Source organism: Lagenorhynchus albirostris, chromosome 17, assembly GCF_949774975.1.
Source record: "Lagenorhynchus albirostris chromosome 17, mLagAlb1.1, whole genome shotgun sequence".
NCBI lineage: Eukaryota > Metazoa > Chordata > Mammalia > Artiodactyla > Delphinidae > Lagenorhynchus > Lagenorhynchus albirostris.
The window spans coordinates 65,600,988-65,745,166 of NC_083111.1; positions in this window are offsets into that span (position 1 = coordinate 65,600,988).

Sequence of the window (144,179 nt, forward strand, 5' to 3'; positions counted from 1 at the left end):
TCAGGATTGAGACTGGATTAATTAGCAGGCACTTATCCCCTGCCTAGAGATGCAAGTTAAAAAGAAAAAAACACAGGCACAAAATCATATTGTGTCAGCAGGGTGCTTATAATATTGGCAGCCTTGGTTTTTCAACATATTTCTGAAAGGCTGTGTTTCCCTCAATAAGGAAGTTTGAAGAGTAGATGCCTTTGAAGCTAGAGATATAAAACGCCATTATATCCAACACAGTTGATGCATGCCAAAAAAAAAAGAACAATTGAAAGAAAATGAAATGAAAGACTTAAAATTCCTCATCATTTTAGTTCTTTACTGATGAACCTCTTGGAACGGATTGCTGTCCACATACAGACAGATATTTCTCCTCATTTTGATGAAGGTTGTTTGTCTGCTTATCCGTTTTCAGTGAAGAAGGACCCAAAACCTGGGAGAGGAGAAATCATTTCCCACTCTATCCCAGATTTAGGTATTTTCTTATCAAAGTTATTAGCTCATGGCCAAGTCGACCAGATTTTGTGGCTCTATCAATTTAAAAATATATAAGACAACGGGAAATGCAATAAACCAAGGTCGATAGAAAATTCTGTGCTGCACTGTAAACTGTTTAAGGACAGGGATAAGTGCCTATTGTCACTTATCCCTTGAGTTGCCCCAAGAACATTAACCGTAGTAAAGGCATAGTACAAAGAAATCATATTCTGTTTCACAACAATTCTATAAGACAGGAATTAGCATCCCCATTTTACAGATAAAACGTAAACCCTTACAGTTAGTATGGAACAGGTACTCCATAAGAATAAGCAGAGAGGAGAGGGAGGGAGGAAGGGAGGGGGGTAAAGAATTGATCGGCACGTAACTCTAATCCATTCTCCCCATACTTTTATCTAGCTGTAGCAAAACGTATTGATGTGTATTTATTTTGTCTCTCTTTCCTTGCTCTGTCCCTAATGTGGGTGCTATTTAATGGTGAAAGAATATAAAATGCAATGGAATGAAGAGGAGGAGCAATGATCTGGGATAATCCAGAAAAAAAACCTGTCTAGTGTTAAGATGACAGTAAATCCACCTTTGGCATTTTCTTTTTTAAAGCAGGACACTGTGGTATGGGATAAAACAAGGGCCAGAAGACAGGGCCTGCATTCTTTTCCCTGTTTGCAACTAGCAATGTGTCCAAGAGAGTAACTAACTGCATGGTTAGTTTCACCATCTGTAAAAGAATGGTAATTTTTTTTCCCCCTTTTTTTGGCTGCGTGGTGCGGCATACAGGATCTTAGTTTCCCGACCAGGGATTGAACCCGTGTCCCCTGCATTGGGAGTGTGGAGGCCTAACCACTGGACTGCCAGGGAAGTCCCCCCAAACGGTAATTTTCCTACTAGGGTTTCTGGGACAAATTTAAAAGATGGTGTTGGTGAAACAGCAGATTAAATGACTGTTAGAATATTTTTGTAAGGTTCAAATCTGACGAGCACTCAGAAAACTGTAGTCTTTATTGTCATCACCATTTATTCCTTTAGTTCTCAAGAGACCCTGGTGTGCATTTTATTATTTTAATGGGAAAAGTGTATATGAAACAAATAAGAGTTTGTTTGGAACTCCATAGTTTATCATAAGTAGCCTAGAATGTCTATTTCCAATCACATGGCCTTTAAGTCCCTGGTCTGGCTTCTGACATTAGCTTCCCACAACCCAGCCAAAATGATACTCACACACAATTGAAGGAACAAGAGGTATCTGGAGAGGTATATACTCCCTTCGGCTCACACAGGGAACAACCTAGGGATGGAGCCCTTTACAGAGTGAAAGAATGAAGACTCTGCTTCTGGCCGTGCTGGAGTAACTGCAGAGATACCCTATATCGTTGTCATCAGGGAAGTGCGAATTAAAACTACAACAATATACCACTCCATACCGACTAGAAAAGCTAAAATTCAGAAAGGTAAGAACATAGAGCAACTCACGTATTGCTAATGGGAACATAAAATGTTACAGCCACTACATGGTTACTATTTTTTTTTCCTGTGCAACTAATAAGCAGAGGAGAAACACATTAAGATCATGCAAGCATGCTGCTTCTTATAAAAATTTCTGCCTAGATTAAACATTCATTGACAATTCTTACCTGAAACAGTCTTTACTCTGATGATTGCAAAATGATAATCAACACCTGCGCTCTCTATATATTTACTGTTGGGACTCAGCATTCCACTGCGAGAAAGAACTCCTTTCTTCCCCATCCATCCTTCTTTCTTTCTATTTATTTATCTATTTATTATCAGGAGGAATACATAGGTTACTATTTTTTCAATAGTTGATGGTTTACTTCTGTCAATTATTTTGCACTCAGATGGTCCAAGATTTGGCCAGTAGGTATCCCTTCAAGTTGGCACCAGTGTCCTTGGGATATGCTTCATTATTTTTTTAATCACTTTCTTACCTTTTGACTATTTAAAACTTCTAGGAGTAAATCCAGCAGGAATGCATCTCTTCTGTTTATAAACTCCTTAATATCCAAATCCTCCTATATCTGTTTTTCATATCTGTCGTAGCCCTCCCTACTAGGTCAACAAAATCCCAAAGAGAGGAAAAATATTATTGCAACTCTATCCCCAGTACCTAGGGCATAATAGCCACTATATATGCCCAAACACACACACACACACACACACACACACACACACACACACACACACACACACTTCGCTCCCTATTTCATTACAAACCTGTAAAGTTAGTAATTATCTTTCACATTTATATATTTCTATTTCCCTGGTTCCCAGCACAGTACTTTTCATATAGCAAGTGCCCAGTAAGCAACTGTTGAAATAACTGGAAATATTACTCACAGAGAGGAAAAAAAAAAGCAGAGAGAGAGAGTAAAAAACAAATCTCCAAGCAGAAATTCATAAATATGTCTGACAATGGGCTGGGCAATGAGGTGTAGGGTGTGATGGGAAAAGATCAAAACTCAACATGTGGCGTTTCCAATCAGCTGTCCCTTTGTACTTCTGCATGTGGTAGTGACAGTGATTTCTGTGGCCAGTGCCTAACTTTCCTGCGTGACTCAGCCTTGTTGCCTGAATATGTTGCCAAGAGCTAACTGCCTTTCATGCTGCTCTAATAGTAATGACAACCACCAAATACTGAGTGCATGTTACGTACCAGGTGCTGAAGAGAGTGGGGACCCTCCTCCATCTGTTCCCTGGACAGTAAAAGGAGCCAAGGTGCACACTATTACATGGCCCAAATTATTAGCACTAAATCAAACTCTACAGATAGCCCTCGTCCTAGTCACCTTATATGGAGTCAAGTTGCCTTTTCTAGTTAAAAAGTTGCAGTCAGTGTGGGAACTTGCCAGACACTGTTGGCTAATAATCAGTACATCTCCAACCTTCTTTGCTCTCTATTGTACCACGGGGGGTGAGAACCTGGAAAACACACACCCCTGATGCCCTTGCCAGGACCAGTTAGTTAGATTCAGATGATGGGAGAACCCGGTGTGAGATTTGAAAGATGGAAAAGAAGAAAAAGCCATCCCCACCTGCTGACACCGTCAACATACACACGCATCACACACCATATGCCCTCCTCCACCACACACATATCCACACAAGGACAAACACACCACACACAATGCACACGCATACATACACACAACAACACACACACACACTCCACTCCTTAGGAACAAGGCTTTCATTGACTTGATACTTCCTTAAGACCAGGCAGCAAAGCGGAGTCCTAATGATTACTGGATCGATTGCTTTATTTTACTATCAGGGCAAGTTTTCTAAATCAAACCATTATTCTAGCTGAGATACTTTGACCTAGACAGAGTTATGTTTGATCCATGACTTATTTTGAGCATAAACATGGTCACTCTTTGAATTCTAAACATTTGTATAAACTTTGTACTTTCAAAGGAAAAACATCACTAAGGGAATTTTCAACACAAATGTTAATGCCCACTTTATTTTTTTTTAAGGTTAGAGAATCACCAAAGTCCCAAATATTTGAGCAATAGGTAGATGAAGACGGAGAATAAGGACATTTTAGGTTGAGAGGCTATCCTGAATAAAAGCATGGAGAACAAGGGAAAGTAAAATAGAGTTTTCCAGAGGCAGAGGGGATAAGTGTGCATTCAATGTGGAGATCTAGTCTCTTGACTTACAGCTCAATTGAATATCCCAGTACTGTAAGAAATAGAAAAGAGATTTTTTAATGGTTCCTTGAACTCGATAAACCTCACAGCGTATAAGGCCTGCAGTTAGGGTAACTAGCCATCCAGGTTTGACCAGCACGGAGGGGTTCCCAAGACACAGGATTTTCAGTACTGAAACCAGGTAAGTCCTAGCCAAACCAGGACAAGTTTGTCACCCTACCTGTAGGCATGAAATAAAGACCCTGTAATGTCTTACAGGTTTTGTTTTACTTTAATAAAAAGACTAGAAGGAAATTCTTATATTCATCTAACCCTTTTCAGTTTGTTTTCATACATAGTAGTTTAATTACCACCACAGCTCTTAGGTTAGCAATTCTCAACCTTGACTACATATTAGTGATTACTTGAGGAGCTTTTAAAAACCTAGGTGCCTGGGAATTGTCCTGAACAAATTACATCAGGCATCACATTTCGTGAAACTCCCTGCTGAGTCCAATGGGTAGCTGAGATTGAAAATCGCGGACTTTGATTTCACTCTAAAGCGTTCCATTTTATAGAAAAGGAGCGTGGAGTTTTAGAGCGACTAAGGTCAACACCTTTATTCTGTAACAGCATCGGAACATGAATCCTAATCTTCTATGGGGATGAAGGAGTTGCAGGAATTATTCAAATTCTCTCCCCTGCCAGACCTCTTAGTCTACCTCTAAGAGGTCAAAGGAAAGTACAAATAATTGGAATAATAGTAGACTTAAGCAGTGTTGTTTTAGCAGCAGAATGCCTCCTTTGGGAGAGACTTCACTGGACACATAAATTGTACACTTGAGGTGAAAGGATGAGATTTCTACCTCTGTTCTTGCTACCAAAGAGCATACTTCAGGGAAAACAAGGAGTTATGGTGTGCTTAATGACTAGGTTTCTGTTTTACTGTGCAAGGTTTGCAAGTTTAATTCAAGGCTGACTCTCCTACACAAGATTGGAGATTTTAGAAGGAGAGACAGCAAGCAGAAGTAGGATCAGAGCTTAGAGCACGAGCAAAGATCAGTAACGGTCATGGAAGAAGATCAAATAGAGAGATATTGATTGTGGAATCTGATTCTGCTTCCCTGATGTCCCACAAAATCCTCAGTAAAACTTTTCTTTTTTAAAGAGTTGTGGAGTTAAATCAGGTTTTGGGAGAGGCGGCTATTTGGATAGGAAAATTGTCCCATCTGGGTTATAGTATTAGGAATGCTGAACAGCTCTGTGTTTATTTAGTAAATATTCATCAAGTATCTACCTTGTATTAGACCCCCGCCTAGTCTGTGGGGATAGAAAGATGAAGAAGGCATGCTCTCTGCCTTAGGGAAGGTTATGAACAATTCAAAATTTGCTAGGTGTATCTTCACTTCTTAGTACAAATTTAGTGTCTGATCATTTCATGTGAAACGAAAGACTCTTAGGGACCTTGTCTCAGTTTCTGATACCCCAAATACACGTACCGCAAAATGAAACATCCTAGGCAGTAGTCTTTCCCAGCCTTACTTCTATGTGCTTACTGTGAAGTATTAGAAAGAACTGTGACCTCAGCCAATCCATCCACTGAAGTACACATTGGCCTATTGAACTTAGGACATACATACTTAGCTTGGGAAGCATGTAAGTTACATTCAGCAGGTGAGCAAAATTTAGATCCAAATGCCCTTACAGGACAGCCATGGAGAGCTGTGCAGTCTGTGTACTATTCAAATGCTGCATTGCGCCAGCCCTCTGCTTGTGAAGCCTGGTGCCCTGGAACAGGACTGTATCTGCCAAAAGCCTGTTGTTTTTGTTGTTGTTGTTTTTCAATCCATCTAATTCACACCAAGGCTACATTTTTTCTAAGAAGTTCTTGGACTTGATATGTTACAGAAAAGATCATCTGAACATCTTCCCTGTAAACATGGGACAACACAGATAGGACACTTAAAGAGCATATTTGCACATACGTTAGAAAAAAACCTGAACTCTAGAAACCATGTTACAGAATTTAAAGGTAATTTAAGAGTAACTCTGAGAAGAACCATTTTCTAAGACTCACAAACATCATGATCAAAAAGGAAAATCCTTAAAAAAAAGATTTCTAACAGTATCTTTTAGCACAATAACAACTGTCCAAACTATGAAAGCAAGAGAAAATTTAAGAGTTATGGTCCTTGGGAACTTTCCAAAAGATACAAACCTATTGTTTTTGAAGATTAACTTGCAAACTTTAGGCGACACCTAGAAATGGAATCCTGAACTGGATGCACAGACTTCAGATTTGCTCAGTAGTCAACAAAGCAACCATCCACTTAGACACACCTTCTGACTCAGGAATTCAGCCAAGATCCTGAACCACTATTATCACATATGTTTTAAAGTCTAACCATACAGCAAGAAATGGTAGGATTTACCAACCTTAATGAGAATATACCTATGATGGAAAATGTCATTACACAACACCAGAACTTTACCAGAAATGACTGCATACAACTGTACATTGGCAGAAGAGTCTTTGGTGGTCAAACTTCATGTTCAAAAAATCCTTTGAGAGAGAGACAGAGACCATAAAGGAAGACGAATCTAGAGGGGGAATGCTTGAAAACCCTCTAAGCAGAAACATATTAAGTCAGAAAATTATTCCAGAAATTGAAAAGTAGAACATTCTCAGCAGGGTACCAAAAAAAAAAAAAAAAAAGCATGAGGCAGGGCATCATAGCGGAAAGAGCTTGAGCTTCAAATAAGCTTCATTTTGCTGTGAGACAGAGTGAATTTCACTGGATCTGAATTCCCTCATCTATTAATGTGGGATGAGGTAGGTTATATGTCTCATTCTTTAACTTAGCTCTGGATGAATTTCTTTCTAATTGAAATTAGAAGCCATAATCCATCAAAATAATTAGAAGACAGTTGGCTCAGGTGCTAGAGATGACAAAACAAATTGCAAATAGATAATGAGGGTGAGCAAATATTTACACACAGGTAAATAAAATCTATAGTTGTTCTGTATCTTGTAACCAGAGAGTCGATGTCCTAGAACACAGAAATTTCATAGTTCCAAGGACTTATAAACTTGAGACTAAGAAAAAAATCTATAGGAAACTATTGTTAAAATATTCATTGTAGAAAACTATGCTTTGTCACTTAAAGACAGAAGCATTGTCAACAGGTTGACATATCAAATAAACCATAGTTAAGCCATTAACCATGAACTTACTAAGGTCTTATTTCAAACAGTATACAGATGATCTTAAAATTAGGATAAGAGTTAAAGGCATTCTCTTGTAAAAATTTTTTACAAGTAAAATTAAGTGTCCCTAGTAAACAAGCTTTAGAACACAACACGAAGTCTCAATTTGCCACTAGAGTTAGCACCATCTTTGTAGGCTGTTATAAGGATTAAATGAGATAAAGTATGTGATACTAGGCATTTAGTTTTATGTTACTATAATGTTGATGCCTCAGCTAAGGCTTATTTTCCAATATTCCCTAAATCCGCAAATTTTCCTTTCTTTATATCCATCGTTCTTTACTATGATGTGTTTAATGACCTAACTAAATTCATGGCTTTATAAAAGTAGCTTTGTTCATTACTACAGGCACATTTCTTAGAGTCCAGCATGTAGTTGATGCTTAATAAACACACTGATGGATGTTTTGAATACTTGGGTGGATGAATGAAATCCTGAAGTAATTGAACTATAGAACAGAGAATTCATTTCCTCACTACAATAGGAAAGTAGCAGGGTTTGTAATTGGACCAATACGTCAGGTCTGTACAATTCCACATCTCCTTGTCTGAAATGGGCTGGTCTTCAACTGCCTGTCTTTTTTCTCAAGAAACAGCTTCTCAGGTTCTGCTTTCATATTTGAAGATCAGCCTTCTCTCTCTCTCTCTCTTTCTATACACACACACACACACACACACACACACACACACACACACACAGTCCAGGTCTATGCACTGCCCCGCTTCAGGTTGTGGTAGGAAAAAAAATTCTTGCTCATTTGGTAGCCTTTATAGAGTCTCCTTGGGACTATCTAAACAGTTATAGTCATCCCTTCAAGAAGTGGATCTATCCCACTATACAGTACATCCATTCATTCATAATTTGCCACTCAAATGTCTCATGGTTGGGTGAGAAAGCTCTTGGGTAGAATGTCTACCTTTTTCTTACTCCGTAGAAGCCTACACGTACTGAACTCACTCATGTGCTGAAGCTGTTTGTTCATTCATTTAGTTATTCTCATTGCTTACTGAATACGTTCTATGTGTAAAACCCATGAAGGCAGGGAATGTTTTTTTTTTAATCTAGTCTTGAATGTGGACAAAAAAGTAAATAGGCAGATATATGATTTAGGATTACAATAAATACTACAAAGAATATAGGGAAGACTATGAGAGAATGATGCAAGCTACAACCTTAAAAATTGAAAAGATGACCTTCATGCAAAGATCTAGGCTGAGATGAAGACATGGGGCAATGTTCAGGCAGAAAAACAGCTTGGGCAAAGTTCCTGTATCAGGAAGAGGGCTATTTGAGGAACTGGTTGGAACTGAGTAGTCCGGGAAGGGATTAGTAAAAAATGATGTTAGAGAGATCATGTAAGGCTTTGTAGAAGAGGGTAAGGACTTAATTTTAATTTTAAGTGTAATTTGGAAACATTTAGTGACTCTAACCAGGAGAATTTTGTAACCAGATTTTTTAAAATCACTCTGGTTGCTGCATGGAAAGTGAGTTGTTAGAATAAGAAAATAATTCTGTTACCGTAGAGCAAATTTGACTGAAAATCAGTAGGAACAATGGGTTTAACATGTGTTCCTGTCATTTACTAGAGAATTTTTAAGTCAGGCCTGAGTTCCAGATGGGAAAGGAACTGACAGAAACATAAACCCATGGGTAGCTCATGTCTGTATCAATGTATGCATTCAAAAACTGTTGAATAAATAAAGGAATTAGAGTTCCTCCTTGTTCCATGAGGCAAAAAGACCATTTCCTCTCCATGTTGAGAGAATTGCGGGGGTGTGGACTGCTGCCATATTCTTTCTTTGTATCCCAGAATGAGAATAGACAGGGATTTACAATAGTCACATGTGCCATTATTAAGAGAGATTATGTGTACTTTCCAGGGGAACAATGAGTAGTAACATTGGGTGCAACCAAATAACTTGTTCATTATCATCACCAGAGATTCAGACATGCACATCTCTGGATGGCTATCTTTCATCTCCACATACTGCAGTTTTCCAGCACATCATAAAGACTGTTTTCAACTGAGTTAGTTTAACAGTTACAGGAACCGTTACGCATACAACCATGCAGGTTCAGAGCTCCAAATTCAAGGTCAAGCAAACTAAAATATACTCAAGTCTTGAGCACTTCTTTAAAGTGCTTTAAAGTGATTTCATCTTCTGGGCCATAATTTTAGTGAGATTCTTGAGAATCTTCACCTTAGAATTTGCACTTATTTTCGTCCTTAAGGAAGTAAGGATTCTTTTGTGTTGTATTGTGATAAATGTACAAATACTGATTACCTAAGTGACACAAGGCAGTGTTTCAACATTAAACTCAACACATGCATTCTTTCTTCTAGACTTAAATAACTCTTCAAATACCATCACAACTTTCAAAATCTCTCTTTAGTAGGCAAGTCATATATTTCAGATTTTATTAGAAGATTTGAGTTTGAGGTCAGCATAACCAAATTTACATGTATGGCCACGCCAAAGAAAATCCCTCTAAATTCTTGTAAATGCTTTGACAATTGATTCCAATGATGAACTATGGCAGAGTATCATAAAATAGTGTTTCTTCTACAAACTTCCCAGTATTATCAAGTGTTCAGGAATGACTGATAGACCACAAAAAAAAAAATAGTACTCAAAGAGATTTCAAACTCTTTCCAACAATTCCTGTGTGTAAAGCATGAACTCTAACAAAGAGACTAATATAAAAGTTAAAAATATCAAAACTTCATTAGACTGACCTCCTAACTTTCTTTCCTATTTTTTTAATTTTTATTTTTTGACTAATATACTAAGATTATATTTTTCTTCAGGGAAAATTTTACCTTTCCTCTGTTGACTGTATTTAATACAAGCATTCCATCAAAATGCTTGTATTGCAAAAAATTTTAGTTGATGGCTATTACGGCTATTAACAATATACCCTCTGGGTGTACAGAGTCATTTAAATGTATAGATTCATTCTGAGAATTGACTTGAGAATCCAAATTATTAAGAGAAATGTCTGAGAAGAAGCTCTGATTTATTAGTTTAGTTTTGTTTTTTTAATTCCTTGTATCAGAGATGACAGGTAGGGGGAAAAAGGGTAGAAAAGAAAGTGAAGGTGAGAAGAACAGGAAGGTGAAAGAAAAATTAGGAAGATACACTGAAACTCAGAGGTAAAAAATGACAAAAGAAGAAGAAAGGGCAACGTTTTAAGGGGATGTAGCTATCTGGGACTAGCCATAAATATTTTATTTAAAAAATAAATGGCTTTAATAACTATTATACTTAAGAACAAATAAAGCTTTAAAAAAACCTTGGAGGACAAAAGTTAAAGTCAATGAAATTATCACAAGTGTTAAAGAACATACGTGCCAAGTTATTAGGTTTCAAACTGACTGACATTCCGAACATTGAGACTTTTTAGAGACAAAATTGAAAAGCCAACTTACTAATAATGTATTAGTAATAATCAATTTAGAGTAAGAACATCTCATATTAACATTCTTACAGCTATAGACCATCATAGGAATGGGGAGTAAGATCTATGCAAATTATTTCCAATTTAGGTGCACCTTGAAAAGACTTGTCACCAGAGGCAATTTTACTGTCTATCATTGATAGTTATTGTTGGCAAATGGTCAGTACTTCCTTCCCAAACAGTCTTAAGCCTATATAACAGCTCTCTTGCTCAGAAAGATTAAATCAGTTGTTAGAATCAGGGTTCTATTTTGATTTCTGTAACTAAGTTACTCAAATTAACAAAAGTTATTTAGTTTTTGAGGCACTCATCTGATGGATAATTATGAAAATGGGAACCCAGAAAGAAATTCAATATTGGAATGAGGAAAACATACTTTTGTAAAAATTTTGGAATGATCACAGTGTAATTACATTTGGGCTAGAATTTCTTGCCAAGCTTTATATTCAAGATAAACATAGCTGAAATTAGAAGCACAGCCTGATATAGAAGGCCCTAACCTGCAGGCCAGAGGCTGAGGGCTCAGTCCATGGTTCCTATAACGATTTGATATGTGGCCAGGGCAAATTTCCCATGGGAGCTTTGACACCACCCATAAAAAAAAAAAGGTGCAGGAGGAATACCTCTTAGGCTTGCTCAATGTTAGTCATAATCATATCAATCAAGGGCTGGTTCATTTTCTATCAGGTGTGACATAAGTTTTTTTTAATGGATTTTGTTTCATAAAAATGAAATTTTCCCCATTTTATTAAGGTTTATTCCTCCTTTTGCAATATATTTGTTCTTACTCTATGACAATCATCATTCCTTTGAGAGCAGAATGGCTTGATTAAAATTAGCCACAGGGTTATTTTGATTTTGACTTTGTCAAACTTCTTCAGAGATTAACACATCATTTGTGCCGTTGGACAATTTCTCTATATTCAAAGACAAGACCTGGAAATTGAACTTGTCAACCTCCCTTTTAAGCTTGTGGTACAGCTATTATTTTATGGGTGTGTTGGGCAAAGGGAGAAATCTCTTCTAACTCAAGGAAATACTTAAACTCTTTGAAATAAGGACTCCTCTGACCCATGTTAGAGACTTTCCTAGTATGTGGAAGCAACAGAGGAAACACCCAGAACTTCAAAGTTTCTTCATTATCATTGTCTTTCACAAGAACTGTAGGAAAGCTGAACAAGGCATCCTAAAGCATTTGCCCATTCTCCTTTGTTGGGAAGACCCTAGCCAGAAATTAACTAAATCTTCATTGTGAAGATGGTTTTATAAGTATGGCAGCGTGGGATGCTTTGTACTTTTTCTCATTAGTTCATTTAGTCAACAACCACTTTTTGAGCTTCTATTATGTGTCAAGCACTGGAACAGGACTTGGAAATACAATGATGGCCAATATAGAAAAGTTCCTATTATAGATTACATACTCTCAGGGTAGGGAAATAAATAAGCAATTTTAATACTGGGCTATGATAGAGGAAGTTCAAGAGCACGAGCAGGAATATCAAACTCAGTCCAAGGGTGGCAGTTGAGACACGTACAGTTGGTCCTCATTATCAATGGATTCTGTATTTGCAAAATTATCACTAAAATTTATTTGTAACTCCCATATCAATACTTTCAATTCTTCCTGGCTTATTCATAGACATTCGCAGAGCAGCAAAAGTTTTCAGTGTCCAGACTCTCATGTTCCCAACAGAGATGGAAGAAGATGATGCTATGCCTCCTCATTTCAGCTCATAGATGGCCAGAAGGTGGAGACTGCAAAGGGTTGTGCAGGACAGTGCAAGATGCTCTGACACCAGCCAGTTAGACTGGGTCTGAATCCCAACTCTGGCACCTGTTAGTGGGGTGACTTCACACAAGTCACTTAACACTGCTGAACCTTATTTTCTCTTTTGTAAAATAATAATCCTGGTAGAAAATAGAATCTACCAGGACGAGCTGCTTTTAGGATTTAAGGTTATAATCTATGGGAGGTATGTATATGCATACGCGTGTGTATGTGTGTTTCCCCTAGGAAATAGTTCATTTTGGTAATGCAGTGTTGCTGGGACTTCATAGAACATAACTACCATGAGAACAAGAATCAGTTTTTATATCACTAGGAGTTTAAAAGTCCAATAAGGGATTAAAATACATGCAGAGGATTTCGAAGACCAGTGATAGCTGCTGCACTTGAAGAACTGAAAATTCAGAATGAAAACTGAGCTTTGTGCCCAAGGAAGAATATAGTGAAATATAAGGTCTAAAAATTAAACAAGACAAATCATGAAGCATTCTTAAGATCCTGAAATGAAAAAGTCTGGAATTTATACTAATGGACATTGGGGACCTCAGCTGAAGGATTTTAAATATGGCGGTGCTACAATCAGATGTAACCCAAGAAAATTGTGCCCAGGAACATATACAGTCCTATCGTTGATGTGTTTTGAGGTTTAATGCTACCAGTGGCATCCTTTTGTCTTAAAATTGGAAAGAGAACAATGAGTCTGCAGAGGACATAATGAAGATTATCAGAAAATGGAAAAATAGTCTCTCCTCTAGGAAATGATTGCAAGAGCCAAATGATAAGGTGCAGAAAGTCCCACAGAGATGAAGGAGTCAGCTTCTGGAGAGGCAAGAAAATATTTTAGAAGAGTGAAAGAAAGGACAAATCTGAATAATACCCTATACATGTGAGTCAGGGCAGGAATGCAGCAGTATCTGACCCTTAATGGCCTCAATATATACAAATGGTTTGCTGAAAAACTGACCTGTAGATGAAGCCTATGTGGAAAGGCTCTTCACATCTTCATATAAACCAAGCTCACAGAAAGGCATTCATAGCATCCAACATTTGCGTGCATGTTAAGAAAAGGAAAAGGGGAAAGGAAAATGTTTCCAGTTCCAGAGACCAAAAACACTAATGTTGCTAATAACTTCTCAATGTTAATTAACCATATATAATGGGGCTCCATAGTAACTATTTTACTCCTTTTTTTAAAAAAGTTTTTCCCAGGATTGGAAGAAAGGATGTCAACCTAGCTAAACTAGGTGAAGCAACTGGGGAAATCTGTTAAAAAAAAAACTGAAGCACGCTTTATCGTCTTCCTATACAAAACTACAAGTGTCTTGAAGGTAAACACTGAGTATTGTCAATATATTCTAATTTTTACTACCTAAAAGTTATGCTGAAGAATGTTGTTTGACTTCTGAGCCTGAGTTCCCTCAGCCTAAAATGGAAACACTACCTAAATCACAGGATGGTTGTGAAAATTAACTGAAATAATGGACTAAAATGATTAACATAGTGTTCAATAATCTGAGACATTATACAACAGTGATGTTGATGATGTACCTTCAATAGTTGACATAATGCTTAATTCACAATGGAAGCACAGCATGTGCTTGATGGAAGGTTGGATAACTGATATATAATATGTACTCAACTAGGAAGAGCCTTAAATAGTGCATTAATATACACTTTGTGAGCATTTTTGAATGAATTAACTGGTCAGTGTTATCAAAATAGCTATCTGACTGGGTATAAACGTCAGACAAACTAGATGTTAGAGAAAACTTCTTGATTTGCTCATTCAAATAACTGGATGTTTGGAGATACATTCAGTCTTACAAGGCAGTAGTTTTCCTTGGGCTCTGGTCTGTAGAGTAAGATGACTGTTACACATTTTATTGTGGGTTTTTTTTTTTAATTTTACTATTACTTCCCATCATTATAATCTTTTTATGTGGCAGCAGTTAATATTTTTCTAAACGGGAATTATTTTGATTTCCCCCGAAGTCGCTAGTAAAAAGCACAGGAAAATGAGCAAAGAATTGGGAAGGTTAAGGTGGTGATGGTGGTAACACTGAAGAGTGTGCTGGCAAAGACATAATAAAGAAAGGGAGGTGGCTATAGCGTCACAGAAACAGTCTTGGTTTTGGACCCAGACCCCTTAGGTGAAAAATCCTACTGTGCCACTTAATATGCCTGTGATCTTGACCAATGTGGGTTGAACTCTTCCAGGCTGCCATTTTCTTATCCGGAGTGTGGAGTCAATAACATCATGCCTGTCTAACTACTAAGGTGTTTCTGAAGATTTAAGGAAATAAAAATTATAAAAGTGCTTTGAGGTCTTCCCTGGTGGCGCAGTGGTTGAGAATCCGCCTGCCGATGCAGGGGACGCGGGTTCGTGCCCCGGTCTGGGAAGATCCCACATGCCGTGGAGCGGCTGGGCCCGTGAGCCATGGCCGCTGAGCCTGCGCGTCCGGAGCCTGTGCTCCGCAACGGGAGAGGCCACAACAGTGAGAGGCCCGCATACCGGAAAAAAAAAAAAAAAAAAGTGCTTTGAAATGGTAAAATGTCATAGGAAAAGAGGGATTAATTAGCGATACTGGCTGCCTTTTTTTTCTTATGAACCATAAAATAGAAGACAAAGCTTTGTTGATAGCAGTTTCCAAAAAGATGAGGCATGATTACTGAAAATATAACATTTGCAGAAACAACCTGTTGAGGAGACTTGCTGTATAGAGGTTTTTTTAGAGATATAAGAGTGCAACAAGATAAACCCATATCATGTTAAAACTGCACACACATAAAACGTATTTGATTGGTTACCCGAGCTGTGGAGGAAACATTTTAACAGGATTCAAGAAAATACCACTTTTGCTACCTTTGGCTGGCAAAATATAGGATTTATTGGAGGATATAGATGGCCTTATAGAATTAATAGGATGGACGCTTAGAAAGGGAAGCGCATGCTTTAAAATGGACAGGAATACCACAAAAGCTTAAGCACTAGCTCTGCTAGAAAATGCCAGGCTTTTCCGCTCCCTACCACCACCACAAGTAAGTCCTAACTATTCAATGAATCTTTGTCAATCTCTCCAGGTTCAAATCCCAGGTGAGTGAATCATCATGGACAAACCAAGACAGCATGCCCTTTCTTTGCCAGAGTAAGTCTTAGACTGTCTGCCCTCAGGCATTTTTAGTAGTAGGTGGCACTGCGTTCTAACAATACATTTCAAAATGGCAAATCTCCACAAAGTAGGAAGGGGAATTGGATTTGCATGCCCAAAATGTAACAACAAATGTCTAATGTATCCATAAAATATGAAGAGAGCAAACAAAATACTGAATTACTGATGAAAGCATTCCCTTAGGAGAACTGACAAACCAATAAACTATCTATTGTCTCCAGGGTCATAGGAAACCAAAGACTCTTTTGGTCCAAAGATACATAGGTGGAAGTAAGCATATGCTTTATTTATCACCTACTATGTACAGGAAGACATGCCCTAAGACATTTTTACAGCTGTCGTCAATTCATTGATAAAAAGATAAAAAAAACTACTTTTACTTCATTCTTTCTTCCCTAACTCCCATACTTCCCATAGTCCCTCAACCAACCCCTCCATCAGAAAATCTACATCTTAAACTATCGTATAATTTGAGCACTTTTTTATCAAGAACTAGATTCGTTAACATTTGTAAAAACGTCAAACGCATTATCTCTAAAATTTAGATCGACCTTCAAAGGAAACATCATGTCCCCCATTTTTTACGGATGGAATGAGATGAAAAGTAACTTGCCCAAGATCACATAACAACTACTAGATGTGAGTTTCAAATCCAGATCTGCACATCTCCAAAGATATTTACAGTCAACAAATTACAATGCCTTCTCAATTTTTTTCCTTTACCTTCCAAGTAGATCTGAAGAAGCTGATCATTTCTTAGGGCCTGTTTTCTATAAGCTGGATAGGACTTCCATTCCTCAGAGTTCCAAAAAATGTCTAACATACTTATAACTGATTAACAAAGTTGTGAAGTGTTCTACCCCTCCCAGTACTCTCCTCTGCTTTCTCTTGCTTACATTGTTCTAGAGGTGAAGATTTCTTCATTCTTTCAACTGCTTCGCAAAGCAAGTTCCCCTCCAGTCACTATCAGAGGCCAGATTAGTCTTTGCCGCTTTCTCCTCATCTCACTGCAGTGAGGAAGCGACCTGTTTCTCACGTGTCTGAGCAGGATAACATGTGTGAAATGGAGGTAATTATCAAAATATTCCATAGCAGGGATCTCCTGAATGAAAGAGTTATATAATTGTTGCCATTCATCTCCGAACTCTGCCAACGGAAACAAAGTCTAAGGCACCGTTTTTCCCTCTAACAAGTGGATGCTATTCTGGTTTCTCAAAGATCAGGATTAGAAATGGCAGTTTAATTAAAGAGAAAGTATATAGACTGTACTTGTTTTAAAAGAAAATCACCAGAAAGGAATTCCAGAAACTGTATTTCTGATACTTAACAGAATGGGCTTTATTCTTGACTATGAAACATAGGCCATTTAACTCTATCCTCTTCTCTATTCTTCTCTCCTCTCTTTTCCTTCCCTTTCCTTAAATTGTGTCTTGCATCTTCTCTCCTTATCACAGCCTGAAGTATTTTGACTGTTTACCAACTGGAGACAAAGAAGTACAGAGTGCATCTGAGCATTATCTCAGGGTTAAAAGGTCAATTTGGGAGACAGTACACAGTTGCACAAGAAAAAGCAAAGCCAAATATAGGAGAGACGCTATATGACATCAATTTAAAAGAAGAACTGGGTGTGGAATATCTAAATAGCATAGACCGTTAGTAAAATCCCATTTGTTCTCCTTAATTTCCTATAGAGTACTATTATTCCCTCTTAATACATGAAGGAATCGAGTCCTGGGGAAAGGAAATGATTGGCTTGACCTTGTACCAGGTGAGTGATAAACTGAGTGGAGCAGACTGGGTGTGAATTGGAAATGGGGTCAGGGATGGCAGGGATAGTGATGAACAGGTATGCAGTGCCTGGTCTTAGGGCCAGAGCCACCCCTCAGCACCAACTGTTTCCCAGCAGGAATGAGGCTTCTAACTTTCCAAGAGATTCTGGAAATTGCATTTTTAGTGTGAAATAGTCTGGTATGTATTCTCTGTCTGTGAGCCAATGCACCTGATCAGTGCAGGACATTTGCTTTCAACAAGTGAATTCGAGCAGATCCAAGCCATGACTCCAGTCTTCCAGTTCTTTATCTGGTGTGGTCTCCGCACGCCACTCTCCCCGCCAAAGACTACACCACATGTGTATGTGTGATAGATGAGGATAGGGTAGCCAGATGGTACGAGAGATGGTGGAGGGGCCTAACAAGACAGCTCTACCAAAAAGCAGAGAGAGAACAAAAGAGGCACTTATTGAAAAAGACAGTTTTGACAGGACTGTCGTCAGCAATAAGGATAACGCCTAACGTTTTCTCTCAGCAAGATTCCTTCAACTTGATTTATGTTGGAGAGAAAGTACATAAGAGAAAACTTTCTCCTTTCAGTTCATGTCAGTTGAAAGTCTATACCAAAAGGCATTTGGGGACAAAAACAGAACTAAAACACCAGGTACCTGGGGCCTTTTATTACAGATGTTTGGGGTCTTCGTTTGTTCATTCAATACCCAATTACTGGTATTTCCATGAGCCAGCCACTGAACCTGGTGTAGGCAGGCTAAAGCTTCTTATGTGTAAGAGGCTCACACTTTACAACACATTTGGTTATAATACAATGAAAACTGCTATGAAAAATGTTTATGCTACAACCAAGCCTGGAAGTTCACCTCAACTTGAATCAACTTTGGACTGTAGGCCCCTGACCTCTCTTTTACTTAGAGCATTTACTTTAGGAATCTTTTCATTGTAAATTCTTTCATGGCTCCTTTGAGATGCAAATCGTCTCCCAGCTTCTTGACAGTTGTGTAGCCCAGCAAAGTCTTTCTCAAGGACTTGGGAGCCATCCCTTTGAAATATAATCAATGAGAAAGATAGTATCCCTAATTTTCCAGTTTCTGTGAGAGGGTAGGAATGTAACTTTAGTTAGCAAAAGTTAGGAAACACAGATAGCCTAATGACATTGACCAACTTCCCTGCTAACCTCCTCCAGAACTTTTTCACTAGCTCATCCAGTGCTTAAAAATCCTCCCACCTTTTGTTTCAGTGGAGTTGAGTGCAGTCTCACTCCCCTATTGCAGTAGCCTTGAATAAAGTCTTCCTTGTAGATAAGGCAGTATAATTTTTTTTTTTTTTTGACATCTACCAGCTGGTCAGCTTAGAGGAGGGAGAATTAAGTCACTGGTGACTGGAGAGGAAGGACGCAAACTTCATATAAGAGGCTATTAAATGCAACTTTTGAAAGATGAACAGTGAACTAATCAGCCAGAGTAGTACAAGATATTCCAAGCAGTAGGTCTCCCTGCACCTTCACAGACGTGTGAGAGCAGCATGTTTGAAAAATGGCTTGAAATGACTGGTAGGCTGTGAAAAAACTGAAGCTATTGTTGTAAAAGTTTCTGTGGTTTTTACTTCTGCTCCACTTTACAATTCTGGCTTGAAGTTTTCATTTTAATTTAACGGTTATCCTAATATAAAAACAAAAACAAACACTGAATCTGTGATGGAAGACAGTACCAGCTAGAATCCATGTAATCTAATAATTAAACTAATGTTTACTGAGTGCCTACCATATGCCAAGCAAACAGATACACGTGCCCTTGTTGTAAAAATGTTTGTGTTAAGAGCATGGGCTCTGTGGTCACGCAGCTTGGCTTCATATCAGCACTCGGCACCAGCCATGTGACTGTGTGTGACCTTGGGCAAGTGACTTGGCCTCTCTTGACTCAGTTTCCTCATCTGTAAAACAGTATAATCTTGATTTTCTTAGTTATAACAACTAAATGAGTTAAAACAGGAAAAACATAACAATGTCTGTACATACTAGTCGTTTAATAAATGTTAGCTATTATATGACATTTATTTAAACCAAGCTTAAGTCTTATTTATGGCTAGCTAATGGTTATATTTCAAAAACCATTATTACCAATAATACAGCCTTAGGAGAAATCACGACTTTTTGAAATCGCCTATCATACACCTCCTTTCTAAATATTCTCACTATAGGAGAGGGCGAGTTCCCTGCCAATGGATATACCCAACTCTCTTGTCTCTTACCACAAACGTGCACGGTATAAGATCTTGTGCTTAGCATAACAATTTCACCCCAACTCTCCTCAGGGTTTTCTTCATCTTCCACCAAACTGTCATCAGCAATTGCTGCTTGGTCCATCAGAGTTAATTAAGGAAAGGCTTGTTTTAGCCTTCCTGTCTCCTTGTGACCTATGAAATGTGCTATAACTTCACCTTCTTTATTTCTTCCTCCATTGTACAGTGGAAAGAGAATAGGAGAGAAAGAAGCGGGGGGAACAGGGGGAGTGGGGAGCAGGTGAAAGCAAGGCCAATTCTTGGATTGACCTGGGAGCCAGGTTGCCTGAGTTAAAATCCAACTTCATAAGCCATGGGACCCTAGGCAAAGAATTTACTTCTCTCTTCCTTGGGCTTCCCTGGTGGCACAGTGGTTGAGAGTCCACCTGCCGATGCAGGGGACAGGGGTTCGTGCCCCGGTCTGGGAAGATCCCACATTCTGCGGAGCGGCTGGGCCCGTGAGCCATGGCCACTGAGCCTGCATGTCCGGAGCCTGTGCTCCGCAACGGGAGAGGCCACAACAGTGAGAGGCCCACGTACCGCAAAAAAATAAAATAAATAAAACATATCAGACTCATTAAAAATACAGAGTACCAAAGTGCATAACAAAGAAAAAATACTTTAAATCCTAAGAATTTTAACAGAAACTGTATACCTGATGACACTTGTATGTGAATTTAAAATGAAGCATACTACAAAAATATATAATAATAGTTATTAGTCTATAACATAGTACAGCAAGGGAGAGTTTATATACTGTTATCCCTCCTGTGTTTTGTCAGTTCCAGAATTTTTGGTTATGTTCAGATATTAAGAGAGGCTTTTATCCACCAAAGCTTTGTAAAGGAGAAGGATGAGCTTTGCTCCCCTGAGTCGAGTAGATGAGTAGATGACAGACACTGTTCTCAGAGCTGTTCTAATTCTTGTTGAGCCTGAGGCAAACTCGCAACACCAAAGCAAGACTGTCATGGAGATACACAGTCATCTTATATTAGAGTCACCGCCTTAGCTATGAATTGTCCTATCTAAAGAATGAAGAGCAGCATTTCTAGATAGATAAACTTTTGAAATTAGCAGAAGGGCCAGAAATGTATGTGATTAATTAGAATCAGTTAAATAGTCTCAGTTTGCAGAGCTGAGTGAAAAATTCACAAAATATAGTACCTCACAGAGTGCCTTTTTTTTTAATTTTATTTATTTATTTATTTATTTTTGGCTGTGTTGGGTCTTCATTGCTGTACTTGGGCTTCCTCTAGTCGCAGAGAGCGGGGGCTACTCTTCATTGAGGTGCACGGGCTTCTCATTGTGGTGGCTTCTCTTTGTTGTGGAGCATGGGCTCTAGGCATGCGGGCTTCAGTAGTTGTGGCACATGGGCTCAGTAGTTGTGGCCCACAGGCTCTAGAACTCAGGCTCAGTAGATGTGGTGCACAGGCTTAGCTGCTCGGTGGCATGTGGGATCTTCCCGGACCAGGGCTCGAACCTGTGTCCCCTGCATTGACAGGTGGATTTTTAACCACTGCGCAACCAGGGAAGTCCCCCAATTAGAGTTTGAGGGAAGCAGGAACTCATACAGGGCCATCCCCTTCTCCTCCCTGTCCCCCTAAGTCACCTATCTTCAAAATACATCCCCAATTCAGCCACTGTCCTCTGCTAGGTCCTCCATTGGCTTTCCACTGAGTTGGAACTTAGGGAAGAATGAGATAATGAAAACAGGAGAAGCTTCAAAATGCAACAATAAGTAGAAGACCAAGAAGATGTGCCTATGAAGAAGGTTGCAAAACAATGACATAGACATAGCACAATCAGCAACAGGGATGAGTCCAAAACATCTGGATGAAAAGTAAAACTAAGTAATCACCTGAAAATTACTAAAGATAAAATTATACTTAAGGAGACAGAAGTATTTTTCTGTGTGTGTGTGTGTGTGTGTGTGTGTGTGTAGTTTAAAGGCAGGAAAAATAGATATAATCAAAATCTACTGGACCACTGGACCATTGGATCATACAATTATCTTCTTTGAGATTCACGAGAACAGTAGGTACCACTTTTCACAAACTCATCCCTATACAAATAATTTTTCCTAGAATAAAATTTTGAGATTCAACCTTGTATACCTATTATCAGCTTTTTGTTCATTTCCTTCAATAAAAGGACAGATAAAAAGATAAAGTCATGTAGTAATGATATAAAATGACCCTATACATTATTCTATTTCTTAATTTTATAGGAAAAAATAATGAGAATCTAGTAAAGTTTAACCACCTCTAGGTCATAAAAGTCATTCATGGAAACAATCGAAGTCTTCTAAATTTTAATATCTTTTTAGACCACAACCAATGATTAATTTAAGTAAGTTTTTTCCACATACTTCTGAGTTTCTAAGACAAGCCCTGCACTATCCCAGATATTCTGTCATCTATGAACAGACAAAACTCTTTCTTCATAGTTTACAGTTTCAAAACAATGAAATAGACATAGCACAATCAGCAACAGGAATGAGTCCAAAACATCTGGATGAAAAGTAAAACTAAGTAATCACCTGAAAATTACTAAAGAAAACCAAGAAAAAGCTACATAATTCAAATTGCCTAAGTGCTATGTACTTAACACAGTTCTGAAACAGAATATATATCTATTCAGATGGAATAGTCTGGGAAAGTTGCTATAGTTTAAGCTCTAAGAAATGAGAGCATAGGTATATAACATTGTGGGGAAGAATGCTCTAGGTAGAAGACAGAGTTTTGGAAAAAGTTCAAAGACAAAAAGAAACTTTGCCTCACCTTGTTGGAAAACTAGTAAAAGGTACACATGGCTAGAATCTACTGAGTGAGAGCTAGTCCATGCAGAGCCTCATGGGCCAAGATAAGGATTTTGGATCTTATTCTATGATCTTGGTGTCAAGTGATTTGAAACTTGGAGGTTGCATGGTCAAATTTACTAATGTAAAGGAATAGTATGGCACTGTATGAAAAGTAGATTAAAGAGAGGCAAGAATGGAAGTAGGGATGTTTATTAAAAGGCTAGTAGAGATGAAATAGACTTTAAAATAAAGAATGTTACAAGAGACAAGGAAGGGCACTTCATAATGATCAAGGGATCAATCCAAGAAGAAGATATAACAATTATAAATATATATGTACCCAATATAGGAGCACCTCAATACATAAGGCAACTGCTAACAGCTACAAAAGAGGAAATGGACAGTAACACAGTAATAGTGGGGGACTTTAACTGCACCCCCACACACCAATGGACAGATGATCCAGACAGAAATAAGGAAACAGAAGCTTTAAACGACACAACAGACCAGATAGATTTAATTGATATTTATAGGACATTCCATCCAAAAACAGCAGATTACACTTTCTTCTCAAGTGTGCAAGGAACATTCTCCAGGATAGATCACATCTTGGGTCATAAATCAAGGCTCAGAAAACTTAAGAAAATTGAACTCATATCAAGCATCTTTTCTGACCACAATACTATGAGATTAGAAATGAATTACAGGGGGAAAAAAACGTAAAAAACACAAACACATGGCGGCTAAAGAACCAAGAGATCACTGAAGAAATCAAAGAGAAAATCAAAAAATACCTAGAGACAAATGACAATGAAAACACGACAATCCAAAACCTATGGGATGCAGCAAAAGCAGTTCTAAGTGGGAAGTTTATAGCAATACAAGCCTACCTCAAGAAACAAGAAAAATCTTAAATAAACAATCTAACATTACACCTAGAGGAACCAGAGAAAGAACAAACAGAACCCAAACTTATCAGAAGGAAAGAAATCATAAAGATCAGAGCAGAAATAAATGTCATAAAAACAAAGAAAACAATAACAAAGATCAATGAAACTAAAAACTGGTTCTTTGAGAAGATAAACAAAATTGATAAACTATTAGCCAGACTCATGAAGAAAAAGAAGGAGAGGACTCAAATCAATAAAATTAGAAATGAAAAAGGAGACGTTACAACAGACACCGCAGAAATACAAAGCATCCTAAGAGACTACTACAAGGAACTCCATGCCAATAAAATGGACAAGCTGGAAGAAATGGACAAATTCTTAGAAAGGTATAACCTTCCAAGACTGAACCAGGAAGAAATAGAAAACATGAACAGTCCAATCACAAATAATGAAATTGAAGCTGTGATTAAAAATCTTCTAACAAACAAAAGTCCAAGAACCAATGGCTTCACAGGTGAATTATATCAAACATTTGGAGAACAGCTAACACCCATCCTTCTCAAACTCTTCCAAAAAATTGCAGAGGAGGGAACACTCCCAAACTCATTCTATAAGGCCACCATCACCTTGATACCAAAACCAGACAAAGATACTACAAAAACAGAAAATTACAGACCAATATCACTGATGAATATAGATGCAAAATCCTCAACAAATTACTAGCAAACAGAATCCAACAACACATTAAAAGGATCATACAGCATGATCAAGTGGGATTTATCCCAGGGATGCAAGGATTCTTCAATATACGCAAATCAATCAATGTGATACAGCATATTAACAGACAGAAGGATAAAAACCATATGATAACCTCAATAGATGCAGAAAAAGCTTTTGACAAAATTCAACACCCATTTACGATAAAAACTCTCCAGAAAGTGGGTATAGAGGGAACCTACCTCAACATAATAAAGGCCATATATGACAAACCCACAGCAAACATCATTCTCAATGGTGAAAAACTGAACACATTTCCTCTAAGATCAGGAACAAGACAAGGATGTCCACTCTCACCACTATTATTCAACATAGTTTTGGACATCCTAGCCACGGCAATCAGAGAGGAAAAAGAAAAGGAATACAAATTGGAAAAGAAGATGTAAAACTGTCACTGTTTGCAGATGATATGATACTATACATAGAGAATCCTAAAGATGCCACCAGAAAACTACTAGAGCTAATCAATGAATTCGGTAAAGTTGCAGGATACAAAATTAATGCACAGAAATCTCTTGCATTCCTATACACTAACGATGAAAAATCTGAAAGAGAAATTAAGGAAACACTCCCATTTACCACTGCAACAAAAAGGATAAAATACCTAGGAATAAACCTACCTAGGGAGACAAAAGACCTGTATGCAGAAAACTATAAGACACTGATGAAAGAAATTAAAGATGATACCAACAGATGGAGAGATATACCATGATCTTGGATTGGAAGAATCAATATTGTGAAAATGATTATACTACCCAAAGCAATCTACAGATTCAGTGCACTCCCTATCAAATTACCAATAGCATTATTTACAGAACTAGAACAAAAAATCTTAAAATTTGCATGGAGACACAAAGACCCCAAATAGCCAAAGCAGTCTTGAGGCAAAAAAGTGAAGCTGGAAGAATCAGACTCCCTGACTTCAGACTATATTACAAAGTTACAGTAATCAAGACAATATGGAACTGGCACAAAAACAGAAACATAGATCAGTAGAACAAGATAGAAAGCCCAGAGATAAACCCAGGCACCTATGGTCAGCTAATCTACGACAAAGGAGGCAAGGATATACAATGGACAAAAGACAGTCTCTTCAGTAAGTGGTGCTGGGAAAACTGGACAGCTACATGTGAAAGAATGAAATTAGAACACTCCCTAACACCATACACAAAAATAAACTCAAAATGGATTAGAGACCTAAATGCAAGACCGGACACTATAAAACTCTTAGAGGAAAACATATGCAGAGCACACTTTGACATAAATCACAGCAAGATCTTTTTTGATCCACCTCCTAGAGTAATGGAAATAAAAATAAACAAATGAGACCTAACGAGACTTCAAAGCTTTTGCACAGCAGAGGAAACCATAAACAAGACAAAAAGACAACCCTCAGAATGGGAGAAAATATTTGCAAACGAATCAACAGACAAAGGATTAATCTCCAAAATATATAAACAGCTCATGCAATTCAATATTAAAGAAACAAACAACCCAATCCAAAAACGGGCAGAAGACCTAAATAAACATTTCTCCAAAGAAGACATACAGATGGCCAAGAAGCACATGAAAAGTTGCTCAACCACTAATTATTAGAGAAATGCAAATCAAAACTACAATGAGGTATCACCTCACACCAGTTAGAATGGGCATCATCAGAAAATCTACATACAACAAATGCTGGAGAGGGTGTGGAGAAAAGGGAACCCTCTTGCACTGTTGGTGGGAATGTAAATTGTTACAGCCACTATGGAGAACAGTATGGAGGAGGTTCCTTAAAAAACTAAAAAGTAGAATTCCCATATGATCCAGAAATCCCACTACTGGGCATATATCCAGAGAAAACCATAATTCAAAAAGACACATGCACCCCAATGTTCATTGCAGCACTATTTACAATAGCCAGATCATGGAAGCAACCTAAATGCCCATTGACAGACGAATGGATAAAGAAGATGTGGTACATATATACAATGGAATATTACTCAGCCATTAAAAGTAACGCAATTAGGTCATTTGTTGACAGGTGGATGGATCTAGAGACTGTCATACAGAGTGAAGTAAGCCAGAAAGAGAAAAACAAATATCATATATTAACGCATATATGTGGAACCTAGAAAAATGGTACAGATGAACCGGTTTGCAGGCCAGAAATTGAAACACATATGTAGAGAACAAACGTATAGACACCAAGGGGGGAAAGTGACGGGGGGCTGGGGGTGGTGGTGTGATGAATTGGGCGATTGGTATTGCCATGTATACACTGATGTGTATAAAATTGATGACTAATAGGAACCTGTTGTATATAAAAATAAATAAAATAAAATTCCAAGATTCAAAAATAAATAAATAAAAGGCTAGCAGGAGTCTGGGTGAAAGAAGAAGTCAGCCTGAACTAGGGTGAGTGTAGTAGAGATAAAGGAAATTGTATAGATTCAAGAAAGTTTATGTAGGTAGAATCAAAGGACTTGGTAAAATAAAGAATGGGAGTAAAAGAGGGAAGAGTCAAGAATGACTTCTAGTTTCTATCTTGAGCTGATGAGTGTATGAGTTGAAGATTGCGGAGTAAAAGATTTCAGAGGAAATCCAAAGTTCAGAGTAGTTAAGTTTGAGGTGCTTGCTGTTCACCCAAGAAGAAATGACAAACATACAACTGGATATATGAAGTGTACAAAACTCTGAAGAAAGGTCCAGACTGGAGACCGATTTTGAGATCTATGTTAATAGATGAAGTCTTGAAATGGGTGGGATCATCTCATAAGCATGTAAAGGTAACTGTTACAGAGAGGAGAGGAAACCTGCTTTTGAGCTTAGATGAATAGCAATAATTTTTTAGCTTTTCAGATATATTGACTTCTAAATAATACAAAGAAGAAATGTTTATCTAAGTATTCTAAGTCTCTTTTATAATTATTTCTGAACATAAAATAGCATTTGAGGAATTTTGTATCTTATACTATACCAAGTGTTTTCCATGACTTTCTTTCTCACAGTAATGTTATCAATAATGTAATACTATTACCCTGAACACACAAAGAAGTTGACATACAGAGAGATTAAGAAAAATTACTTATAATTGTTCAACTAATATGAAAGCAACTGGAATTAAACATACGAATTATATAATTCAAGAATTCCACTTCACCACTAAGCTAATCACTTCTTTTAACTAATTTTTCTAAGTAATTTTATATAACCCTTACAACTTCCTGGTAAAGTTGGAAATACTACAGATACAGATTTTAAAACTTTAAAGCTCACAAATGATATGTAATTTTCTAAGTGCATAGTATCAGCGCTGAAGAGAATATTTGCCACAGTGATACAGTTTATCCATACACAATTAGGCAAAGACTTTTGCAGTATTAGAAAATAAGTACTATAGATTGCAGGTACCTCCAAGACAATGTACCTTGGTTCATAATCCAAGGACAATGAATTATGATTAAATAAGTGAGGTTTCATCCTACCTCTTTATTAGCAGAACATTCAAAGGCCTACTACCTATGTGTCTTAGTGATATAAACAAAGGTTCTTTTATAAACCTAAGTATTTACGTATCTCCCTGGTTTACAAAGTATTACTATATTCATATGATTTGAACAAAACTTCACTCTTTACTCTCAGCAATGGAAGCAATGAAGGAACAAAGAAAGGGAGGGAGGAAAAATGGGAGGGATGCAAGGAAGGAAAAAGAAAGGCTTGTGTTTCCTTGATTAAAAGCTTCATCCATATCCCTTCCTGGTAATAATCCAGCTTCACTTTTAATACAATACAATGTTTCTCAAGGAAACATGAAAAATGGGCATTGTTCAGTAATAAAAAACTCATCAAAAGGGTTGTTTTGTCTGTTGAAAGCCAAATAACCAGCTGATGAATGAATTCTTCAGAGCCCCGTTATTTACTTAGGCATTGTATAGATGGGTGATCTTATTCCTTTTGAAGTTTCAGCTTCAAACAGCGTCAATTTTTTTTCAGTTTCTTAAGAAAATATATTTACCTTAATTTGTAAAAAACCAAGTGGGTGAAATTTTGTAACACGCCTGGAAACAAGGGAAACAACAACAGATTGGGAAATCCCTGGTGTAGCTGCAGCCTGAATCACTCAGTTGTTTTTGCTGTTGGGTAGCCATGGCCTTCAGGGCCAGTGATGGATGAGTGATGGAGTCAGCCCGATTCTGTACAAAATCCATGCTTGAAGTGGCAGCCAAGGTCAGACAAAGCTGGCTGGATCTCTGCACCTAGCGTACTGTTCCTGTTTTTTCAGGGGCTCTGGGGAGGGCCTTCAATGTGGGGGGCCAGGCTTATCAACCTATCCTTTTCCTACTCCCCCACTCAACACACATTGTTACCTCATTTCCATAACAAACTTATGCTTTCTGATTACCACGTCAAGTATGCTGCCCAGGTTCAGTGCCAGGGTAGAAAAAGTAATTTTGTTTGGCTGGGTTAATATGAACCTATTCAAAAAGTCCACAAAACAAATGCAGTCTGATTCTCCCCATTCTTTGTCTCCCCAGTCCTGTTTACCGAGAAGTAGACTTTGGCTCAAATATGTATTAACAAGGAAATCTATGTTTGTAGTGCCCTGCTCTGAATGGGTCCCATTCTTACTGAAATTCTTCTACCATAACAAAGGAAAAAATCCTGATAGGTACGAGAGAGTAATTCATAGAGGAAGATGTGCTGACAGCTCCGAATGAATAGCTTTCCTCCTCTAGGGCTCCAACTTCAGTAGGCCCCCAGGCTCAGGGAACTTATTCACTCACTAGAATCCCAGAACGGCACTCACATCCAACCAAATCCTGGAAGTGATTAGAGAAGAGACCTCTTTCCTGAAAAAGCAGCCTTTCAATTAGCTACACACAGGGTTTTCTGAGGGGTTTTTCTGTTTTGTTTTGTTTTTTTTAAACTAGGGAGTAGAGAAAGACGAAATTTCACACTCTAGGTTTCAATAAGTCTCTAATTTTTCTATCTACAATGGCTTCCTGTATTCTGTGCATGACGAGCCAAATGGAGCTGCCATGTTGGAATAGTTATGAGCTATTCAAGAGTAGACCAAAGGCGTGGAGCCTATAATGAACTGGGATCAGATATTACCAAGATGTTGTTTATCATGACAACAAAGCAGAGGGACAGAGGATACATATAAAATATTAGGGTCATTTTCCTGGATGGGGAGAAGTCAGCCCTGGATTCAAGTCCTATATAGTGTTGATAAATCTGGTTACACATGACAGTGTGTTAAGATTATCCAAGCCTTAGCACAAGGAAGAAAAACTGAAGGCTCCTTGCTGAGTCTAGGCTGCTGGATTTTCATTTATTTTATCATTTTATTTTTGTCCTACATGCTCTTTAAAACATAAATTTGAATGCTTTAATGTAGTAATATCTTTCTATCCTTCTCAGGCCCCACCACTTGCTTTTGGATTTCACCCATCCCACTACACATCCATTAAGTAAACTTTTACTAAACATCTACTATGTGTCTGGCACTATTCTAGGCACTGAGCTTTCAGCCAGCAATCAAAAAATAGGCAAAAATCTCTTCTCTCATGGAGCTCACATTCCAGCAGAGAGAGGTGGGAGGAGGAGAGAAAATAAGAAAGTAATGTATCAGACAGTGAAAGTATTATGGCAGAAAAAGAACAGAATGAACACAGTAGACAAGTGTTGCAAAGAAAGATAGGGTTGTTGTGAAAAACTGAGAGACACACACCCCCAAACATATATTCACCCTTTCCATAATAAGCCTCAAATCCCTCTATCTACAATGCAAAAGAATATACCAAAAGCAAATCATCTTCCTGCAAGTCACAGGAACAGAACTTTCATTTCTTACCAGTTTATTTATATAACAAATAATCCAACTAAAGTCCCCTACTTTCCAAGAACTTACCATGAAAGACATATTTCCACTGGCAGAGGATGGGAGGAATCAAGGCAAGAGCGAGTATCAGAATAATATACAGATTTTTGCTTTGTTTTTCATTCTTGGGCTTTAACTTAAAGACTTCTCTATTGAAATAACTTGTCTTGTGAAGTCAGCTATAAAAATATCATGTTCCCACTTATCCCAACATCTTATCTAAATGATGCCCATTTATAAAGGGAACCTACCTCAACATAATAAAGGCCATATATGACAAACTCACAGCAAACATCATACTCAATGGTGAAAAACTGAAAGCATTTTCTCAAAGATCAGGAACAAGACAAGGATGTCCACCCTCACCACTCTTATTCAACATAGTTATGGAAGTCCTAGCCACAGCAATCAGAGAAGAAATAAAAGGAATACAAATTGGAAAAGAAGTAAAACTGTCACTGTTTGCAGTGACAGAAAATCCTTCAGAAAATCCTGAAGATGCCTCCAGAAAACTACTAGAACTAATCAAATTTTGTAAGGTTGCAGGATACAAAATTAATGCACAGAAATATCTGGCATTCCTATATACTAACAATGAAAAAATCAGAAAGAAATTAAGGAAACAATCCCATTTACCATTGCAACAAAAAGAATAAAATATCTAGGAATAAACCTACCTAAGGAGGTGAAAGTCTTGTACTCAGAAAACTATAAAACACTGATGAAAGAAATCAAAGATGACATAAACAGATGGAGAAATATACCATGTTCTTGGATTAGAAGAATCGATATTGTGAAAATGACTCTACTACCCAAAGAAATCTACACATTCAATGCAAACCCTATCAAACTACCACTGACGTTCTTCACAGAATTAAAACAAAAAATTTTACAATTCATATGGAAACACAGAAGACCCTGAATAGCCAAAGCAAACTTAAGAAAAATGGAGCTGGAAGAATCAGGCTGACTTCAGACTACACTACAAAACTACAGTAATCAAGACAGTACGGTACTGGCGCAAAAACAGAAATATAGATCAATGGTACAGGATAGAAAGCCCAGAGATAAACCCACACACATATGGTCACCTTATCTTTGACAAAGGAGGCAAGAGCACACAATAGAGAAAAGACAGCATCTTCAGTAAGTGGTGCTGGGAAAACTGGACAGTTACATGTGAAAGAATGAAATTAGAACACTACCTAACACAATACACAAAAATAAACTCCAAATGGATTAATGACCTAAATGTAAGACTGGACACTATAAAACTCTTAGAGGAAAACATAGGCAGAGCACTCTTGGACATAAATCACAGCAAGATCTTTTTTGATCCATCTCCTAGAGTAATGAAAATAAAAACAAAAATAAACAAATGGGAACTAATTAAACTTAAAAGCTTTTGAACAGCAAAGGAAACCATAAACAAGATTAAGAGACAACCCTCAGAATGGGAGAAAATATTTGCAAACGAATCAACAGACAAAGGATTAATCTCCAAAATATGCAAACAGCTCATGGAGCTCAATATCAAAAGAAATAACAACTCAATTAAAAAATGGGTGGAAGACCTAATAGACATTTCACCAAAGAAGACATACAGATGGCCAAGAGGCACATAAAGAGATGCTCAAAATCACTTATCATTAGAGAAATGCAAATCAAAACTACGAGGTATCACCTCACACCAGTCAGAATGGCCATCATCAAAATATCTACGAACAGGGCTTCCCTGGTGGCGCAGTGGTTGAGAGTCTGCCTGCCGATGCAGGGGACACGGGTTCGTGCCCCGGTCCAGGAAGATGCCGCAGAGTGGCCGGGCCCATGAGCCATGGCCCCTGAGCCTGCGCGTCCGGAGCCTGTGCTCCGCAACGGGAGAGGCCACAATGGTGAGAGGCCCGCATACCGCAAAAAAAAAAAATTAACAATAAATGCTGGAGAGGGTGTGGAGAAAAGGGAACCCTCTTGCACCGTTGGTGGGAATGTAAATTGATACAGCCACTATGGAGAACAGTATGGAGGTTCCTTAAGAAACTAAAAATAGAACTACCGTATGACCCAGCAATCCCACTACTTGGCATATACCCTGAGAAAACCATAATTCAAAAAGAGTCATGTACCACAGTGTTCACTGCAGCTCTATTTACAATAGCCAGGACATAAAAGCAACCTAAGTGTCCACTGACAGATGAATGGATAAAGATGTGGCACATATATACAATGGAATATTACTCAGTCATAAAAAGAAACAAAGTTGAGTTATTTGTAGTGAGGTGGATGGACCTAGAGACTGTCATACAGAGTGAAGTAAGTCAGAAAGAGAAAAAAAATACCATATGTTAACACATATATATGGAATCTAAAAAAAAAAAAGGTTCTGAAGAACCTAGGGGCAGGACAGGAATAAAGACGCAGATGTAGAGAATGGACCTGAGGACATGGGAAGGGGGAAGGATATGCTGGGACAAAGTGAGAGAGTGGCATGGACATATATACACTACCAAATGTAAACTAGATAGCTAGTGGGAAGCAGCCACATAGCACAGGGAGATCAGCTCGATGCTTTGTGACCACCTAGAGGGGTGGGATAGGGACAGTGGAAGGCAGACACAAGAGGGAGGAGGTATGGAGATATATCTCTATGTATAGCTGATTCACTTTGTTATAAAGCAGAAACTAACACACAATTGTAAAGCAATTATACTGTAATAAAGATGTTTAAAAAAAAAGTAACTTTATATTCTTTAACCCTGTCCGTTGGCATCCTTCTGTCAACACTATCACTTTCCTCATTTCCTAGTGCCTGGACCATAGCAGGCACTCAAATATTTGTTGAATGAATAGAGTGTAAGAGTTTTTAACCTCCATACCGGGAAGTGATGCACATCCCTTCTACCCACACTCTGTTGGTTAGAACTCAGTCAGAGGGCCACATTAACTGCCAGTGATGTTGAAAAATGTAGTCTAGTTGTATTCCCAGGAGAAAAAATAGATTTGGTGAAGAGCTACCTAGTCTTTGACCACATTTATAACCCCCTAGTTTCACCTTCAAAAGTCTAACTGAATGTCATTTAACTCTATTTAACCATATCGTTCCACCTAAAGAGGAGTCATATACATAAAAAATGCCGTCTGAGAAACTGAGATTTCCTAAGCCATGTAAGGAAAATGATATGTGGGTCAACCAAACTGGGAAAACAAATCCTCTATTTCCTTGAAAGAAAACTGGTGAAAAATCAACTACGTCTTTGTAAGATGCTAGAAGAAACAAGTGGGTAAACGTAAATGGCTCGGGACTGAAAATCAGAGAATGTAGTTTCAGAAGTTGAAAATAAAGAAATGGCATAAAAGTCATTAACAACATGCTGTTGCCCTCAGAAGCAGATGCACAAGAACATATTTATAAGTACAATCCATATGTTTTGCAAAAACACTCAACAAATCTAGAAAGTAGCATGGACATTATGTAGCTCTCCTAGGCTCTCTCCTGTGTGTGGACCTGAGCAAGGATTAGTATATATTTAAGCATAGAAAATAAGGCCAAATAGGGAATCATCTCATAAAAATAGTCATTGTGAAAATGCCAAACGAGTCAAGTGGAAAAGTTAAACTCAGAGTCCAACGATGGGATCATAATTTGACTCCTGTATCCACAGACTTTCCCAGTAGAAAGAAATGGTACAAAAGGCAAAGCATCGTGCTTTCAGTGGGGTTTTAAGTTATGAAATTATCCTGTGGTAAGGATCAGGTTAGAAAGCTCAAGGATGACAGATCATTAAGTAAGAAGGAGCAGAACGGTGTCCAGAGCCCTGGTCCAGGAGTCAAGAGACGCAGATTTTGGTCCCTGCTTCTACTTGCTGTATAATGTGCGCATATTATACACTCTCTCCTTCCATGATTCCAAGAAAACTTTTCACCCTTTTCTGGGCCCTCTGAATCTTGAGATTACTACCTTAAATGAATAAATGAATCACTGTTGGTTTGTGTGAGGTCACCGATGTAATCCTCTGTTTAAAAAAAAAAATGCTCTTGTTCAAATGTACTAATTTTTTTGGCTTTTTTAACAGTTTATTTTTAAAGAATTTTATTCTAGTGGCTTATATTATTTTGTTTAGACTGAAAAATAATTGTGGAAGGGGCCCTTGGGAAGGCTAAAGTCAAATGGCGGAAGGCATAACTATTTCATTTGAATTTTTCAGGACGCCTTTGAGGAAACAGACTAAGAGATGTTAAGTAAACAGCCCAAGCACCCACAACCACTAGGTGCAGATCCAGGCTTGGAATTCCAGGTGCCTCGGCCTATGCTTTGACCTTGACAACAATACAGCGGCTCCCATTTTCCAGCTCCTGAAAATTGGCCTGGTTTCAAAAAAACAAACTCAGGTAAGGGGGCAGACACAGGTAATCCTGAGGACACCCCTGCTGGCGTGTAGAATGGCATCAGCTGCAGGTAAAGTTGATGAACGCCCTTTGGGGAAGCAAAACACGATGATTCAAACTGAATGTTCAAATCCCTTTTGAAACTTCGAGGCAGAAGCTTACCAAAAAATTCCAAAAACTTTTCAGAACACCAGGGAATAGTGTGACTCTATCAAAACACCCTCAAGTCACCTGGGCGTTTGGGGATTTCTTGATTGCTAACATAAATAAAAGTCACTGTTTGCTAAGAGGGTTTAGAGAAATGAAGTGTCTCTTCTCCTACTTCCAAAAAACAAGTTTGGGTTTAATGAAATGTAATTTTCTTAGTTAACTACTGAGAGAAAGCTATCTATTCTTGCTGAAGTGGTTAACTATGAGACTGCTGGAAAGTACAGACTCTTAAATACTACAGCACAAAATTGAAAATAACAGGTACAACTCAGCATAAAAAAAGTATTTGTCCTAATAGGCTTATCATGGCTGTTCTGAGACATATTTGACAAAAGGAAAATAATTTTTGGTATTATATTTATAATTTTGTTCATAATGACTTTAAGCAAAGAGCTCCAAGCTGGGAATATGCTGAAATGACTATAAAAAAAGAAAAAACTAGATAGAGGATAATTAATACCCCTGTGAAAATTCTTGTTTACTCCTCAAAGCCAGTTAAATGAAATAGACCAAACCTGAAATGTTGAGATTATTCTTTGTGATTTTGTTCGAGAGACAACACAGGTTACATACAATGCAAAAGCTGAGGTATTTTGGGCTTCCCTGGTGGCGCAGTGGTTGGGAGTCTGCCGCTGATGCAGAGGACGGGGGTTCGTGCCCCGGTCCAGGAGGATCCCACATGCCGCGGAGCGGCTGGGCCCATGAGCCATGGCCGCTGAGCCTGCGTGTCCGGAGCCTGTGCTCAACGAGAGAGGCCGCAACAGTGAGAGGCCCGCATACCGCAAGAAAAAAAAAAAAAAAGCAGAGGAATTAGATGAGCAAAAATGAAATTCTCATAGAACGTCTTAGGATATGAATGAGGACTATTTTCTGCATCAATAGAAAGTCTTAGAATATGCATAATAAAGGATCTGTGACATGGGAGAGTTTCACTCAAGCCTAGGTATGTCAACACCTGGCTTCTGGGCCTGCTTTCTTTTCAAAATAGATGTGTCATTTTGGGCCCATCATTTAAACACTCTGTCCCTCAGTTTCCTTAGTTTTAAAGTTAAGAACATACCTTCCCTATGTTTTAGTTTCGTTGTTAGGACAAAATGTGGACTTAAAAGTACTTTGTAAATTCTAATGCCCGGTTAAATCTGTGTTCTCCTTGATCTGCACAAGTGTTTAGAAAAAAGTAATTGCTATTAGTTTAAAAAAGTAATTAATTGCTATCAATTAAAAATCAGGATATTTCACATAAAATTTCGATGTTAGGCTTCTCTTGAAAAATCAAACATTCTGGCAACACTGGCCCATATTCCTCTATAACAGAGTTGTCTGGAAATGAGTACTATTCGCTCCCTTGGAACAAGATATTCCTCAGTTTCTTTAGGCCCTACAGTTCCCTGTTGTTTTACTCAGGGGCCATTTCATACATCCATATGATGTTCTGAAACTCTGCCCGCCCCAAAAAAGAGACCAAGAAAAATTAATATTAAAACCAATAGTCACTAGATATCGAGCGAGAATTGCTTAGCACCCAGTGGTGAGTTAATATTTTATATTGAACACTTTACTAAAAAGGTTCTTATTGGCCTTGAATAAAACAACCTGCAACCCAAATCTCTCTGAATCAGTACCATTCCTCCTCCTTTCAAACCCTGCTGCCACAGAATTATTCCAGCTGACTTTGTCCAAATGCCCATAGCCACTATTTATCTGGAATTCCATTGACTGGATTAGATTTTAATTCTGAGATCATTCACTAGACAGTGTCTGAGGCAATCTAATCCCCAAAGTACAGCTTATTATTTTTAACTGCAAGTAATGTTTTGGTCTTGGACAGAAATTAATTCTTTTTCAGTGCCCAAGTCAAACCTTTCGACTACTTCAATGGCCAGAGGATGTGTGATTACTTAGAAACAGACAAGAAGATGCCAGCCACAGATGGATTTCCATTTGGAAGCATTTTAGACACAAAAGCAGAAATTAACCATCCTCCTTCTTTTCCAGTGGGGAGGACCATGTCAGCTCTATATCAATAAGAAGAGCTCTTAAGTCACGGGATGAAGAAGGAGGTAGAAGACTCAGAGGAAGGATGCCCTGGATGAGAAAGTTGCCAGTTTAGGCAGGCAGAGAGGCAAGAATTTCTAGGGAGACATTCATCTAGGACGTGCACGTCCTGTCTGACTACAGGTAAGATAGAGTGCTTCTGGTTGCCCTAGCTTTACCTATAACTATATATGGAACTAACCCATCTTGTGGGCTTTCTTTCTTTGTTCTCTGTTGTTTTTAACGCTCATTTGCAAATACTTGGTTCTCAGGCTTCCAAAGGTCCATCTTTCCATTTGTAGAGTCAGGCTATGGGACAACACAGATGATCTACCTTCTGTGGGAGCCATTCTTCCTCTGACACCACTTACTACCCGGGAAGCTATGAATGAGATGCAGCAGTGAGCAGCCCAGTCCTTTCCCACAACTGTACAGCAGGTTTCTGCTAACTCTTACTCTTTTACAATCTCAAATGATGAACACAAGGCCTCAACCGCTTTTCTGTTCTCAATTTTAACGTCTGTTTGGAAAGATCACTCCTCTTCAGACTCCCTCTACTCAAACAAGTCAGAAGAGACATTACTACAGACTCCATAATTTCTGCCGGCTTATTTCAGTGAGGTTGATCGTCTGTTAACGACTTTTGTGGCTGTGGTTTGGTTGCTTCATTAATTGGCATTAATAGCTTTTTCTGGCTATTTATAACCTGAAGGTTGTTTTCTCAAGAGAAAAATCCAGACGAGATTATCAAACCTCTCTCAACACTAATGTGTACTCAGCAAAGTGCAGAAATAATAAGTACAGTTCAGCAGGTGGGGGGAAGAAGATTTAGTCTTAGAAAACAAGCAGCTTCGGGTTCATTTGGTAAAATAACACACTAGTAGTTAAAATGTGGGGATCACGGACACCCCTCAAGACACCAAGGAAAATCATAATAAGCCCTCTTTCTACAATAATGCAGAATACTGGGCATTTAAGAATTCTCTAAACCCATTCATGGTCTTAAAAGATTCACAGACCTCAAGTAAAAGCCCAGGGAGGAATGCAAATAAATACTCTTTTGTTTTCAATTCATGGTCTCGGTAGGAACATTAGTTATACACCTAGTTAACAAATAGTCCATAAGACAGATCTTTACCCAGTGAAAGACTGGAAATTCAATACAACTTGAATTCAAACACTGATACGCTGAAGTGATTACTGTTCCCAGTTTATGCATGAGAACACTGAGGTCTAGCAACTGTAGCATTCCCAAGTTTACTAGCTAGTAAGTAATAAAGCTAGAGTTCTAACATAACAAGAATCTACGCTAGTGGGTGGGCCCACTTATGTGACTTTCACCTGAAAATACACCAATACATACTCAACGCTGTCCATAAGCAATAAGCTTTTCTTGATGTGGACAATTTTTAAAGTCTTTATTGAACTTGTTACAGTATTGCTTCTGTTTTATATGTTGGATTTTTGGCCGCGAGGCATGTGGGATCTTACCTCCCCAACCAGGGATCGAACCTGCACTCCCTGCATTGGAAGGCGAAGTCTTAGCCACTGGACCACCAGGGAAGTCCCTAAGCTTTTCTTTCTGTTTAAGATCACTTAACCTACACATCACGTTTCTTATCTCGCTTGAAGGTCATGTGACATCAGAGGGAAGTAATAAGTTCTATAGAATGAGACTAGGGAGACTATTTTATCTTCAATCAAGACATGAGTACCACTAACTTATTTTTTAAACTGCAGCCTAAATATATGATATAACAAAAAAAGCTTGGGTATCTGGATCCCTGAGTTCTTACTAAAATTCTGTTAGCCTGTAGACAAATAATTTGTCTGAGCCTCAGTTTCCTGATCTATTCATTGAAGGTCTGTAAGTAAGTGTTTTCTAAAATTGTATGGGCCTGTCATTCTGTTAGAGGAGACTTTGGAAAGCAACCCAGTCTCCGGAGTTCTACTAAAATATCATTCCAGGGAGTTGTCTCTGATCAGACAAGTCTGGGTAAAGTGCCTCACATATGCGTCCCTGAAGCCCTTTAATTCTAACACAGCACTTACTATACTGTTTTGAAATCATGCACTTATCTACCTCATTAAATAGTAACTTCTCTGAAGACAAAGGCCTGAGTCTTCTTACCGTCCAATGAAGAAGCAGAACATGTAGGATAAGATCATAGACTCCAATGCTAGACTGGTTTGCACCTCAGGTTTGTGTCCTTGGGAGAGTTACCCAACCACTCTGTACCTTGGATTCCTCACATATAAAGTGGAGACAAGAATGGCACATAACACATGGAATTATTGTGAGATTTATGTATGTAAGACACGTAAAGCATTTAGCAGGCTCCCTGGCACGTAATGAACATTCGATAAAGCATTATCACCAATGTCTAACATTTCCTGGCATGTAGATGTCCAGATATTTGCTAAATAAGTGAAAGATGTATTGATAAATTATTTCCTCGGCATTCAAGATCTGAACCCTGAAGAGTCCAAATTAATGACAAACTGTGACTTAGGCAGTTTGTCTAACCCAAAATGAGGTACTTTTGAAAAAGAATAGATTCATGTATATGTATAACTAAATCACTTTGCTGTACACCGGAAACTATCAAAACACTGTTAATCAACTATATTCCAATATAAAACAAAAATTAAAAAAAAAAATGAGGTGCTTTTGTTATCTAGATTCGATGCTCTGTGCATTATATGAAGTTGTATTTAGGAGTGCTGTTGAATAGGAAGCTCATGTTCTTGTGGCTGGTTTCAAATTCTGGTGAAACTTCAAACTTCACGGATTAGAGGTTGTAACAAAGAGGGACTTCCCTGGCGGTCCAATGGTTAAGACTCCGTGCTTCCACTGCAGTGGGCATGGGTTCAATCCCTGGCCAGGGAACTAAGGTCCCCACATGCTGCAGTCCCCCCCCAAAAATAGAGAGAAGTTGTAACAAAGAGAAGCATTCCCATTGCCAACCATCTACCTTGAAATATATTACATGAGCAAAGACCATAAAGGGATATGTTTACATGAGAGACTTTGAAGCTCTATGAAAAAAAATTGCTATGCTTTGTGATTTTCACACTAGAGCATGGACTCCACTCTTCTAACTAGATACTGAGACTTCATTTATAAAAGTTCCTATCTTGGTACCTCCCCCCATCATTCTTCATGGAAAGCTCCTCCATTCTGTTTCCACGTCTGTTCCTGGGTATGTGATAATATGGTGTGGCTTTCCCAACATAATGGTGCCAGCTCATTTGTAGCAAACTAATTTAGAATGCATTTGACTTGCAGATTATGTTTTGGTATACTGCATCCTCAGATAAACAGACATATACTCAAAATAACGCTTAGAAATATGTGTTACAGCATCATTAAGATGAATAGCGCCACATTTTAGCTTGTCCATACTCGGAAAAATACAACCTTAACAGCAAGTTCTTACTAATTCTTTCAGGAACAAAGATAGTCCTTTAGGAAGGAGCATTTTTTAAAAGGTATTACAGATATCTGAATCACTGTCTTTATAAGAAATAATTGCTAACTTTATTGGCTATGATTCATAAAGAAAATTCTGTTCCATGTACATTCAAACTATCTTTTTCAATAGCTGTCTGAGTAGGAAGAATAGACAAAACGCCACCCCAGCATTCCACATAAGCATAGATTCTTGACTATTCATGCTCCCTACAATTTCAGTCTGGAATTAGAAGAGATAAAGGAAAAGGATGATACAAAGATAAAGGAAAGAGGAGATAAAAGGAAAAGGATGTGGGGCTAAACAATTTGAGTGTACTGCCCTCTCTGGGCTTCAATTTTCCTCTGGGCTTCAATTTTAACTAGGGGACCACCAAGTTACCATCTATTATAATAATCCATAATCCTATAATCTCACCACTCTCTAATGACCATATCCTGGTTGTAAAATGATTTACCTTCTGTTACTCAGTAATTAGCAAACTACACTGACAAAGTGCACTGCATACATTTTAGCTTTGAAATATTTTGCTTCCAACATGGCTTCTTAAAACAATAATGATGTTATAGCAGCTTAATTTGTCAGTAAGTTGACATTAAATTGTTTTCTCAGCTGTGTTAAGTGACAAGAATCAGTTCCACATGTTTATCACATAGACTATGATTTATGATTCCTGAAGTAAACTTGATGTTTGCTTCCACTGGAATACATTTATTTATTTTAATTCTGAGGCTATTTGGGGCAGGGGGAAGGAATGCATTACTCTCTTAAAAGTTTCCTTTAATGACTATATCAAAGTAGGAGTGAAATCTTCAACTATACTCTCATGCTACTTCAAAATGTGTTATTTCTAGTTGTAGAAAATAAGGAAAATAGCATTGAACATATAACCCTACATATATACTCAGCTGACAAAACTGATGAATCTGTTTAAAAAAAAAAAGTTGTTTTAGAAACAGACTCAGACAACAAACTTATGGTTACCAGGGGGGAAGGGGGGCGGGGGGTAGGGATAGTTAGGGAGTTTGGAATTGACTAATAAATAAATACATATATGTGTGTGTGTGTGTGTACTTGTAAATAAAAAATTTTAAAAATAAAAAATAAACTGTTTTAGCAATTGATTCTGTATGCTGTCACCAAGACAACACCAATACTGACAGCCAAAAGTACATTGTCTTTCTGTGTGAACATATTTTAGATAACCTTAACTGCAAAGGAAATTAGATCAGAGTCTGATTCTGTGAGAAAATGCAGAACTCTACCCAGATTTCCCCCATGCAGTGGGATGTGGTCTGTTTTCGTAGGCTGAATAATCCCTCAACTTCCCTTCAATAACTCACCATAATGTCCCCCAAGACTTATATTCATCCCAGAGTCATTGCCACCAGCAACTATGGCAATGTATGACTAGTCCGTTAAGAAGTGAAGCAAGAGGCCTGATGAAATCACAGGGCTAGCCTAAAGAAGTAGAATATTCTCAGGCTCTCTTGAGTAATATACCATTTTCACTGGATTTTCAGACGTTTCCCTGGGGCTAAGAGGGAGGACTGTATGATGTTTTCTGTAGAGAGATGCTTGACTCATTTGGTTACTATTACATGTAGCAGTGGTGACCTAAGTGGGAAGGAAATTCAAAAAAGAGGGGATATATGTATACCGTAGAGCTGATTCACTTTGCAGTACAGTAGAAACTAACACAACATTGTAAAGCAACTATACTCCAATAAAAATAAAACGATGGTAAAGTTTCAAAAAAAAAAGAATAGATAATAGGGAGCAGAGGAGTTTGTACTGTTAAAAAAGAAAACATTACAATAACCTGTGGAAAATGGCAGGATCAAACAGGTTTTTGTTTGGGGAGCAAACAGGGTAGAAAGTATTGTTCTTGAAAATAGTTTATACATGTAGCACTTTATAACGATGTTCTGTCTCCTAAAGCGTAGTGCTAGTATTAACATAAGGAAATCAAGAGATTGAAAAAAAGACGTTTTTAATCATTGGATTTGTTTCTAAATGTACAGCTGAAACCTATTTGAATCCGAGTTTCAGTTATTCTGATGTTAGAACAAAAGGCAGCAGCTCTCACCTCACATGTTGTGAATAGTAGATTGTCAATATTTGTCAAATGAAAGGTGAAAAAACCAAACATTTATCCAAGTTACTCCTAGATAATGCCTGTAAATCTCAGACTGCAGTCAAACCTTATACATGATGGAAAACAGGTGGGGCAGACAGCTGACTTTTGAAGTATCTCACAATCATTTACAGTCATCTATGGCATTTTACAAGTGATAAAGACACACATTCAGTGTCATCTAGGTTGAGAAGTAGTCACCACGTCCCATTTGAAGATGAAGAAAAATAACAGTTGCTAGGAATTAATGACAACTTATCAATAAAGAACTGTAGATTGGCCTGAGAACCTAATAATATTTTTTATTAATGATTTACATTTGAGTGCTTACATTGAAGCAGATGTAGTGCCAAGCACTGTTTATACATTATATAATTTGATTCTCATAAATGTTCTGTAAGGTAGGTATTATTGTTCCCAGTTTATATATAAGGAAATTGAGTCTAAAAGAAGTAATTTCCCTAAACTAAACTTACAAAACCTGTGGGTGGCTGAGCTGTGATATAAGCCAAGTCCAGTAGACAAAAAAAAAAGCCAATTCAAGTATTTTCTTGCAGTAGAGTAATTTGAGATACACTTCGAAAGATAAATATATTTTAGACATTCAGAGATGGGAAGGAAGGAAAGACATTCCAGGCAGAGAGCATGGTTGTTACTTCTGCTCATGACTGTATGAGTCTAACCCAAAAGAATGGGAGACAGACCAGCAATAATCAGTGTTGAAAATCATAACCACATGTATCCATGTACATGATTATGAGCATCTGTTCAAAAAATAAAACGACACACATGAACTTTAGATAGATTCGGATAGACATCACAGTTTTTAACTGCAATTTGCTTTGCATAACCAATTCTTGCCCTTGGTTCTCCAAGGCCAAGACTGAGAAACAGTAACTTTAAGATGGAGCAAACACTCTGACAAAGAATAAGAAACGATAGGCAACACATTTGATTAGGAAGCACAAAAGGGGCTCCACTTGCCCAAAGAGACTTGAAAGAAAAAAAGATGTTCCCATAAGGCATAGCATAAAATTGACAGGATTTTACTCAAGATTAAAACATCGCTCAGAACCACAATATCAACACAGGGACACTTTGTTGAATCATCTGTTCTACTCTTAGGAAAAATAAGTCAAACCAGGTTTGGTACACCAAGAAGGAAATTCACAAATAACAGAGGAATCCAAACAGGCCACTTATGGCTAAGCCAGAGCTCATTGATCATATCCAGGATAATCATCACACATACACAAATTTCAGTACCTCAAAAATGTAAAGATTTTCACATGGGAATGGAGTGTTCTGGAATTAACTACTCATATCTCTAGAATTTCTCTGTCGTATAATTCTTTGAGTTGCATGAGAGTCATTTTCTTAGGTAATCTGGTCAATCCTTTTGACCAAAAATCAGATTATTCTTTTCCAAAAAAAGAGACAATTACCATGTCTTTGCAGAAATTCTTGCCCAACATCTCAGAGACTAACACAGATTAAAGTACAGTTACATTCCAATCATCTACATAAATTACAGAATTCTGTCTGGGTCCCCTAAAATAGGAGCTTCCATCCCCTCAAAAAGTAATGGGATACTTCAAAAAGAGACATGTACCACAATGTTCAATGCAACACTATTTACAATAGCCAGGAGATGGAAGCAACCTAAGTGCCCATCAGCAGATGAATGGATAAAGACCTGGCACATGTATACAATGGAATATTACTCAGCCATAGAAAGAATGAAATAATGCCATTTGCAGTGACATGGATGGACCTAGAGATTGTCATACTAAGTGAAGTAAGTCAGAAAAATACCGTATGCTAATGCACATACATGGAATCTAAAAAAACAGTACTGATGAACCTAGGGGAAGGGCAGGAATAAAGACACAGACATAGAGAACGGACTTGAGGACACAGGGGGGAAAGGGGAAGCTGGGATGAAGTGAGAGAATAGCATTGACATATATACACTACCAAATGTAAAATGAATGGCTAGTGGGAAGCTGCCGCATAGCACAGGGAGATCAACTTCGTGCTTTGTGACCACCTAGAGGGATGGGATAGGGAGGGTGGGAGAGAGGCTCAAGAGGAGGGGATATGGGGATATACGTACACTTATACCTGATTCACTTTGTTGTACAACAGAAACTAACACAACATTGTAAAGCAGTTATACTCCAATAAAGATATATTTTTTTAAGTAATGGGAAATGCCCTTGTCTATCTATATACCTCACTCTCTCTTCTCCAAGGAAATAAGATTGATGAGTCTGGCAGATAAATCTGAACATTTAGCTCAGCAGCCTTTTCCCTCTAGTTTGGAATCTACCTGTTCACGGAACCAGTGCACTTTGGTTCTGGTCTTTTACCCCAGAAAGTAATAACCCATGGGTTAGGGCTCATCTTATAGAGCCTTTTTCTGTGACTACTCTACTGGAGCTTCTGGGACTAACATAAGGTAGTAAATCTGTTTGTCTTCTCCGCAGAACCAAACTCCATTTGCTGGATTTACCCAATGTCTAGAATTGAGGAGGTAGCGATATTAGAAGGCCCTGTTGTCTTGATGCGTTGAGGGAACACACTGCAATTCAGCTATACCAAAATTACGAAGCTAATCATTTTTACTTTGATCTGTATGACTCCTGTATCTTTTTATTAATGTGTTATAAACACAGAGAGGGTAGTCAGAATAAGAATTATCACTCCCCCCCACCAAAAAAAGAATTTACCCAACACAAAGATTCAAAGTTAAACCCTGGCAAATTCAAAAAGCAGGAAATAGGAAATAAATGTCCCTTAGATTTTTCCACTTATACTTCGATTCATATTTTGACTCCACCTCTTAATATCTGTGATCTCAAGCAACAGACTGACTTCTCTAAAACTCCCTTGTCTCATTAAAAAAGAGAATAATAGTTCCTGCCTCAAAGATTGATTTAATTGCACTAAACACATTTAAGTGTGCTTAATTAATTAAAGGACATAATTGAGCTAAGCACAGTGGCTGGCACATATCAAGTACTGGGCACCTACTCTTAACAAAATGTGTTTGTTATCTGAACAAATAAAAACTCATCATTAGTCCTCTGATTGTCCCAATCCCCAAGGGCGCAAGAGATCAAGAACAGTCATTAGAAGAACATTGAAGGCAAACAAGTAAATTTTTTAAACTGTCCTCAGTAACTTATCCACATACCATTAAAAGATGACTATATCCACAACAGAAAAAAAACCCATTTAGTTAGTGTGTTTATTTCATGAATGTCTCTGGGGCTCTGATACTATAAGGGCCTCTTTTTTCCCTTCCATGAACTATAATGCATGGATTTTCTTAGTTTTCTCTTTACCATAAATTTGTCTTTATACCTGTTAAGTTTTAAGGTTACCGTAGACCCATTGATCTAGGTCCAGCTGGATATTAAATTGAAAAGAGTTGATTAAATAAAACAGATGGAATTCATTCATTCATGCAACTGATTGAGTACAGTAGTGCCCGTTACTGTTTTTTTGGTGCTGAGGATAAAGCATTGAACAAGATAAACACGAAGGTAAACACACATGGTGTTTAATTCTAGACAAGGAAGACGAAAAATTAAGGAAAACATCAGGACAATGGGTTACGCTGGCAACAAGCATCTGGTCTGCAACTCAAAGAATTAGGCTGTACTCTCATTAACTAAAAGGTACTGTGAACTTCTGAGTGTTATAGAAATATTAAAGAGTAGGAAAAGAGTTAATGCTCACTTTCATTGGCAAAATCAGACCTGTCCTCCAGAATCTGATTTCTTTTTTTAAAGGCAGGAACTCCATGAAGAAATATTAACACTATTACTACTAATAATAGTTTATGGATAGTAATAATAACAGTAGTTGACACTTACTGAGGATTGGTATGCACCAGGCACTAAACAAAATCCTTACCTCTCCTATGAGATAAACATGATTGCCTCGTTTTAAGATTAGGAAACTGAGGTTCATCAAATTAAGTAGTTTGCCAAACATCATGGGATGCCAAGATTCAAACCAAGACGACCCGATTCCAGAGCCCCCACCTTCAACACTCACATAAGTCTCTTGTACTAAGGGGGAAAAGAACAAGGTTAATCCCAGACCTCCTCTACCCTCAGTATCCTGGGTGAAGCAGTACTAATACAGAGCCCAGATTCTGAGGGGATCCCAGGGACTATTTGCCATCTATGACACCTGCTTTTTCAAATCCATCCAAGGAGCATTTCCTGAGCACCTATTAAATGCCAGGTAACGTGCTATCCCCAGTTCAATACAATGCATACTGTCTAATACCATTCCAATCCCTCAGACTCTGAAATGATGTTTTGTGAACTTAACAATGAGTTTCCACCAATTTCCATGTGTAGGCTTTACTGTCTTGCTGATGATAAAATGTTCTCAGCAACTCCAGACCTCTCATCCTGACCATGTCCAAGTAAAGAAAGGCCATTTCTTCCTGTGGTTCCTCCTTCAAGAGCAAATAAATTTACATGTCCCAGCTAGCTTCCTCACAAGTCTCACTGCCTTGAGTGAGATCACATGTCCATTTTAAATGCATAACTTTGTCTTAAGGAATGTCACATGAGGATTGGTTTAAGCCTGGATTTATGAACCAATCATTAGAATAGGGAGATGAGATTATCCTGAAATTACTCAGACTCACCTCCAAAGTTGTGCAAGGGTTAGCTTCCCCTAAGGCATGAGGGCTGAAGACAAACCAGCTTTTTATTATGGAAGATAAAGGAGAATAGATTCAGGGGAAGTAACAAAGTCCACCAAAGCTTGACGCTGTTAGGAACTGATTTGTAGCTCATGAAAACACCAGTTCAGTCATTACTGAACATCCGTTAAATCATTTCTAACTGGGGAAAAAGTAGGCATACGTCTATTTTCTCATCCAAAATGGCTGGACCCCAGCCAAGGGGGTCTACCCTGAAAAGGTTTCAGACTTGATCAGGAAGACGGTTAGTTGGAGCTGCAAACAGAGGACGCCACGAGAGAGAGAGAGAGAGAGAGACAGAGAGAGAGAGAGAGAGAGAGAGAGAGAGAGACAGAGAGAGACAGAGAGAGACAGAGAGAGAGAGAGAGAGAGAGAGAGAGAGAGACAGAGACAGAGAGAGAGACAGAGAGAGAGAGACAGAGAGAGAGAGAGAGAGAGAGACAGAGAGAGAGAGAGAGAGAGAGACAGAGAGAGACAGAGAGAGAGAGACAGAGAGAGAGAGAGAGACAGAGAGAGAGAGAGACAGAGAGAGAGAGAGACAGAGAGAGAGAGACAGAGAGAGAGAGAGACAGAGAGAGAGAAGCCCCCAGAGGCAAAATTAAGACAATGGATCAGTCGTCAAGGTCCAAAGAAATGAGACAATATAAAATAATTTTTAAAAAAGAGGAGCTGGGCTTCCCTGGTGGCGCAGTGGTTGAGAGTCCGCCTGCCAATGCAGGGGACGCGGGTTTGTGCCCCAGTCCGGGAAGATCCCACATGCCGCGGAGCGGCTGGGCCCGTGAGCCATGGCCGCTGGGCCTGTGCGTCTGGAGCCTGTGCCCCGCAACGGGAGAGGCCACAACAGTGAGAGGCCCGCGTACCGCAAAAAAAAAAAAAAAAAAAAAAAAAAAAAGAGGAGCAAGCAGATACCTCCAGCAGTGGAATGGCAGAGACACAACAGGGAGTGACGGGAAAATATACAGAAATCTACAGCTGTTTTCACACAGCTTATTCCTTCTTGATCCTGGCTCCGGATATATGTGAGGTTCAAGGTAGGTCAGACAGTTAAGCTGTGAGAAGCTCCCCCTGGTCCTCAACCCATGCAAGACCCCACGTGGAGAATAGAGCACCAGGCTTCCTTGGGTCCACCATGTCTGTCACTGACCGAACCCTATAAATTCCGCTCAGAATAATAGTGGGACTACTCGGGATAGTGATATTATCCTTACACAAGCCCTAAAATTCACTAATGAGCAGCCCTTGAGCTAAGACATTGAAGGCTATTAAAATGCAGATATTGAAATGACCTCACGTGCTTACTAAGCATCAGTAACACGCTGCTCTGGGTATGAGATCATGTGGCAGGCATGGGAGTGAACGGCTCAGATCTCCTTTCAGCAGAGAGCCTGACATGAGGACTGTAATGAGTGGACAGTGTCTGATCCACTGTCGTGTTCACAGCGAGGACATAATCCCCCTGGGCTGCCCTGGCCAGTGACTGAGCACAGCAGGGGCACTACAGCCAGGCCATTCCTGCCCAGTGTGGGCAAGTGATCTTTGCTCCCTGACATATGGGCTGAGACTCTCTCAGAGCTGCTCCACAGTCTGAGACTCTTCCTACTCAGGCTCCCTTTCTTTCCCCTCCCTCTTCACAGCGGTCAGAACTGCCTCACGATCTGAGCCTCTCTCCAACTACTTCTGCTACTTCTCCCCATTATCCTTCACAGGTGTTTCTAGTTCTATCTTAGCATGTGCTTCCTAGAGCATCTAAACTGACACAGATCATAAGAAATGTTAAGATCTATTATGCTCTGTTAAAGCCCTTAACATCTATAGAAGAAAAGAAATCTTAAGAGTTTGAAGAACCTTCACATCATCTACCTCAACGTCCTCAGCATTTCAGCATCTTTTGTGCAGCACGGACAAAAATTTATGCAGATACCGCCTGAGCACTTCTGAAGATAGGAAGTTCCACATTCAGTGGAACAGTTCATGCTACAGGCAACTTAGCTTCTCCCTGCAGAAACTACCTCCCCATTGCTTCTCCCCATGCATCTAGTTTTGTACCCTAGAATGAGGTTATATTACCTTCACATTGAAGGACACATACTTGCTTAACCAGCAGACCAAATACCCCACATATTGGATATGGTTTCCAGAGCCCTTATCACTATGCTTGCTCCTCCTTTGCACTCCAATTTCTCAATGTCTTTGAAAATGTATCCGAGCTGCAAACAATCATTGTCTATTCTGCGAATCCACTGTTAAGCTGTAAGCACCACAAGGGCAGGTGTCAAATCTCTACTCTTTATCACAAAGTTAACTCATGACAGAAACCCAATGCACATTTACTGAGTGAAGCAAGGAAGAGATGAATGTCCTACCAGTGTCCCTAATTCTCATGCGACCAACATTCTATCCACCACTGAGGGATCTAGACCCCAGTCCTAACAGGAGGAGCTGAGAGATCTATTGAGCAGGTCCCCCTGATCAAGTCAAGGTGAGCCCTCCAGAGTCCTGCTGAAGACAGACCATCTTCAGATGGATGGACTGTCCATCTCCTGGATGGCTGCAGGGTACAGTATTCTGAAATAAGTCCTATCCTCTTAGTCAAGGAAGAATGAAAACAAGATATCAGGGAATATTGAGGGCAAGTGAGCCTAATCACTAGTAAATGTAGCTTAATATCCTGAAGTCCAGCCAGTTTTGAGAATCCTCATTCCTCTGAATATAGATTGAGTAGAATATGTAATTGGGGAGAACCAAATTTTGGTCTTTTTCTGGGTGTTACTTTTAGGGAGATTTCATTTTTATTTCTATCTAATATAATAATTAGAGCATCATTCATCTTGCTCACTGGGACATTTTTATACTGTTAAAACTGAATTATTTTCAGGTATTTTTATACTGCCTTTTTGCACTTGTACAAAAAGACAGTATTATATCTTCAGATTGTGTTAAAACATAATTTGAAGTGGGAAATAGGGGATTTACTTTTTCTGTAAGTGACAATATGCACTTGAAGCACACTTGAAACTTATTTAATATTCTTTACAATGCATTTTAAAACCTTCTGGGGGCACAAGCTAAAATTTCCAATGGCCATGGAAGACCAGGGGCATATGGGGCGGGGGGGGTGGGCAAAGAGCCTCAGTGAAGATGAGGCTACCACTGCAGTGATTCAGTGCAGGCCGAGAGAAAGGTTAACCATAAATTTTAGCTACTCAGCCCAAGTGGTTAGAAGTACAAATTGCTGGAGTGTGTTGAAAAGAGGCAGCCCTTATTCCTTGTCTACACCTGTATCTACACCTGTGACACACCATGGAGCTGACTTTCCCCAGTTCAGTAGGGAGAAAGTCTAGGAGGTACCACATTATCATCCAGTCTAAGCCATGTTCTTCAACACAGTTTACCGCAAGTCTTAACTTTGTAGAGTTCTGAGAACTGCCTGGCCATTCATGAAAAGAATACTTTGGCCACTGTTTGCTCAAGTCCCTTATGTACATATTAGTTAGAACCTGGAGGGTGAGAACTACAGAGAAGCCTGAATTGACTATCAGTGACAATATTCATTCTACATTTATTTTGGAAATAGAAAATTCAGAACAATGTTTCCCAGCTTGTGAGCCACAGGACACTAGTTCCATAAGATAACAATACGTGCTGCATTTTAAAATAAAATCTGTAGCCAAATATGTTTCGGAAATAGAGTTAAAGTAGGCTGTTGTGGGTCTTTTCTGTGGCTTTTGGTAATCTCATGTGCACTCTGATTACCTACAGTAGATATGAAATTTCTCGTGATTTCCATAATTATTTGACCATGGAACTTCTTTGTTTTAAGCAGACAACAGTGGAGAGAGACCCTTCCACAGAACTCCACCTTGGGAAATTCTGACTTAGACTAACTCTACGGAGTAAGCACCGTTTCTTCTTTTAAAAACATTCATTCAGAACCCACTACGCGAGTGGCACTGGTTAGGCAATGGCAAAATAGAAATAAGATAGAGTCTCTCTTCTTCTAAGAACTTACAGCATGGTGGTGAGATCAGACCCACAGAAGACTGGAAGCAGAAAACCAATTAGGGGTTGGATGCATCAGTCCTGTTGAGGCATAATAAGCAGAGGCAGCTACAGCAGAAGGAGGGGAGCAGCACAGAAGGAATTTAAGAACTGAAACACGTTTAGAGAATGTGTACTCTATGCAAGACAAACAATGTGTTAGACAAATGACATATTACAAGTTCAAAAAAGAATCTCACCAGAGCATGAAGTTCCTTCAGAGAGAATTCTCTCGGGTGACCCCAGGCTGAGTTGGTAGGATAAGGGGAAGGAATGAAATCAGAACTATGATATTATGGGATAGCCACAGTTCCAGGGAACCCCAGCTAAGAGCTCATCAAACCTCACAGATGAGCATACCTCCCACAGTTTAAGTATCAAATAGTAAATCTGCAAAACCACAGAGGGGAAACTCTGCTGCCAACTTGGAAGCTAGGCAGAGGGAACATTGATTGGGAGAGATTTTTTTTTAATTAAAGATGAAAGCATTTTGAACCAGGAATGAGCATATTTGAGGCTGTTCCCTGCTTACAGTGAATTAGATCTCCATCTTGAAAGGTGATTTTTTTTAAAAGTCTCTTATGGAAGTAGCAGAAACTGTAGAAGGCATTCACGGAGAGAGGGTATTTCACCGAGACCCCTGAAGCTCTGAGAATGTTACTCCCAGGGCACCTGCCCTGTATGAGTGTGTGTAACAGCAAGTATACATCAGTAGAAGAGGAGAAACGTGTGGCTGAACTTAGCTGAGGCAAAAAACTGGGAAGGACTGAACTTCAATCACAGATAAAGAGAAAAACTCTCTACCATTAGTGTAACATCAGCTTCAAAAAAAGTGTCTAGCCTGCATGGATCTCATCATGGACAAGTGGGGGACAACATCAGACACAGGGATTCACAGACACAGAACCACAGGGATGCACGGGAAGAAGACCCAGACCACATGTACAGCCTTTTGAAAGTAGATCCGAGATTTTAGAGCATATGCACTTCAGACTGATCCAAACCAGATTTACCCAATTGATTACAACTGCCAAGGGCAATCATTCTAGCAAAATGGCTGTGTCTGTTCTGGAAGCACTTCAAATTTGTCCATCTCTCTTCTTCCCTAGTAAACGTTTTATGTGAAAGGCTCAAGGGTGTTTTCCTTTACTTTTCAGCAACAAACTCCATGTTTGGCAAATTAACTCTTGCAAATTTTCCAAACTGTTTCCTTACTAGGGTTTTGCAGAATACATTTATCTTCCTTCCTCTTACACCCTTGTTCTCATGGTTCTGACCCACATTCCTGACTCCTTTCCTCAACTCCTTTTGCAATAAGTGTGTGTATACCACAAATTATCACTCCTTTATATGTGGTCAATCAGATTGTTCTTATCCACTGCTCAAAACCTTCCAGTGGGACTTCCCTGGTGGTCCAGTGGGTAAGACTCCACGCTTCCAATGCAGGGGGCCCAGGTTGGATCCCTGGTCGGGGAACTAGATCCCTCTTGCATGCCACAACTAAGAGTTCGCATGCCACAACTAAGAAGCCTGCATGCCACAACTAAATATCCCGCTTGCTGCAACTAAGGCCTGGCACAGCCTAAATAAATAAATATAAATAAATGTTTAAAAAAATAAAGCAGCTTTAAAAAAAAAACAAAAAAACACCTTCCAGTGGCTTCCCTTCCCATGCTTGGAGGGGATAAAAGGAAAAAAAAAACACAGAAGTACCTTATCAGAGAGGTCTTCCCTGGCTATTCTACATAAAATAATATCACATCCTAATCACTCCTTACCACTTGATATGATGTATATTTTGTGTGTTTATTGTCTCTCTCCATCCAGAGATTATAACTGTTTGGATCACAGAGTCTGTACATAGTAGCTGCTTAATAAAATTTTGAGTTAATAAAAGGAAAGATCTCTAATTCTTTTTTCTCTGTACACCAATAGTGCAGACTCACATCTGCTATCCTCATAAGTCACACGCAAGGCAACCTACCTCCCCCTTTCATCTACCCCCTACAGGAGGGCAAGCCAATGGAAATCCTGCCCTGGGCCTTGTCAAAATATAGGACAGGAAGTCTCCTGTCCTATATTTGTCTCCACAATTAGACTCTCTCTGCCCAGACATCAGAGAGCCACCTCGCTGGAAGGCCCCCTCTCCCAGGGACACCCCTTGCTTTGCCTATGCCTAAGTAATAAACTTTTGAATTACTTGCAGTCACTGGCCCTTGCGTGGTGTGTATTGATGTTCAACACCTGAACCCAAAACAGACAAAGGGCAGACCCCGCATCAGGCCAGTTTAAACCATAGCAACTCTGCCACGCTCACTGGGCCCTCCCAGTGAAGGAAACCAAAAGATTTCCCCCGCTCATCACCCTGATTCAGAACACCTCTCCTGAACCCTTCCTCAATCTGGACTTGATCTTGCTTTCAAGACTCTCAGCTGCTTACCCTATTTCTCCTATTATTCTCCTCTTTGCCTCAGAAGTGTGAGTTTCACTCACCGCTCACAAGGAAGGAGTCAGTTTCTCTCTGGTTCCGCTGCTGCTGATCACATGTGATAGACATCATCTGGGCCTTCAGTTTGTCTAGCACCCCAGGGAACACCTCTTTGCCCAAAGGGAACTCTCCTAGGAAAGGGACAGGTGGGAATCTCGGCTTCCATAAACAGGAAATATTTTCAGCCTTTAGTGTATGTCTAGTCATCCTCAGATAATGTTTTAATATAGTCTTAACTAAAGAACCCCTCTAGGTATTTCAGGGGTCACAAATTCAAATACCCATGGTTGCCAAGCAGATGTCATAGCCTGAGGAGTGGCTGGGGATAATACAATAGATTGTTGAGACTGGGGCCAGTAGAGAGCACAGGCCTTTCCTGGGGGCTTTCTAATTCAGGCATATTTAACATTGCTCTGTGCTGGCCAAACAGAACAGATCTTTGGGCTGGATTCAAGCTACTAGACTAGAACCCCTGGGGTATGGTTAATGAAAGATACCTGAATCAGGTGGGATAAACCAACAACTTTGAGTAAGATAGTATTTCTCAATCTTGGCCACACATAATCATCTGGAGATTCAAAAAAAGAAAGAATAGTGAAACCTAGCAGGACCCTGTGGGGCTCCTGGGCACGGAAGCCTTTCTATGTCTCCCATTTCTTATTTGTAGGGAATAGACGCCAGCTTCCATGACCTTCCCTGAGTTCCGAAGGGCAGATTCGAACAGTTGCTAATCAGGGAATGGAGGGGATGCAGAGACAAGGGAGGAACAGTCAGAACACAATAGTGCAGCCTTGGGGCAGCGTCCTGGTTCTGCCTCGAGGGATACACATAATATCTTTGAGCTATTCTACGGAACTAAAACCCCCAACAAATGAAAGATGTTAGCATCCTTCATTCCAGAGAAGGTCACAGCTTGAGAAACTCGAGAAACTCATCAGGAGACCACCTGAAACCAGATTAAAAGGCTACAGGCCCTTCACACTCCCTGATCCTTATCAGCAAGCCTGCGCTTGAACTGTTGCTACGAAACTCCTCCTCACCAAATCCCCCGGGTTGCGACACACAGTTTGAGGCATGAGCCCGCTGTGTCCCCCTTTGCCTGGCAAATCAATAAAGCTATTCTTCTCTACTTCACCCAAAACTCCGTCTCTAAGATTCGATTTGGCACTGGTGCACAGAGGCCGAGTTTTCAGCATCAATAAATACTGATGCTGGGATCCCAACCCTAGAGATTCTGATACAATTGCCCAGGTGAGCCTGGACATCAGGCACTTTGAAAGATCCCGAAGGATTCATGTTTACCCAAGTAAGCAACACTCCTTTCAAGGGTCCGTTTAATGAAACTTACTAGGCTGCTAGGAGCATAAGTAAAGTCCACAAGTAAAGCCTTGCTCCCAACGTAGTCAACATTTTAAAAATAAAGAGGAGCATAAACTTGGAAGAAAAGCCAGTTGATTGTAAGAGAAAGATAAATAGCAAATATTTAGAGAACAAAAGATTTCACAGGAATGCAGCACATTAAATTCTTAACATTAACAGCCAATTTCTAACCAAAAGTTTCCCCAATGGCACCTTAGTAGAACAAAATGCTTCAAGCACATAATGTACCCCCCTCACAGCATGTCCAAAAGGACTGTTATTATTTCAAGGAGAAACACTCATCTCCAAGGGTCTGTGCAATGTTTCTGGAATATCAACATTAAAAGAAACCATGTTTTCTTTAGAAAACTCATGGGCATACATACCAGAAGGTTCATTTCAATCCAAGCCCAAGGATTTACCCACAGATGTTGTAAGCATCAACCCCCCACTGCCTTGTGGTGGAAATGATGAAACTGAAATTCTTCAATAGCCAAAGGATAAGGAAATTGTGCTCCTCTAGTGGATTTGTGAGATGGGAGACAGGATAAAGTCAGTTTTTATGGGTTCACTTCTTTTTGTTTATCTATGAACCACATTCTTTGCAAAAAAAATCCATGATTTCTAACAATGTCTTCTATAAATACTCAAGACTTCACATTCTTGGAAGTTGCTACATTGGGATTCCTGGATCCCTTAACCATGGGTATTGCAGTGCCTTTTCAATCAAGCTAACCACCTCCAGAAGCAGAGGGCTCAGTCTACAAGCAGCTCCTCTTGAATGGTGCCCTGGAAAGAAACTGGTATCATTCCTTATAATGATGGGTATCATGACCTTGCCTGTATCCACTCAGTGCAAGGATCCCTCAAGGTCTTGTTTAGAATAACGTAAAACAAAGTGTCCCAAATACGCTCCATAAAATGTTCTCAAAATAAGGAATGTATGGGAAAGTAAGTTTAGGAAAGGTGTGTAACGTGTCTCCCTTTTGTAGATTGCCAATGCTCATCAGAACATCTGAAAAAATCCAAAACAAGAATCCCAGAATTCCTTTGTGACTGGATTAAGCGTTATATTCCATGTAATTAGTATTTGGGGGAGTATGCTTCTGAAACATTTGTATCTCATGCAGAACATTAGGCTCAAACATCAGGAAACCAAGAATCTCATCCCATATTTGATGTGAGTAGTTGTACGACCTTGACCAAACCGCTGAAGTTCTTTTTTTCATTTTGCAAAACCATAAGAGAAAGAACGTTGGCTCAAAATTCTAGCCTGGACCTTGGAAATGTCTAGATTTCAATAATTTATCTACCATTTAATGTTATTTCAGATCCACAATCCCTCATCCATAACTTAAAAATATAGAAAGGCTCTGAAAACCAAAAGGATTTTGTAACTGACTTAGTACCGAAACCTGTCCTAAGCTAATATAAGCCTGTTTATCCATGTTTTCCCACTTAGCATGACTGCCCACCAGTTTGGCTACATAACTATCCAGTGGATCACAGTGTGTACTTAAAATTTATTTAAGTAAAATAAATTTTGCCTCATAACGCCTTCATTAAAAATCTGAAAAATTCTGAATTCCAAAATGTATCTGTCCCTCAGGGTTTCAAATAAGAGTCTGTGGGTCTATATGAACACTTATCACACTTATCATGTACCAGGCATTATTCTAAATGCTTTAAACATATGAACTCATCATTCCTCATAATAACCCTATGAGGCAGAAACTAGTGTTATTTCTATTTTCAGATGTGAAAATATGAAAAGGATAAATAACTTGCTCAGAGCAACATAGATAATAAGTGAAGGAGCCAAGATTCAAATCCAAGCATTTTTCCCCACAGTCCAGCCTTCTGACCACAATGCTAGTCTATAAGAATTTATGAGTCTCATTTAAACAACCTTTGATTCCATCTGTACAATGTTATTAATAACAACTACCTTTCAGGGAAAACGTATGGCCAACTCTCAACGGCTTTTGCAAAGAAGAATCCATTTTGAATAATCAGTAACTTTCGTATGATACTTTATTAACCATATCCAGGTCTGCAAGGGGCGATGCAGCTAACAGAAAGAAGGGGCTGCTTACTCATTTTAATCTAAAGCATTCTCACTCTCTTGTGCAATTTAGACACCCACATAAAAAAAAAATAGGGCTTCCCTGGTGGCACGGTGGTTAAGAATCTGCCTGCCAATGCAGGGGACACAGGTTCGAGCCCTGGACCGGGAAGATCCCACATGCCGCGAATCAACTAAGCCCGTGCGCCACAACTGCTGAGCCTGCGTTCTAGAGCCCGCGTGCCTAGAGCCTGTGCTCTGCAACAAGAGAAGCCACCGCAATAAGCCCGCGCACCACAACGAAGAGTAGACCCCGCTCACCACAACTAGAGAAAGCCCACACACAGCCACGAAGACCCAACACAGCAAAAAATAAATAGAATAAATAAATTTATTTAAAAAATAGTGCTATGCCCAAAGGCGCATTACAGATTACCTAAAAGTACATTGCAATGTGTCACTTAAAATTTAAATGAAACGCTATAATCGCCAAGGCAGTTTAATATCAGGAACTGGGAAGTTTGGGAGCTGACGTATAATGAAGGCATTGAGGGTCCCTTTTCTCAGCAGCTGCTCTAGCAGGCACCCCATGATAAACACCTAAAAATCGGACCCACAAACCACCTGCCCAAACTGGGGTAACAGCTGGACAAGCCACCAGGGAAGTGGAAAGGCAAACTAAATAAGCTTGATTTATTTTTATATATCCCCAGGGTTCTGTATATTTTATGGTTCAAGTATATTTTGCCTTCCAGGTGCATTTGGTTTCCATCTTTGAGTCTAATCTTTGAATCTACTCTAGCCTTACCTTCTTATTTCCACGCTACCTTTACTTTCAGTCTGTTTAGCATTACCCTCCCGACCTTAGGCTGACTGTCTTCATTAAACCCAAGGATTTCCTCTTCCTGAAACAATGTCAGGTTACAGAGCAAGAATAATAAAAGACTGAATGGGACTGTAGTATCATAGCCAGGGCCCCAATATCAACCTTTTGAAAACAACCTGACTTCAGATACCTCGTCCCACTGGGAGATTCAATCATAGCAGCATTGCCATCTACCAATTGGGGAGAACGGTATCTGTGCCAAGAAGTGTTTTCTCCAGGAATCTTGTTTCTTATTAAAAGAACTGGGCAGAGGGAATTAAGAAAAAAATGGCAAGTTAAATCAAAATATGATATGTTATTTAAAAAGAAACAGAAAATCTACTGTGGTTAATCCTGCTACAGGCTCATTTAATGTGTTTGGAAGAAATTCAGAGCAAGTGAATATACTAGCACTTTCAACACATATTGACTTTAAAAAATAATTAATGTACAGCACATAATTTAGGAATGTTTCTGAAGAGGTCCAGTAATATTCATCTTAAAAGGTATAAGATGCATACTTACATAGCATGAGGAAATAACTGTAATTAGAATCACCTGCCATTAGAAATAAAATCTTATCTATATTTTAAATATAAAACCCAGCATGATTAAATATCTGTGCCTTCCTAAAGGCAATGAAAGTCTAGGCAGTATTTTAAATGATGTATATTTGGACTTTGGGGATAACATCCTCAACTATCCCATCAGTAAAAATCCTCAGAACACTCCTGGGAAATAGGTAAACAATATAGAATAGTTTCTACTCCAAAATTAAATCCTATCCCTATAATCATAACTCTTTCCTCTCCCACTTGCCCTAACCAAACAGCCATGGGAAGCCAGGCAATGGGCTTGGTGAGAGAAGGGAGGGGTGTCTGGAGGCAGTTCCAATCATTACACCAGTAAATTAAATATGTGTGGGTTTGCCCAGGAACAACTCTCTTCATTCTTTCACCCATTCCAACAAGTTAGGCCACCTACCACCTCTACACCCTCACCGTTTGCTGCCCATTTCTGTACCCCTCCAGTTCTAATACTACGTGTATAAATAACAGATTAAAAATATAATCAATTTTTCTTCATTGCCAAATAAGTATATGTTTAGCCTCAACTATGATGGATTCTGCCCACCCTGGACAGTCCCTGTAACAAGTCACACACTCCTGACCTATATGGCCCTGCACCATATGCCCTAGCCACTGATGGTTCTGACTCTTGTCTGTGGAATTCCTGCACGTTATGTCTGGTGGGCTGCTTTGTCGCTGCTCACTCAGTTTTCCTGATACAATAACCTCTGTCAATTCAGGCTGCCATAACAGTATACCATAACTTGTGTGGCTTTAGACAACAAATATTTATTTCTCAATTCTGGAGGCTGGGCAATCCAAGATCAAGGTACTAGCAGGTTTGGTTCTTGGTGAGAACTCTCTTCTTGGCTTGTAGAGGGCCTCCTTCCTGCTGTATCCTCACATGGTAGAGATAGAGCATGCCAGCTAGGTCTCTTACAATGGCACTAATCTCATCATGAGGGCTGCACTGTCATGACCTAATCACCTCCCAAAGGTCTCATCTCCAAATACTATCACAGCAGGGACTAGGATTTCAACATATGAACTTTGGGGGATGTAAATGATCAGTCTATAACAGCCTCTTCCACTTTAGCCCTGCTTTGTCACCCCCTTCCCTCAATTATTGGGTAGGTAACCTGGTTTTGAATTTCTTATGTTGACCTTAGCACCTCTTCACAAACCAGCTTCTAGTCTCCACACATGCAGGATGAGACACATCCTATCTCCACACCAGCCCAGCCTCTACATTACTCTCAGGCATGCTTTTCACCAGAGCTCTGTCCAAAGGAGAGAAATTGGGCATAATTATTGAATCTTTAAGCTGAGAGAGACTCACCTTGCGATGGACTGAACTTTCCAGTTCCCTGAAAGATGTTTGCTGTCAGAGTTCACTGATACCTAACCACTAATCTTTAGGCAGAAACATTTACCAATTCATTTGCCCTCAATTCTATGATAGGAATTTGTCTTACCATTTACCTCCTCCTCTGCTTTCTCCTGACTTCTAGCCTACACATCTAGATCGTTTAATTGCAACAGATAGTGAGTTAACTTAAATTTTACTCTAGAGTTTTAAAATGTGCACTTGTGGGACTTCATGTGAAAACTGAAACACAAACAATCTATAACCTTAAAGTTGATCAACAGCCTAACAGAGACAGCTTGTCTGAATGGACAGGTTATTTTTAAATTTCTCGAAGTTCAGCTTAAAGACACCTGTGCCGTGAAGTCTAACTTCCCCAGTCTGAATTCCTTCTTCCTCTCTTTGTTTAAATCAAAGCGTCCAGAGAGTCAAATTCGTTTGGATGGATAGACGATAAAATTAATAAGCTATTGGTAAAGGCAATATGTACCTCAGGTACCTATGTACAATTCCTTCTATCATAGGCTAACATGCAAACACAAGCAGGGCATACCATAATGCACAGCTTTGCTTTGTCAGGATAACTACACAGCCTTTACTCCACTATCTATATTGTAAAATATGAGCTTCTGTAGTCAAAAGGTAAGCACCTAACTCTGCTAGGGGTCAATCATAATTAGCTGACTCCCTACCACTACTCCCTTAATCATAGTTTATTGGTCAATGAATGGGCACCAATACCAGCCACAGTTCTTTCTTGGGATTTTCACTGGTGTTAAACAACCACCGTAGTGGTAGCTCCAAGATGAAAAACTTAATTCATGAAGCAGAGGAAATTAGTGAGAAAATACTGACACGGAAACCAGAGGTGAGAGAGAGTTCCAATAGTGAAGTCTTCCGTTTCTATTGCTCCCAAAGCCCAGCTCTTCCCAAAGCCCTGCTCTTCCCAAAGCCCTGTGCCTTCTACAGTCTGGTTATTGAATGCTACTTTGATTCTATGAGCTTCTACATTCTTCATTTTTAGCCTACGTAAGTCTGCATTTGGTTTTGGCCAGTGTAAACTATATACAAGGTCTTCTCTGCGTGTATTGGTTAGATACTGCTGTGTAACAAACCTCTCTGAAATTTGTTGTTCATAAACTGGTAGGTTCTTCTGCTCTCAGGTGGGCATTCCAGGACTTGTTGAGGCAACTGCTTTTCAGTCCCAGAACTGATAAATAGGTGAAGCAATAATGGAAAGTTAAAGCTCAGTCTCAAAGGAAAACTAAAAGTGTGTGACCATTACACTCAATTATCACATCTGAATGGATTAAGGCAATGGTGTGCTGAACTGGCTCATCCTAGCTCAATGGCTAAAGTTTTAGCGATTTCTAAGATGGTTGTTAAATACAGCCATTATTTTAAAATTACATAAACTATGTCAAAACAAATATAATACTCAAAACTCACCACTTTCTAAATTTTATAATATTTTACTATTACCTACGTTCTTGAAGTTATTGCTGTATCTCTGTTGTGAACATACTGTATAATCAGTGATTCTACCAGTCACATTGGTAGCTTGAAATGGGTCATGGTGGAAGTATTTGTACCCTGGAAATCAGCAAATGCTATGCTTTGGACTGAATGTTTATGTCTCCCCAAATCCATATGCTGAAACCCTAATCCCAATGTGATGGCATTTAGAGGTGGAGCCTTTAGGAGGTACTGAGGATGCAACCCTCACGAATGGGATTAGTGCCCTTATAAGAAGAGGCCAGACAGCTAACTCCTTCTCACATGTGAGAATACATAAAACAGCCATCTGTAAACCAGGAAAGAGCATTCACTAAAAACCCGACCATACTGCCACTCTGATCTTGGACTTTCTGCCTCCAGACCTATGAAAAATAATTGTTTATTTATACCCCCCAACTTATGGTAATTTGTTATAACATTCTGAACTAAGACATGCTACAAATCAGGGTATTTCCCCCAAAGAGCCAACCATTAAAATGTTTACCAACATACCAGCATTTAAACTGTTTCAGATTAAGAGAGTAGTACCTGGTAGATCGTTTAAAGTAAACAAAATGTCTTAGGGAAAACAGACATCTCCACAATTTTGGAGAGAAAAAATAAAGCAATCTAAGAAATATGTTTGTAAGATAACTATAGTCTCTATTGGCACATGAAGCTGACTGAGGTTAAATAAGAAGCTCTGTTTCTGAGAGAACTTTGCATTTCCCAATTGTCTAAATACAGATAATGGACTAAAAAAGCATTCAGTCCCTAAGAAGTCGTATCTGCCAATGCCTTCTTCAGCTATGGCCAAAAACAATGGAAAAGAAAAAACTCCCAGAGTGTGGGTCTCCGTTCTCCCAGAGAACAGCCGAGTTGGAAGATTACCACGTCCCCAGGGTTAATCAAGGAACATTTCCCACCACCAAACGAGGAGCCCTTTGTAATGTCTGCCCAATGGGATTTCAAAATTGCTTAGGAAGAGTGACTATTGCATCTCTCTCATTCTTCCCCTCTATGAACAGAAGGGTTCATAGGTATAGTATTCCTGTTCTACTCTTTACATTAATCATATGAGTCAGGTGGTAGGGGGAGCAGAGCAAGTTGTCTTTTTAGTTCATAAGTCTCTGGGTCTAGAGAAACTACATTCAAAACCTGACATAGAAGTCACTGCACACCTTCCCCCAATGACAAAACCACCTTACATCACCCAGATAGCTTGCCTTTCAAGTGGCTGCAGAGAATGAATTGAACCTGTGATTCTTTTTAGAATGGAATGAGTATGTCCTGCATGTAGCAAAGAGAGAAAACAGATCATTTTGTGCCCAGAAGGGTAAACAGTAGTGGCCATTTTTGTTGTCTACCAAATATCCCCACTTCTTTCAGGCATTTGGTATGATTGTCCTTCTCCAAATCCCTGTAGATGGATGTGACCAGATGACATGCTTTGGCCAGAGAAATGTGAACACCAGTGGTATGGGTAACCTTAAGAGCAATGAACAATTAATCACCTGTTTTTTCCCCTTCAGCCACAACGACCAGCAATGTTCCCAAAAATGGCTATTCCATCAGTATGAATCCTGGAGAAAGGATGATGTGAGGAAAAGCTCCTAGCCAACCCAGAACACCACGTACCATGAGCCAGAAATAAACCTCATAATTTCAAGCCACAGAGATTTGGGCATCATCTAGCCCACTCTGACTGGTACAACCACAGTTCCACATTTTCTGGCATCACATACCCACAAGTAGATGAAGCTGTGTTATGTTCGACTACTGAAATACATGCTAAAGGATTTCCTATCCACAGACCAAACAATGCAATTGAAGACAGGAAAAGTTGCCAAATTCCACAAAACAGTTTAAAGACATTTCAAACCAATGAAGTATTGCTGTGACCAAGTTATACTTCACTCAGAACTTCTATTATATTGCCAAGTATCAATTTGTCAAAACTTTACATCGACTTTGATCAGAAACTGCTAAACTTCTGGCTGGCAACATGCAATTCAACTGAGGAGAAAACAATCAAATAGAAAAACGTCAACATCGAAACTGAAGAAAAAGTGTGAGCAGTGTGGCTAGTATAGAGGATGCTAATGGCAAAACAAAATTATGACTTTCTAAATGATTCAAAGGATATGGATGTGCAATGTGAAGACATTTTAAGAACACCTTAATGATAGCTTTATGGTTTCCTTATGTGTACAAAAAATTGATATATGATACAAATTCACATTTAAATAAGTCATAAACGCTCTTTTAACAAGTACGAATCAAAATTCAAAGTGCTAGGGAGGCACTACATCACAGTTTAATCAGCGGCATTCTCTTCCTTCTTGGTGGTACACAAATAGTATGTCTTAAAAAAAATCTATAGTATCTTAAATGAACTTATTTACAAAACAGAAATAGACTCACCGACATAGAAAACAAACTATGGTTACCAAAGGGGAAAGGGGGGAGAGGGATAAACTAGGGATTTGGGATTAACAGATACACACTACTACATGTAAAATATATAAACAAGGGTCTACTTATAGCACAGGGAACTATATTCAATATCTTGTAATAACCTATAGTGGAAACGAGTCTAAAAAAGAACAGATATACATACATGTGTAACTGAATCACTTTGCTGTACACCTGAAACATAGTAAATCAACTATACTTCCAATTTTTTTAAAGGCATCATAAAAAATCAATTGTATCTTATGATCAATAAAGTAAAGTATTAGAAAAGTAATGATAGTCACTAATAATAATCATAGGATGTGCTGGATGATAAATTATACAATGTATATCCAAAGGAGCCTTTTATTATAAGAGGGGAAAACAAAATCTTAATACATATTTCTGTATGTAATATATATATACACACACACATATATAATAGAATTCATTTTAGGGATTTTGCAAGTGAAGAATGGAGAGAAAAGCTCTTCTATAAAGATGCCCCCTTGGAAGTTCCAAAGGAATGACATATTGGATGGATAAACTTGGTATCTCAATTTAACCAACCACTAACTAGGAACAGGAATAATGACTATTATTCTCCCCAGGAAAATTTTTAAGTATATGTGACGAAATACCTTTGAAAGAAAAGATGTTCTCTAACCCAAATCATCACTGTGTCATGGGAGGCAAAAAGCCCTTAGAGTCCTTCCAGAGGGTCCTGGGTGAGCTGATACGTAGTATCCTAATTCTGACTTGGGAAGCAGCCCAAACTTTGGCAGTCTGACACACTGCACGTTCAATCTGCTGTGTGAAGTATGAGCTGATATAGTCTTGTCTGGAAACGGAGGACAGCAATTAGTTTCCAAAGACAAATGCTTCAAGTCACACAGCCAGGGTAGAATTTCTCAATCACTACAAGATCCTCTGATGCCCTTCTTCTCTGAGCTTTTAAAACTCCCCAAGCCTGGATCTTGTCCTTTAGCACCTAACTGCATACTCTCTTATGTTGGTTTCAAACCTGGATTTCTTTGCTGCTACTCTCCAATAATACTATAAGTACCTGTACTTGAGGATTAAAATCATGGCTTTTAAAAACTGGGTAGTAATAGTAATAAGAGCTAACATTTATGGAATGTTTACTTTGTGAAATTCACTAGCCTGTGTTTTACAACTGTTCTCTTTTGTAATTTCCATAATAGCCCAGTGACTTAGTCACACAGCTATTTAGAGACTCAAACGCACGTCCCACTGCACTATACTGCCACTCATGCAGCTTCATTGGATGAATGTTAAATCTTGATATAAAGAAATAAACATTTCAATGCAGACAATTTAGTATAAATGCTGATAACTTTCCCTACCATACACTGCTTACCTAGACTGCCAGTCTGCACGCTGGCTACCTGATTCAAATACAATACAATAATGGGACTGTCTTCTAACTAAGAATTTCATAATGCCAGCAATTAAGACAATACATTTCAAATTGACTCAACCCTCATGACAGAACTAGAACTATAGCAAATATATAGTATTTAGGTATTTGACTGTACTATTCATAAATTAAAGAATTTATAAGAAAAAGACAAACAGAGATTGATACAGAGATTAAGAAAACCCTGGGGAGCTGGGAGATGAAATTAAAACCTGAACTTATAGGCACTAAGAGTTAAAAACTTAAAAGTGGTCATGTGTGAGTGTGAAAGTCTGTGCACATATGTGTACCATACATTATGGTTGTTCACGTGCAAACTTCCAATATCCTGCACAGCCTACTCTCACTCTTTGCAAGGAATTTGTGAAAATCTTAGCTAGGTGAGGTCCTTGAGCCATCAGATCATCCAGGTTACTTATTAAGATACAGATTTCCAGGCGCCATCCAAAATCTCTAGTGTCGTAGCTTGGATTCCCCCAAGGCAGAGACCCTGAGACCAGAATCGTAAGGAAAACTGAGGCAGAGATGGGAAGAAACCAACAGTAAACGTATCAGTGAGCAGGCCACTGCTTTGGACAAGTGACTAAATGTCTCTGTGGGTCTGGGAGAGGGTGTAGAGCCATGGTTCTCAAACACTTTACTCTCAGGACCACCCCCTTTATACTCTTAAAAATTATTGAGGACCTCAAAGAGTCTTTGTTTGAGTTATATCCACTGATACATACCATGTTAGATGTTAAAACTATTTTCCTAAACAAGAATTCACAAGCATACATTCCCTTAGCTGTGATGAGAATAACATTATCACCTATAGGACACTCCACCGTACCCCTGTGAGAAAATCCGAGTGAAAGAGGCAAATAATATCTTGGAATTAGTTCAAAAATAGTTTTGATCTCAGAGACCTCCTAAAAGAATTTGGGGGTTGCCCAGAGGTCCCCTGAACACACTTTGAGAACCACTAGTACAGAACATACCTCAAAGTTGTGGCTGTGGAATACAGAACTGGGGTGTTCGTGTTCCAAGTTCCATTCATGATTGTTTGAGGGTGCACTAACTCCCTGGAACTTCCAGCCTGACATGCAAGCAGGCTGAGTATAGTCCTACAGTCAGAGGGAAACTGCAGGCAGCGAGTTGTGGGTGTTTAGCGTATGGAGTCTCTAGGATAAACAGGAACTGGAGCTGCCCAGGGAACATGTACCAGTGCAGTGACACCATCTGCCACACGTGTGAACCGATATTTTAAATAAATTCCCTCGGGGCTTCCCTGGTGGCGCAGCCGTTGAAAATCTGCCTGCTAATGCAGGGGACACGGGTTCAAGCCCTGGTCTGGGAGGATCCCACAGGCCGCGGAGCAACTAGGCCTGTATGCCACAACTACTGAGCCTGCGCGTCTGGAGCCTGTGCTCCGCAACAAGAGAGGCCGCGATAGTGAGAGGCCCGCGCACCGCGATGAAGAGTGGCCCCCACTCGCCGCAACTAGAGAAAGCCCTCGCACAGAAACGAAGACCCAACACGGCAAAAATAAATTAATTAATTAAGAGTTAGAACATATTCATTAAAAAATAAATAAATTCCCTCTCTGATATCTAATGCACACTAAAGAACGAACGCGCTAGAAGCATAAACTCCTAGGCCTTGGAGAATCATCTGACTCCACCGTATTAGTATTCATTTGTTTTCATCTTTCTAGTCTACACTGCAATGGTTACACTTTGATATCCGAGCATCCAATATTACTTGTAGAGAACGATCTGTCTCTCAGACTGCAACTGCTCAAAGTTCATACTTTATTAACTACACAGTGGTTCTCAAATGTATTTTTATGAGGCTTTGATTTCTGCCAATATGCTCTACAAAAATTCTAGCACCTGTCATGAATAATTCCAGAATTGGCTGCTGGATTAATTCACTACTAAAATTCAACCCTGTCTCTCCTGCTTCAGTAACTAGTAAGCCATGTTTGTGTCTCTGGTATGATGGGAAACAAATTTATAGCCTCTGGTATTTGGATAGAAATAATATCTTCCAGATTGGGTCCAAGAAGAAAATGATTCCTCATTATAAAGAAATATTGTTGTCAGCCTCTAATACACTACTGTTTGTCCCAGGGAAGGGAATTGAAGGTTTCTAAATTCTTCCAATCCAGTTCACAAAAGTAGTAAAGGAGACAAAATTCATGTCAGGCACTCTTTGTCCAGAAATAGGAGTGAATATCCAGGTTCAAGGTACCTGGTGCTGGCAGACCCTGGGTACATACGCATGGAGCATGGTGCAGGAGGGTGAGGGGCAGGGCTGTGGCGGAGCCTACTGACACCAGCTCACAAGAGTTGAGTGCACACGTTTCTTTCCAACTCTGCCATCGGCGATGTCTCGTTGATAGCTTGAAACCAGCCACAGAATATTGGGAATACTTACACTATCAAACTTGGCAAACACAAAAAACTCCCATTTTAGAGAGAGACAGTTGTTAAACATTTACCAACACACCACAGATATGAAATTCCAGTAGGGCTAGGCTCTGTTGGTGTGAGCTAGGCTCTGTTGGTGTAAGGTTACCTCCTGCTTGTCCGGGTATCTTCTCCAAGCTTAGGCGCCCTCCCCTCTATCCAGGACAACCACAGCGCTTCTGAGGTCTTGAGATATTAGAATTGTCTAATCACGAATCCCTCAGCAATACCTTCACATTTCTAATACCTATTTCTATGGCCCAGTGGTTCCTAAGTACATGGAGATGCATTCAGTATCTCTTCTTGCAGTAGTACCAGTCCTTCACCCAGTAACTCTACTCACTGTTAGTGCACAAAAAGCCTAATAGAAAACTAGATCATCACTATTTCTCATATCCTCATTCCGTTGGATGAAGGGGCATCCCTTCCCTCGAAGAACTCCACTTGATTTGTCCTAGAATACAAAGAGCATCCAAAGAGTCCCCAGTTTACTCTCTATGCATACAAGGTTGGGGAGAGAAGAGTCAAACCACTGTGTTGGTTCTGATAAAAGAACTCATCACTCTCACACCAGGTAAAGCTTCCTTCTTTGAAAATCCTATGACCCAAACCCTTAGAGTTGCTGATTTTTTTAAATTAAAGACTAGAACTCAGAGACCTGGCTACAAATTATCAGAATGGTTTTACATTATATTCTCTTTCAGGTTCTCCCATCTCTGAGATGCTGAGTCCTTTAAAGGTACCATTCTCAGACATGAGGGTGAAATACAAAGTCATGGACAAGGGAGGTGAGCATACACAGAACATGGTAGAACTGGACTAACTCCATCCTCAAAATGAACTACAATTTTATATTCCACCGAGGATTGGTCCTTCTGGAGGAAAAACAGTTGTGGTCCAAAGATTGTTCTGCTACTCAGCTTCCTTTGGTTGTGTCTACTCTCAGAATGCAAGGCCAAAAGGTCCTGTGAAACGATTTTATTTTTTCCATCAAATCACGAATTACGATATGCTTGCATGGTTGTGTGACCAGGAGTGGCCGGCCTCTGTGGAATACTGACCATGGAAAGTAACTGTCTTGACCAAAAAATAGTGGCCAAAACAGTTCTGGGAGTCTTTCCACTGTCCTGAATCATTGACACAGCCTCTGTCTCCCTCTATAGGCCATATCTCACACATCTAGATACTGATCAATAAATGGAAATTTGTACTAAACAAAGATGGCTAAGAATGTGGCGAAACTAGTGCCTGCCTTGGGAAATGATATGTCCCTGTAAATACAGACCATTACTAAGGGAGGAATGCAGTATCTATTTCATACTCAGCTGTGATTTGGAAAATATAGCTTTTCCATTAACTGGCAGGATCAGAAAGATCAAAGAAAGCACTAAGTTTGACTCGGGGGGAAAAAAAGAAAGGAGCAAAGTAACACATTCAGAAGAGAAGACAGACTCAGGTTAGGATGGCTAAGTATACAATTGATCCAACGTCACCAAAAAGAAAAAAGAAAGAAATCCATACTCTCTGGGCAAAAATGATGTCTCAATAAGATCCAAGTTCTCTGATTACACTCCTTTTGGCTTGTTACATTAATAGATGAGCTGATTTTAGTCCACATCATAATAAAACAGTGCTGCCTGCCTCCTCTGCACCTAGGCTATCATAGTAGAAGCTGCAGCACATTACAGAGTCTTCTCCTGACAGCTGTAACCAGAAACTAAGTAAATACAGATCTGCAGATGGGTTTCACATGGTGTAATCTTACCTCACAGAGGGAAAAGTCTGCTAAGCTTTCCAACACCAGGTCTGAGTGTTACACCCCCCAAGTGCTGAGACCCGAGGGCTGCTCCCTCTAATCAACCCAGACAGAACAAAAGGAATCAACATCTCAGAGGTCTGCCCTAAATGTACAGGCTTGTGAGTGTCTATGTGCTTAATGCTGGATGTTAAAGGAATTACGTGGTGGAGGGGGTGAAGGTTCACAGTTAAATGAATAGATTGTACCCTTCAACCTTTTCTTGTCTACACTGCACCATTCCATCATTTCAAATATCCTCTTGACACCACAAAAGATATTTGAAAAGGCAGTCAGCGGTTCTTTCCTTTTGAATATTTAGGTAAACAAATTTCTCTCCAAAAGCAACAATGTGGGCGGTTCTTAGAGTTGACTGAAATTTTAGGGCAACAGCAACCCGTTGACAAGAATGTATTCAGACGCTCTTAAAAGCAAAGAGTAAGGGGTAATGTGGCATTTGAGAGTCCAGTCAGAACTTCGTTTCAATACCAGATCTGTGACTTATCAGCTGTGGACTTTGGTCAAGGTATATAACACTTCTGTGCTTTAGTGCCTCATGTAGAAAATGGAAAGTAACACCCTCCTTTTGGTCTGCTGTATGAGGAATAAATAAAGTACTAAACGCATCTCACTGGCCTGAGAACATTTAATAAATAGCTGTTGCTGTAGGCCATGCACTCAGATCCAGAAATGAACAGGAAACAGTCAGTGCTCTTGAGATTGAGAATCTCATAATAATCGATTTCATTTTAAGAGGTCAGATTAGAACCTGAAGAATCAAGAGACAGTGTGATAATCAACTGGGGCTTATCCCAGGAATGCAACAATTCTTCAATATACGCAAATCAATGTGATACACCGTATTAACAAACTGAAGGAGAAAAACCATATGATCATCTCAATAGATGCAGAAAAAACCTGACAAAATTCAACACCAATTTATGATAAAAACCCTCCAGAAAGGAGGCATAGAGGGAACCTACCCCAACATAATAAAGGCCATAGATGACAAACCCACAGCCAACATCACTCCCAATGCTGAAAAACTGAAACCATTTCCACTAAGATCAGGAACAAGACAAGGTTGCCCACTCTCACCACTATTATTCAACATAGTTTTGGAAGTTCTAGACACAGCAATCAAAGAAGAAATAAAAGGAATCCAAATCAGAAAAGAAGGAAGCTGTCACTGTTTGCAGATGACATGATAGTATACATAGAGAATCCTAAAGCCTCTACCAGAAAACTACTAAAGCTAATCAATGAATTTGGTAAAATAGCAGGATACAAAATTAATGAACAGAAATCTATTGCATTCCTATACACTAATGATGAAAAGTCTGAAAGAGAGATTAAGGAAACACTCCCATTTACCACTGCAACAAAAAGAATACCTAGAAATAAACCTATCTAAGGAGACAAAAGACCTATATGCAGAAAACTATAAGGCACTGATGAAAGAAATTAAAGATGCTACAAACAGATGGACAGACATAACATGTCCTTGGATTGGAAGAATCAATACTGTGAAAATGACTACACTACCCAAAGTAATCTACAGATTCAATGCAATCCCTATCAAACTACCAATGGCATTTTTCACAGAATTAGAACAGAAAATTTCACAATTTGTATGGAAACACAAAAGACCCCGAATAGCCAAAACAATCTTAAAAATGGAGCTGGAGGAATCAGGCTCCCGGACTTCAGACTCTACTACAAAGCTACAGGAATCAAGACAGTATGGTACTGGCACAAAAACAGAAATATAGATCAATGGAACAGGATAGAAAACCCAAAGAAAAACCCATGCATGTATATGGTCAACTTATTTTTGATAAAGGAGGCAGGAATGTACAGTGGAGAAAAGACAGCCTCTTCAATAAGTGGTGCTGGGAAAACTGGACAGCTACATATAAAGGAATGAAATTAGAACACACCCTAACACCATACACAAAAATAAACTCAAAATAGATTAAAGACCTAAATGTAAGGCCAGACACTATAAAACTCTTAGAGGAAAACATAGGCAGAACACTCTATGACATATATCACAGCAAGATCCTTTTTGACCCATCTCCTAGAGAAATAGAAATACAAACACAAATGGCACTTAATGAAACTTAAGCTTTTGCACAAAAAAGGAAACCATAAACAAGACCAAAAGACAACCCTCAGAATGGAGAAAACATCTGCAAATGAAGCAAGTGACAAAGGATTAATCTCCAAAATTTACAAGCAGCTCATGCAGCTCAATATCAAAACAACAAACAACCCAATCCAAAAATGGGCAGAAGACCTAAATAGACATTTCTCCAAAGAAGACATACAGATGGCCAACAAACACATGAAAGGATGCTCAACATCACTCATCATTAGAGAAATGCAAATCAAAACCACAATGAGGTATCACCTCACACTGGTCAGAATGGGCATCATCAAAATATCTACAAACAATAAATGCTGGAGAGGGTGTGGAGAAGAGGGAACCCTCCTGCACTGTTGGTGGGAATGTAAATTGGTACAGCCACTATGGAGAACAGTATGGAAGTTCCTTAAAAAACTAAAACTAGAACTACCATACGACCCAGCAATCCCACTACTCGGCACATACCCTGAGAAAACCATAATTCAAAAAGAGTCATGTATCAAAATGTTCATTGCAGCTCTATTTACAATAGCCAGGACATGGAAGCAACCTAAGTGTCCACTGACAGATGATTGGACAAAGAAGATGTGGCACATATATACAATGGAATATTACTCAGCCATAAAAAGAAATGAAACTGAGTTATTTGTAGTGAGGTGGATGGACCCAGAGTCTGTCATACAGAGTGAAGTAAGTCAGAAAGAGAAACAAATACCATATGCTAACACATATATATGGAAACTTAAAAAAAAAATGGTTCTGAAGAACCTAGGGGCAGGAGAGGAATAAAGACACAGACGTACAGAATGGACTTGAGGATACAGTGAGGGGGAAGGGTGAGCTGGGACAAAGTGAGAGAGTAGCACTGACATAGATACACTACCAAATGTAAACTAGATAGCTAGTGGGAAGCAGCCGCACAGCACAGGGAGATCAGCTCGAAGCTTTGCGACCACCTAGAGGGGTGGGATAGGGAGGGTGGGAGGGAGACGCAAGATGGAGAAGATATGGGGATATATGTATATGTATAGCTGATTCACTTTGTTATAAAGCAGAAACTAACACACCATTGTAAAGCAATTATACCCCAATAAAGATGTTAAAAAAAAAGAGTGTGGAACAATTTTGTGAACATCTTTGGGGTACCTGCCCCGCCTCCAGGACCCATCCCATTCACAGGAGTGGCCTGCTGCAGTCACATCTATTCCACAGAGTTCTTCCCTCCCGACTGTAGCTTAGTGAACTCACTCAGGTGAATATACTTGACCCAGGCCGGGATAAGGAGTTTATGTCTCCCAGCAATTTAGAATCTCAACCAAGAGTGTTGAGCGACTTTCCATGGGTGGCCTAGAGCAATAAGATGTTGACCTAGGAAATAGCACATGGAATGGAGAAGAGAAATATGGTCTTCAGAGGGAGAGAATAACCCAGCAGACACAGAGAAAGAAGTAGAGAATAGAGGTGGAAAAAGTGGACTTTCCATTCCAGAGGCCTGTGTTCTGCTTTTAGGTTCCTTCAGACAATCCTGTACATAAAACACAATAAAAATTTTCCCGTTTCTTGTTGATGCCAGATTCTCCCTTTTCTTTACTACTCTCTTAAGGATAGTATCAGGTGGCAGAATTAGCCTCTTGGCCAACAAAACGACTGATTAAAACAAAGGAGCCTGGAGACAATATAAAGGCCACAGGTTTCAATGCTTCTGGTCTTAATCAAACAGGTTGTTCATTAAAATTTCCTTCGGTAGAAATATTAGACTTTAATATGTATGCCCATGGCGCCCAAATCCAGGCCCAATTTCTCCCCTGAGCCCTATACCTGTAAACCCAACTGCATACTAGAATTTAATCCTTATCATAAGAATTCTTCATTGAATATCTACTGGGGAATGAAGCACTGAACAATTGTTTTATATAATCTTTGCAACAATCCTATGTTACTCTCATTTTGCATACTAGGAAATGAACACTTAAAGAGTTTAAGTGACTGACCCAGAGATTTACAGAAAGTAGAAGAACCAAAGACTGTTGGATTCTACCCCAAAGGCTGAGCTCTTTGCTATTATGTCTCTAATAGCTACTCAGGAATGACCCAGAGCTCTTCACAGTCAACAGACTGAAAATAAACTCACTGAACGCAAGGCGACATAGGATGACCCGAGTTTGAATCCTAGTTTCACTTCTCCATAGTTAGTCATTTAAAACTCTCTCAGGCTTAATTTCTTCATCAGCAAATTCAGGGCAAGAAGACCTTACCTACTTACCCACCTAAAATTGTGGGTAGGATAAAGTAAGACGATATATGTGAAAGCACAGAATACTGAAGAATGCTACCAATAATTTATACTACTCTTATCATTTAGCCTTTATGATTTCAGTATTTATAAAATTAAGATAAAAAACACCTGTTCCACATCCTGTTCAGAGTCTTAATGATGTTTAAATGAGATGTGAAAATATTTTATACATTCTGAAGGGCACTGGAAGTTTAAGGGATTAGCATATTGAGTTAACCTTGAATTCACTGCATGATTTTCTTAGACTGTTTCAATACAGACATGGTCCATGACCTCCTACAGTTTATAATTCTTAGAGAAGGCAGAGAAAGTTTATAACAAGTATGAAGCTCTAAACGTAAAGTGCAATTTCTTTCATGTAAACGTCCTAACCTGCTCTTATTGACCTCAGATTTTACCTGAAGCCTTCTCTGAACCCTTTGTGCAGCCACTTCCTATGGTCTCAAATTGCTTCATACTTAGCCTTGTATGTAATTGCCAGACAAGCATTTGCTTACGCACCAGCAATCCCCTCAACATCACGCATTGATGGGTAGAAAGGTGTCTTGTAAATCATCTAACAATTGGCTTATCTTATTGTAATGTAAGCTCCTGACATTAGGCTTTTCATTGCCAAAACATCCACCTCAAAGACATCCATCTCCAATAAACACAGTGCCAGCTACACAACTACATAAAACTCCAAGCTACCCCACCATGAAGTTCCCCTTTTTCGAAAGCCTTGGGTAACCTACGTAACTGACCTTTTTGAGTGACCCTGCTTCTCAAAATTTCCCGAGCTTTAATTCCCGCTCTGTTTTAATTTGCCAATAAAGAGCGAACCGAAGAACCCTGGATACCTAACCCGGGAACCCCCTTTACCACAAACTTCAAGACTTAAACAATACAAATACTGTACAAATACGTTAACTTACAGTTCTGAAGGAGAATCCATTTCTTTGCCTTTTCCAGCTTCTACGTGCCACACACATTCCTAACTCATAGCCTCCTTTCTCCGTCTTTAAACCAGGAACGCTCCTTCTCTCTGAGCACTACCCGGTGCTCACACCTCCTTCTGACTCAGCGTTTTCTGCCTCCCTCTTCCCCCTTTAAAGAGTTTGGGATTACATTGAACACACCTGCGTAATCCAGGCTAATCCTGCTCTACTTAAATCAGCTGATTACAACCTTAATTCTACCTGCAACTTTACCTACCCTTTGCCATGTAACTTAACATATTCCCAGCTTCCAGGGATAGGATTTGAGCGTTTTTGAGGGCCCTTATTCTAAGGACCACCGTGCATTTAAGCAAAATCCTAAAGGAGGTAAGGAAGTAAACCTTGTGGAAATTTGGTAAGAAGACTTTCCAGACAGAGGGAAAAGTGAAAGCCAAGGCACTTATGTTTGTGTGTGTTCTCAAATACTCAAGACTGGAAGTCTTCATACAGTGTTAATGTTAGTTTTGAGTAAACCCAAAACACAGTAGGAAATGGATCTCCTCCAAAAAAGAAGGTATAATAAATTAGAAACGTAAAGCTTTGTTTTGTCTGGAGAGTTTAAAGCATTTATTTCCACTACTGAGAAAGAACGATAAACCTGAAGAGAATTATTTGAAATTCACAGATACCAAAGCAACTGGCTGTTTCATCGTTTTGTTGTAAAATCTCACAGAATTGCAGAACATCATCGTTGGCAAAGATTTCAAGCAGACATCGTACATCGTAAGCACTCAGTCCATGACTACATAGTAGATGCTCAGTAATTATTTTCTGAATAAGCTCAGATTAAATATGACAATTGTAACACCATTAGCCCTTCACAACCACGTGTAGGCTTCAGTTCTCCCTCTTTTTTCCGGCTATTTCATGGAAGCTACCATGTTCCTACATGACCTCCTTCTTCTACCCACAGTTGATCTGTCCCACCATAAGCATCTAGCCCAAGCTTGACTTTATCAGAGCTTTTGCCTAGGATTTGAACTTGGGACCACAAAGCAGTCTTTGCCTGTCGGCATAAGTTTTAAGGTACACAATTCGGGATCTTCCCTGAGAGAATATAAAGCTGGTACCCAGAGAGAAACAGACAAAAGTCAGTGAATCCTAGCTTGCATCATTAAGCACTGGAACCTAATTGTTTCTGAGGCTCTGATGAGGTCTCCGAACTTTGCATGTTTTTCAACATTTTCTTGGAATCCATGAGCCAATTAATTCCCCTTTATTGTACTTCTCTCACTAACAGCCTAGTTGCTTGCAGTATTAGCCTCATAGTGTGGAAACCCAAAACCCAGAGACAGTTAAATCTTTTATTCACAGGTGACACCCATAATTAGTGGGAGAGCCAGGACTCAAGAGACGTTTTATTCCCCCACTCTGGGATCTCCCCGTGATTAACATAATCTGAATGAAGGACTCCAAACTAGTTCCTATATCTATTCATTTATCTCATTTCCACTACCACCTCCCTAGTCCAAGCACCCATCACTCTCACCCAGACTACTGTTTCCTGTTATACCAAGGATAAAACCAAAATGTTTTTACTTTCCATGCAATGCTCTATAATGTTTAATTTTCTGACCTCATCCAGTCCTCCTTCAACGTATTCCAGCCATGCAGGTCTTCTCTTAGTTCCTAAAAGTTGAGGTGTTCGCTCCGAGATCCCTTATGTAGCTATGTCCTCCTTCTGGAATGTTCTTCCCTGGACTCTAGGTAACTAGTTCCTTCTCATCTTTCATCTCCCTGTCTTCTCATGAGGCTTTCCTTCAGCAGCTGTTAAAAGGCTCCTTCCCTTTGGTCACTACCTCAACACTTTGTATTTTTCATAACACTTTATGTATTGTACACAATTTAGAATTTGTGATTAAAATAGCATTTGATTTCTAAAAAAATAATCTCCCAGTTGACTGTAAGCTCCATGAGGGCTGGGAATTTGTGTTCCTCACCACTGCATACCCAGGACTCAGACAAAAACCTAGCATTCAACCCAACTCCTCACTTTCTCTCATATACTATACATCCAATCTGTCAGCAAATCCTGTTGGCTCTACCTTAAAAATATATTTCAAATATGGCCACTTCTTTTAAGCTCAGCCATTACTCCTGTAATCCACGTCAACATAATCTCTCATTGGGACTAAAGTATTTGCCTCCTTAAAGGTCTCCCTGCTTCCACTATTGGTATCTTAATGTTTATTTCCCCAAAGCAAAGGTTCTGCTAGAGATGCTCTTAAAACATAAATCATATGTCACGCCCCTCTTTAGAACCCTTTGGTGTCTATTACTAAAAAAAAAAATTATCCAAAACTTGGAAATAGCACAAGAGGACGCTCTTTCAATATAAGGCGTTGTTTGACAGATTTACCTAAGAATTGTTTAATTACCAAGGAGAAGACACCTTAATTTGTCTTTGCTGTTTACTTTTTGATTAGAGTCCAGATCCTGTGATGTTCCATGTGAACTTGGAGATTTCTTGCTAATAGAAAAGAGAACCCTAAAGTTATAGTTGCATTGCCCTTTAGGATATTAACCATGTATACATATTAGCAAGTTTACTTTAGTGTGTCTTTGAATGCCGGTCTAAGTAAGTCTCCATTCCTCCAATTTTCTTTTGATCCAGCTTCACCACCTTATTGGTTCCCTCATTAATTCATGAGTTTCATAAAATACTTGATACATGTTCATTTTACATTTGCAAAAGAGTCATCTTTCTAAGTTTTTGAAAATGAAACTTGACAGCTTTGGATGTCTCACCAGGATATCCAAGTGGAGTCACCTGTTGGAGCCAGTAAAACTTGTTAAAATTTCCCAAGCTTTAATTCCTGCTGTTTTAATTTGCCAATAAAGAGCGAACCGAAGAACCCTGGATACCTAACCCGGGAACCCCCTTTACCACAAACTTCAAGACTTAAACAATACAAATACTGTACAAATACGTTAACTTACAGTTCTGAAGGAGAATCCATTTCTTTGCCTTTTCCAGCTTCTACGTGCCACACACATTCCTAACTCATAGCCTCCTTTCTCCGTCTTTAAACCAGGAACGCTCCTTCTCTCTGAGCACTACCCGGTGCTCACACCTCCTTCTGACTCAGCGTTTTCTGCCTCCCTCTTCCCCCTTTAAAGAGTTTGGGATTACATTGAACACACCTGCGTAATCCAGGCTAATCCTGCTCTACTTAAATCAGCTGATTACAACCTTAATTCTACCTGCAACTTTACCTACCCTTTGCCATGTAACTTAACATATTCCCAGCTTCCAGGGATAGGATTTGAGCGTTTTTGAGGGCCCTTATTCTAAGGACCACCGTGCATTTAAGCAAAATCCTAAGGAGGTAAGGAAGCAAACCTTGTGGAAATTTGGTAAGAAGACTTTCCAGACAGAGGGAAAAGTGAAAGCCAAGGCACTTATGTTTGTGTGTGTTCTCAAATACTCAAGACTGGAAGTCTTCATACAGTGTTAATGTTAGTTTTGAGTAAACCCAAAACACAGTAGGAAATGGATCTCCTCCAAAAAAGAAGGTACAATAAATTAGAAACGTAAAGCTTTGTTTTGTCTGGAAAGTTTAAAGCATTTATTTCCACTACTGAGAAAGAACGGTAAACCTGAAGAGAATTATTTGAAATTCACAGATACCAAAGCAACTGGCTGTTTCATCGTTTTGTTGTAAAATCTCACAGAATTGCAGAACATCATCGTTGGCAAAGATTTCAAGCAGACATCGTACATCGTAAGCACTTAGTCCATGACTACATAGTAGATGCTCAGTAATTATTTTCTGAATAAGCTCAGATTAAATATGACAATTGTAACACCATTAGCCCTTCACAACCACGTGTAGGCTTCAGTTCTCCCTCTTTTTTCCGGCTATTTCATGGAAGCTACCATGCTCCTACGTGACCTCCTTCTTCTACCCACTTCTTTTAAGCTCAGCCACTACTCCTGTAATCCACGTCAACATAATCTCTCATTGGGACTAAAGTATTTGCCTCCTTAAAGGTCTCCCTGCTTCCACTATTGGTATCCTAATGTTTATTTCCCCAAAGCAAAGGTTCTGCTAGAGATGCTCTTAAAACATAAATCATATGTCACTCCCCTATTTAAAACCCTTTGGTGTCTTTCTATTACTAAAAAAAAATTATCCAAAACTTGGAAATAGCACAAGAGGACGCTCTTTCAATATAAGGCATTGTTTGACAGATTTACCTAAGAATTGTTTAATTACCAAGAAGACACCTTAATTTGTCTTTGCTGTTTACTTTTTGATTAGAGTCCAGATCCTGTGAAGTTCCATGTGAACTTGGAGATTTCTTGCTAATAGAAAAGAGAACCCTAAAGTTATAGTTGCATTGCCCTTTAGGATATTAACCATGTATACATATTAGCAAGTTTACTTTAGTGTGTCTTTGAATGCCGGTCTAAATAAATCTCCATTCCTCCAATTTTCTTTTGAACCAGCTTCACCACCTTATTGGTTCCCTCATTAATTCATGAGTTTCATAAAATACTTGATACATGTTCATTTTACATTTGCAAAAGAGTCATCTTTCTAAGTTTTTGAAAATGAAACTTGACAGCTTTGGATGTCTCACCAGGATATCCAAGTGGAGTCACCTGTTGGAGCCAGTAAAACTTGTCAAAATTTCCCGAGCTTTAATTCCTGCTCTGTTTTAATTTGCCAATAAAGAGCGAACCGAAGAACCCTGGATACCTAACCCGGGAACCCCCTTTACCACAAACTTCAAGACTTAAACAATACAAATACAGTACAAATACGTTAACTTACAGTTCTGAAGGAGAATCCATTTCTTTGCCTTTTCCAGCTTCTACGTGCCACACACATTCCTAACTCATAGCCTCCTTTCTCCGTCTTTAAACCAGGAACGCTCCTTCTCTCTGAGCACTACCCGGTGCTCACACCTCCTTCTGACTCAGCGTTTTCTGCCTCCCTCTTCCCCCCTTTTAAGAGTTTGGGATTACATTGAACACACCTGGGTAACCCAGGCTAATCCTGCTCTACTTAAATCAGCTGATTACAACCTTAATTCTACCTGCAACTTTACCTACCCTTTGCCATGTAACTTAACATATTCCCAGCTTCCAGGGATAGGATTTGAGCGTTTTTGAGGGCCCTTATTCTAAGGACCACCGTGCATTTAAGCAAAATCCTAAAGGAGGTAAGGAAGCAAACCTTGTGGAAATTTGGTAAGAAGACTTTCCAGACAGAGGGAAAAGTGAAAGCCAAGGCACTTATGTTTGTGTGTGTTCTCAAATACTCAAGACTGGAAGTCTTCATACAGTGTTAATGTTAGTTTTGAGTAAACCCAAAACACAGTAGGAAATGGATCTCCTCCAAAAAAGAAGGTATAATAAATTAGAAACGTAAAGCTTTGTTTTGTCTGGAGAGTTTAAAGCATTTATTTCCACTACTGAGAAAGAACAGTAAACCTGAAGAGAATTATTTGAAATTCACAGATACCAAAGCAACTGGCTGTTTCATCGTTTTGTTGTAAAATCTCACAGAATTGCAGAACATCATCGTTGGCAAAGATTTCAAGCAGACATCGTACATCGTAAGCACTCAGTCCATGACTACATAGTAGATGCTCAGTAATTATTTTCTGAATAAGCTCAGATTAAATATGACAATTGTAACACCATTAGCCCTTCACAACCACGTGTAGGCTTCAGTTCTCCCTCTTTTTTCCGGCTATTTCATGGAAGCTACCATGTTCCTACGTGACCTCCTTCTTCTACCCACAGTTGATCTGTCCCACCATAAGCATCTAGCCCAAGCTTGACTTTATCAGAGCTTTTGCCTAGGATTTTGAACTTGGGACCACAAAGCAGTCTTTGCCTGTCGGCATAAGTTTTAAGGTACACAATTCGGGATCTTCCCTGAGAGAATACAAAGCTGGTACCCAGAGAGAAACAGACAAAAGTCAGTGAATCCTAGCTTGCATCATTAAGCACTGGAACCTAATTGTTTCTGAGGCTCTGATGAGGTCTCCGAACTTTGCATGTTTTTCAACATTTTCTTGGAATCCATGAGCCAATTAATCACTCCCCTCTTTAAAACCCTTTGGTGTCTTTCTATTACTAAAAAAAAAAAATTATCCGAAACTTCGAAATAGCACAAGAGGACGCTCTTTCAATATAAGGCATTGTTTGACAGATTTACCTAAGAATTGTTTAATTACCAAGGAGAAGACACCTTAATTTGTCTTTGCTGTTTACTTTTTGATTAGAGTCCAGATCCTGTGATGTTCCATGTGAACTTGGCGATTTCTTGCTAATAGAAAAGAGACCCCTAAAGTTATAGTTGCATTGCCCTTTAGGATATTAACCAGTGTATACATATTAGCAAGTTTACTTTAGTGTGTCTTTGAATGCCGGTCTATATAAATCTCCATTCCTCCAATTTTCTTTTGACCCAGCTTCACCACCTTATTGGTTCCCTCATTAATTCATGAGTTTCATAAAATACTTGATACATGTTCATTTTACATTTGCAAAAGAGTCATCTTTCTAAGTGTTTGAAAATGAAACTTGACAGCTTTGGCTGTCTCACCAGGATATCCAAGTGGAGTCACCTGTTGGAGCCAGTAAACTGCAGTTGCCCAAAAAAGGCACCTGATAGGGACTTTAAGCCCAGACACATTTTTTAGTCCTGAAATGATTCCCAAAAGGTATTATGTCTTTGTCTGGGCTGCTAAAACAAAATACCATAGACTAAATAAGTTCATTTGTCCCATTCTTTTAGATTCCACATATAACCAATCTCATATGATTTACAGAATAGAAATAGAATTACAGATGTAGAAAACAATCTTACGTTTACCAAGAGGGGAAAAGGGGGAAGGGATAAATTGGGAGATTGGGATTGACATACGCACACTACTATATATAAAATAGGTAATAGATAAGGACCTACTGTATAGCACAGGGAACTCTACTCAATGCTCTGTAATGACCTATATGGGAAAAGAATCAAAAAAGAGTGGATATATGTATATGTATAACTGCTTCACTTTGCTGTACACAGAAAGTATTAATAACACAACATTGTAAATCAACTATACTCCATTAAAATTTTTTTAAAATACCATAGACTAGGTGACTTCTAAACAAACAGATATTTATTTCTTATAATTTTGGAGGCTGAGAAGTCAGAGATCATAGTGCCAGCAAATTCAGTGTCTGGTAAGAACAAGCTCTTTGGTGCATAGACACCTTCTCATAGTACGTGATAGCACACACACATACTGTGTCCTCATGTTGTGGAAGGAGTGAGGCATCTCTCTTGGGCCCCTTTCACTAATCTCATTCTTGAGGGCTCTGCCCTCATGACCTAATCACCTCTCAAAAGCCCCATCTCCTTATACCATCACCTTGGGGGCTAGAATGTCAACATATGAATTTTGAGGACACATAAACAGTATATAGCACACTAGAAATTTATCTTTGTTGATTTTTTAAAGATTTCTGTGACTGTTTTTATTTCTGTTTCTAGTTCTTAGCCAGGTTTTGTTCTGGTTTCATGATGCCACACCTTTGTTCAAATGGATTATTTTGTCTCGCATAATATGCAAGACTGAACCGCTGGACTACAAGCTTAATACAACTTATTATCAGAATAATAATAGTATTATCTACACTTGTTGAGCATCTGTCATGTGCCAGTGCAATTCTAAGTATTTTACATATATGAGTTATTTAATCCTCATAATAAACCCCACGAAGTGTTATTACTATTTCCATTTGACAGACGAAAAGAATACATACATACATATACTTCAGTTTTGTTTTGTTGACAAGGCAATTATGACATACATTTTTTACTTCATCTTGAGAAAGGTTATATAAAATTGAAAGTGGAACAATTCTTATTCCCATTCTACAGATGGGGAAATGGAGATATAGATTTAGATGGCTTACCCAAGAACCCAAGTTTTCTTCCTCCAAATCTAATATTTTTGCCTCCAAACTATAATCTCTCAGTATAAAAGAGCAAAAAATAAAGACATCACAACAAAATTTTTTAATAAACACAAAATATCTAAGTATTATACCCAGTACAGACATTATTTTATAATAAACTATCAAGTGCCAATTCCAAAGAAAAAACAAAACTGTCTCCTAACTTTTATAACAAAAGCACAACATACATATTAAAACCAGAATATTAAGAAGAATCTATTGGGCTTCCCTGGTGGCGCAGTGGTTGAGAGTCCGCCTGCCGATGCAGGGGACGCGGGTTCGTGCCCCGGTCTGGGAAGATCCCACATGCCGCGGAGCGGCTGGGCCCGTGAGCCATGGCCGCTGAGCCTGCGCGTCCGGAGCCTGTGCTCCGCGACGGGAGAGGCCACAACAGTGAGAGGCCCGCGTACCGCAAAAAAAAAAGAGTCTATTTTACCTTAAACAACCAAAGATGTTTTCTAAACTATTATATGTTTGAAATAGCTGCAGCAGTTTTTGGTAACCTCTGAAGTAAACCAAGAAAAATCACTGTCTTTTTTTAAAATATTTTGACAGGCTACCACTATTGTTCCTAAGAACTTATGACTCCAACTTGAGAGAGCTCCAAAGGGGTTTCAATTAAACTAAATATCTCTTTGCAGGATTTAAAAATTAATGTTCACCAGACCTCTTGCCAACTCCCCAGGAAGAAGTAACATAAGGTCCAAAACTATGCTGAACATTAGATTCACATGATGTGTCAGTCTGAATGGAGTGAATATAATAACCTAAGGAAATAGAATCTGAATTACCCTGGAAAAATCTATAGATCCACCAAGGAATTCTACTGTACATTGCCATCGTAACTGAGATTTAGAGATTCCTGTAAGTGCAAAGCAAGATTTAAGGTTGCAGAGTCCTGACACTAAAAGTGCTTATATTTATCAAGAGTTGGCTTGAAATTTACTAAAACTGGAGCGACCTCAAATGGTTATGAACCTATGAACCTATCTCCTACTCTCTTACAGAAAATACCAGAGAATGGTGAATGGCCATATATTTGGATGGTGATTGTCCTTTGATTTCTTCCACACTCTCAGATTATATCCTAAAATGCTTCTGCTATTTCTGGAATAATTTTTGCCTATAGCGGTAAAAGTTCGTGTCCCAGTTTCTTCCTCAAATTACAAGACCATCACTCTGCTTCCAGCCATCAAAAAAAGTATTAGCAATTGTGTGCCAGGCTTTTTCTTTTTCTGGATCCAAGATATTTGGAAGGACAATCTATGCCTACTGCCAATGGGCCCATTTGTATATTGTGAAGTAAATAGATATGTTTACACACGTACAGTCACACACATAACAATTTGTGATAGAAGCTAATTCATATTCCTCATAGAGGTTTTCTCTGATCTTTTTACAAGGCAACCACTACCCTTCTCCTTAGAAAACACCTTTAGCTACACTTCTCTTTGATTGGTATTTATCATACCTGTAGCCATTTTTACAGCTAAAAGTTCTAATCACTGCCATGACTGACCCAATGCGGGGTAGTGGGAAGTGTATGAAAGAAACCAAGGCATCACCAAGACCAATATCAAAAATTCTGTTTTTGACAGGGGGCAGGGAGAAACATGGAGATCCATTTATAGATTAGTTGTAATATGGCTTTACCTCCCAAGCTATAAAGAATGAGACATATTCGAACAACCCCAAGTTCAAATTCTGTTCTGCCTCTTACTAAGATCTTTTAAAATTTCTTTCTTCTCCTAAACCTCCATTTCCTCATTTGTCAAACTGAGATACTAATACTTGCTGCACTGTGTTGAAATCCCACATAATGAGATAACGCATTTAGGGAGCTTGGTGAAGCGCCCGGCACATAATAAATATTTAATAAATGATAGCTGTAATTATGATTATTCATACTGATTACCATGGATTCATTCATCCATTCGACAAGGAATAATTAAGCTTATGCTACATATTTTCTCAATTCTGAGACCAACATTTTTTCACATTTTTTAAATTGAAGTGACCTTACATTAAATATACACAGTGTATACTTTTTTTTCCTTCTGCAAAGATGTCTATTAATTTGCTGATGTATCCTACAGTGACAAAGTCCTAGGGCTAGCCACTGCGCTAGAAAGTAGAGGGTAACAAAAATAAGTAAGAAAGCTCCTGTTGAGTAGGAACCTGCAGACCTGATGCCTGGCAGAGAGGCCATGTGGCTTCAGCCTATGGCTTCAATCCCTGAGCTGGTACTACCTGTCTCTGTGTCTTATCCTAATTGTTCCAAAGACTTGGGGCACTACAGGCCACTCTGAGAATCTGACGAAAAAGCACATAACTGTGCTCTCTCTCCAGGACAAAAGTACACATTTATATTAGTTTTACATAGAATATTAAGAGTTCTGTAGACTCTCCAAAGATAATCTATGGTCTCCCCCAAAGAATCTATGAAACTTAGATGAGAACCTGCTTACCCGCTTATGAACAATCTCCAGTTACTCTGCAGGTCATGTTTACGATTCTATAATCCTGTGACTTTAAGCGTAAGTATGTCCCGAAGATGAAGAATGAAGTGCAGAGCTAAGAATCACTGGCTCAGAGAGTCCCTAACAACAGTTTAAGCTGGGCTGGTATCCAAAAGAATCAAATTTAAGGGGAAAAGAAAAGGTTTATATCAACCTTAGGAAAAACAACCTACACCTTGTTACTTTTCTCATTCATTGAGTGCAAGTCAACCGGCCACCGCATCAGTGTTTGATTTACTCTCCCATTAGGATGACCCATCTTTGCAGCCCCATGCTCATTACTCCAAATCTAGACTTGTGGTTTGGCTGTGTCTCAAGACTGTAACCATAAATGTCAATGTAAACACACATTTTGTAGAAGGATGATAAATCAAAACAATCTATTTTCAGGAAACCAATGTGCAAATGTATCATCATAATATATTTTTTTCTACAATTTATAAAACTCTGGTCAAAGTGTTCGTCAAAAAAAAAATTCCTAGTGGGATGCTGTTGTGAGCCACAGGCTCTCTCTTCTTTAACAAAGGCAATTAATCAGGCTGCGCTCAAGAGCACCGAAAGTCTGTACTGGCTCAACTTAGATAAAGGCTTGGAGCATCCATGGGGCTCCTTTAGGGATCTATAGTCCAAAAAGAGGAGAGCCCAATTCAAAGGCCAAGGTCAGGGTGATGTCCAGAGCCTGAGTCTTAGAGTGGGAAGCACTCATTTGTGACATGATGGTTGCAAGAGCAGAGAAATGAGCTAAGCCAGAACTCAAACATGGACTGCAAAGTCCAAATATTAAATATAATCAGGAATAGTGAAAATTCTATTAAAGACCAGAAGTAGAAATTGAAAGTAAGTATGGAGTCAAAGTTTGGAACAAAAGAGGGGATTTAGTAGTTCTGAGCATAAGTGGTCAGAGGAGAGAGGGTAAGAAGGGTGTTGAGACCCTGACATGAAAGATGATCTCAGACACCATCTGGCTTTTGCACCTTGTTTTAATGACTAGCTGACATGTGTTCTTGGTAAGGATGGACTTGGCTTAAGGACCTCCAAATGGGGTCACAAAGATACTTTTTCCCAGTACGTATAACTATTTCATTAAATAGCATGGTACTTTTAAAAACTATAAAAAACTCATCATGCATTGAATTCCAAACCAACACATTGAATTTGGACTATCTTGGCAAAAGCCAACCGAACTGAATATTTCCATTCTATTCATGATACCATGACCTATCTAGTGATTATGCGGCCACCAGTCCAGTGACTCACAAGGCCAAGGTTTAGTTCCTCCACTCATGATTCCTTCCTCTATAAAAAAAAATTTTAAATTATATTTTCTGACTCCATTGTTATAAAGACAAATATAACCCCAGTCGGATTATGTCCATTTTTTCTTCTGATTTCAAAAAAAGTTGACATATTTGTGAGCCTTGTGCATAATGGTGGTGTTAAATTAATTAAACACGGAGGCCATTAGACTGAAATGGTTCTCTAACACCTTAGAAACCCTCGAAAGCAAACCAAAATCTAAGCCTGTAAATTCCTCAAGGTTAAGAAATCAAAATCTAAGGACAAACAATTGCAAACAGCCAACTAGGCTTTTCCAAAATAATACAATTGCTTAAGATATAACCAATCAAATAAGCTTCTTGCTTTGCTTCCACCTTTTTTCTACAAGTCTTTCCCATAGTTCCTGCCGGTGAAGGGCTCCTGACCACTTTGAGTTTGGCACTGAACGATTCTAATTGATTATTGCTCAAATAAACTCAGCAATTTTAATATACCTCAGTTTATCCTTGAACAGTAGTAAACTGACCCTAGTTGTAAAGATTTTTCAGTTCTCCATGGAACCTAGTCCCTGAGGCTGAGGCTGACAACAGAGGCTCTAGGATCTAGATTCAAGGAGAAAGGATTTTTCAGATGTGACACAATGATGAGTATAACCTACGCCTGCCAAAGAGGGAGCTGCAAGAAGGCCCACCCTAACAATTACAATTTACAGTACTTAAAAATAACTAATGTAGACGAAGTTATTGAGCACTGGAATATCGTCATGTTGCAACTCCTAATGAATTGAGCATAATGAGATTCAAAGGTAACTGAGGTCCTAAATAAAAGGAGAGAAAACCATGCATTGCACACGTTTAGAAAGAACAATACCCGCTATGAAATATTTCTATAAAAAACATAAAGAAATGAAACTTGATTCTGACCGAGCCTCTAGATCCAAATACCAGTTTATAGGAAGAACAGAGAACGCAGAAGCATGTTAAATTGCACCATGTGGATGTAATCAGCCAGAGTCAGCCTATAGGAAAGTCCACAGAAGAAATGACCCAGTTCCTTCAACAAATGAATTCTGAGAGATGGAGACACAGATGGATCAGGAACCTACAGTTTAAAAAAGACACAGAATATTTACTCTAATCAAGTACAGTATGTGAGCCTTATTTGGATACGAATTCAAATGAACTTTAAAATGTATGGTATTTACATAAAAATTATAAATGTGAAAACTGAGGATATCTCATTTGAATTTAGATAAAGGAACTTAAGGAATCAGTGCTATTTCTTCAGTATGCTAATGGCATTTTTGTTATAGTTTTTAAAAGAGGGACATCTTTTAGAGATATTTACTGAAATATTGATGGATGGAGTGATATGACATCAGAGATTTGCTTCAGAATAATACAGTCATGGGGAAAGTGATTGGGGTAGAGGAGAACCAAGATTGGCCATAAGTTAACAATTGTTAAACCTGGATGGTAGGCGCATAAGGATTCATTATGTCTACTTTTTATGTGGTTGAAATTTGCCATGATAAAAAGTTCACAATGAAAATAAAAGGCAAGAAAAATTTGTTTTAAAAAACACACAAACATAAAAACAAAAAACCCTGACAATTTACAATACTTAAAAATAACTAAAGGGCATGTCTAGAAAGTAAGTGCACAGAAAATGCCTCAGTGGTTCTCAACCAGGGGTGGAATCACCCCGCTGGGGGGCTTTTAGATCTGTAGGAGGGGGGATCAGTTGTCATTAATAACCAGGAGAAATGTACTATTGGCATCCAGGGTGGTGCTAGCCAAGAACTCTAAATGTCCTACAGGTGTGGTGTACGGGAGAAAAAAGTCTTTTTTTTCCTTCTACCGTCTTAGGTTCAATGGCTGGGGCCCACAAATCAAGCTGAAAAAAGACAGGCTAATGAGAAAAAAGTTTAATTACCTATGTATCGATATATACAAGAGTTCACAAAGAAAAATGGGGCTCAAGGAGGCTGCCAGATGATTGAGGCTTTTTACGATCTTAGGCTAAAGAAAGGAAAAGGGGTTTGGGGTTTCTGGGAGCACGAAGCAAGTTGTGGAAAGATGAGGGGAGGAAACGTATGGTAAACAAGGGTTGTCTGATGGCTGAATAATATTCCATCCTATATATGAACCACATCTTCTTTATCCATTAGTCTGTCGATGGGCATTTAGGTTGCTTCCATGTCCTGGCTATTGTAAATAGAGCTGCAATGAACATTGTGGTACCTGACTCTTTTTGAATTATGGTTTTCTCCGGGTATATGCCCAGTAGTGAGATTGCTGGGTCATAGGGTAGTTCTATTTTTAGTTTTTTAAGGAACCTCCATACTGTTCTCCACAGTGGCTGTACCAATTTACATTCCCACTAACAGTGCAGGAGGGTTCCCTTTTCTCCACACCCTCTCCAGCATTTATCGTTTGTAGATTTTTTGATGATGGCCATTCTGACTGGTATGAGGTCATACCTCATTGTAGTTTTGATTTGCATTTCTCTAATGATTAGTGATGTTGAGCAGCTTTCCTGTGTTTGTTGGCCACGCTATGCAGGTAAGAGTCTCTCAGGTGATGAGATGTCTCCAGGGCCTAGCTCTCTTCCTAACATGGAGATAACTTACAAATAGAAATTTTCTTTATGAATGTAAATTTTCTTTCCCAAGAGGAAATTTATACTCTATATTTAGGCAGTTAGGGGGAGATAAACAGCTTTTCCTATATCTGCTTATTCTCAATGGCCTTTAGCTCAAAACAATTCATATACCAAAGAGGTGGCATATTCTGGCCCCCTTCATTGGACCATCCTAAGAAGTGAAAAATAGTCCAGCTCCAAATGCCAATATCACCTCTAGGAAGAAATCAATCAGATTGATTTGAGAGTCAAGTCATAATAAAGAGAGGAAAAACAAGAGAAGCTATAACCTGCCCTGGTGACTTACGAACAAATTAGAAAATAAATGCAAATGTTATGTTGAAAGGTGACTAATCATTAAAAGTGACAGGAATTGTTACTTAATTTCTCTGTGTCTATTCTTCCATCCGTGAAATGGGAACAAGAGTAACTACTTCATAGTGCTGTTAAGATTTAATTAATATATTTAAAGCATTTTGAACGGTACCTGGCACATAGCAATCCCCAACAAAGATGTTTTATTATATTATTTATAAGGAAAAAATTAAACCATAAAAATTTTCTTTGGAAAAAAAGTAATTTTTATCTTTGCTTTTGAGCAAAAGGCAAAACCAACACTGGTTTTCATACACTTGACTGCATTATGAAAAGGTTTTCCTCATCACTATAGATGCTTTTATCTCCTCTCTAGCTCCCTAACCCACCCATCCAAGGAAATGTGTCGTGAAAGTCCTTCCCACCAGACCCCAATGATTCTCCACGCAGAGACTGCACAGCCCAAGGGGTTTGGGAAAGAACAAGCTGTCTCTGGCAAAACCTGTCTCGCAGAAGTCCTCAGACCTGCTCTGGCCCCAACAAACAAAGAAATTTGGAAGATTTTCAGAGCCCAGAGCTAGAGACAGTTTGGGGAGTCATATAAATAATTTATATGCTGACTATGTCCTGATCCACTGACCTGTTTGGGCAAAAACAAGACATATAAACAAAAGCCTAGTTTTAATTCCATGAGCCTAATTGCAGGTTAAAACAACAAGTTCTAACAATTAGGAGGTTAGAGGGAACTGAGCCCAAGGTGGAGAATGTTTTCTGAACTCTGCTGTAAGTTCTACTCCATAAGGAAAACAAAAAAATCCCCTGACCAGAGAAAAACATTTTCTTCTAATATGTATCAATGAGCTAAAATTATCAAAAGTCTAGGTATCCATTTGAATCATGGCTCTACCACTTATGCAAGTTTTTAGACATCAAGTATGACTCAATTTCAAGTATGACTTGTTTCATAGGATTGCGATGAGGGTTAAATGTGATAATGTATTTAATAAGTGCCTGGCACATAGAAAATCCTCAATAAATGGTAGCGGCTGTTGCTATAATTATTATTTACATTACTATTATGATCATTAATGACTAGATTGTATTGTCCCTCAATCAGATAATTGACAGCTGGCTATCCACTAATTTAGCAAATACTTATTTATCATCTTCTATGTGCTAGGTACCATCCTAGGGACTGTATACATAATGCGGACCGAGAAGGTCTCCCTGCTTATGACACTTATATTTTGGTGTGTGTGTGAGTGGGTTATAATAAAAAAATATATATTTGGTCTTTGTCCCTGGTGCCTGGCACAGAGTTTCTAAAACTCTTGGAATTTCCAAAGCGACAGAAGCATCTTTTCTTATTCATAATGAGCCCCTTTTTGACCATACGTGAGTTTATGCTAAGCAGGTAGCTCATGGAGGGGGGCCCGGATAGGTTCAGGATGGGGTCTGGTCACCAGAAAAAAACAACCACATGATTAGAGGGTTAGAACTGTCACCCCCAAGCCCCCAGTCTCCGGGGAGGGGCAAGGGACTGGAAATTGAGTTCAATCAAGAAGGCTAATAATACAATCAATTGTGCCTAGATAATTAAGCTTTGATTAAAACTCTGTTACAATGAGGCCAAGGGAGCTTCCGGTTTGGTGAGCACATCGAGATGCTGGCATGCCCTAGGCATCTCTTCCATTTGCCTGTTCTTGAGTCGTATCCTTTAGAATAAGCTAGTAGCGAGTAAAGCACATTCCTGAGTTCTATGAGTCATTCTCGTGAATTATCAAACCTGAGGAGGGGGTCATGGGGACTCCAAAATTTGTAGTTGGCTGGGCAGAAGTGTGGGTAGCCCGGGCAGCCCACTTGCAGCTGGCATCTGAAAAGGGAGCCGTTTCATGGGACTGAGCCCTTAGCTTGTGGGGTCTGCACCTACTCTAGGTAGTGTCAGAACTGAATTAAACTGTTGGACATCCAGGCATCAAAGAAATCAGAGAAGTGGTTGGTGTTTGGTGAAAACCATACAGTGTATTTTCATATTGGGGGATGGTGAGAAAAGACAATAAAATAGGAGATGGACGGATAGATGAGAGAGAGGAAAAAAAAGAGAGATAGGGCTCCATCATTTCAGATAATGATAAATGCTGTGAAGAAGATGATAGGATGGTGTAGGGGAGAAAGAACAATTTTCCTTCTAACCTTTTGAGTTCTTAATGGAAACCCCTGAAATAAAAGACAGATGTGTGTTCCTCGTGTATGCCTGGGAGATCCCCAGGGAAAACGACTACCTCCCAGAGGTGACTTAGAATTCAGACTTAAATACCATCTCAGTAGGGAAAGGGGAGGGAAAACACCGGCCCCTTAGGGGAGAGTAAATGACTTTTAGGAAAGATGAACAGGAACTTAGAAGAACAGATGAGAGTTGTGACAGTTTGTGACAAAGTTTGCCTGCTGAGGAGTCTACTTCTAGCTTCCTCTCCCATGATGAGTCCATCTTCCCTGGCTGACAAACCCCCTGGGAAGGAGATTTGTGACAACTGGCTTCCTTTGGGGAGGAACCATCTTTAGGCAGATTCGAAGAGCACAGAGAAACCTCTCCCTGCATTTGCTGTTTTCCAAGTGCCTACAATGCAAAATAATCAACACAGTGGCCTATGTTGGGGTGGCGTGTTCTGCTGTCCTCATGGTACAAACAAGAATCACAGAAGGGGTGGCCACATTTGGTAGGGTGGCTGGGGAGGCCTCTCAGAAGAGGGAAGCATCGTGCTAAGTGCAGATGGCTCACTGAAACCCTATGCACAAAGCTTAGTATCTTCTTCATTTCATAGAAGAATGTATTAAGAGAGAGGGAGATTATGTCATTTGTCATGGCCACCCAGCTAAACGGGAGCAGAGCTCGGATTCCCACTTAGTTCTGTCTCATCCCCCCAACATTCTTACCTATTTCAATCTGGTCCCAGCTGCCCAACAGAACTTTCCAAGTGACATAGCCATGCCGTCCAATAGGCCATATGTGACTATGGAGTGCTTGAAATATGGCCAGGGGGTCCAAGGAACTGAATTCTTTATTTTATGTTATTTTCATCATTTAAATGTCACTAGCTACATGTAGCTAGTGGTTTCTATCTTGGACAGTGAAAGCGTAGGATTTCTCCATCGGGTGATAGCTGCATCACATCTATTTTCCTGATGTTCCGGAGCTTTTCTGACTCTTTCTGAGAAAGATGTTGCCCTCTGGTAGCAAACACACCTGCTAAAGATTAGCCACCTGGAGCCCCCCCCCGCAAGTCTGTGTCACACTGATTAGTCACTGCGCCCCAAAACCAGGATATTAATTCTGTCTTTATTTCATTTTATATACATGGTTTTTAATGTACAAGAAAAAAAGAACTTCAATGTTTCAGGCACACGCAAATGCCAGAAGCCTATTAAATCTAAGGTGCAAGGGAGAAAAGCTGATTGAACCCACATGGGCACTTTCAAGAAGAAAGCTTAGAGAAAAGAAAGAACCAAAGGAGAAGTCTGTGCCTTATCGAAAGGCTCAACTTTAGAAACTAAGGAGTAAACACTGAGGTGGTCAGATAACCCCCGCAGACAGTGACCATGGATGATGGCTTGATTTATTTCACTCTTTTGGCATCAAGTCCTAAAGCAAAGATGGGCACTGCAATTAAGGAAACAATGCCATAGTCTACAACCAAGCTCTGGAACCTTCTCCATCCTGCTTGACTGACATGACACAGACATGACACAGCTCAGGAAGCGGTTACAAACACATGTTTTTTGGGGTCACACACCTGGGTTTCAGGTCCAGCATACTGTTCTCCCCTCCCCCACCATCCTCCCCAACCTCACTCATCTCCTATTTAAATTACAGTTTCAGTCCAGGCTCTGATTCTCGACTTCTGGACAATTGATGAATTCGGTCCTTTTGGTACTAATCTTTCAACTTGGATTTGCTAATCACTCACCCTGAGTGATTCAAAAGTGTAAGGCAGGTCCTTATCCTTGAAAAACTTTCAATCTGGTTGAGGGTATGTGGCTAATAACCAGGAAACAAGCTGAGATTATGTGCTTATTGACATTAGCATGGTTTTGCCAGTAAGAACTGGCATTTAAAGAAGGGAGAGGTCACTCGGAGAAGACAATAAATGTCATGAAAATAATCTTGTTTCTCTTTTTTAACCTTAGCTGCAGAAAGCTCAGAACTAGATTTGAAGTTCAATTGTTTCAATTATAATATCCCCTGAAGTAAACATATTTGTGGTATTGCCGTGCCCTTGACACTGTGGTGGTGGTCGGGTTACTTTTCAATTTCTATTTTATATTTTTGCCATTATTTGTTCTCCTAGTAAGTGACACCTTAATGAAATGATCTGGGATAAAAAATAAATAATAATATAAACAAACTGTCAGGGAATACCCATCTTTTAAATTATATATTTTAAAAGTATACTATACTTATGAAATTTTTGAAGAAACTTGTAAAAGTGAACACACTACAAAATCTGACAATTAGGCAAAAACACAGAATAGGAATTAAGCAAAGGAAACAATGGGAGTGGAGGTTTCCAAGAGCTTGACATTAGCTGATTGCTATACGTGACCATAATGTGTTCCTCTAAATTTGATAACAGCTTATATTTGGGAAAAAGAGACTGGAAAAAAATAAAAAGGGAAATGCATTATTTTTCGTTGCCCAACCAAAGACCACATGCTAATGTACCCAACCCATACTGGCCTCAGTGAGAAATCTCTAAGCATATATTGAGTGCCCACAATAATTTTTATTTTGGAAAATAAAAATAAATTAAAAGTAATTATATCAATGCATGAACGTATCACCATCCTGGTCATTATTCATTACTAAGACAGCTAAAGAGCCCAGACTGGCCATGTCTCGTGCTGATTTAGCAACCTCAGAGGTCATCTCAGCACTTCCAGCTCCCTTAAGAATCACAGATCCTAAGAGTTCTAAAGGATATTAAAAGTCATTCACACAATCACTTATTCAGTGCTTGAGGCCCCTCCTAAATATCTCTGCAAATTGATCTCCCAGCTTCTGCGTGATGCCTCTTCTTATGACAGGAATCAGTGTGTCCTATGACTTCTTATTCTATGTTCCAGTATCTCTGCCAGAAAGACCTCCCACGTATTAAGCCAAAATAAATCTCTATCCCTAATTCTATATACTCCTCTGAGCAGAGCTAATAGATTGTTTCTCCAGGGGGAGGAATGAGGTCCCCACTATACTCCCCAAATGAATTAGAATAAATTTCTCTCTACTTCATGTTTGTCACAGCACTTACCATGATGTGTTGTGACTGCTTATCTACAAACCTAGACTGTAAGACCTGGACATCAGGTATCTTGTGCCCCTGGTACCTAGATCAGGGCCAGGCTCATAGGAAGTTTTCAGGAAAGAATTGACAGATAAGACGATGGATGGATGGATGGATGGATGGATGGATACGTGGGTGGATGGATGGTTGTGTAGATGGTTGGATAGAAGGATGGCTGAGTGTGTAGACGGGTGAACTTTTTAAGTTATTGCTTATGAAGCACTTATTTTATGCTTGTAACTTACTCCATCTACTGAACAAACTGTAAAGTAGATATAATTATAATTAGCTCCATTTTACCGCTAAGGTTAACAAACACGGCGAGTTATGTTAAATCTAAAGGACCCATATTTAGCAAAGTTTGGGCATGAAATTTGGATGGATGATGATAAACAAAATTTATACTTTTAACCACTGCATCCTGGTGCCATGAATTAATGAATTAATGAGAGAATGAATGGTGAACCAATCTATCAACTAATTTCTTACAGAATTCCACTGTTTCAAAAACTCTCCATGTGCTTTAGAATTCTGTTGAAGCTTTCAAAAACGAAAGCAAGGCTTAGATTCAACTGAAACCAACGTATATTCAACCAGTTCAAAAATGGGGGAAAAGCCATCACAAACCAGCCACTACTCCCCATTTTTCTAGGGGGTGAGAATACGGACAGCATTCATCTCTAGCTCCCCCTTTAAATGTGGGACAAACCTCAGATCTCATCAGTGGGGATCTGACAGTTACATCAGTAGAGGGTTAAAACATATATGAACTTCATCTAAACCTCATTTGGGCTCCTCCCTTACTTTGGAAAGCTTTACGTTAAACTTTGTAACATAAGGAGAATATGCAATTTAAATTAAAGAACTGGAGGAGGTTTGGGTGTTTCCCAGTCTTGGTCAGCAAACCCCAAAGGCCTATAATTAGGTTTTCCCTCTGTTTCTTCTTAGTTTGATCATCAATACCATGGATGAGAATAAAGCTTAATCAGATAGATTGCCTACTCTTCCTTCAAGATGTAAATCTATTATAGACACAAAATGTCTTAAGGGATATTTTTCAAATACCTCCCAAATCTGTTCAGTTGGCCTGCTTTTATTCTGGGCTGTCCCATCCTTATAACCAAGCACAATGACTCCAAGCACAAAACTATAAGATAACTCTAATATCACACAGATCTCATCTTGAGAAAATTGGCTCTGTGTTTTCCGATAGTGGTTTTTCTAGTAGTACATTTCTTATGTTTCTTAAATATAAGAGGTACAGAAATAATTAACCAATTTCAGGTCTTTATTCTATCTGATAGTGACACCAAAAAGTACAATTGGGGCAAGCAATGAAAGCTGTAGTTTGAAAAGTCACCTCAAAGACCTATAATTTCTCTGTTAATAATTTGTTGTGTGTGTGTGTGTGTTTTTTAGGCTATACTCATATGGTACATACACATCTGCCTTTCTCTAGAATGTGCAGAAGTCTGATTGGTCTAGTGGGAAATACACAGATGGGCAGTTGGTGTTCCTGGTTCTAGGCAACATTATTAAACTCAGATTATGTGTTTGCCTCATTTTCCTTATCTAAGAAGTGGAGCTTTAAAGATGCTCAGATGAGAAGGAAATAATTCCCCTAAATCCTTCATGCACTGTGTGATTAACCACGGCTTACACTTTGATTATTCTCCCCATGGTTCCCCTGCCTCTCTACCACACTCTCTCAAACCATACCACTGAGCCAAACACAAAGTTATTCTGGAAATGGGAAAATCACCATGCTGGCATCAGCTCAGGAAGAAGAACTTAATCCATTGATTACAGATGCACCTGCCTCTATGTGACATATGCAACATATTAAAGAAATTTACCATGTAGTATATATCAGAACCTTTTATGGGTTTATGTTTTACATAAATTTATGAAATGTATTTTTATAAACTATACTATCATTTAAATGATCCTAGGACAGCTACCCCTTCCTTGGATCCTAATATCTTTAAAAATTTAAAAGGCAAATAAGGTTGTCAAAGAGTAATGTATTAAAGTCCCTCCCAGGCAAGACTCTGGCTTTCTGATTCAAAGGTTAGTGGCTTCAAATCCTTTATCTTTCCTTTTGGGAAAATACAGATGAGACCATTATGTTCTGCAAATATTAACATCAGAGACCAAAATCAGGGGTCGGCAATGGCTTCATGCTATTTTTATCGAGACTCAGCATATAGAAGTGTTTAAATAACTATTTGGTGAACAAAAAAAATACCTTCCTTCACATAGAAAGAACTCATCCAAATAGGCAGGATTAGGCTTGGCAGCAAATGGTAAGACAAAAGACAGTGGATTAAACAAAATATAAATGTATTTCCTTCTCACATGAACGAAGGCTTATGCGGACCCTCCGTGATCATCAGGCCCTTCCGAGCGCCTTCTGTCTCATTGTTCAACTATCAAGCCACCTGGAGCTCTAAGATTTCTGCTCCAGTTCCAGCTATCACATCTGAATATAAACCAGCAGGAAAAAGGAAAAGAATGGAGAAGGCACACCTCCTGCCTACAAGGGCATTTCATAAAGTTGCAAATCCACTCAAAGCTTCAAGTCAATGCTGGATCTTTTCTGTTAGTTCCTCCACCATATCGACTTTTCCACACTGTTTTGCGCTTTGAAGGGTTTTTACCTGAACAGATGCCATCAGTGGGCTCCCTTGCCCTCTGGCTTCTGCTGAGTGCAGCCAGTGGGAGGTACACTCAGGAGACGAGAAGGTGGAGGGGGGTAAGTTCGGGGTATCTATTCCCCCAGCTTGCTCCCAGCCAGGTTGCTAGGGGCTGGCTCTATCTCTCTATCTAGTGTGGGAGTGGGAGTGTCTAATAAGACCAACTAAAAGTCAACTTTTTATTACCACCATGCACAGACAGTTCTAAACAATGTCAGGGATAAACACTCCTCCTGCCAGGGATAGATCCCTCCCACCTTTTCCTCTCCCCACCAAGAGCTACTGCCTCTCCCAAGGGTCACAGCTCCTCTCACTCATCCATCTCCACCCAGTGAATCTCTCCAAGTTTGTTAACCTCTTCTTCCCCTTGCCCCTCAGACCCAGGGATGAAAACAGCTCTCTGCATATGCTCCTCTGGGTTTCTAAAACTCCTGCACACACCCTCTTTACATAGTCACTTTATTAAATTCTGGTCAATTATCCAGTCTGAGTGTGTCATGTATTTCTTGCCGATCCCACCCAGCGGCAAGGGAGTCTTTATTCTGAAGTAGTCAAGAGCCAAGATAAAATTTAGAAGTTCTTTGTTGGGAAAAAAAGGATAAACTAGGTATTAGGAGAACAATAGTCTCTGTCATCCTCAATAAATTATTTTTCCTATTCGAACTTGGAAATCACAGATCTACCAAATGAAAATACTCTTATGATTGTTCCCAGTAAAAACTCTCACTCCTCTAACCGCTTCTGCTACTTCCCTCCAAGGAAAGTTTCAAGGAAACTAGTAGATGGGTACAACTGAACAGTATATCCAGATTGCCGCCCTAAAGCCAAGTAGAAGGAAATTGATTCAGTCTTAATGTCTACTCAGAGGTTCCCTTAGTAAAGGTTGTATTCAGAACATGACCAACTGACCAATCAGAGTGACATCCTGCCCAGTTAGAACAGACACTGCCTGGTGTGCCATTCCAGTGCCGATCCACTGGATATCTTCCCACCCCCTAGGAGAGCTGAAAAGATAGCATTTGATCTCATCCCTGAACCCACAGACTCTGAGTACCTTCTAATCCCCGGGTCTGTTTCCTGAAGTCAGGCCTGTCTACACCAGCCCATCCTTGGCTCCTGGGTTGGATCAGCCTCCCCATGGGAAAGCCAACTTGACAGCTCCTATTTCCTAGCCATGAACTCCAGCCAGCACTCACTTTTAGCTTGTCAGCATCCACTCGGCCACTTCCTCATAGTACTGGTTTTATGCAGGGAAAGGCAATGTTTAGAGGCAAGAAAGTGGCCGAGGATGAACAATTAATTGAAGAACTTTCATTTCCCTCCCTACCCCCCAAATAAAGTACCTAGTAAATTTGGATTTCATTGTCTTATTATAAAACAGTCTGCCCCGAGAGAGCCTTGGAAAGGAGTCTCCACAAGGCAATGAGATGTGCTTTTCAAAGCCATGTGTCGTTGTTATGGCAATCAGCAGACAGGCCCCTATTGTGCTGGAAGGAGCCCTGCTTCAGGGCCCAGAGAGCAGGACTTCCTGTGAGTGGGCTGCTGGTTGTTTGGTTGTTGCTACAACAAGCCTCTGAAAGGACTTCCAGGAGGTGGGGGTGAATGTTTGAAATCCCCCCAGGTCTGAATGGAGGTCTCATTTCCGTCCTCCTTGTGGTTAACTGGAAATGCCAAGCTCTTCTAAAAGTGAGACAGAGCTTTACGTAGGGAAATGTTGAGGGTCAGTTTTGTTTTGGCTGATTGTTTTTAATCTCTGTGCCAGACACTTCACACACACACACACACACATCACTGCTAATCCTTACATGATCCCAGGGAATAAGTGTGACTGTGTGACTGGTTCTCATTTACAGAAGAGGAAACTGAGGCCCAGAGATGTAAATAATTCTGTGGCCCCTTGAAGCTGGGAAGCAGAAGCACAGTGATGGGATCTCAGTTTGGCCTAATTCAAAGCCCCATCACACAGTCTCCGCCTGCAAGCACCTTTCTCAGAACTGTGTAGAAGGCCAGACATGAGGCCCTATGGACACAAACTCACAAACTCCACAGGTTGAGGTGGGCAAGCAGCCGACCAAGTTGGTGTCATAGAGAGGAAGATGATGATATTATCATGATAGCATCATGGCAATGCAGGCCAGCTGCCTGTACCAGGTTGGGCAAGGAAATCATCAGCAGAGGATGGGGAAGTGGGATAAGATGAGTTTATCAGTTATTTTTTGCTATATGACAATCCACTTCAAAATTTAGTGGGGTATGGAGAACAGCATGGAGGTTCCTTAAAAAACTAAAAATAAAGTTATCATATGATCCAGCAATCCCACTCCTGAGCATATATCCAGAAAAGACAAAAGCTCTTATTTGAAAAGATACATGCACCCCACTGTTCATAGAAGCACTATTTACAATAGCAAAGACATGGAAACAACCTAAGTGTCCACTGATGAATGAATGGATAAAGAAGATGTTCCAGCGTATCTCTCTCTCTCTCTCTCTCTCTCTCTGAGAGAGAGAGAGAGAGAGAGAGAGATACGATGGAACATTACTCAGCCATAAAAAAAAATGAAATAATACCATTTGCAGCAAGAAGGATGGACCTAGAGATTATCATACTAAGTGAAGTAAGTCAGAATGACAAAGACAAATACCATATGATAAAACATATATGGAATCCAAAAAAAAATGAACTTATTTACAAAACAAAAACAGACTCACAGACATAGAAAACAAACTTATGGTTACCAAAGAGGAAAAGGAGGGAGGGAAAAATTAGGAGCTTGGGATTAATGGATACACACTACTATACATAAAGTAGATAAAAAATAAGGACCTACTGTTTAGCACAGGGAATATATTCAGTATCTTGTAATAACCTATAGTGGAAAAGAATCTGAAAAGGGAGATATATATAACTGAATCACTTTGCTTACACCAGAAACTAACACAACATTGTAAGTTAACTATACATCAATGAAAAATACTAGTGGGGTAGAACAACCACAATTTATTATATCTCATGATCTGTACTTTGCCTTGTGGCTCTTCTGCTCCACACAATGTCCTGCTGGCATCACTCATATGGGTGCCTCCAGCTGCTGGCTGGGATGGTTTGGAAGTTCCCAGAGGCCTCTCTCAAGGGTCTGGGACTGGGTACTGGCTGTTGGCTGGGTTGCTTCAGTTCCTTTCCATGTGGTCACCATTACTGCATGGTGTTTTATCCTCCAGGGGTTCTCCACATGTCTTCTCTCTCCAAGAAGATAGCTTAGACTTCCTTACAGCATGGTAGCTGATTCTGAGTAAATGAAGGCTGAAGCTCCCAGGTCTCTTAAGGGCTAGTCTCAAAGCTGGCAATGTCACTTCTGCCACATTGCACTGGTTAAAGCAAATCCACCAGCCAGCCCAGATTCAAGGAGAAGGGAAATAGATTCCATTTCTAAGTGGAAGGAGCAACATGTACACAGAGAGAAAGGAAGACCTATTGGCAGTCATCTTTAGAGAAAATCTACTACAGTGGATGTGGTCAAGATTCCCTTTCAGAAGACAAATGCCCTGAAGAAGCAAAAGAGAGCAGGATTTCTCTGCAGCAGCATGGTGGAGAGGCCTCATCTAGAATGCCAAATCTGATTGGTCATGGCTGCCTGAAGTGCACATTGAAGAGGACACTGAAGCAGCATCCGGGTCCAGCAGGAAGAAGTTCCTCAACTGGATCATCCATTCACTCATTCCTCCTTTGATGGGGACAAAGCAGTACAAACACACACAAGCACTACATCCTTTCTCAAGGAGTTCACACTCTAGTGGAGGAGGACAACAAACAAACAAATATATAATCTTTGAGGTAGAAATTAATACTAAGAAAGAAAATGAAGAGTGATAGGTGTATTACTCATGTGTTTTTATCTTCTGTATTTCTAATGCTGCTTTGATAACTTGGGGCCTTGCTGACTTTGGAGAGACTGCCACACCAGGGCTGACCGATTCCTGGAGATAATAAAGGACTGGCCTGGGATCATGCCTTTCAGCTGCAAACCAACCAATCCTGAGCCCACACACGCCCTCACCTCCCCAGTTGGGGCTCTAGTGCTCAGGGCCAATGTTCACCTGCCCTAATCACCCCAGGGCCAAGTACTAGACAAGTCACAACAGCTCCTATAGCCCACTGATGTTATTCTAACTAACCAATCCTAAAGCTGCTTACCATGCCTCTCCCATTCCTTCCAAACAAACCACATTGAAGGCTCTTGCTCACATGCTTCTGTTGCTCGCTCTGCCTTCTCATTAACCCTGGTGCTTTCCAGCGTGTTCCTGAATGGCCTGGTAGCCCCTCCCTCTTCAGAACTGTGAGTAACAAGCTATCTTTTCAGTGGCAAATGTCTCCTGATCTGTTGCTTCACTATACCAGAATAATAATAATAAAACTACATCATATACAAAAACCAGACAAAGATGTCACAAAGAAAGAAATCTACAGGCCAATATCACTGATGAACATGAATGCAAAAAACCTCAAAAAATACTAACAAACAGAATCCAACAGCACATTAAAAGGATCATACACCATGATCAGGTGGGGTTTATCCAGGAATGCAAGGATTCTTCAATATACAGAAATCAGTCAATGTGATACACCATATTAACAAACTGAAGGATAAAAACCATATGATCATCTCAATAGATGCAGAAAAAGCTTTCGACAAAATTCAACACCCATTTATGATAAAAACCTTCCAGAAACTAGGCATAGAGGAAACTTACCTAAACATAATAAAGGCCATATATTACAAACCCACAGCCAACATCGTTCCCAATGCTGAAAATCTGAAACCATTTCCACTAAGATCAGGAACAAGACAAGGTTGCCCACTATCACCACTATTACTCAACATAGTTTTGGAAGTTTTAGCCACAGCAATCAAAGAAGAAAAAGAAATAAAAGGAATCCAAATCAGAAAAGGAGAAGGAAGCTGTCACTGTTTTCAGATGGCATGATACTATACATAGAGAATCCTAAAGATGCCACCAGAAAACTACTAGAGCTAATCAATGAATTTGGTAAAATAGCAGGATACAAAATTAAAGCACAGAAATCTCTGGCATTCCTATATATTAATGATGAAAAATCTGAAAGAGAAATTAAGGAAACACTCCCGTTTACGATTGCAACAAAAAGAATAAAATACCTAGGAATAAACCTACTTAAGGAAACAAAAGACCTATATGCAGAAAACTATAAGGCACTGATGAAAGAAATTAAAGATGATACAAACAGATGGACAGATATAACATGTTCCTGGATTGGAAGAATCAACATTGTGAAAATGACTATACTACCCAAAGTAATCTACAGATTCAATGCAATCCCTATCAAACTACCAATGGCATTTTTCACAGAACTAGAAAAAAAAAATTCACAATTTGTATGGAAATGCAAAAGACCCCGAATAGCCAAAGCAACCTTGAGAAAGAAAAATGGAGCTGGAGGAATCAGGCTCCCAGACTTCAGACTATACTACAAAGCTACAGGAATCAAGACAGTATGGCACTGGCACAAAAACAGAAATATAGATCAATGGAACAGGATAGAAAGCCCAGAGATAAACTCACGCACATATGGTCACCTCATTTTTGATAAAGGAGGCAAGAATATACAATGGAGAAAAACAGCCTCTTCAATAAGTGGTGCTGGGAAAACTGGACAGCTACATGTAAAGGAATGAAATTAGAGCACACCCTAACATCATACACAAAAATAAACTTCAAGTCGATTAAAGACCTAAATGTAAGGCCAGACACTATAAAACTCTTAGAGGAAGACGTAGGCAGAACACTCTATGGCATAAATCACAGCAAGATCCTTTTTGACCCACCTCCTAGAGAAATGGAAATAGAAACAAAAATAAACAAATGGCACCTAATGAAACTTAAAAGCTTTTGCACACCAAAGGAAACAAGACAAAAAGACAACCCTCAGAATGGGAGAAAATATTTGCAAACGAAGCAACAGACAAAGGATTAATCTCCAAAATTTACAAGCAGCTCATGCAGCTCAATATCAAAAAAAAAGCCAACCCAATCCAAAAATGGGCAGGAGACCTAAATAGATATTCCTCCAAAGAAGATATACAGATCACCAACAAACACATGAAAGAATGCTCAACATCACTAATCACTAGAGAAATGCAAATCAAAACTACAATGAGGTATCACCTCACACCGGTCAGAATGGGCATCATCAAAATGTCTACAAATAATAAATGCTGGATAGGGTGTGGAGAAAAGGGAGCCCTCCTTCACTGTTGGTGGGAATGTAAACTGATACAGCCACTATGGAGAACAGTATGGAGGTTCCTTAGAAAACTAAAAATAGAACTACCATACGACCCAGCAATCCCACTACTGGGCATATACCCCAAGAAAACCATAGTTCAAAAAGAATCATGTACCTCAATGTTCATTGCAGTACTATTTACAATAGCCAGTACATGGAAGCAACCTAAGCGTCCATCAACAGATGAATGAATAAAGAAGATGTGGCACATATATACAATGGAATATTACTCAGCCATAAAAAGAAGCAAAATTGAGTTATTTGTAGTGAGGTGGATGGACCTAGAGTCTGTCATACAGAGCGAAGTAAGTCAGAAAGAGAAAAACAAATACTATAAGCTAACACATATATATGGAATCTAAAAAAAAAAAAAAAAAAAAGTGGTTCTGAAGAACCTAGGGACACGACAGGAATAAAGATGCAGATGTAGAGAATGGACTTGAGGACACGGGGAGGGAGAAGGGTAAGCTGGGACAAAGTGAGAGAGTGGCATGGACATATATACACTATTAAATGTAAAATAGATAGCTAGTGGGAAGCAGCCACATAGCACAGGGAGACCAGCTCAGTGCTTTGTGACCACCTAGAGGGATGGGATAGGGAGGGTGAGAGAGAGATGCAAGAGGGAGGAGATATGGGGATATATTTATATGTATGACTGATTCACTTTGTTATAAAGCAGAAGCTAACACACCATCGTAGAGCAATTATACTCCAATAAATACGTTAAAAAAATAAGTTTATTGCAAATGTCCCAAATGATTATGGAAAAACACTTTTATGATGACATTAAAAAAGAGAAAAAATAAAACTACATCATAAAACAATAAGGGGCCTTTCTAAGAAGTTAACACATGAGCAGATGCATGAATGAAGGGAGGAAGTCAGCGATGGAGGTAAGGCAGAGAAGAACATTACAGAAGGAATGATCAACACAAAGGCCCTTGGAAGCGCATTCTCAGTGTATCCAAGGAACACCTTAGCTGCAGCGGAGTAAGCAAGGGGAAGAGTGCTAGGAATGAGATCTGTGAGGCAGCAGGGAGCAGAGAATGTGACTCTGCCATGGGTAGGTAAAGGGTGTCCAAGGGACACTCTATGTGGGTGCCCTCCAATAGAAACGCAATGAGAAAACACAAACACAAGCCGCATATGTGATTGCAGTTTTCCAGCAGCCACATTCTTAAAAGTAGAAAGGGACAGGCACAAATAATGTTAATAATACATTTTATTTAATCCAACGTATCAAAAATGTTATTCCAACACGTAATCAATATAAAAATGATTTTTCATACCAAGTCTTCAAAATCCAGTATGCGTTTTATGCTTACTGCACATCTCAGTTCAGACTCACCATATTTCAGATCATCAACAGCCATGTGTGGCTGGTGGCTACCATATTGGACAGTGCAGTTCTATTATCATCTGGGCCAGTATTTCCCAAACTGGTCTATCTCAGAAAACTGTTTTTGATATATTAAAAAACACATTGGGAGAATAGAAAATTTGTTCTGTAATTGCTATGGACAATATATGTTGCCCCTACCCCACCCAAAATTCATATGTTGAAACCTAATTCCTTAAAGTGATGGTATTTGGAGGTGGGGTCTTGGAGTGATTAGGTCATGAGGGTGGAGCCCTCATGAATGGGATTAGTGCCTTTATAAAGGAAGCACGTCTTCTACCAGCTGAGGGCACAGCAAATAGACCATGAACCAGGAAGAGGGCTCTCACCAGACACTTCATCTGCTGCACCTTGATCTTGGACTTCCCAGCCTACAGAACTGTGAGAAATAAATTTGTCATTTATAAGCCACCCCGTCTACAGTATTCTGTGACAGCAGTCTGAACTAAAACAGTGCTCAAATAAGTAAAAGCAGAGACACACTAGTTCAACAAATTTTAAAATGTTTTCAGCTGAAAAAAGTAGCAAAATCGTGATTATGTTAATTTACACCATGAATCTCCTCACGAGGCATAAACTAAGAATGCAGGTAGTACATTTTAAGAGCTGTGCTTTGGAATTCCAGGAGTTTCTATTGAGAGACTCCTAAGGGACTCCCACCCTCCCTGGTTACAAGACAAGCAGCTCAGAATCCCCCCATTTCCAATTCATCAGTTCTGATATCGCTGATATTCATTTGTTTCCTTGATTACCACTTAATGTAATACCCCCACTGAAAAAAGGTTGCAAAGCTTTTTAAAAAATCCCTGGGTTCTCTAACTGCTTTCACATGTACCTCAGAGAATATAATCATTCCTCATCAATTTAAGGAAGGCTGTGTTGGGTGCTTCAAGTGTGCTGTAGGAAAGAGCTTTGCAAGGGCACCAGGGGCCACAAGACAGCACCCTCCTCAGTGCAGATGGCCTCGTCGTGGCTATGGGCACAAGAGGGGCTGTGAGCACCTTCCTGGTTGACCCTCCAGGGAAGGCTTTACTCTCACAGCAGATGGCTGCTCTGACCCAGGCTGTTCATTCATGAATGACAAGCTCTTCACGTTCCCATCACACAGGGATGCTCTGCTGTTGGAAACAAACCTCAGACTCCAGGGACAATGACAATAATTCCTGTTTGTATTTGCAAGTATAGCCCAGAAGTAGCTGTCCCCCCGATAGTGACATCTTCTTTCACCCATAGCAACCACTGAGCAAACTCAGCACTCTGCTTTGTCCCTAAAAGAAAACCCATTCCATGAGGCATGGGTGAGAAATGGTTGTTTTACTAAAGATCGTGTTGGGGAGAGAGAGTTTAAAGCACAGTAATTCACTTCGAAGAAAACCCTGTGAAGCATTTCTCTTTTCTCAGAATCTCCCCTATGACACCCTGCCACCATGTTATCTCTCTCCCTCTGTCTCTGAGTCTCTCTGTGTCTCGTTCTGTCTATCTCTGTGGCTCTGTCTCTCTAACTCTGTTTATCTTGATTTCTGTCCCTTTGTCTCTCTGTCTCTGTTCATCCCTCTGTCTTTCTCTGTGTAGCTCTATGTCTCTCTCCTTCCCCAGCTCCAGCTCTGTTCTCCCCCATAGACAGCCTTCAGCCTCCTTCCCATCTCATGGTTTCTAAAATGTGCACTTTTCATAGGAAAAGCCATTTAGCCTTACCCAGAATTCTCCACATTCAACACTCTGTCACCAAGTGTGGCCGTGTTCTCATGTAGAAGAGGATCATGAGGTTTGCTTTTTTTATCTATCTCAAGTACCCCCTCCCAATCAAGACACACAAATCCATGGAATAATTACATCCCCCTATTCACTGCATGTTAGACAGAGCCAGGATTGGAGTCCAGCTCAACTACTACTAGCTGTGACCTGAGTGATCCACTTAACCTATCTGAACTGTATCTTTCGTGTATCTAACATATGGATTATAACACCTATGCCAAGGAGTCCTTCCAGGGTTATACGCGAGGGTGCTTCCTTAATCTCAAAACAAAGGTACAAATGTAAAAGATGGTAGTTACTACAGCTGCTGCCTCCGGATGGGCAAAGCAGCCCAAAGCATTAACCTCCTTACACAAAGGCAAGCTGTGAAAATAAGTGAGGAGGAGAGGGAGACGCAGAAACCATGAAACTGGGGAAAGTGCTCAGGAAAGAAACATCTGGACACAGATGTCTCACCCACAACAGTGGTGTCTACACACTTTGATTGCTTACTGCATCAATCAGAGTTGCAACAGAAAACAGAGAGCACACTCTAAGTAACTGGAGGACAGTTTAATAGGACTGTTTTCAAAATGAAGCTTGTGGAGGAACTACTTGAGAAGGAACAGTACCCCAAAGCTAGTAACTGTGAGGGCTGGTAACACTCCTGGTCCTGAAGGGGCACAGGGGTAAAATCTGGTGGCAGAGGGGCCACGTAGAGAGAGTTACTAGGCAGTAGGTGTAACCTGCAATTGAGGCAATTGAGGGACATAGCCAACCCAGATGGAAACATCTCAGGGAGAGAGCAGGGGGAATAAATACCCTAAAGTCACTTTCTTCCCTTCAATATCCTGCCAGCCCAGAGATAAACCCATGCACCTATGGTCACCTAATCTATGACAAAGGAGGCACATGTAAAAGAATGAAATTAGAACACTCCCTAACACCATACACAAAAATAAACTCAAAATGAATTAAAGACCTAAATGTAAGCCCTGACACTACAAAACTCTTAGAGGAAAACATAGGCAGAACACCCTTTGACATAAACCACAGCAAGATCCTTTTTGACCCACCTCCTAGAGTAAGGAAAATAAAAACAAAAATAAACAAATGGGACCTAATAAAACTTAAAAGCTTTTGCACAGCAAAGGAAACCATAAATAAAATGAAAAGACAACCCTCATAATGGGAGAAAATATTTGCAAACAAAGCAACTGACAAGGGATTAATCTCTAAAATATACAAAGAGCTCATGCAGCTCAATATCAAAAAAACAAACAACCTAATTAAAAAATGAGCAGAAGACCTAAATAGACATTTCTCCAAAGAAGACATACAGATAGCCAACAAACACATGAAAAGATGATCAACATCACTAATTATTAGAGAAATACAAATCAAAACTACAATGAGGTATCACCTCACACTGGTCAGAATGACTATCAACAAAAAATCTACAAACAATAAATGCTGGAGAGGGTGTGGAGAAAAGGGAACCCTCTTGCACTGTTGGCAGGAATGTAAATTGATACAGCCACTATGGAGAACAATATGGAGGTTCCTTAAAAAACTAAAAATAGAACTACCATATGACCCAGCAATCCCACTCCCAGGAACATACCCAGAGAAAACCATAATTCAAGAAGATACATGTACACCAATGTTCATTGCAGCATTATTTACAATAGCCAGGACATGGAAGCAACCTAAATGTCCATCAACAGAGGAATGGATAAAGAAGATGTGGTACATATATACAATGGAATATTACTCAGCCATAAAAAGGAACGAAATAGTTCAATTTGCAGAGACATGGATAGACCTAGAGACTGTCATACAGAGTGAAGTAAGTCAGAAAGAGAAAAACAAATATTGCATAATATCGCTTATATGTGGAATCTAGAAATATGGTACAGATGAACTTATTTGCAAAGCAGAAACAGAGACACATATGTAGAAAACAAATGTATGGATACCAAGGGGGGAAGGGAAGGGTGGGATGAACTGGGAGATTGGGATTGTCATATATACACTACTGTGTATAAAACAGATAACTAATGAGAACCTACTGTATAGCACAGGGAACTCTGCTCAATGCTCTGTGGTGACCTAAACGGGAAGGAAATCTAAAAAAGAGGGGTTATATGTATATGTATAACTGATTCACTTTGCTGTACAGCAGAAACTAACACAACATTATAAAGCAACTATATTCCAATAAAAATAAATTTTAGAAATTAATTTTTAAAAAAAGACATCCTGCCAGGGCTCCACATGGGCCAAACCCGTTTAGAAATTGGAAGGCAAGGAAGATCTTGATATGGTTCATGCAGAACCACCTCTCAAGACAGACAGCAGGGCGGAGAAGGGTTCTTCCTTCTTAAAGGTGTGTCTAGAAGGAAACACAAAAGACATCTAGCACAATTACTCCCATATTTAGATAGGTCTTGGGCACACAGAGAAAAGTACTTGCTGTTTCACTGATTTTCATGAGCTCTGAAGGATGAAAATCCAGGGCCCATCCTGCCACCACAGAGGAAAAACCTATCTGAGAATGACGTCAAGCATAGGTAGGCAAAGCTGAACAATGGAGATAAAAAGGACTGTGATGATGAAATCGGAACCCCTGAATGCAGCCGCAGCCCAAGCCAGCCAAACCAGCAAGCAGCCAGAATGAAAGCTAGATTCATCAGTATTATGAGCTGATAGATTCCATTTTTCCTAAGCCAGTTCATATTGCCATCTATCCCTTGAAGCTAAAAGATTCCCAACTAACACTTCTTATTGTAAATGAAGAAACTGAGATGCCAAGAAATCAATTAACTTGAATTAAGTCCACATGTCACTAAATGGCAGCGCTGTAATTCTATTCCAATTTAGCTCCAAAGTCTGTGTGCTTTCTACTATACGCCACAATGCCCCAGAGTCTCTTGTTCTCCTGACCCCCGTTGTGGACAGTGATTTTCACACATGCTGTTTCCACTTGGGCCACAGATGCCTTTAGATTATTCAGATCCCACTGGAGACCGGTTCCCATGGAACTCTTCCACCTTCTTTCACTTCTCTTTGCCATGCGCCTACATTATCTTAATCTCTAAAAGCTGGTTTTCACAATCTAAACAACTCAAAGAAGTAAGAGCTGTGACTGTGTAGTAAAGAGAGGAAAATAAATCTTGCTGATTTGGGATCCGGCTACGAGACAAATTTCCACAATAGCCCTTGGAGTAAATGACAAGTTCTATTCTCACCGATGGCAGAGTGCCATATTTTGACAATAGTTTTAACAGGAGAGGCCGGCTGGGAGGGCAGTGCTGGTGACGCTTCTTGAAAAAGGGTTTTCAAAGACGCAATGTGCTTTTTCCCCACTTACCAATTTGTTTGGGAAAGGGAGAAAATGTCAGAGGAAAAATGAGATGACATTTGAAAACTTGAACAATGATAGCCATTGATGAAAGCATGAATGTAGTAAAAACAAAACAAAAGGAACACTCCTTTCTCCCTTGGTAGAAATTTCAGACCACATCCATATTCTTGGCCATGGAGTATACACTCTGTCTTGGTAACTAGATCCTTACCTTGTGGCCAGATCGGTCAGACAAGGAAAAGACACAAAGCAGAGCACGGAGAAATCCCCCTGCCAGAGTTCCTCGCAGTATACATTCACACACACACACACACACATACACACACACACACACACACAGAGGCACACGTACACACACCAAGGAACCTACCCAAATGCAGTGAGAAGCAGAGGGTGCATTGACTTTGGAGACAGAGAAAATTGCACACAAATCCTGGCTCTGCCGCTTTATATTATGTGCACATTGGGAAAATTACATAACCTCCCCAAGCCTTGTCTATAACATGGGGACAACACCTACTGCTTTGGCTTGCTACAAAGATTCCATACGATAACATCACTGGGGTCCCATAAATAACAGTGATGGTTATTGACTCTTTCCTAGGAACAGCTCAGGTCAGGTCTCCCTCACAGGGCTTCGAGCATGGCATAATGATGAAGCTTTGGTTTCAGACAAATCTGGGTTCAAATCCTGGCTTAGTCAAGTCCTAACTCTGCGCCTTAGGACAACGCATTCATTCGCTTTTGCTGCATGAGAAATGACCAGAAGATCTCAGTGGCCTGCAACAGTAGCACTGATTCCGCCTGAAGGTCTGTGGGTCAGCCGAGCGTTGGCTGCTCTAAACTGGGCTCGAGCCAGGTGGCTTCTCTGAGTCCCGTTGCAGTTGCTCACACACCTGCAGGTTGGCTGGGAAAGCTTTTCTGAGGTGGCTCTGCTGTGTGACTCTCCCGTTCTACTCTTGAATCAGAAGAGCTATTTCCCAGTGCCTGGGCATGTTTCCATGGTAACGGTAAAAGTACCAGAGGGCAAGCAAAAACACATGAGGCTCCCAAGGCCTACGCCTGGCACCGGCCCACCATTACCTCTGCCATATTCTACTGGCCAAGGCCAGTTGCACGGCCAAATCCAAAACCAAGAGGCTTCAAAACACTCCTATACCTTTAGTGGGAAGAAGTGCAAAGTCACATGACAAAGTGACAGGAGGGTGAAGGATTGCGGAGGGTAAGGTAACCTATCTCTGTTGAATAATCTGTCTTGGCTCCTTAATCTGTAAAGTAGGAGTAATTCTACCTACAAAACTGGTTCTTTTAGATATTAATGATGTAGTTGCGTGCCCAGCACACTCCCTGGCCCGTGAAGAGCACTTGATAAATGTTGGCTAATAGTGGGAGTCAATGCAGTGGTAGTGTGAGTTGAGAGGTACACTGTTCCAAATCTTTCTAGAGTGTTCTGGTCTGTTTTCTTCATTCATTCATTTATTAACTACGTATATAATATTCATTAACTACCCACATAATTACAGTGCAGGGAGTACAGGGAGTATGAGGGGAGAAGGGTTTGTTGGGGTCCATACCAGGAAAGACAGGGATTCCTGTCTTAGTTTGCTGACTGTACAAAACTTCCTTAGTTTGCTGACCCTACGAAAGAGTGATTTCAATTAACATTTGCATAGCATTTTCACATCCAGGATCTAATTTGATCCTGACAACTACCCTTTATTGTAGGTCTTGTTATCCCTGTTAAATGAAAGATGAAACTAAATCTGGCTGAATATCTCAGTGATGTTTACCAGACAAGCAGCAGACAAGAGGTCACCACCTCGTGAAGTCAAGACTGTATCTAGGTGCCACCAGGGTTACTTTAGGATGGGACCCTCACTCAGGGTCTCCTTCTCACTCAGAATTCATAGAGTCAAAACAGTTTATAGGAAACATCACAGTAATGCCATGTCACATCTGATGCTTGTTCCATTCATTCACTTATTTATCAAACAGTGAATGTCTGGCTTGAATGAGACAGACATTCACTGTTTGATAAATAAATAAGGTTGAATGGGCATTATCCTGGAGAAAGAAATAGGAGATCAGAGAAGGACAGGGCATTTCAGATGGAAGCACAGCATAAGCAAAGACAAATGGTGAGAAACCTCAAAGTACCTGTGAGAAAGTGAGGACGTTCAACATAAGGCATCAGTTTCAAGGCTGGAATGGAGTAGATGACGCAGGAGAAGTAGTCTGACATCTTATCAGGGATGACCATGCATGTCATGTAAAGAAGTATGGATGTTAGATTATAAACAGTGAAGGGTCTTTGGAAGGGTTTAAAAAGGGGTCTGAGGAAGATAAGTCTGAACTTTCTGAGGAGCCACATGCCAGCTGTGTGGGTCAGGGCTCTGAAGAGTGTCACATCTTTATAAGAGAAACAACCAGCAAACAGCCTTCGACTTGGCTACTTTATAAAACTGAAGTAGATGGAAGGGCTGGTAGTGCTGGGGTTGAGCCCATCCGTAGGAACTTAACAGATGGGGGGGATATTCATACAAGCACAAAAGAGGGACCTGGTAATCAGATCTGAACACAGCAACCTGAATTACTAAACTATGAGGAAACTAGGAGGGCATTTCCTCATCTCCCTCATCACAGATGAGAAGATCATTGCCCACAAAATGTACAGACCTGCTTAAGGTCACCCAGGAGCCTGCTCAATCCCTGTCCTGTCCTTGTCTCCCCCCCATCCAGACATCCCACCTCCTCCGAAGGAGACTACACAGGGCACCTGAGTATTTACTAAGTGCAGACACTTCAGAGGTCAGAGAACTGGAGATCTTTGGGAGATCTTGTCACTTAGCAACCTCTGTCTTTCTTGGCATGGCCCCCAACAAACCCTTCTCCCCTCATACTCCCTGCACTCTGGGCTCCCATGGAGGCCAAGGAGACATAGATACCAAGGGCATGCAGAGCCAGTATCAGCTATCCTAAGAGAAGAATAGATTCCACAGTCCAATGGAACGTTTGTGAGTTTAGGCTAATCCCATAGGAGGAGGTCACTGAGATAAGTGAAAGTAAAATGCATGGTTCTGAGGGAGCCAGATCCAACTCAGGATGTGTCAGAGACCAGAGGAAACCAGATGAGTGACCCAGCCTCAACCTCCAATCTGTCCAGTGGACACTCTTAATGGTCCAACCCTTATTGCAGTAACTTTGTTCCGCAAACATCTTAAAAGCCCCCCCCCCGCACCTACCTTTCGCCTCTTAATCTCAGTTCTTGCTGAGTTGAGGGGTCCTCAGGCTGACTCCTTGGCTCTCACTAAACAATCAATACATATGACCTTGAAGTTCAAGGTCTCTCAGACTGCTTCTCATCACTAAAGTAAAGGGCCAATAATATTGCCAGTCCACTCCTCACTTCCCACCTTCAATTTATTCACACAATTCTTCAACGTCCCCAGCAGAAACTGCACTTAAAATAGACCAAAGAGAGGCCCATTTACTATAACAAAACGCAATTGTTACCATGAATCAGAAGAAAGTAGAAAGGATAAATCTAAAGGAATACATCTGGGGTTAATAGTCTGTTGGCAAATAATCTTTTCTTGTTCCTCTCTAAGGTCTATTGGAGGGAAGGGGTGGCAGGGAGTGGTGTATTAGAGGAAAAGACTCTCTTGAGAAAGATTAACTGTGAAACAGGTAGTGCAAAATACAAAAGGCAGGAAGCGTGCCCTGTATTGCAGCTCTGAGCGGCCTCGTACAATCTGTGTCAACCCTGTGGGCTTTGACACCTTTGCTCTGGAAATAGAGGGAGTTGGACAAGGTGATTCTCCAGCTTCAAGAGTCTATGATATTAACCTAAAACCAGATTGAGGAAGATTAGAAATCAAAGCTCATGGACCACAGGGGAACTTGAACAGACTCTCGAGGTTTAATTTAGTCCCTTTATTGTCTCTTTGTTTAGTTTCTGGTTTTTCTTTCCTATGGGCTATCTATCTTCCCTATAGCTTTGAAAAAAAAATTTAATAAAAAAGTAAAAATACTCCCAGAGGGAGGTCTGTGGATTTGTGGAAAAATGGGACAAGAAAGTGCTGTCATAGGGTAGCATGGACAGAGAATCTAAGGAAACACATGCTCCTGGCCCACTTCCAAGGAAGGCATGCAGGGCAATTACAGACCTTCTCAGAGGAGCCCAGGCTTCAGAAACAGCCACAAAACAGTCCCAGGACTGCACTGGCCTGTCTCCTGTCGTGAGCTGGCTGGCCTTCCACGGCCAAGTTGAAGGCCCGTGTGGTCTGCCTGGCACTGACACGCAGAGCCAGGCTGTCTTTCAGATTCTAAGAGGTTTCTTTGCACGTGAAGCTCTGGGAGCTACTGCACAACAAACACAAAATAAATATTTCTGTTGGGAGCTTCCATAGATGTCAAATTTTCCGCAGCTAATTTTGAAATACACCTAAAAATCTTTTTTGTTTTCCAGGGAAGATACCTTAATAGTCTCCTCAAATTGGTTAGACATGTGGCTTTAGAGAATTTTGACACTCTGGGGTTGGCCACAAAAACCAAGTAACTGTATATTACCTAAAAGCTGCAAAGATTGTTCTTACAGGAAGGGAGATCTTATTTGCAGTGTAATTTATATATTCTGTGCTAAGCATTTGAAATTCACAGCTGTCCTCCAAGGAAGCACTTTTTTAAACTAATAGGCTTGACCTGCTTTTTAGCAGTTTTAAGCTTACAAAAATTTGAGCACAGGGTCCAGAGTTTCCATTTGTCTCCCCCCATCCCCTACCCTCATTCCCCCTGTCTTGGTACAAATGGACCGTTAGTGTGGTACATTTGTTACAATTGATGAACCAATATTAATACATTATTCTTAACTGACATTCATAGATTTCACTAGAGCTCACTCTTTGGGTTATACATGCTACGAGTTTTGACAATAATGTAAAATGACATGCATCCACCATTACAGTCTCATCCAGAATAGTTTCACTTCCCTAAAACTCCCCTGTGCTCCCCCTTTTCATCTCTCCCTCCCTCCCCCCTGAATCTCTGGCAACCAGTGATCTTTTCACGTCTTAAGGAAGCAATTTCATCCACTTTCAAAGATGAGGAACCCAGGCCTTAAAGAGTTTAAGAAATTAACTTACCAAGGTCAGTGGGAGGTCTAGTAGGTTCCACCTGATTCCAGGGTCAGGCTTGCCACTGTGCATTTATCCAACCAACTACCACTTCCTGAACACCCTCTAGGTGCAGGCACAGTGCAGGTGCTGGGAACATAAGGATGAATCGAACAGCACAGCTCCTCATCCTACGGAGCTCATAGGAATGGGAAGCAGGCATTGAACAAACTAGCACACAAGTGAGTATAAATAGTGACCAATGGTTGAAGGGCGATAAGGTCCTAAGGTATAATAAGAACAGTCGGGCTTCCCTGGTGGTGCAGTGGTTGAGAGTCCGCCTGCCGATGCAGGGGACACGGGTTCGTGCCCCGGTCCGGGAAGATCCCACATGCCGCGGAGCGGCTGGGCCCGTGAGCCATGGCTGCTGAGCCTGCGCATCCGGAGCCTGTGCTCCGCAACGGGAGACGCCACAACAGTGAGAGGCCCGCGTACGGCAAAAAAAAAAAAAAAAAAAAAATACTCTACAGGGAGACCTAGTTTACGTTGGGAGGAGGTGGCTGAAGTGGTGGGTCTCAGGGAAGACCTCGCTGAAGAATAAGAAGCAATTCTTCCAAGGCAAAGGGAGTGAGAAAACCGTTTTCACAAAGACCATGAGGTGGAGCAGAAATTGGCTCTTTCAGGAAAACGTCCCTCTCCCGTACAAAGTGGTCTAAAGTCAGTTCTCTCAATTTATAGCTAGTCAAGAGCACTTCTGAATAGGAGATTTCATTTGATCCAGAAAGTTCCATGCAAACATCCTCATTCCCCAACACTAGGACAGGGGCTAACCACTAATATTCAGGAAGTGTCTTACAACAAGTTTGATAGGTTTGAACTTTACCTTTACCCTCACGTTCTAGAAGAAGAACAAACAGAGGTCTGGAGAGAAGCAAATGTCCCAAGGTCATGAAGCAGTCACTGTCTCCGTACCATGCCACGTCTACAGTGAAAGGGCCACCTCCTAAATGTCCACTCCTGCCTCAAGGAATCAGTGAGAAGCACGGTGCCTGGCACAAAGTGGTCATCAAATCAATATCTGAAGAACAAACGAATGAATGAATGAAGGCCACTGATAAGCAAAGACTGTCAAGGAGGCAGCTTGAAAGGACAGCCGTCTTGGACTCAGACACCCTGACTGTCCATCTCTCCTCCAACAAATGACCTTGTTTGCCTCTCTGGCCTCGGTATCCTCAGCTGCTCATCAGTAAGTATATCCTTTAAAATTGAAAAGATAACCAATATTTTTAAATTAAACATAGTAATATAACTATCAAACTCTGAAAAGACAAGGGAAGAGGGGAGGGAAGGAGGCTTGTCTGGATTCTTACATCTGGATTCATGATTCATTCAATCTAACACTGCAGGCACCCGTGACAGCCACCGTCACTATCCCTTTCCTCACCTGTGGCAGACATCACTAATTAGTCATGACACACTTTCCCAAAGAGCCCACAGGAAGCCTCTCAGCCCCGGGCTCCAGGCAGCTACTAGGACATGCCATCGATGACCCTCAGGACGAAACCTGATTGCGATCCCTACACCAAAAAGATACCTGCTTGATTAAGAGCAGCTTCCAGGGAGAATTGGAGATTAAGACTTAAATCTCTTGGAGCTTTCGCGACTCTGAAATTCTCCAACTGGACACAGCCTCAGCCCTGGGTTTTCACTGACTTTGCAGCACTTTCTGTTTTCAGTGAGGTAAGAAATTAATCAGATAAGGCCCAAACATCCCTCTGGCCCAGAGTTGCTAGTGATATAGTAAAAGATCATTTATTCCTTTCCCTAGGACTATTCCCCTCCTCCCTTCCCCTGTCAGCCACTATCTCACAGTTACTGTGCAACATTTCCTTCCATGTTTTATATTTTATCGTGTCTATCCTCCTCCACAATTTGTACATTTAAATATATATATATATATATATTTATATATCATAATATGTTTCCCTGTGCACATGTGCAAGGATTTCTCTAAGGTATGTGCCCAGAAGTGAAGTAGCTGGATCATAGGCTATACATAGTTTCAACCAAAGTAGAATTTACCTAATTTTTCTGCTTGTAATTATTTCTTTCTAAATCCATCTCCTCTTCTAGACTGTAAGCTCCTGGAGTTCCTGGAATGTGGTAGGCACCCGATTGCTATTTGATGAATGAAATAATTTAATTTAAATTTCAGATAGCCAAGTATAAAGGAGTAACTGGGGCTGATTTTAACTCTACCCTTAATCCCTCCTTTGCCCAAGCGACGTTCAGTATAAATAGTGTTGTGGGCTGAATTGTGTTCCTCCAAAGTTCATAGGTCGAAGCATTAACCCCTAGCTCAGAATGTGACTATATTTGGAGGTAAGGACTTAAAGAGGTGATTAAATTAAAATGAGGCCGTTAGGGTGGGCCCTCACCCAGTCTGACTGGTGTTTTTATAAGAAAAGGAAATTTGGACACAAAAAGAGACACAAGGGATGTGCACACACAGAGGAAAGAGCCTGTGAGGACATGGCAAGGAGGCAGCCGTCTGTAAGCCAAGAAGAGAGGCCTCAGGAGAAACCAACCCTGTCAACACCTTGATCTTGGACTTCCAGGCTCCAGAACTGTGAGAAATAAATGTCTGTTGTTTAAGCCATCTGGTCTTTGGTATTTTATTATGGCAGCCCCAGAAAACAAGGTCGAGTGCTACCTCTACAACCAAAGCCTCCAGATTGCCACTCCCAAGCCCTCTTCTGTATTAATATTGAAGTCTCCATCGAACTCAGAGACTCAAATTCCTAGCTTAATAGTCTTTCCATCACACCACTGAGCTTCAAGCTATTCCATAGAATTTCAAGTTATACACAGTGGGGACACTCCCTGAGTAAAATGTTGGTAAGTTGCAGATTTTAGGCTCCCTCATCACTACCATCAGAATAGCTTCATAAATTGGGCTTCCTCCCTAAATTGTCTGAATCAAGGACTTCATGCATTCAAAAAATAAATTGGGAAGAGCACTAAAGATGTCATAAAAGTGATTTTCGTTTTCAAAAATTTTCCAAGAAAGAGATTCAAATTCAGAGGTAGGTAATGAAAATGCTCAATAAGACAATTTTATTCATAATAACCAGAAAAATTGTAAACAACCCAAATGTTCATCAAAGGGGGGATGAATAACAAAGTGTAGTTTAGTATTATGATTGAATATACTCAGCAATTAAAATTAACACTCTATTGATACACTCCAAAACGTGGACACATCTCAAAAACAGCATGCTGAGAGCAAAAAGCCAAGAGGAAGAATACATTCTGTCTGACTCCATTTATAGGAAGGTCTATAAAAGCCAAAACAAATCTATAGTGACAGTGGATCAGAGGTTTCTGTAGACAGGAGGGGAACAACTTAAAATGGGGCACTGGGGAATTTGAAGGAGATGGAAATGTTCTCTATCTTTTCTGTAGGAATGGTTACACAGGTGTACATATTTGTCAAAACTCATCAGATGTTAGACTTCCAACGGGGTCGTTCTAATTATATAACTATACCTCAAAATTTGACTTTATAAAAAAACAAAAATGGTCAAAAACTAGTATGTGATTTGATCCTGGTTTCTCCACTACTCCACTCTTAAAAATATGTGTATTCTTAATGTGACTTTGCATGCCTCAGCAACTGCAGAAGCAGAAACTACTCTTTTTGTATATATTTGGGCATAGATTATGGGCATATTTGCTTAGATTTGTATAGATTATGGGCATATTTTTCCATCTTGCTGCCCAAACAGATTTTTTCCTTCCATGCCTTGCTTGATATCTCTGTCCAGCTTCTTTTTACGAGTTTCCAGAGCTATACCTTTCACTTCTGCCTCAGCCTTCCTTTTTTGTTGTTTATTTCGGTTTTTGTTTTGTTTTGTTTTGTAGCCCCAGAAGCACAGAATTATGTTAACTGTAATCCTTGCTTTAAGGCACACTATCATCATTGGTTCATGTACAATACTCTTTCATTCTATTTTATTTGTAAACAATATCATGAATACCCTGATCTCACTGCCCAACCTAAGAACTAGAGCATTACCTCTAATTTACATCTTCCCATGGGTTCTCCCTACATCCATCCCTTTGCCTCCTCCTGAGATTGTATTCATTGCATTTATCGTTCTTTTGCTTTTTTTGTTTTTAGTTTTTCACATGCAAATTGTATAGTTTTTCTTATGTTTGAGATTTCTTAAAAAAGGTATCAGACTGTACTCCATTTCTTAGGATAAAATGTTAGTGTAACATAGTGTTCGTCCACTTTCACAGATGTATAATAATCCATTGTGTACACATCCACAATATTTGGACAATCTTTTGTCTTGGGCATTTAGGATGTGGCCAGAATTTTGCTATTATAAACAGTTCAGCTTTGAACATTCTTGTGTGTGACCTCTGGTGCACATGGACATGGACTTCTCTTGGGCGTATATACCCAGGAATAAGATATTGGGTCATAGGGAATGGGAATGTCCAACTTCACAAGTTAATGCCAAACTGCTTCTCAATATTCTAAGGCTATTGGAGGAGAAAAAATCAATTAAGTGGAGAGAGAATGATAAATTTTTAGAGAATTGATTATACTCTTTCTTTAGTATTTTATACACACACACACACACACACACACACACACACACACACATATATATGGTCATTTGTTAGTATTAGAAGATAAATAATATGCCATGTCCTACTTGGCTTCTTCATAAAATCATAGTTGGAATATTTGTGAACAATAAGAAAAATATTTTCCCCTATATTTCCAGAAAATCAGAAGCCGTCATCATTGACCTCTTCTAACAAGTTTTAGAAATAAGAACATTGATCTCTTTTAAGAAGTTTTAGAAATAAGAACAATAGTAACGACAAGTTGAACACTTTTATGACCTATGCATGCATTTATTGTTTGTCACTTAGTTCTCATAACAATCTTATTAAGAAGTTCCTATTACTATTCCCGTTTTACAGAAAAGTAAATTGGGATTTAGACAGGGAGATCCTAGTGAGTAGTTAACCTAGCACTCAAACCCACCATCTTTTTTTCCATTGCACACCTGGCCTTCCCAAGCCTTGCATAAATTTTTGTGACCTGACTTTCCCACAGAACACTTCAGGCAGTTTCTCTCTCATAGTTTCATCTGGGACTGTGTCATGGTGAGATCCTGCTGTTGGTTTACTCTCCATCATGCTGTGTTTTGTCTACGTCTTGCTATCCAATATAACTACCACCCATCAGCCACAGAATGCCCCTTGGACCCATGTCTCCTCCTCTTGTGGCAATTCCTTCCAGATTTAAGTCACACACACACACTCACTCACACACTCACATTCACACACACGTATTTCAACCACTTTGCCTCCTTCCCATTGAAGACACTACAGAGTCTTTACAGTTCTTTCTTGGCTAGATGTTGTGAAAGGGATGCTGAACTGATTGGGAGCAGAATAAATGTGTTCTTCATCTGCAATTAACTGCACATTTTGGACAAATCATGTAACCTCTTTGAGGCTAAATTCTTGTTGTTGTGAAGATCAAATGAAATGACGCACATGACAGCACTTCAGGAAATATAAAGTGCTAAATAAAGCCAAGTTACTGCTATTGCTGTCAGTCCCCTTTCTTAAACCAATGCTATTTAAACCCTGACTTAAATGGGTCTCACACTGACATTCACAAAGCTTACTGAGACAGTGCAGTATAGTAAAGTGAGGGTGAGCTTGGAATAAACCACCATTGAGTTTGCAGCTGGCTCTTCAGCTTACAAGATATGTGACCTTAAGCCTTAACAACCTTACCTGAAAAATGAGAATAATACTATCTACCTCAAAGAGTGGTGAGGATTAAATTGTATGTCTTACATAAAGCATCTCTGTCAGGCAGAATTCTAAAGTCATCCCCGAGATTCTTGCCCCCTGGTATACATGCCCTGTATATTCCTCTATATTGAGTATGTAAATATGTAAATATGTACATGTAAAAATGATAAGATTTTACTCCTATGATTAGGTTATTAATAAATTGACTTTGAGTTAGTCGAAATGAAGATTATCCTGGGTGAGCCTGACGTAATCAAATGAGTCATTGACTGAGGTATTGGGCCCTTCCTTAAGAAAGAGATTCCAAGTGAGAGAGAGAGAGAGAAAAAGAAACCCTCCTGTTGGCCCTGAAGAAGCAAATGATATGATGGGGAACAGGTCACATGGCTAGGACCTGAGGGTGACCTCTAGGAGCCAAGGGAGTCTCCAGACAACAGCCAGCAAGAAGATGAGGATCCCACAGCTGGAAAGAATTGAATTCTGCCATCAGTACAATGAACTTGAAAACATATTCTTCCCTAGTCAAGCCTCCGGATGAGAATGCAGCCCAGCCAACACCTTGAGCCCAGACTTGCGAGAACCTGAACAGAGAACCCAGCTGAGCTGACCCAGTTGGTCTGACACACTCAGACCCTGACCTACAGAACTGTGAGATAATAAATGGGTGTCGATTAGAGCCGCTAAGTTTGTGGTCATTTGTCATGCAGCCATAGAAAATCTATACGTATCTAGCACACTGCCAAGCACACAATCTGAGCTCAGTAAAAGTAACAAACCTTAGGGCTCTCAGAAACATATTTAGCGTATCCAAAAATAAATATGCTCTCTCCTGCCTCCTGATCTTCATGCATGCTCTTTTCTATACCTCGTATTACTTTCTTCTCTCCCTCTACCCATTTTTCACTCAGCCAAATCCTATTCGTCCATAGGATCATACCCCCGAAAAACGTGAAGAGACTAAACCTCAGATTTTTAATGACTACTCTGGAATTACCTACCCAGTTAACAGTAGAACTGAGACCATAACCCCAGTTTCCTGATAGCACTAAATCCCTTTGCCCCTCATTTGTCCCTGAGGATCCCTGGTTTCTCTTATCCACCATCTTGAGTTTCCTCCCCAGTTCACTTTTCTCAATAATGCCCTTAAAACAGACATCTCTATCCCAACAACTGAGAGAAATAAAAGTCCAGAGGAGGCTCCTCCCTCCATACAGTATTAGCATCTACCAGTGGATCAAAGTTTCTCCCTTCAAGACTGGTGGTTTGGTATTGAGGTTATGAACAAATATCATTCATCCTATGCATCAAGTCACATGTCCACAGGAGTTATTTATCAGCAAAACAACTCTTTGGCCACGAAGCTGACTTTAGTGAATTTATGTGAATAAAAACTAAATAGCATAATCAGCTGTCCCAATAGAAATTCACTCCTAGTTCTTCTTATCACAAGCAAAAATAATTGTAAGGGTGTTTGGTCCAGATAGGTGGTCCTCGAATATGGTTTATAAACTAATATTGGGTAAGCCAAGTCACTGTATATTGTACTATAGCAAACTGGTAACTGAAAAACTTTTTGTGAGGGAATTCAGGGCTCTTGACCAGATACTCAAGGCTCTCTCGAAATTCCCTCCCAAATTGGATGAAGAATGTTTTCAGGAAAGAGCAACCAGGAAGTGGTACAATACCATGGTTGATGGAAGGAGGGATGCTTTCCCAGTAAGAGGGCCAACCAAGACTGCCATGGTTGTTATTTCCCAGCATATTTATCAAACAATTTATTTTGTGCCTACTAAGTTCCAAAGACTGAGCTAAACCCTGGGGCTGGAGATGTGTATTAGATATTTCCCCTGCCCTCAAGAACTTGAATTCTGGTAGGAAGCAGAGAAGTATTATAAATAATCATTGCAATGTGGGTATTTAGTTCTATATTGAATGGATTTTTGATGGTGAACAGTGACACAGAGGGAGGAGTGTCACTTTGAAGAGTTATCTTACTTTTCATGATGCCAACAAAAAAGAAACTTCAGGGAAACAGATTCTAACTGAAAATAAAAAGGACTTTTCTCATTGTCAGAGCTGTCTAAAAAGAGGATGAACAAAAGAAATGAGTTCCTCACCCACAAAAATACTCAAGCTAACACTGAAAATCTGTGAATAGAAGACAGTTTAACAAACTGCTTGAGTATATGTTCTAGAACAGAGTTTTTCAACCTTGGAACTATTGATGTTTTAGCCATATTGTAGAGGGAGTTGTCCTGTGCAAACCCCATCCACTGAGTGTCTCAGTGTGACAATCAAAACTATCTCCAGACACTGAAAAATGTCTCCTGGAGGGGAGAGGGATGCCCCTCCTGGTTTAGAACTGCCATGATAGAGGAAATCAGAATTGAATTTGAACCCTGGCTCTAACATCGTCTAGCTGTGTAATCTTGGGCACGTTACTAAACTCATTAACAGACTCACAGACTCAGAGAACAAACTTATGGTTACCCAGGGGGAAGGGTAGAGGGGAGGGATAGTTAGGGAGTTTGGGATTGACAAAAAAAAAATTGTGTATCACTATACTGTAGAGAAATACAGTAGATTAGCCACTGTAGATTAGCAGCAGCATCACAGATCTTCAGGCATCCCTTTGTAGTAGTTGTGCTATTTTCACTAACCTTGGCATTATGTTGCAGTCTTTAGTATTTATACATAAAAGCAACTGTGTTAACTCTGGAAGTTCGTTTTGTTATCGCAGAGAGCTTATCGCCCTCCATTATTCCTCATTTCATTTACAATGAAATCACAACCCATTCATTGGCAAGGCTACTGCAAGATTCTGGCCCTGCCCCCTCTCCCAGCCCCTTTCCTGCCGAGTTCCCATGTGGACCTTCTGCTTGTTCCTTGAACTCGCCAAGCCCAGTACTCTCTGCAGTGCCCTTGCATGTGGAGTTCTCTCTGAGAACCCCAGAGAAAGTCACTAACTGAGCTTGTGAATGTAACTTGTATAATATTGTACATCAACTACGCATCAATAAAAAAGAAAGGAAAAAGAATAACCCATTAAGCCTCAATTTTCTCTTCAATAAATTGGAAATACTGTGAGCATCACTTCATAGCTTCAAGAGAGGATTTAGGAGATATTGAAGTTGAGTGCTCAATAAAGTGTAGCTACAGTAATGGTTGATGTTGTCAAGTGGACAGATGCTGAAGGTGGAGGAGTAGACAGGCAAATTTTAAGGTTTCTTTCAACCTGAGATTCCCTAATACTAAGTGAAAATCATTGCCTAATTTTTTATACAGATTAATATTTTTCTCAGAAAGACTTGTTTGGAGAATAAGTAGAATAACTCATTACAAGCAGACATAAGAAGAATTCCTTTTTCATTAACATTTGAGTAATGAATGGGCATTTGCTGAACTTAACTTGAAAACCCAAATGCGCCATATTGTAGAGTTTCTTAACTCCCATTCATTCTTCCTAACCCCATCAGTGTTGACAATCCAAGTGCTGGGAGAAAAGAATCGTGGGAACTGTGCTTCAGTTCCTGCACTGTATAATCAGGTTCTTGTGAGGATTAAATTAGTTCATGTATAATAAATGCTTAGATATTATTATAAAATATAGTGTGCATTAGGAACACAATAGTGATTAGCCTTGCCAGAGAAAGTCACTAACTGAGCTCATGAATATATCTAGAAATTCAACAGGAAAACAAGAGAGAAAGTACATGTTTCACGCAGGAGTCTGGTGAAACATGGAGGTATAAACTTAGGCAGGGGTTATATCCTGAAGTTCCTAATATCCTTTGCTAATGAGTTTAATTTAACTAAAGGTTAAAAAGAGTGTGTTTGGGTGAGTATGTGTGTATAGGAGTAGCTGAAGGAATGAGTGGACTGGAGCCATGAATTGGATGAGGAGATGTTGTCCTTCTTGACTCGAAGCAAGGTGATGAGATTACAGATCTGGAGAATGGATAGTAGGTGGGGTACATTGGATCACTGCTCTTATTCCAATTCTTATTCCCTCCATGTATTAGAATTAAACATGAGTGTTTTTTGCCTCAAGACATCCCAATAGAGTGGAAAGATATTTTTTCCATCCAGTTAATGTTGGGTTTGGCCACATGACTTGCTTTAGTCAATGAAATGTAGGCAGAAGTGACAGTATGCCAGTTCCAAGCCAAGGCCTTCAGAGGAATCACACACCCTCCTGGTTTCTTGTGATCCATCATGAGAAGAGTCAGAACGAAAATACATGAAGCAGACCTGGACTTGACAAGAGCTTGGAGTCTAGTCTGGCCCACGAAACGCAGTCTAAATCTGCTGAACCACAGTCATCCTGTAGATCTGTTAGCATGAAAATACATGACTATCATTTAAATCACTGAGATTTTGAGATTGCTGCAAAACCTGATGAATGTATCAGAGATTTTGCAATAGCCATTGATTCATTCAGTTAACACATATTGAGCTTGTACCGTAGGCCAGGCACTGCTCTAACAACTGCAGCTACATCAAAAGACAAAACAGACAAAAATGCATCTTACATTCAAATGGTTGCAGTTGTCCAGGTGAGAAATGCTTAGGACCAACACTGAGGCTGTGAACTTGGGAATAAGAAGTGACTATTTTTACTTGACTATAGAGATTTCAACACAGGTTTAACAATTCATGAGAAAATATGTCCAGTAACCACCTCACAAAGTTTCATCCAAAGAAAATTGAATTTAGGAGGGCGAAGTGACTAATGAGGGGTCACTTAGCAGACGTACTGAGGATGCCATTATAAGTATAAAATAAAGCCCTCACTCTGCCTCGGAATTACCTGGGATGTTTTAAATTACTACAGTCCAGGCCATATCCCATAAATTCTGATTTGACTGGTAGAGAATCAGGCATCAATTTTGTTTTGTTTCATTTTGCTTTAATTTTTCAGGTAATTCTAATGAGCCAGCAGATTTGAAAACCACTGTATTAGATCTCCCTGTGTTGCAGACAGACTGCACTAGCCAACCAGACATCAAATGCAGCAGATGTAGTCGTGTCTATAAATAATGACTTCACTTCTAAACCGTGGAAAGATTGAGTTCAGAGATCTTTAAGTTCCCAGGTCGGAGCATCTACGGTCTATGAACTATTCCGGCAACAGACACAAAAGGAGTTGACATTTGCTTTCATTATGACTACTTTAAAAACTCCAGCCTAGGATTTCTGTCACTGATCAAGCAGTTAAACTTTCAAATTCAGTACATTTGAATTATTCATGATATGAATTGATATGAATGATATGTTGTCACTTCAGGCTAAACACATCTAAAGCTATGTCCTTAAAAGCAAACTGTTTCAACATGAAAGACCCAGAAACCTTTTGGTTAGGTCAAAATTTCAACAAATGTTATTAAAGTTATTTTATTGGCCTTGTTCCCCCTCCTCAAACGGTTTGGAGGGTAGGCTCCTTGGAAAGAAATCAACACAGTTTCTGCCATGTGCCAGGAAATGAGCAATCTAATTCCAGTTCTCATGGTCAGGAATAATTTTTTTCTAGTTGCGATTTGTCAACAGCTCCGGGGATCAATGACTCTCTGGTGAAATGGGCCAACTCAGAGGAGTAGGTGGTTTTTTACATGTCATTTCTTCCTTTCTATCAAGTAACTTAGGTAGTAATGGAGTAGAGCTCATGGGAAAGAGTCTTTTATATATTATAAAAGAAAAATCCTTCCCTCTATGTCTTACAACCATAGTTAAATATATGTCAGCCTAATAAATAACAATTAGCCCATAAACTGGGCATATCCATAAAAAAGGCTTGGCCAGTGTGAGCTCATTGGCTCAGACCCAGAAAAAACTTCTTCGTGTTTGAATACTACTTGGGGAGTTTGTTTCATTACACCTGTCTTTTGTCTAGTTCCCAGAACGGACAGGACATAGTCACAAAAATAAAAATGAGCATCACCAACACACACTTTAATTCTCCGCTGTCTTTGTCTAGTTTTGACATCTGTATATATTCCAGAAGAGCTCTGGTCATTGCTGTATAAGAATGACACAACATGGATGGAGAAGGTCCAAAAAAAATTAAATTAATGACCAAAAGATTTGGCAAGTTGCCATATGAAGACACAGAGTCCAAAGAAAAACAAAGCTCACAGGCTGAAGAGGGATACGGTTGAAATCTATTAAACCATTACAGATGTGGACAAAATAACTAGATTTGGTTCAACAAACCCCAAATAACAGCACTAAAATATACCCTCCTTAAATCCTTAAGGAAGAAATTTCCAGTAAACTGTATAGTGATTTCTGATATACAAAGCAATAACCAGTGAAATTGGGTGTTTATTTCTTCCATTTCACAAAGAACAAACCTAAAGCTAAGATTTTAAATGACTCACACAAGGTTGCACAACTAGTATACATGAATATTAAATATTAATAATAACCTTCTTTAGGTTTTCACCATGCGCTGGCTACTGGGCTAAGCAGTTTCATGCATTATCTTGTCCTTTTAATCCTTGCAACAACTCTTTGAATTAGGTATTGCTATTATCTGCTTTATACAGTGACTTTTAAGTAACCATGTAAATGTCTCAAAATTACATAGTCAGTATGTAATGGAAGGAATTTTGTAAACCAGGCCATCTGATTCCAATATTCACACTGATCAGATCAACTAACTGCAAAACCCCTAGGCCATTCTACTTCAGTGTATACATATGCATGTCTGAATCCCCCAAAAAAGAATTGATGATAGAAACACAAACTTATAAGTGGCAACACTGAGATTAAAATTCAAGTCTTCTGAATCCAAATCTGGTTGTTTCCCCTAAGCCAGTTACTTTATTTAGGACAAATAAAGGAGAGTTTTTATACTGCAGGCAGTAAAAATCACAAGATTGTTAACTCTAAAGCAATAGCTCAGGCTAAAATATCAAGTCACTTCAGGAAGAGTTGAAACCTATTCACGTTTGACATAGGTTATCAACAAAAGTTGGAACACTGGAACATCTCTGTGACCTATGACAGTAACATGAAACTAGCTATGCCCTCCCACATCTTATCCATTTCAGAGTCCAAGCACACAGAGGTCCAGCACAAAGAGTGGACCTTTGTTCCCAGGGGAACAAAAAGTCAGAAGTGCTCAAAGCAAAATGGGGATATGGGTCAATATAGTTGGCTCAGCCTCTCGTTGGGATCTGGTTTCCAAATCATGTCTGGAAATATCAAAGCCCAAGATCTATGAAAATTACACAGTCTTCCATTTACCTTAGCTGTAAGACTTCCTTGAGAAGGAACCAAGAAGTCCTAGAGCCCAGCGTCCCTTAGAGGGACTAAGTTTTCTCAAGGTATATGCCTGAGCTTACACTCTAGTCTTGGACAGGGGATCTTCCAACTTCATCCCTTTATCTCTGTTGACAGGTTAGCTCAGGGCCACTATCCATCTCTCCATCTTCCCATACTTCTTTCTGTTCTTGCTTTCTTAGTAATGTTGATGGCTGACTCTGATTTCTCTTTTCTTATATCCAAAAAGACTGAAGAATTCCAAAGGGCTTATGAACCCAGAAAAAGCCAATAAATACAACAGCTTGAGCAAAACAAGTTTCTTTCATCTGTGGCTCTTGAATTTAAGGCTTATATTTGGCACAGTTTTGTGGGATCTATTTACCCTCTGAAAACATCCATTGTTTTTAAAGCAAAATATTGCCATTAACAAAAATATGGAAGAGTATCATTGAAGCCATTTATTAATTCAACAAAAATCTAGAGAACACGTTATATGTCATGCACTGAACAAGGAATTATGGAAATACAAAGATGAGCAAGATATGACCCCTGCCCTCATGAAAAATTCTGCCTTGAAGAGGAAACAAGGCTCTTTAGTGCACTAGTCACTATAATGTGGAATAGAAAGTGTCAACAGGAAAGGCATTCATATTACCACGTTGGTGTTTTGCTGATTAAATGAGATAATGTATGCAAAATTAAGTGTGATGAGAAGTCAAAGAAGAGCATGCACTCCAAGAAACAAGGTCCATATAACTCCAGTGGCAGTGGGAGTGTGGATGGCAAGGAGGAGATTTCAAGGAGCCACTTGGGACATAACCTTCCAAAATGCATCAAAGATGAAACTATTTTTAGGAAACCATAATTTCCTAAAAATTATCATTTTTCTTGTCCTCACTTCTCTCCTAAGTCTGCTACAATCAGTCTGAAAGGCCCTGCTGTTTTCTAGAAACCTGGCCTGCAACATAGTCAAGAATTCAATGGGAGATGCCTGGGCACTCAGGAGATTTAAGAGGGGAAAACATCATCCATTTAAGAAGGTTAGGTATGCGGTCTTCATGAAAGTGTGTTGCTTGGAGGCCCAGAATTCGAAACACCACCACCACTTGTAGTTTGCAATTCAGGGAAGAGGAAGGCAGGATGTGCAACAAAACCCAAGCTCCAATAAGCTCTACCCCATCACCCAAGAGTTGGAGCATCTCAGGATAGGTGTTCACCAAACGTCCTTTCCATCCAGTGTGTGTTTTTCTCAGCTCAAGTCCCGATACCCAAAGATCTCAGAGGCCTGGAGACAGCCTGGAACTGCGTTGCCGGCTGGAATTCAATGATACCTGGACAGACTACATCTGGCCAAGCGGAGGAAACATGTGAATGTGGTACCCATCCCCCTCCCTGCCTCCTCCCTGCTTTTCTATCTACAAAGTCTGGTTTTCAGTATTCAGATCTGAACCATTTGGTTTTAGTTTTTCCTCTTCCATATCATTTCAGCAGTTCTCCCCTAAAATTCCAAGAAGGAAATTCTGGAAGTAGGAGCAAACCTTTCAACTGAGCTTCATTACCTACCAAACACTCTTCACACGCATTTTACTTCTCCTTTGGTCCTTACAGCACTCCTGTAGGGTCAGTTGTATTCATCCCATTTTATAGATGAAGACTTGAGGCTCCAAGAGAATACTGGACTTACCCAAGTGGACACTACAGTGGGTGCCATGGCACTCGAATCCCCTAACTCCAAATTTCACATCCCTTTCCTATATCCCAGGGCCTGTCTACCGAGACCAGCAGCATTCCAGTAGGTTAGAAAAGCAAATTGAGCGAGAAGGAAGTCAACTCCTCGAGGTGAAATAAGTCAAGATGCTAAGAACTAAACACTCCTTAATGTAATATCAGTTAGAGGAGACAGCAGAAGAGAGGAATATAAGAAGACTTTGGGGACAATAAGCTTTAAAGATTTTTCAGAGGAGATGTAACTGGTTCTAACTTATTTCTCCCCTCTCTCTCCTATTCCAAAGACTTTGATTTCTCCTCAGAAATATTCACAGAGGAAGCACTTTTAGCCAAGGAAATCACGCTAACTGGCTGTGTAGTTCCATGCTCTCTAACAGTGGTAATCATAAAGTTGTTCTTTATAAAAAAAAGACAGCCCCCTGGTCATGTCATGATAAGAGCCACCGGCTGGAGGTGGCTCTTATCAAGAATCAAGAGTCTGCTGTGGTCTGGGCGCTGTGACAGACATTCACGAGTTGGCTGGTGTGCCCAGGAGTGCAGATGGCTTCATGATGTCCTGTCAGTAGCCTCTCACCTTAACCATGAGATGGCTCGGCTCAGGTGTATTGCTGAAGCGTGGCAGGTCAGCATGACAGCGAGCAAGCACTTCAGACCTCAGCCTCACCTGAACTTTGCCCACCAGGTCACCTCACCAGCTGCGGACACCCTCCCACTTGCAACTTCTTCAGGGGAGAATCTTAAATCCATGGGCAATGCATTGACCCAGAAACCCAGAGATCCAGTCTCATCCTGAGAAAAAGACAAACCCAAATTGAGGGGTGTTCTACAAAATGCTTGACCAACATTCTTCAAAACTGACAAGGTCATAGAAAATAAGGAAGGACTGAGAAACTGTCACAGACCAGGGGAGACTAAAGGGACATGATGACTAATGTAATGTGGCATCCCAGATGAAATCCCAGGAAAGAGAAAAAGACATTGGTGGAAAAGCTGGTAAAATCTGAATAAAATCTGGAGTTTAGTTTATAGTAATGTATCAGTGTTAATTCGTTAGTTTGGACAAATACACCATGGTAATATAAGATATTAACAATAGGGATAACTGGGAGAAGTATGTGAAAACTCTCTGGACCATCTTTACTACTTTTCTGTAAATCTAAAAGTGTTCCAGAATTAAAAGTTTATTTAAACTTTTTTAAACTTTAAATAAGTTTAAGTTTAACTTTTAAGTTAAAATTGTTAAGACAATTTTAAAAGGCAATGCAAACATTTATTCAACATCTCCTAAACACTACGTCACCATGCTAGGCACCAAGATAAAACAGGGAACAGAACAAGCTTTGTCTCTGGTGGTCTAGGGCAGAATCTAGTAGAAAACAACTACAACCTAAACAAACCCAAGCACCCTGGTCCTCTAGATAAGACTGTCCTCTAATATGGAAGTAAAATTACTCAAGCCCATCCCCTACTGGCTACAAGAAATTCAGTCCCCTCACAAGTATTTCTGAAAATTCTTTGGAGGAAAGGGCACACACTCCAAAGACACAGAGCTATGAAAAGATGAAGTTCGGGTCATTCTCCAAGATAGGCCTCTGCATCAGCCTAGGCCTGATATTAACCCTTCACTCACAATGTTATTAACACAGACTCTTCTCTATCTTTTCTGTACTTGAGTTCTCAATCCATGAGAAATAGAATCATAGAGTGTACAGATGGGGAACTAAAATATCATCATTAACGACACCATAATATTGGAAAGAATGGCTTATAACCATGGGTGAGTGAACTCAAAGCACCAAATCTCAGAATTAGAGAGACTTAGCCAGCTGTAGTCACTGACTGAGACAGGACATGCCATGTCCATGCTGAAGAGAGAGCAGCCTGGGTGCCCCCTAGGGCGAGTCTACACACAAGATGGGGAGGGAGGTACCAATGTCCTGCATGCCTTCCTTTTACCAGCACAGGTAGGTGGTTAGCAGGTCAGAATAATGCACAAGAATGACAAAGATGTGGGAAATACATCTCTTTACCTAAAACAATGAAAAGTAGGAAGGGCTGAGGTAGGTAAAATATTTCTTGTACGTGTACTCATATTCCACAGAGCTTTATTGAACACCCACTGTTTCCCAGGTCCTGGCCCAGATGTTGGAAATATAACAAGCAGGATGGACAAAGTTCTTGCCCTTGTCAAACTTGCACACTCAATGGAGAAACAAACAGACAAGTAGACAACTTGAAGATTACTGTGCTTTGCGTAGCGACCATTTCCGTGAAAGGGATAGGGAGAGACAGGGGCTAACTTTTAGATCAGGTGCCCAGAGAAGGCCTCACTGAGGAAATGATGGGGTCCAGCCATGAACACACACACCTGGCAGAAAAGCCTTCCAGGCAGAAGGAAGGGTCAGTGTAGAGGTTGAGGCAGGAGTGTCAGGGAACAACCAGGAGGCCAGTGTATCAGGAGCTCAGTGGGCAATGGGGAGAAAGGGAGAAAGAAGTCAGAGAAGTGACTGCAGGCCAGATCAGTAGACAGTGGCTGAGTCTTTCTGAACTTCCCAGAGCACACGACTTTCACCTCTGCTCTCTGCACCCTGCAGGCGAAGAGAGAGGGGAGGCAACTGGACACACAAGCATCAATAATCAAAATACAGACAACCTGGATATTCAGTTATGTCAGTCATAAGTCTGAAGAAAATTCGTACATATTTTTTTTAAAATATCATTCCAGTGGAACTTAAAATGTGGAATTCTTACTGTTTGGATATGTGATGTAATTCAGAATTGAAAAGAAAACTGATGTCTCCCTGTAGTCAAGAGGGAATCTGATATTACAAGTTATGAAAAGCCATCCCTTAAGTCTAAACTAAATTCTTCCTGCCATCATTTAGGAGCATTTCTTCTTGTTATGTCTTGAGAGTAGGTAATAAACCAATAGATTGATGCAAAATACGCTCTGCCCTCTGAGGAGCTGTGTTTCCAAAGGAAAATTCTGCCAGGTCACATGCAACAAAAGAACAGAGTAGCCCATTCCCAATATACACCCCCAGAGGCCCCCAAAGACACACACATGTGCACACATGCACACACACACAGAGGCAAGAATACACCAACAGTGACGACGACGATGAATGCCAGACTGTCAGGCTGGGTGCTCAGGGCCTCCCATAACGCTGGTCTTTAGTGTCTGGCACGGCAATCCACAAAGCGGAGGCTCTTAGGTCCCAGGCCCTGAACCTGTACCTCCTCCCACATCCTTACACCCACACTGCTTCTCTGGCAGCACCAACCCTGCTCCAGGTCAACAACCAAGTTGCTCGAGGGCACCTGATCTTCACAAACATTATGAGGAAACGAATCTCTGGATACACACTCTACCCATGAGCTAAATCACAGGTGTCCTATTGGATATTATCCTGGTTATAGGTTTAAAGCATTCCAGAACCCTACTAATACACCAGACCTAGTCTATTTTCAGTTCCTTCAGTCCTTGGATAAGTGTTTACTTTTCCCTTTGGGCAAAAGTGTAATTTCATTTGCCTCACTTCTAAACAGTTCTCATCAAACACGCAAATGCTAATAAGTCCAATGTTCTTGAGGTTCTACCCACATTATTTCTTTCCCTTGGTTTGTCACTCAGCTTCAACCTGAGTTTCTCTGAAAGTATTCATACATCTAATCAAGTAATATTTATTGAGGATTTAAGGATATCAAACACTGTAAATGCAACCATGAATAAGACACAGTCCCTGCTTTCAAGTAGCTTGCTATCCAGTGAAGAAAAAGGTGAATAAACCAAAAAAAATCAATGTGAATGAGGAAGGGAAGAAAGGAAGAACAATATGACTCAGTATGAGGAACAGCTCATTTAATCTCGGGGAGCATAGAGAGGTGACGTCCAACGTGAGATGTAAAGAATAAGAAAGTATGAAGCAGGAGAAAGGTAGAGTGAGGTGGAAGAGAGCATGGACGAGAGCATGTGGCACAGAAAACTGAGCATTCGTCAGAGCTGGAGCAAAGATTGTGCAAGAGAGAATAGGAAGAGACGAAACTGGGAAGAGAAGATGAGGCAGATTATCCAGGCCTTGCAAGCCTTTTTAAGGAGTTTGGACTTTACCAAAAGATCAATGTGGAATTGCTGAAGAGTGTTAAGCTGAGAAACACCATAATCAGAAATGTGTTCAGGAAATTCCAAGACAGCTATCAAATCGAGAATGGATCGAAGGGAGAAAGACTACTCAAGGCATAGAGTACGAGCAACATGACCTAGACAGTGTCAGTGAAGACTCGAAGAGCTGGGTAGAATTATTAAAATGTTTAGATGTTAGGATTCACAGGACTTGGTGATTATTGGGATGCAGAAGATGTGGGAGATGGAGAAAAGATAGTCACCCCCAAATCTGTGGGTTAAGCAAGAGTATGCTGGTACCTTTCACAAAGGTAGAAAACACAGCAGGAAGAGATGGTCAAGGGTAAATATTCCTTAACAGTGCAACTGAGTTTGAGGTTCTGGTTGGATTTCCAGTGGGAATGTGTCTGTAAGAGGATGAGTGCGCAGGTCCTGTGCTGAGCACCAACATCTGGACCGAGTCATTGTTGTAGTTGGATGTTACGGGAAACTCCTCACTCTCCTAATGCCTTTCTTTGCTTTAAATATATTTCCACTGGTTAGCCTTTACCTAATTTAGGGTCCTCATTACTTTCCAGACACATGGTTTTCTTTTAAAATGTCCCACCTTTTTTTTCCAGAATGTCTACAAGCTTAATTTCTTTATAATACCAATTATTGGCGTAACCAACTTGCTTCAGGAAACTAGGAGTCCTTCTCTTCTCACCTACTCCCAACTCCCACCTTCAGGCTGGCATGGAGCTCCTGTCTCCCAAGCCCCAAGAAGCAGCCATTTCCACACATACCTGTAATTCAAGTTCAGTCCTTGATTCTAGCCAAGGTGATGACCCCCAAGTCCCTTTTAACTTTTGAGTAAGGGGTATTTTCAATAAGCTGTGACCATGTGAGTAAAACATAAACATTCCCACATGGTGGCGATATCAATCATTCATTCAGGAAGTCAAGAGCTTCTGCTCCAAGAGCAAAGCATTAAGAAAAAATGCAGCGTCTCCTGCTAAGAGCAGGTGTACCTCAGGTTCCAAATACCCCCTCCCCGCTTCCCATTGAGCTCAGCCCCTAGAGGCTCAGGATAAATCTAAATCAACCTTCCCTACTCCAGAGCCAAATCTCTGCCAAGAGTTAACACACTTACTCACTGGCCAAAGCTAAATCTTCAGCTCTGCTTTTCTCATCAGCTACAACCTGCACCTGTGGCTGAACCCTTGCTCTCTCCCCAGTGAAGGAACCAGTGAAGGAACACACAAGACTCCTTGGGAGCTGGACATCAGTGCTGTCCTCATTAGCCAATACCTCTTATTCACTTCACTTCAATTCTACATACATTTATTGAGCAACTCTTATGTTCCAGGCTCTGTGAACAACCCTTCACACACACATTTTTAAAAAAACATATGTTAAGTTACCATCTCTGCACTTGAAGAGATTATAGTTGGAGGGGGATAAAGGTGTATAATAAATAACTGTAGTATATTAGGATAAATATCAATAGTATCTCTTAAATGCCAGGGGGAATACAGGTGAGGAAGCAATAAATCCCCCCGGGGTTGATGGGAGGTGAGGTAGTGACAGCTGGGGAGAGGCAAAGGAAGCAGAAAATTAATGCACTGAAGCTAGAGTGTTATATAAAGGGCTTCATTTGCCATGGGGAGGAATATGAACTTCAGTTTGTAAGCATCAGGGAGCCCTTAACATAGGTATTCTCAGTTTGGAGACCTAGGACTTATGGAACAGTGCCACTCAAAGTATGGGCCATGGACCACATCCACAGATGCCAGTCCACTGAGATGAGTACCAGAATTAAGAATGAGCCTTTACAAACTTGACATTGATGTGACATCCAAGCATGTGATCAGTGGACTTATGTCACGGTATTGATCAGTTCAGGTGTGGTCACCCCTGTGGGGGGCTGGGGACTAGCTGGGAACTAGTATTGATTTGTGACAGATTAAAATTTTGAAAAACAAATAAAATTTGTCCTTCACCATAGATAATTCAAGAAGCACAGTTCTGGAGGGTCCTCAGTTGGACTTTAAAGTGTTCTTGGTATTGTATGTAAAACTGTGTGAGGCTTTTTGGTTTTTGTGTGTGTGTTTTTTGCTTCTTTTTAAGGAGAGAACCCATAGCTTTTATCAGATTCTCACATAAATCCCTCACCAAGAGGTTAAGAGCAACTGAGTTAGAGATCATTAAGAAATGGACCTTCAGACAGAGAAAGACAAATATCATATGATATTGCTTATATGTGGAATCTAAAAAAAGAGTACAAATGAACTTATCTACCAAACAGAAATAGAGTTACAGATGGAGAAAACAAACTTACGAATACCAGAGGGTAAAGGAGGAGGGATAAATTGGGAGATTGGGATTGACATATACACACTACTATATATAAAATAGATAACTAATAAGGACCTACTGTATAGGTCAGAGTGCAAGTGACATGACCTGTGTCAAGTCCCAGCTTGAGTATCATGGCCAATCTGGTACGTATGGGAGATGGGAGAGGAGACACAGTGACTGAGCATCACCTGGACTCCAGGGAAGCTCCTACAGGAAAGTAGAACGCTGTCATCAGAAGAGAGAATGCTACATATGAAAAACAATAGCTTTCCACTGAACCTGTTCTGCCACTGATAAAATAACAAATTTCAAAGAATTTTTCAATCCACAAAGCTTTGGAGGAATCTAAGTACTGAGCCACATTCAGTATTTCCTTTTCAAAGAATCTAGGCATAGTATTTTTGGTGTGGAGAGAACAGGGGGGAAGCTAAAGAAGCAGCTGAGACATATTTTTTTCCATGGGTGGAAGGTTGCAATGCTTTATTACACATCAAGAAAATCTGTACAAAGCTGGATTGGGCTCCTATCCACCCAACTATAAAACTGTCAACAGTATAGTATCATTTATAGTTATTTTTGAAGCACTGTTTATAATTGCCTATAAAGGCTGCCCAGTTTCTTCTTATACTACCAATTCCAAGGTTTTATCGTTTATCATTCATACTCGGGGTTTATTTGTGATGCATAACAAGTGCCATGGTGGATTAGAGGAAAATCTAGTTCATGTTCAAAAGCTTGCAAAGGAGGCAAGAGTCTATATTGGGTGTTTTGGTTCCCTTTCCACATAACACGTGCTTGTCACTCTCTGGCTTAAGTTGCTCTGTAAGGGGTGGGACTCCCAGAGAGAAACACGCACCGTTAAGAATATCATAAAATAAACTTCTTACCTCTCTTCTCATGCTGGGCCATAGGATTTGAAATATTTGAACAAATATCACTTATTTCTATCCGACTCAGGGAACTTCCTGAGAAGAGAGACCTTATCTCTCTTGCTTTCTGTTCTATCCTCATTTTCTTTTATGGTCCTGGAAACATAAAATGCACATCTTAAATATGTGAATGAAAGAACAAACGAATGAACAATCTAGGAGTTCTATTCTTTTTCACACAAGAATTAGGCAACAATTAAAATCACTCTATGAAATTAACAAAATCCAATTCATCAGGAATAACTATAAAATAAATACATAGAGCATACCATATATACTAGACGATTCATCTACAGCTATGGTATGACTACATATAAGATACTAGTAAACTGTCTAAAGTGCTACTGAAAGCTTAACTAGTAATAATGAAAGCAGTGTCTCATCTGGCTATGCATGTCCCTTGACTTCCAGTCCATTCCCTTATTCCCCACTGGTCCCTTGACTTCCAGTCCATTCCCTTATTCCCCACTGGTCCCTTGACTTCCAGTCCATTCCCTTATTCCCCACTGGTCTGGGAGCCATACTAGTCCTCACAGGCCAATTGGAACCGGTCACCCCCCAGCTTGGCTCAGAACTGATTGCTCTGTGTGTTAATGAGACTTCTCAGATTATAATCTGGTTACTATATGAGTTAAGTCTTCTTCCTTCTTTATCATGTTACCTTTTCTGTAAAAATAAATAACATGCTCTTCAGAAAAAATTCATAATCAAATGCAAGGATATAAAGGTAGAAAAAGCATCGTTCATTTTTTCCTTTGTTCATTCCAATAATTCTGAGCACTGTTCTAAGTGCTAGAGATATAGCAGTAAATAAGATAGACAGGGCTTCCCTGGTGGCGCAGTGGTTGAGAGTCCGCCTGCCAATGCAGGGGACGCGGGTTCATGCCCCGGTCCGGGAGGATCCCACGTGCCACGGAGCGGCTGGACCCGTGAGCCATGGCCGCTGAGCCTGCGCGTCCGGAGCCTGTGCTCCGCAGCGGGACAGGTCACAACAGTGAGAGGCCCGCGTACCGCAAAAAAATAAAATAAATAAGATGGACAAATTCTCTATCCATGTGGGGCTTACATCCAAGGGGATGAACAGGGGCAATAAACTTGTAAACAAATCCAGGTGTAATACACCAAGGTGATGATAAGGGCTAGGAAGACAAATACTGAAAATTCAGGGCTTGGGCCAATTTAATAAGGGGTCCTTGGAAGAAGACCCTTCTAATCAGGTGACATGTAGGGAGAAAACTAAAGGAAATCAGAGTGTGAGCTAAGCTAACTTCCAGGGAAAATCATTCCAGCAGTGGAAACAGCAAAGACAAAGGACCAGAGGCAGGAGTGTTTCTGACTTGCTTAAGGACCATGCAGGAGGACAAAAGGGCTGGTAGTTAGCAGCAGAGAGATTTGAGACCATTGTAGGGAAGTTGGGAGCCCTAGGCCATTGAAAAGATTGTGGATTTGTCTGTGAGAGAGCTAGAAAGCCATGGGCAGACAGAGAGTCACAGGATGGTCTCATACTATCTTTCAAATAATCACTTTGGAAGCTCTGAAAATAAGATATTGTAGTGGGCAAGGGCAGAAAAAGGGCCTCCAGTCTGCAAGATGTTGGAATAATCCAGGTGAAAAACAATGATGGCTTGGGTCAAGGGGCAGCGGTGACAGATTAAACCAGCTCCTGCACATAAAGCCCTTGGCACAGTATCTGGGGCAAAAGAGAAACCCTTGATATCCAGCAGCTGCTATTATCGCTATTGTTATTCTCTTATCTTCCCACTTACCAAGAACTGGAGATTCAAATCCCGCATGTGGATCATTGGCTCTTTGGGGACCAGAATGAGCCTACTGTTTTCTCTCCCTCTTGTGGCTTTTAGATATGACTGGTTGATTTGAAGACTTTGCCTGATAAGGTCCTCTTATTTATCACAGTGTTGGAATGAATGTGGGTGTAGTGTTTCTAACACAAATGAGGCATGTAGTCCCTGAGGAGATGCACGTTTTCTTCTAGGCTGTGTGTCCCTGTGCATGAGGGCACGGGTACACTCACCCAGCCGAGGACCACGCCACAAGCACCCTGAAACCAGCTTCCTTTTGCTCTTGCCTTGGCTGGTGCTGCCGGCAGCATCCCCTACTTCTTGGTTCCCTTCTCACCCATGGAATTCCATGGACTTTCACTCTTCTGCTCTCTCGTCATCCCTTTGCCAGACGCTAGCTCAGACCTGCGCAGCAGGATAAACCATCCAATCCCCTTCCCCATTTTTCCTTGATTTCTTAGCTGCCCAACAGGACAGGAATTTTGCACTATCCATCTGCTGCTGAATTCTAACAAACATTTAAGAAAGGGGAAAAAACACCAGCCTTACACAAGCTCTTCCAGAAAATACAAGAGGAGAGAACACTCCTAAACTCATTTCATGAAGCCAGCATAACCCTGCTACCCATATGTGAAAAGAATTGATAACAAACCCCAATCAAATATATGGAATCTAAAAAAATGGTACTGATGAACCTAGGGGCAGGGCAGGAATAAAGATGCAGACGTAGAGAATGGACTTGAGGACATGGGGAGGGGGAAGGGGAAGCTGGGACAAAGTGAGAGAGTGGCATGGACATATACACACTACCAAACGTAAACTAGATAGCTAGTGGGAAGCAGCCGCATAGCACAGGGAGATCAGCTCCGTGCTTTGTGAACACCTAGAGGGGTGGGATAGGGAGGGAGGGAGGGAGATACAAGAGGGAGATACAAGAGGGAGGAGATATGGGGATATATGTATACATATCGCTGATTCACTTTGTTGTACAGCGGAAATTAACACAACTTAACACAACGCTGTAAAGCAATTGTACTCCAATAAAGATGTGGGAAAGAAAGAAACCACAATAAACACAAACATCCCTCACAAAGCGGCCATAAACATGTCGGTGGCAGTTACTATCTCCATTTTACAGGTGAGGAAAACAAGGCTCAAAGAAGTTAAGAAACTTCTCCTGAGGCAGCAGGCCTAGAATAGAAACCTAGGTCTTTCAGACTCCAGAACACCTGCTCTTAACCAATGTGTTACAAGGCCTTCTACTATGATGCTTACTGAATGGGCTTGAATGAAAGGAGTGAACTGCTGATAAGGGTGAGGAAGGCATTCTTCTTTTTTGTCTTTTTTACATCTTTATTGGAGTATAAATGCTTTACAATGGTGTGTTAGTTTCTGCTTTATAACAAAGTGAATCAGCTATACATATACATATGCCCCCATATCTCCTCCCTCTTGTATCTCCCTCCCTCCCTCCCTATCCCACCCCTCTAGGTGGTCACAAAGCACCGAGCTGATCTCCCTGTGCTATGCAGCTGCTTCCCACTAGCTATCTAGTTTACGTTTGGTAGTGTATATATGTCCATGCCACTCTCTCACTTTGTCCCAGCTTCCTCTTCCCCCTCCCCGTATCCTCAAGTCCGTTCTCTAGTAGGTCTGCATCTTTACTCCCATCTTGCCCCTAGGTTCTTCATGACCTTTTTTTTTAGATTCCATATGTATGTGTTAGCATACTGTATTTGTCTTTCTCTTTCTGACTGACTTCACGCTGTATGACGGGCTCTAGGAAGGCATTCTTAGGCAAGCACTGGCAGCCCCCTCTACTTGAGCACAGCAGCCCCTCCCTCCCCCCACTGCTGTTCCCATGGCTGCTCTAAGCTCCTCTGCCTGGCCAGGCAGGACCTGCTCACCGCGGAGAGCAACACACTCTGCTTTTTAAGAACTGCAGTGTCAGCTCAGTTAAAACTGCCAACATCACAATTGCTTAAGAGTTTCAATCCCCTGGAGACACATACATTCCAGAAAGGCCCAGCTTGAACCCAAATAAAGATGGAGGTGATTTGACGCATGGCCAGTGCATGTCTCGTTCATTAATGAAATAGCCTTGCAAGCAATTAAATCTCACAAGGTAGGAGCCCCTGGATTCTCATCCCCAGGGCCTCCTTCCCACCTGGTCTCCCACCCCATGTGCCCTCTTCAGCCATCTCCCTTGACCCTCAGAGGGAAAAGAGAGAGGGATGGAGACCAAGGTTTCCGGAGGTGCATTTTCACAGAAGTGCCTTTCTGTCCAAGTGTCCGCTCCCTGGTTGTCTGTCCCTCCACAGACCTGTGCCCAGGTCCTCCTCTGTTCTGCCCAAGTCTGGACAGCTCCTCCCCAGAGCAGCTTTCTACCTTCAAAACCCACAGAACGTCCTAGAACGTGGCAGGAATGGCACCAAATTAATAACCCAGCTCCCAAATCCAGCCTCATCTACCCACCCACAGGCAGAGAGATGAGACACTTCTTCTGCATCAAGACCAGAAATCATCTCTAGGAGAAGAGCCGCTCTGAAATCTAAAGCCGGTAGGAAATAGCAAAATATTACTGAATCCTCACAGAATTCTACCAGATGTCAGGACAAATTTTCCATTCCTTTATAAATTCCCCTTATAAACCTTTGCTAAGGACCCCATGCTAGAGCCTTCTCCTAGCCCATAGCCCACCTTTGTATGAATTCCTAGAGTGCACCCCTTCCTCCAAACAGGTGTAGCCCAGTTCAAGGGCTTGGCCAGTGGAGTGGGGACTGACTCCAGAGAACCTAAGGGTCCATTGTCCATCCCCCTCCATTCTCCCCACCTCAGGCAATCATAAGCAGCTGCTCTGTCCACCAGCCACATCACAATCTAAAGCATCTGAGTCTAAAACACCTCATCAAAGAACAATTCAAAGCAGAATCTGATATATCCATATTAGTGGTTCAGAGAGAAAGTACTAAGGAAGTCCAGAGAAGAGAATATTTTTAGGTGGGAACTTAATAATTAGGTTAAATGGAAGAAATAGGACCTGAACTTGATATGGTAACCAGCCCCTGAGATGGCCAACAATGATTCCTACCTCCTGGTTTTTATGCCCATTGTAGCCCACTCTCAACTTGAATAGGGCTGACTTGGATAGGCAATAGGACACAGAGGAAATGATGGAGTGTGACTTTCAAGCCTAGGTCATAAAGGACATTGAGGTTTCTGTACTCTGGTCTCTCTTAGATCACTCACTCTGGGGAAAGCCAACTATCTTGTCATGAGGACACGCAAACAGCCCTCTGGTGAGGCCACGTGACAATAGCATGTGAAGGAGTCATCTCAGAAGGGAATTCTTTGGTCCTAGTCAAGCCTTCAAATGATTGCAGCCCCTGCTGCATCTTGACTACAGCTTCCTGAGAGACTCTGAACCAGAACAACACAGCTAAGCCACTCCCAAATTCCAGACCCAAAGAAACCATGAGATAATAAATATTTGTTGTTTAAGCTGCTACACTTTAGGGTAATTTGTTACACAGCACTGGGTAACTAATACACTAGCCCTTGAAGAAGTAGGAAATTTTCAATGCTCAGAAGTAGTAACAGGGAGAATCCTTCCAGATTGGCAAGACAAAGGAGAGACAAAGTCACAAGACCCATCTGTTGGAGTAGAAACTTGCCTCCTCCCACAAAGGATCAGAAGAAGTTCTATATTTGAGGGCCTCTTTTTAGAGTGAAAACTCACTTGAGGGAGTAGAAATTTCGTTTCCAGTTTGGTCAATAGCTGGAGCATCTTCCAGGCCCTCCCCAAGGGAAGTTTGGTTGTGGCATTTCTGCAGAGCATACCCAGGACTCTCCCACCTCTAAGTTCACAACAGCCACTTGAATAGAGATGATAATTTCAAAGAAAACTCAAGTGTAGACAAAATAATATACTGTATACTATGAAGATTATGTAGCCCTGGGTAATAAGATGAATCAAGGAAGGGGAAGGAACAGGAAAGCAGAGGAAGACATTCACCATTTATCTCCACAAATCTTTTTCTTTTTAATTTTTATTGGGGTATAGTTGATTTACAATGTTGTGTTAGTGTACAGCAAAGTGAATCAGTTATGCATCTACATATATCCACTCTTTTTTAGGTTATTTTCCCATATAGGCCATTAGAGTATTGAGCAGAGTTCCCTGTGCTATACAGTAGGTCCTTATTAGTTATCTATACAAATCTTTATTGTTTAATTTTTTCAACAAATGGGTAAAAGAAGTAAATACTCTCAATTCTACTCTATTCAGCAGATATGATATTTTCCTAAGTTGTTCTAGGAATCCAAAGCCAAGAGTGATGGGCGTGTTGGACTCTAAGAGTGCCTGCCTCTCCCCCTTTGTATTTAAGAGACGAGACCTGTGCAAATTATTCTGGGTGAGAAAGAAAGAAATCCCCTTG